This window comes from Lontra canadensis, unplaced genomic scaffold, assembly GCF_010015895.1.
Source record: "Lontra canadensis isolate GAN:19392208 unplaced genomic scaffold, GSC_riverotter_1.0 scaffold59, whole genome shotgun sequence".
NCBI lineage: Eukaryota > Metazoa > Chordata > Mammalia > Carnivora > Mustelidae > Lontra > Lontra canadensis.
In genome coordinates, this window is record NW_022631053.1 from 6526807 (window position 1) to 6666490 (window position 139684).

The 139684-nt window shown below is 52.6% G+C and overlaps 3 protein-coding genes across 8 annotated transcripts in view; 2 read left to right on the top strand and 1 right to left on the bottom strand.

The window, feature by feature from the left end:
* The first annotated feature begins 19911 nt into the window (after positions 1-19911).
* On the top strand, positions 19912-73831 carry VDR (vitamin D receptor). Its single transcript, XM_032876941.1, has 9 exons — positions 19912-19989; positions 43398-43545; positions 53806-53936; positions 60894-61078; positions 61318-61438; positions 64288-64459; positions 70923-71074; positions 71284-71400; positions 72701-73831. Exons 2-9 carry the CDS (start codon positions 43400-43402, stop codon positions 72958-72960), a joined length of 1284 nt encoding a protein of 427 aa, XP_032732832.1. The 5' UTR covers positions 19912-19989; positions 43398-43399; the 3' UTR covers positions 72961-73831.
* Positions 73832-96378: 22547 nt separating this feature from the next.
* On the top strand, positions 96379-130807 carry HDAC7 (histone deacetylase 7). 5 transcript variants are annotated; one of them, XM_032876943.1, is made up of 26 exons: positions 96379-96415; positions 112252-112302; positions 115422-115606; positions 115743-115833; positions 115989-116100; positions 116744-116859; positions 117052-117177; positions 117523-117614; positions 117805-117915; positions 118057-118237; positions 118455-118651; positions 118899-119072; positions 120208-120427; positions 121756-121889; positions 122012-122132; positions 122348-122397; positions 123617-123724; positions 124672-124727; positions 124895-124982; positions 126084-126203; positions 126415-126512; positions 127718-127836; positions 128512-128645; positions 128951-129035; positions 130317-130455; positions 130607-130807. In XM_032876943.1, the coding sequence occupies exons 1-26, from the start codon at positions 96394-96396 to the stop codon at positions 130650-130652; spliced, it is 2976 nt and encodes a 991-aa protein (XP_032732834.1). In that variant the 5' UTR covers positions 96379-96393; the 3' UTR covers positions 130653-130807. The 5 variants fall into 5 exon arrangements, with proteins under 5 accessions (XP_032732834.1, XP_032732835.1, XP_032732833.1 ...); XM_032876944.1 differs by lacking the exon at positions 96379-96415 and adding an exon at positions 96722-96876; XM_032876942.1 differs by lacking the exon at positions 96379-96415 and adding an exon at positions 106591-106657.
* Positions 130808-133507: 2700 nt separating this feature from the next.
* SLC48A1 (solute carrier family 48 member 1) overlaps positions 133508-139684 on the bottom strand; it is a 7225-nt gene continuing 1048 nt past the window's right edge. The window contains exons 2-4 of one of the 2 annotated variants that reach the window (XM_032876948.1): positions 137053-137287; positions 134682-134849; positions 133508-134071 (exon numbers count right to left, since the gene is read on the bottom strand). In XM_032876948.1, the coding sequence (XP_032732839.1) occupies positions 133935-134071; positions 134682-134849; positions 137053-137065 (318 nt within the window). In that variant the 5' untranslated portion in view covers positions 137066-137287 and the 3' untranslated portion in view covers positions 133508-133934. The remainder of the gene's footprint in view (positions 134072-134681; positions 134850-137052; positions 137288-139684) is intronic. The other variant, XM_032876947.1, reaches the window with a different exon arrangement.

Sequence of the window (139684 nt, forward strand, 5' to 3'; positions counted from 1 at the left end):
TTGGTGGAGTTGGGTAGGAGGTCATCATCGAATTTATGGCCGCATAGTTTTGTCTTCTTCCTACCACACCATCTGGCAGGAATCCCAGGCATCCTCCTACCTGAAGAGGAATAGCACTAGGAGCGACGAGCAGGTGGATATTAAGCAGAAAAGAAAGAGAGAAGCATAAAAAACTGTATGGACATCCCAGACATTAGTCAAATAAGAGGAGTGTTTCCATGCTGGGCAAGAGAAGACAGAGCTGCTGCGGGGGAAGGAGAGGAAGGAAGTGGTGCTCGAGAATAAAGCCCAAACTCCTTGACATGCATGAAGTTCCACTTTCCTGATCTGGCTCAGACTCAACTTTGTGGACTGCCCGTGCCCCCCTGAGTGTACTCCTGTACCCTGAGTTTCTGACCTCTTGCTCCATCCTGCTCCTGCTCTTCCTTCCAAGTAGAAGACTCTTCTCTTCTTGATTTCTATTGTTGGATAATAAGTATCACGTGCAGAACCACTTAAAACAACACCCACTTATCATCTCCTTGTGCGTCAGATCACAAGTCCAGGCGGCTCCTCTGAGTTTTGATTTAGTACCTCACAAGGCCAAAGTCACCGTGACCCTGTCGGGTAGGGTGGGCTCTTACCTGGAAGTTTCAGGCAAGTATCTGCCTCCTGGCTCCTTTGGGCTTTTGGCAGAATTCATGTCCTTGTGGCTGCAGGACTGAGGTCCCCATTGGCTGTCAGCTGGGGGTCTCAGAGCTCCACATTCTCTCACATGGGCCCCCGTCTTCAAAGCAGCAACGGTACGTCAAGTCCTGCTCAAGCTTAAGATCGTCTGGGCTTACTCTTCTGCCTCCAGCTAGATAAAAGCCTCTGCTTGGAAAGGACTTAACGTGATTAGATGAGGCACGCAAGGCTATTTTCTCTTTTTGCCATATAATCATGGGAGTAGTAACACCGGGGAATAAAGGCCATGGGGATCATCTTAAAATTCTGCTCATTGTACCTTCTCTCCTGAGTTCAAATGTTCTCGTAGCTGTAAAGCCTTCCTGATCTCCTCATGCAGAGCTAAGTGTTCTCCTCGCACTTGACCAGCATTCCACTGGACTTCTAATTACATCGTCTTAATGAGCAATTTGAGAATAGGAACCTGTTTTAGTCGTCTTTGTATTTTCTGTTGCACCAATGCCCACCACTTAGTAGGTGCTCAATAAACATTTGTAGAAAGAAAGGAAGGGAGCGAGGGTGGGTGGGAAGTTGGATTAGGCAGAAGCTGTAAGAACATAATGACAAAGACCTGAAAGGTCACCTAGTTTGAAGGATACACATTTATAAAGAGATCAAGGATACAAGAACCATTTCTTTTTTTTTTTAAGTTTCTTCTGCTTCTTCTTCCCCCTTCTCCTCCTTTTCTTCCTCCTCCTTCTTCCTCCTCAAACTTGATTTGCAAAGTTTTCACATTCAACATTTGTTTACTACCCCAGGGGCAAGAACTAATGTTTCTATACCTTTGTTTTCTAGCAGAATGCATGGTCCATTCATCAAAAGAACCCATTCAAGAAGCTGATCCAGAACTGTACACCCAGTGGTCCTTCTCACCCTTTGAGGGCAGGGACCAAGAGGACAGGCCACAAAATGCAGTCTGAGAGCTGGGGGAATTTTTCCAGTTCAGACAGATATGAACCAGGCAAAGTCTCTGAATTTAGCACCGGGGGTCTGAGGGAAACGGGAAAAATCCTTTTCTTTTCAGAGAATCATACTTCTCAACAATAGGATATAAGATTTCCTGCTTGTATTCCACTGATCAAGGAGCAGGGAAGCAATGATCCCATTAATACAGTCCTTCTCTTTTTTTAGTAATAAGGTATGGCTTGCCACACACCTCAGATAACACCAATGGTACCCAAAACCTGGTTGGCTTAGCTCGGCCCCAAGTCCCACAGCAGTTCCAAGATAGCCCTTTCTGGTTCTTTCCACGTGTTCCAGTTTCCTCTTCTTCTTACCCCAGAGCTATATACCAAAATAGAGAGAGTGCACCCAATTAAGAAAATTCATCCTTCTTATGCATTGACATTAAAAAATAATAATAAATGCAATACATGTGTATGGTAAAAACCCAAGCGGAACAAAAAAGCCAGAAATTAAAAATTACCCTCCCCACATCCCTCACCCACACCAAGTTCCTCTTTCCAAAGGCTGTCACCATTGACAGTTTTTTATAATCCCGTTCAGAAACAGCGGGATACCTGCCTGGATTTTATTAAGTTCCATGGTAATACTTCTGCAGCTAGGACATGGTTTAATTGGGGCTGGATCTCCATAACAATCATCTTCTCTCCTCTGAACTGTTAAGCCAATTGAGAAGTGTTTAACAAAAACCTTTTTCAAGCCAATTAAATTATTGAACCTGTTTACAGTTTATTCAAGATGAAATGAGGTGTTATTTCAGGAAGACATTTCTTTCTTTTTTTTCTAAGATTTCATTTATTTCTTTGACAGAGAGAGATACAGCAAGAGAGGGAACACAAGCAGGGGGAGTGGGAGAGGGAGAAGCAGACTCCCTGCTGAGCAGGGAGCCTGATGTGGGGCTCGATCCCAGGGTCCTGGGATCATGACCTGAGCTGAAGGCAGGTGCTTAACAATTGAGCCACCGAGGCACCTCCAGAAAGACATTTTCAAGGACATTTCAATATTGTGTCTCCAGAAAATAGAAAGTGATAAAACTATCTCCCTGGAATTTTCCCAGTCGGCCCTGATTTCAGTCCTTGGTGCATGCAGCAAGAAGGCCTTGTTGGACCTTCAGTTAAGGGACAGCCATAATTGTTGGAGAGGCAGGAATCTTCGCTAGTTAGAAAATAACATCCTTGCTAGTTACATTCTAATTCATCTATCAGGATGTAATTTGGAGCATTTATTGAAGTTCTGTACATTAGGTGTGTGTGACTCTGTTTTTACTGAGGGTGGTAACCTTCCTGTTTATAAACAAAGCTTCAGCAGAAGGAAGTTGAGTCCAACACTAGGTATGATTGCTGAGCAAGACCTTAATTCAAAGACATATCTTAAGAGAGATCTAATGATCTAGATATTGGGGTCAACCTGGGGCAAAGGTCTCTATCTACTACTTCTGGGCTCTCTTCCACCCCCACTGTCATTATCTAGACTCCCTCACTCTGTTGACAGCCTCATGAATGATGTGGACTCTTCAATCCTCTAAACTAGTGAACAGACAGAATCTAAAATTCCTTTAGGTATAAAGTCATTTATAAATGAGGCAGTGTCTCCAAAACCACAAATAATGAAAACGTTTTCTGCTAGATGCTCCAGGGAACACTCAGGTTTGGAAAACCCTACATACTACACCTTCTGTGTGAAGAGTTCCAACATGGATTCCCACATGAAAGGCACTGAGAAGTCCTGCGTTGAAGAAATCTATCTGATATTGGTTCATTCATTCATTCATTCATTCATTCAAATATGTGCTGAGTTTCTACAGATGTTATTCTAGGCACCAGAGTTCTGGCAATAAATAGAATACATACGTTTTCTGTTTTAATTGGGGGCAGCAGATAACATACAATGAAACTGTTAAAGATTGCAGTGAAGAGTGATTAAGTGGTAGTGTGGGGAGGGATCTACTTGAAAGGGCATGGTCAGGAAAGACTCTCTCTGGGGATGGGACAATTTGAACTGAGAACTGAGACCTGAATGACCAGAAGAAGGCAGCTGTGTGAAGATCTGGGGAAAGCATTCCTGGCAGAGGGGTTTGGCAAATGCCAAGATGTGCTCAGGCTGGAGTGAGCCTTTGCATGTTGGGGGTCTGAAAGATGGAGGCAGGTGCACCTGCACTGGGGAGAGCCAGAAGTGCTACAAGGTAAGATCTGAGGAAGAGAGGGGCCAGATTAGTCAGGACCTCGTCATCTACAACGAGGTCCATTTACCTAGCACTTCCTACCATATTTGATCATAGAATATTTTTTCCACTGTAAAAATAGCTATTAACTTCCCATAGAACTAGCATGCTGGGGATCATAGTTTAAAAACCCAGCCTAAAGCATTATCCCTCTGGGAATATTTGCATCGTCTTGGAGGTATCTGTGTTCTAATAGGGATTTATTCTAAGAGAACGCAGCTCAAAAGCAGAGCTGCAGACTTCCACTAGCACATGGGAGAGGACATTCTTTTCTTTTCTCTTTTGATGCTTATTTTAATGATCAAACATGCCCTGGTTGCCAGAGGTTATTTTAAAAGTTTATAAAAGGTTATTTATGTAACATTTGTAATGTTACTGACATAGTGTATCTATGTATGTTATTCTAATTTTTGTAAGTTTTAAATATTTTAATGCCAAATCCTCTTGAATGCTGGCTTTCTTATGACATCCTAAAGAGTTCTGAAATCATTGTCATTGGATGATAGAAAGAAAGGAGTGACAAACCAGTTATGATTCTTCTGTGTCGATGAGAGATGAGCTAGGGGTATGGAGAATTTTCAGCTAATACCAGAGAGGTAACGATTAAGGCCACTGAGGAAAGAATTATCAAATGGGCATGAGCCCAGTAAAAGGAATTGAAGTCTGAGATCAGGAAGAATCTCAAGACTAAGCAGAAGAATGTGGCACTGTGGGAATTACTGAAAAATAGTATAGAATGTTCTGGCCACTCAAGGGCCTGTTAGGACCTGGAGAGGCTCCCCATCTCTCTGGGGAGATTTTAGGTTAACTTCCTGGAATGTCATTTTGATGCCAAGGTGGTGGAAGTGATTGTAGAAGGGGAAGAAATTTGGGGAGAGGACTGTTTCAGAGTCCAGAAAAGTAAACAATAAATAGTTTTACCATGAAGAAGAATGCAGCTTTCAAAACAAAACAATATTAAGATAAAAAACAAAGGAATAGTATTTGACTTTTATTGAGTGCTTGCTATATGTCAGACAACCTGCTAAATGCTTTGGGTGCATTTTTAATTTAATGTTCATGGCACGTTTTGAAATGGGAAAAAATTATCCCTATTAAAAAATGAAGAAGCCAGACAGTTGAGTGGTTAAATATACAGCACAAGATGGCATTGTTAAAATGGCAGGTCTGAGAGTCAAACTTAGATAAGTGTGAGTCCAGCACCCTAATACTTAATCATGACTCTATGCTGTCAAAACACAGAGGCAAAACATTGATCATTAACTTTTGGAATTTAAAGGTAAGGTGGGATAAAGGAATTTTAGGTCAGGATACAGGACTCTAAACCAAAGTTGTTATTGTCACTGTTGTTGTTTTAAGACTTATTTATTTGCAGTGAGAGGGGTGGAGGGAGAGAATCTTCAAGCAGACTCCCTGCTGAGCACAGAACCCCATGTGGGACTCCATCTCACAGCCCTGATATCCTGACCTGAGCCAAAACCAAGAGTGGGCCACTTAACAGACTGAGCCACCCAGGTGCCCCCTAAACTTTTTTTCTTGTTTTGAGAGGGAAAGAACACACACAGCAGAACCACAAGAAGAAGCCTGGGATGCTGTGAGTGGGCAAGAGTCCCACAAAAGAAGGCGACCAGGAGTCCACATGAAACATGGAACCTCCAGCCTTGGACATCAGGACAGACCTGGAAAGCAGAGCCTGAGACCTGGGAACTTGGAGAGAGGTTCAAAAACAAACCCAGCCCCAATGGGAATGGAGTAGAGTAAATCTCAACGTGCAGCCTCAGGAGGAAGCATGTGCAGAGGAAAGACAGGGAAGATTACACTGGAAGGACCAGATGGAAAACAAGAAGACTTTTAAACACACATTTAAAATGAGAAATTGGGTGGATCAGATAACGGAGTCAGCCCTAGTGAGAGGATGTGGACAAGAGATTCTACCTATTGAATGCTCCCAGCTCATTCCCACCATCAGCAATACATCTACAGACCTTGATCATCAGCGCATTTTTCATTAAGCTAGTTAGTTGTTATTGACGAATAGGTACACATATAATACACAAAAGAATGTATTATTGCATGCATAGTTAAAGACTAGTACTACTATTAGAATGAATACCTATACATCTAGATTAAGAAAGAGAACAGTATCAACACATCAGAGGCCCCCTGAACACTCCTCCCTTGATGGTTCACCATCATTCTAAACTTTGTTTTAATCATTTCTTTGTCTTTATAGTTCTGCCGGCTGTACATTTAACCCTAACGATTATCTAGATGATCTAATATTACATGTTTGGGACATTAAATAAATGAAACCATTCTGTATATAGCCTTCTGTCACTTGTCTCTTTTGCTCAATATATTTTTGAAATTCACCTATGTGGATATGTGCTGTTGTAGTCTCATTTTTCACTGCCGTATGGTATTCCATTTTTTGGACATACCACATCTTACCTATTCATTATACCATTGATAGAAATTTGTTTGCCCCCAGGGTCTTTCCTTTGTTTTTTTGTTATTTTAAATAATTTTTAAGCAAACGTTTTTTGTATCTATCTCTTGGTGCACATGAAGAAGAATTTCTCTGGAAACTACCTATCTAGGAGGGCATTTGCTGGCTTGTAAGTCTTGAGAATGTTAAACCTCACTAAGTAGTAATAAGCTCTTCTTTATGGTAGTTCCAATTTTCCCTGCCTTCAACAGTGAATGAGAATTCTGATTGCCCCACATTTTTGCTAAAATTTGAGTTGACTGACTTTAATTTGGGACATATGAAGTGGTATTTTATCGTGGTTTTAATTTGCATTTCCCTGATTACTAATGAAGTTGGCCTTTTTCTCCCCATACAGTTATGGACCATTTGTGTTTACTGTGAAATGCTTGTTCAAGTCTTCTAATGATCTTTGTATACAATTGTTTGTATTTTTCTTATTGACTCATGGTTGTTCTTTATATGTCTTTGATACTGATCCTTTATTGGTTATCTGTACGGCAAATATCTTGTTCTACTCTGGCTTGTCCTTTTATTGTTCTGATAGTTTCTTTTAATAAATAGGATTTCTCCATTCTAATACAGTCAAAATTGTCAGTCTTTTTCTTTTTTTAGTTTTTTCTTTTACTCTTTTTCTTTTTTCTTTACTCTTTTTTCTTAAGAAATATCCCCTTTAAACATTCAACAAACTTTTTATTTTTGAATAGTTTTAGATTTATAGAAAAGGTGTGAGACTATTAGAGACAGTTCCTATGTACTCCATGCCATTTCTCTTACAAACATCTTACATTACTACAGTCCATTTGTCACAACTAATAAACCAAGATTGGTACATTGTTATTATCTAAAGTCCATATTTTATTCAGGTTGCCTTAGTTTTTCTATTCCAAGGTTCCATCCAGGATATGATGTTACATTTAGTCATCAAATCTCCTTAGGCTCTTCTAAACTATGACAGTACCTCAAACATTCCTTGATTTTTATGACATTGACAATTTAAAGGAATACTGGTCAAGTATTTTGTAATATGTCCTTCACTTGGTTTTGTTTAATGGTTCTTTTTCATGTTAGACAGGAGTTATGGGTTTTCAGGAAGAGGACCACAGGGGTAAAAGCCATTTTCATCATACCATATTAAGGGTATATGCTATTAACATTACTTATCCCTGATGATGTTAACCTTGATCATCTTGCTAAGTTAATATTAGCCAGGCTTCTCTACTGTAAAGTTGTATCTCTCACCCCTTTCTATACTGTACTCTTTAGAAAGAAGTCATAATGTGTGTACCATACTTAATGAGTAGAGAGTTACGTTTCACCTCTTTGAGAGAGGAGTATCTATACATTACTTGGAATTTTTCAGTGTGGAAGAGCTGTCTATTCTCCCCTATTTATTTACTTATTCAATCACTAATTAATATTTACTTATTTATTGTGGATATTTGTCTCTAGAACATGGATTGTGGGAGACAAATTTCTCACTGTTGGAGAGGGAGGTTACAGACAAACAAGTTAATAAGGTTGGAAAAAACCACATGGTTCTGGATGAGAGCTGGAGATGTTAACATGAATTCATGCTTAGCTTAACATACATACTGATGGATAGAAACAGAAGTATTTATAGGTGACTATATACACACATATAATATACATACATGTATTTCCTAGCTCTGTCTTCTGAGCGGGTCTATAAAACCCCAATTGCAATGGGCATACCAGGTACCCAGATCCAAGAATCGTTGGAGAAATGGCTGAGTCTAGCACTGGGTAGAAAATATGCAAGATGAGCCTGGAACATTCTACAGTGCCAAAAAGTAAGGATGTGCTCAAAAGCCCCCACAATGATGAGGGTATGTCAAAGGGACACAGAAGCCTTCAGAGCTCTCCATGGCCAAAGGTAGAACAATTTGAGCAACAAAATAAATGATGGAGTACTGGAGTATAAAAGAAGTCCTAGATTATAAAATAAATCCTCTTTAATGTCAAAACCTTATTGATATTCTCCTGTATTATCTTCTAAGAGTTTTCTAGGTTTGTATTTTCCCATGTAAGCCTTAAATCAGTTTGCAATGGGTTTGTGTGTACTGTTTGAAGTGGATATATAACTGGATCTTTTTCCATATGAATAACCAGTTGTCCAGCTTCTTGTATGGAATAGTCCATCCTTCCCTCACTAATATGCAATACCCACTCTGTCACAACTAAGTCACATACATGTGTGGGTTTGTGTTTCAATTCTGATTTCTCAGTCTAGTTGTCTTTCTCTGCCCTTCACACATCACTCGATTTGGTCTGCTGATTATTTTGTCTGAGAATTTTCTGTTTATATTAATGAATGAGATTAGCTTGTAATTTTCCTTTTTTATACTGTTTCTGTCTGGTTTTAGCATCAAAGTTATACTGGTCTAATAAAATGAGTTGAGAGATGAACTTTCTTAATTTATTGTCTATAAATGTGTGTATAAGATTGAAACGATGGGGTCCCTGAGTGCTTGCTAGAACTTACTTTGTGCATCACCTTACGTGCTTTTAGCTCTCCTGCAGTGACAACCAGCTTTAAACAGGTACAACCTGATGGCATCTGGCCTCAACTGCCCCACCTATCTGTCACTTTCTGTCCTAAAGCTTCTCCATTACCGCTGTGAGGGGAACTTAGAGAAACACCTAGAACTTGAGGGTTTGCAAACCCGGAAGCTCAAGAAAGTTAACACCCTACGGGGGAAACCTTGACAAATAGAGGATGGAAACTGGGGGATAAATGCTTTCCTCTTCCATCCCTTGAGCAAACAATACTAAGATACATTCCCCCTAGCAGTGTTGAGCCTTACTTCTCCATAGCGGTGACACCATTGTGTTGGCTGTTTCTCCTTCCGTGTTTCACTTTCCTGGTTCCCCACTCCCAAAATAAAACTCTTCACTTTCCAAATAACCATCTACACTCAAGCCCCTGACTTGGGGTCTACTTTCTGGGGGAACCAGGACTACCTATGATTAAGCTGGTTGGTCTGGTGTTTTCTTGGTGGGAACATATTAAACTTCCAATTCAATTCTTTTTCTCCTGTGCTTATAGAACTAGCCAGATTTCTATTCTTCTCTAGTTAGTTTTAGCAAATTGTATTTATCTAGGCATTTATCCACTTCCACAACTTCAAATTTATTGGGATAGAGAGATCCCTTTAATCCCTCATATTGTTCCTTGCATCATCTTAATTTTTGTCTTGATTCACCTTGCCATAGATTTGTCTATATTATTAGTTACTTAAACCCAGCTTTTGATTTTATTGATTTTTCTCTTTTATATCTTTTTCAACTTAATTTTTGCTTTTGATTTGTTTTTTTCTTTTCTTATACTGCTTTTTGGATCATTGTGTTTCCTCACCCTCCCAACTTCTTAAATAAGATCCTTAATGCATTAATTCTGGGCTTTACACTTTTTCTAACTTAAGCATCTGCAATGATAACACAGGGACTTTGCAGCCAGACTGGCTGTGTCTGATTCCTGGCTCTGCTGCTTACCCGCTGTGTGGCTTTGGGTTGCTTCTCTGTGCTTTAGTTTGCTCATTGACACCTGCCTCAAGTGTTGTTATGAGAATTAAATGAGTAAAATATATAGAGCCCATAAAACAATGCCTGTCATAATAAATGCTAAGTAAATGTTAGTATTGTAGATGACCTCTAAGTGCTGTTTTACTTGCTTCTATAATTTTGGATACACAGAATTGTTAATAATTATTACGTTCTATGTATTTTTCTCTATTATATTATAATCTATTTTTAAGAAATATGCTTTAAAATTTCCAGTTATAAAAATTTTTCCTGAACTTTTCCTTATTAACTATTGTGTTCATTAATATTTCCAGTGATTCCCTCTTCCTGGACCTTTGGGAGGGTTACACCTTGCTGACCCCTGACATTAGACCCAGCCAAGAGACTTATGCTGGTCAATGAAATGTGAGTAGAAGCATTTGAGAAAGCAGCATGCAATTCTCTGTGCTTTCTCCCTTTCTCCATGCTCAGTTCCCCAGGGATTGGAGAAACACACATAGAGATGCAGATGTCATCAGAGAAAACAGTCTGGAACACTGAGCCCCACAACACGGGCAGCTGCCCTGGAGGGCTGTCTGCACCTTGAGCAGAAAGTAAATGTTACCACGTCAAGCTCCTCAGGTTTTGAGGTTGTTACAACAGCATGATCTATACTATTCTATCTGATATTATTTCTGTTTTAATTGAATTATGGTCAAAGAATATAATCTGTCTGAAAGCAAACTCTTAAAATTGTTGAGACAACTTTATGGCCTAATGTGGCAGATTTACATAAACATTTCATGTAGGGCTTGAAAAAAAAAGAGTATTTATTCTCTAATTGTTGCGTGCAATGTTCCTTTAATGAACGTTAGATTAAGGTTTGTTTTTTTTTTTAAGATTTTATTTATTTATTTGACAGACAGAGATGACAAGTAGGCAGAGAGGCAGGCAGAGAAAGAGGGGGAAGCAGGTTCCCCGCTGAGCAGAGAGCCTGATGCAGGGCTTGATCCCAGGACCCCGGGATCATGACCTGAGCCGAAGGCAGAGGCTCCAACCCACTGAGCCACCCAGGCGCCCCTAGATTAAGGTTGTTAACTGTCTTCTTTACCTTCACTGATTTTTTATGTCCTTAGTCTATCACTTCTTGAGCGGTATGTTAAAATCTCCCATTATGATAATGGATTTATCATCTATGTATCATCCTCTTATTTTGTTCCATGTTTTTGAGGCTACCTGATTAATGCATACACATTTAGAATTATTTTAGCTTCTTAAATATTGTCCAGGTCCTTATCTTACTGGGCTACATTCTAGGTAATTTTGCAGTCCTAGTTTCCACCTTACTAATTTTTTCCTCAGCCATGTCAAATCTGCTATTTAATTGATCCACTGAGTTTTAAGATTCAACACTTCTTACTTTTTATTTCTAGAAATTCTTTTTGGTTATTTTTCAAGTTTGGGTAGTTATTTATAGTCTCTTATTTCCCAATCACTTTTTTGAGCTTCTTCATCATTTCTTTAAACCTATTAAACTTAGCTATCTTACAGTCTGTGATTAAAAATGTTTACATCTAGGGGTGCCTGGGTAGCTCAGTTGGTTAGGGTCTGCCTTTGGCTCAGATCATGATCTCAGGATCCTGGGATCAAACCCCACATTGGGCTCCCTGCTTAGTCCTGAGTCTGCTTCTCCCTCTCCCTCTGTCCTTCCTCTCCCACCCCACTGTCTCTCCTTCTCTCAAATAAATAATATATAATCTTTAAAAATTTAAACATCTGAAGACTTTGTGGACCTATTTCTTCGGATTCCCACACAATATGCTTTGTTTCCATCTGTATTTTATGACTTTGACCATGAGCTATGAATTTCCTCGAAATTTCACCTGTGACAAAACTTTGAGTGCTGTGATGTGGAGGAGTTCCCACAGAAGATTTAGATTTGATTCAGCCAGTTACCTGAGTAGTACCAACCTAAGATCAATTTAAAATTTCTGCTTGAGGGGTATTTTTGTTTTTGTTTCTGTTCTTGTTTGGATCACATAGCATATGAATTTGGACCACAAACTCAGATTTGTGGTTATGAATTCTGAAGGGATATTTATTATTTTTCCTCCCATCTGGAATGACTCAGACCAATTTCCTTACTGTCTTCTTCTATGTGAAGGTTTATTTCTCATTCTCCTTACACAGAGTTTTGGGGTGTACCCTTTGAGGGCCCAATTTTGTGCAGGATAATACCTTGGCTGTATCTCTTGTTCCCACACCCCGTGAAGCCACCAGAGTAAAAGCTCAAGGCTTCTAGGGTTCTAAAGACACTCTCAGGGTAAAGACACCCTTTGGTCCTTGCTCACCAATCTCTGCTCTTACTTTCACTTTATTTTGGGTTCTTTAGAGTTCTTTCCTTTGTGCCAGCTTGGTGATACATTTAAGATTAAAAGTTGTTTAATTAAAATTGTTGCTAAAATTGTTATTTCAACTGAGATGGTCATTCAGGGTATCTAATCCATTGTACTCTTAGAAATGAAACATCTTTTTCAAGGCTGGGGTTGAGATGAAGGTAATGCAACCTTGACACATACAATTCTTTGTCAACTGTTCTGGTTCCAACACCACTTGTCCTCGAATGCCCTCTATTTGAAGGGTGTGTGTTGTTTGGGAGAAAGAAACATGGCAATAAATCCTTAATTATTGCAGATCAAATGTCAACGGATAGTCTAATGCAGTAAGATAACAAGTGATTAGAGGGAAAACTATTATTAATCACAAAGCAGGAATTGTGTCTACTCAAATTCAGGGCTTTGACCAGGAAGTAGACCAGCAGCAGGCACCAAATCAGCCTCTCTATCAGGCAGATTGCAATGTCACAACTGACAGGGTATACCGTATCAGTCCAAAGTTTAAGTCTCATGGAATGGGGAAGAAAGTGGGGGAGGGGAAGATGATGTAGGGGCATGTGTTCTTCCAGAGTTCCAGTTCCCAAAATGGCAGAAATGGTTGAATTACTGCAATCATCTCTAGATGCAAGAGTGGTGATCTTGACATTTGCCTTTGGGATTCACTTCTGATTCCTGTCAAGATCAAGCATAAAGTTCTTCGTGGGGAGGAAATGAGGACAGGAAACGGGCATACTGAGATTACTTTGAGCGTATAGAACACAGACTCAGTTGCAATAATTCATTATTTGGGGTCCAACATCTTGTTCAGAACCTCTATCTCCACCCAGTGAGGAGACAATAGTGGGCACTTTCAGACCAGGCTCCTGAACTACTTGCTTTAATGTTTTCTCTTGACCTATCATCACCTGTGTTTTGGGTTTTACTAGACCAAAAGGCACAGAGACTGTGGGGAAGTGTTGGCAACTGGAATATTATTCTCCTATCTGGGCAGGTCCAAGTCATAGACTCACTGACCGTCAGCTCTTAAACTCCCCACCAGTTGACAGACGAGCTTGGTGATGAATAAGGTACAAAGATATGTGAGGTAAAGTAGGAGAAGAGGGAGGTCAGGAAAGAAAGTTCTAAGGAGTACTTGGCTTGTCTGGGCAGAGAAGAAGGGTGGCGAGGAGGAGGGTTATGGGTAAAATGTGCCACTGAGGTGAAGCCTATGAAGAAGGGATTGAAACCCTTGATGGGTCAGGCCTCTTCACCATGTTCTTTCTAGCTTGGCAACTACCACTCAGAGGTCCCTCAAGCTGGACACACAGGTTCGAGGAGCCCTAACTCAGCAACAACTCTCCTTGAGAATGTGGGTTGAAGGAAGGTCTCCGGTGGTGGCCAGGCTACTCCTCATTACCCACAGTGGCCACCACAACCTTTCCTACTAATAGTCAGTGCTGGGAGAGCATGTCCTATTTGCCTCTCTGGTTCTGTCTGCTGGGGGCCTGTGGCAACAGACTATTGGCAGCTGTGGTTCCAGACAATGGGCACAGTCGATTCTACCTGGATCTTGCCTCAGGTTTTGCTTTAATAGGCCAAGTGGATCAAAGAATTTAACTTCTCTGCATCCAAGAGAGTCTCATATATAACGTGCCTCCATTTCTTCACAAAACAGAGGAGAGAGGAGGCACAGGGTGATGCAAAGAGCGAGACCTGGATTTCCAGGCAGTCGATTTGGCCTCTGGTCCCTGCTTTGCAACTCACCAACTGTAAACTTGGATGGGTCACCTACATTTGCTGAACCCTCATGCTCTAAATCCTACTTCCCTGTTCTCTAGTGCAGAGTTCTCCAAGAGAGGCTGGACTACATGATCTACTGGGTATAGGGGGACAGTCTTTTTTTTTTTTTTTTAAGATTTTATTTATTTATTTGACAGATGGAGATTACAAGTAGGCAGAGAGGCAGGCAGAGAGAGAGGGGGGAAGCAGACTCCCCGCTGAGCAGAAAGCCCGACGCGGGGCTTGATCCCAGGACCCTGAGATCATGACCTGAGCCGAAGGCAGAGGCTTAACCTACTGAACCACCCAGGCGCCCCTAGTGGGACAGTCTTAAAGGCTTTCTTTTTTTACTCATTTTTCATCATTTAAAAATTAAGCTTTAATACATTTAATATACAGATTAACACCAACACCATCACTTGGCCCATTTATGAGAGGGTCACGTGTCAGGTATGTTGGATGAAGCTACTGGATGCAAAGAAGCAGTGTCAGGGACGTGAGTAAAAAGTTTAAAAGTATCAAGAACATCATTTGAAATACGAAATATTGTTATTTGAGATACTTACATTTGCTGATGTTGATAAAGAGTCACCCTGTTAACTGCGTGGCATGACTTGAGCTAAGAGCTAATGATAGAACTTTAAAAATCCTATTCGTGTATGGGGGTGGCAACTTTTTTTGCCAGTAGGTTTTTACGATCAAAAATGTTTAGAGACCATTTTTTTGCTGGGAGGACATGTGAATGACAAAAAGCAACACGGCACCACCATCAAGACTCCACTGGAAATGGAGGTGGACACCAGAAACAACAGTTTCAACAATGGTGGCATTTTTAATGACAAAAGACAATGAGGCACATACAACAAAGGGGCATCCATGCTATGCAGTGTTTGTCCTAGGCCAGAGGCCAAAGGCAAAGGAGAAGAGCTGTCAACAGCCACATCTTTCTGGAGTTGGGGCCTCAGGGGAGAGTTGTTTAATGCATTCCTGGACTGCTTACGGAACATCCTTCCTGCCCTTCTGGAGAAAGAAGCAGGCGTGCCCAGGATGAGGCTTGTGGGGCTTCTGCTCATGGGTATGAAGGAAAGGAGCTCTTTGCCTAATTGCCCTAGGGGACTCCCTTCTGTGCAAGCGGGGCTTCTTTGGACAACAGTCAGCTTTCCCCTACCGACCTTTGCAGGATTGATGTAACTGGGCCCGTGTTCTCACCTGCTCCCAAGGCCTACTCCACCACCATGGAGCCTTCCATATACCTCCCCTACAAGGCTCTCTCACAAGATACTCCTCCCAAGAGGAGCAAAATAAGTTTTCAGAGGATGAAGGGCCAGGGGTCTCTTTATCTCCTACTAGGGTAATTGTAGTTGTTGCAAAACTTACAGCCACAGGCAACTGTAGGTGGGAAAGGACCCTGAGCTTCTAGTTTATTCTGCTGGTCTCCATGGTTGGAGTTGAGGCTTGAAGAGTCATCATTGTCTGCTGGGGTTTGGATGGGAGCCCAGCAAATACCTGGGAGGCTGGGAGAGCTCTGCAGCTGCCTCTGTTTGGGGTGCAGGTGGGAGTCCATACCTTCCTTCATCCGGCCCCTAGGCTCTGCTTTACCATGCCAGCAGACACTGTGTGTGGGCCACTGGCAGCCTAGGGCTCAAGGATGTGGGAGCAGGTGGGAAAGACAAGCGCCAAAAGCCCCGGTGATGGAGACATGAGCTGGGCTACTGGGAATGGAGCCCTGGAGCCAGATGAATTTGGACTGAATAACCATCAGTGCCCTACTCTTCCTGGGCAGGACAACTCTGTAGCCACTGACTTACGGCATTGCTCACGAATCCTCCAGAGCTGTGCTGTTCTGGAGAAGTCAGGTTTTCTGAGATGCCATAAAACTTCCAGGTGAAAAGAACCCCTCGAAGCTGGAAATGATAGGAGAATGGTAAGGCAGCTGAGCTAAAGGCCACAAAAAGTAAGTGGATACATGCTGTCTTAGTGACCTAACTCTGACTATGTGGCCTTGGAGACAGAAGCCTTCAAAGCCTTGGAGCCACCAGGACTCACTCCAGGGTTCTGAGGGTGCTCTGTATAAGCCAAGCTCTCTCTCAAAGGCCTTTCTGGGAATCTCATGGTGCAGGTTCCAAGTGAGGGGACCCCATCGTGAGAGGGCCTTCTCCAACCTCAGGCTAACAACTCATTGTCGGTTGTAAAGTCAGTTTGATGGATTCCGAAAAGAAAAACAGAAAGACAGAAGGAAGTCAGGATGGAAGGAGGGCAGGAGGAAAAAGGGAAGGGAGGGAAGGAGGAAGGAAGGGTGGGGGAAATAATAGAAAATCTTACAGGGCATCTCTTGTTTCATAAAACTTACACATATGCATGGATATACTAGGTCATGACAAAAATGGTTTCTTACTGTGGACTGTAGTTAAAAATTTGAAAAACACTGTCCTGGGAACAAAACAAACACCTTTGTTCAGGTTGCCTTCTCTGCTTACAGCTGCTTCCATTTATTCATTCCATTTCCACCATCTAGAACATAAACAGAGTGAACATTGCTAGCATGGATTAGAAAAGACAAATGAGTTTACCTTTCTAAACTTCATGTTTTTTACTCTCTAAAACAAGGGAACTGAGAGGATGACTGGTGGCTTCTGTCTCTATGTATCTGTGAATCTCTGTCTCTCAGAATGTTCTGTGGGAGTTTGCTGAGAGTCCTCCCTTCATTTCCACCATGCTCATAACTCTAAAATATTTAAGGGGGGGGGAAAGGGCCCTAGAAAATGGGAAAGCAAATAGTTAGGTGGGAGTGCTCTAGCAAGTTCAGAGGGGTATTTTTACCAGGAGTGTTGCCTCTGGGCAGCTTATAATCCTCTGTCCATGGGGACCAGGTCTCTTGGAACCTCACAGGGACAACATGATCCACTCCAGCTCTGGCCCCATGGCAAGAAGGTCAGAGAATGCCAGCCAGCCTCAAGGTGAGTGAACAGCCTGAAAAAAAGGGAAGTCCATCCGCTGAGGCCCGGCAAGCCACCCGGAGTCTGGTATAGAGATCAAGAGGCTAGGCTCTGCCTTTCCCAGCTTTTGGGAAATGAAATGCACAGGGGTAACCTCAGCTTGGCACTTCTGGAATCTTCCCTTGCAGGCAGTTCACACCTGGAAGGGCTCTTTTGTTTCTCTACAGATCTTTGGGTCCATGGCACCATAGCACGGCAACTTCACACAGCAAATGCCTATGAAATGTTGTCTGATGTAACTTTGCAGAGATGAATACTGACAAAAGCACAATGTGAACACCCTCTAAGGACCACCCCCCACCCCCTCACACTGCGGGGGGCACAAGTGAGAATATGAGAAATGTGAACTTCGGGGAAAAGAAAGAGAAAATGAGTGTTTTCTGTAGAGGTTCTAGAACACGTATCAAATTCAGTCAAGTGAGAGGAGTTAAAAGCTATTGTGTAGCTTAGGGAGGCTGACCATCACCAAAGTCTTCAAGAGAACAGGTTCTGAAGAACAACCACTCTTCCTAGTCCCTGGCTAGGGCAATGTAGGATCAGGAGCCAATTACTGATGACAACAAAACTGGGGGAAGTGAATGTCATGTATTCTTGCTTTTCTACTTTCACGAAACAGCATTTCTAAGAAGAAAGCTGAGGTTAAAGATCCATCTTTGTTCAATATACATACAAGCTGGCTCATTATTGCCTGGTGAAGCATGTCATACAGACAGTACATGCTACAAAGACCAGAGAACTGACAGTCATTTTGGCCTAGAGATGTCACGGCAGGTCTTATATGAGAGACGGAGCCAGACAGAGGATAGGGCTGCAGGGACAGATGAGAGATAGCAGATCAGGTATTGGGGGAAGATTTAAAAAAACCAGGTTAGGGCCAAGTGATGGGGCTCACAGCAGTGCATGCCGGGGACTCTGAAGACATCTACAATTTACAAATCTGGGTTATCTGATGGCGGTCCAACAGGTGAAAAGCCCATGGAAATAACTGGGTTTTTTTTGAGCAGCACTGTGAAACAATGGAAAGTGCAGAGAGAAGACCTGGGTTCAAGTGACTGTCACTCCCCAACTGCAAGAAGCTTAACAACTCTGCCCATCATGGTACAACAGGGAGAGTATTTTCTACTTTGCCTAACTTTGATGAACATCAGACGAACAGCTGTGAGAAGAGACTAACAGTCAGTGACTGTAGAATGAATACTCAGTAGTCATCTTCTACCACTTTTTGATAAGGTTTATTTTCGAGCTGCCAGGTTCCCTCATCTGGCCAATTAAGCACCGCAAACGTGACTTCTTCCAGAGGTTCATGGAACTTTCTGAGAATGCCCAAAGATGTTAGTTGTTAGAGATTTCCTCCTTTTTTTTTTTTTGTTTAAGATTTTATTTATTTATTTGACGGAGATCACAAGTAGGCAGAGAGTCATGCAGAGAGAGGAGGAAGCAGGCTCCCCGCTGAGCAGAGAGACCGATGCAGAGCTCGATCCCAGAACCCTGGGATCATGACCTGAGCTGAAGGCAGATGCTTAATCCACTGAGCCACCCAGGTGTCCCTAGAGATTTCCTCTTATATTTTCCTTCCCACGATGCTTCGGGCAAGGGGATTCTTTCTTTTATTTTCATGATAAGCCAGGAATCCATCCATCACTCTGGTAGGACCTCCAAAGGGGCTCTTCCTTTCATCTGTTTTTCAGAATAGATGGTCCATTCCCAAGTTCAACCAGTCTGAGTCTCTTCTATTTTTTTTTTTAACTTTTCCAGAGGGAAAGTTTCCATGAGTTTCTCTTCGTGAACTGTTTCAGTGCCCCTTAACAAATTTTGCTGTTTGAAGTTTCTTCGTTCTGCTTAGCCTCTGTCCATTTCTCTAAATCCACTTGTTGAGAGTTTGAGAGGGGCTGATTATCATATAGTCTAGCATAACTGTTTCATAAATGGTTCAGAGCCTATGGTGCCAGCAGACTAGTACTATCCTTCACTGAAGAGCTATGCCATGTCGGGCAAGCCATTTAACCTCGCTATGCCTCAGTTTTCCACCTGTTCAGCTTGTCCCTCTGAGCCATGTTTCCTCCCCTTCCCAAAGGAGCTGGCCAAATGCTGGACGGCTTTGGGGGTATCTTCATTATAGAATATTATGTTGCAATGTCTATTTCTTTGTACATTCCTCCACTGGACAGTGAGCTCTAAGAAGGTGGGGACCACATCTTTTTCATGTCTCCTCTATCATCTAGAGTGGTGCCTAGCACATAGCCAAGGAAGCGCTGTAATTCCTAGGCAAAATTTCCTATGGCGTGTTTTCCCCGTCTACCTACAATTCCAGGTCTCATGATACACTCTTTAACTCCTCTCTTCTCTTCACACCAGTGTCATATGGGACGGATGGCGGGGTACAGGGCCCAGGGCAGCTGAGACTAAGCTCGCTTCGACGAGGTTTGCGACGGAGGTTTGCGCAGAGAGAACCGACGGTGCCCGCGACAGGCGCCCCCAGCCCGGCAGATGACGACGTCCCTGTCGGGTCTGCCCAGGTGGGGGTGACGCACCTGGGAGAGGCGTCCGCAGCAGGCTGGGTAGAACCACGGCGGCGGGAGGTGGGCGAATGCAACACCGATTAACGCGGGCACAGCGTGGATCTGCACACACATAACCACGCAAAACTCTCACGCACCGAGGACAAAAGCAAGCCCCGCCCTGGGCACCGCAGTCGCGGAGGACAGCCCCGGGCAGAAGCTCCCGGTGGTTGATTCCGAGTCAAGATGGTTGCAGCGCCGCCAGCGCTCTCGCCGGGCGAGTCAGGTCTTCAGGGCCGGGCCACGGGAAGGGGCGGGCCTGGGGGCGGGGCCTCGAGAGGGGCGGGGCCAGGTGCTGGGCTGTCTTTGCTTGTCAAAAGGCAGCTGCCGAGCGGGAGGCGCCGGGAGCGCGGAGCAGCGTGCCCACCCGCGGGACCAGGTGCGGAGCCGGGAGCGGCGGGGAAGGGGGACCCGCGATCGGGATTGGGTCCGGGAGAGGGGCGTCGGGGGTACCGGCCCTGAGTGCCCGCGTGCAAGCACGACAGTCTACATCGCAGGGGCAAACTTGGCTCCTGAGATCCAGGCTGTCGTGCCATGAGGCTGAGGCACTGACGGGACCCTGAGGTCTGAGGAAGAGCTAAAGTCCGTGCCAGGCTGGCGAGAGGAGCAGCGACCTCCTCGGTGCTCAGGGAGTTTAACACACGAATTCTTGCTAGCACAGCTCTCCGTACTTGGGCAACAAGAAGCATTTGTTTTCTTCCTCTGTTGGGGAGCCTTGGCGTGGAGTGGAGGGGTGAGAAGGGGAGACTGGCTGTCGATGGTGCTGAGGTCTCCTGGAGGTGGGGTGCGTGTGACCTTATCATCTTCTAGGACCTATGTAGGGTCACCTGCGATGGTGGAGTTGGATCTTTTAGGTAGAGTGGTGTTTTGTTTTGTTTCTTTCTTTCTTTCTTTCTTTTCTTTTCTTTTCCTTTTTCAACCACCGATGATTTTAGACTTAGTTGGCCCTAATGCACTGGATTTATTTTTTCAGGAGAGCCCATCCACAGATGTTGAGAGGAACTTAAGGACAAACATCTCATTGAGGAGGGGGCTCAGGGAGTTTTTCTGTTTGGGGAGTGAGGGATCCCACATCTGTGAGTGGTGGGGGAGAATTCAGGAGAAGTGGCTGGGAGAGAATAACATGGGTCTGGAGGGAGCAGTGGACACTGCCCCCTCCCCCATGGACCACTGAGGCTGAGACCCAGGCTGTCTGGGCTGGGAGAGCACTGAATCTCCCAGCACAGGCCCTTCCCGCATCTCCACCTCCTCCTCCTCCTCCTCCTCTTCCTCCTCCTCCCTGCGGTGAGTGAGTCAGCCTCCTGTCTGGGCTCAGTTGCAGCCAGAGGGGCCAGAGCCCAGGCAAGCAACTGGGCAGGCATTTTCTGAGCATTGCAGAAGCTCTCCTAGGCAGAGTCAGTGCCACTCCAGCTCCCTGCTGGAAGGCTGTCTTCCTCGTGGCCTGTGGCAGCCACTCCTGTGACGGGGACACCTAACACAGCAATGATTATGGGATCGCTATGGTATGACTGTGAAGAGATTGTGGATTTGTGGTAAATCCACATCTCTTATCCTTCTCCAAGGATCAGGAGGTACATCCCAGCTCCGTAGACTTCCAGCTTCTCATTCCATGTCTGCCTAGTGATCTTGTAAGTGGCCCGTCTCTGTTAATAAGGTGGGTGTGCACAAGAATTCAGGAAGATTCTAGGACTAGGGAAGCCATGGCCTTGTCAAAGAAAGTTTTAAGCCAAGCTGGCGGGGTGTGTGTGTGTGTGTGTGTGTGTGTGTTGAGGTGGAAATGAATAGTCTGGGCACGGGAACCTCAACTCTGTGAATTTCGAATGTTGTGTATTGGCGGGGTGGGGGGGCCTTCCTCGTCCCTTCCCTGTCTAAGTGCTGGAGGGGATTGAGGATCCTTCTCGAATGGTATGCAGCCAGACCAGGAGGTAGTAAGACTGTAAATTTCTCTCTGGCTTTTGTTTTGGGTAGTTCAGATCCTTGAGCAGAAATAGGAGGCTCTGAGTCCATTGCATCCACTCAGCAGCCTCTCTGGACCTGTATGGAATGAGCCCACAACCAGGCTGTGCTGTGGGGCTGACTCAAATTGCAAAATGCTGGGGATTCACAGTCTGTACTCTGGTGGGGTCCCATGGCTTCAGTTTGATTATTCCCTCATTAGCCACAACTTGGACCTTTTCCAGGGTAAAGAATAAGAAAGGAGGGAAGAGAAAAAATGTAGGATAAGAGAAGAGTGAGGTAAGAAAGGAGGGAAGGAGAGTTAGGAAGCTTTCCTGAACCCTCACAGCACCTTGGTCAAGGGCCTCATACTTTATTTGTAGAAACATTGTGGAAGGTCTGGTACAGTTTGAGGTGCCCTGGTTATTCGTGTTTGTGGTTTCTCAGTCTTCTTCCCATCCCACCTCAGAACTGATCTCCTTTTGGGATTAAGTCCCGGAAGTAGCACCAAGAGGAACCCCTGGACCTCCACCCCCCAATCTCAGAGCAAGTACCCAGTTTCTGAAGCCAGTGTGTTCCATGTTTGGCCCCCCTGAGGGGCCAGACCAAATAGTTATCCAAGCAGGAGACAAGCTCCAGCTCTTCAGTTCTGCACCCCATATCCTTAGGAGATAGTGGCCAACTCGACTGAGATCTGTTTCTGGAACCTCTGCTAGAGACCTGCTGTTGTCTTTGTCTAGCAGTTGGGTTCTGGTAGCCGGAAGGACAGAGTCAGGAGCACCGAAAGTCTGAGCTCAGATGACGGTCCAGTTTGTTGCTGGACGGGATGAGTTCTAGCCCCCCAGCTTTCTGTCACTGCTGCAAGTCTGTTTTAGATGCAGGTAGAGGGAAGGAAGGAAATGACAAGGTTTGGTTAAGAGACTCTGAGGCACCCAGCTTGGTGCTAGGCCCTCTGAGGGATGACAGGAAGCAGAACCCATCATATTGGACCTTTTCCCTGAGATGGTGTGAGCACCAGGAGGGGCAGCTGTTCTCAGCTGTCTGCTCGCTACCATCCGGTTCTGAGAGGATCCAGCTGGGCAGAAACTAGCCTGGCTGTCATTCTGGACCACAGGGCATTGCTTCCAGTCATGCTTTTCTCTAATCCCCTCTTCACCCTGTCCTGCATCCGTGCCTTCTGGGTGAGCTAGAGACAGTGGCCATATAATTTACTGTCCAAACTGGGAGACTTTGAGTGTGACAGGGGTGTTGTTAATAAGTTATGTCAGGACAATGAACACACACCGCAGCTGTCAAGGCCTCACTGGGTCATTTAGTCATTCTCCAAACCCAGCAGAGGCCACACTGTTAAGGGGAAGATGGGTGGGAGTGGGTTTAACGAGGAAGAGAAGGTGGGGGAATTCCTTCATGATGAGGGGAAGATGGAGGTAGCTTAATTCTGAAGGCAGCCCCAAATAGCCCACCTTGTTCCCTGGTACTAATCAGCCAATTCTAGGCTTCTCCTGAGGTAGCACTGCCCACAGCCAGCCTCTCCCACCACCCACCACCCAACCTACCACCTGCTTGTATGACTTCCCTTCACCCTTGGCTTATGACTGGCTTCACCTTTGGTTTTCCTGCCCCACCCCTATCTCAGATGGGGACAGAAAGGCCTGCCAGCTCCCCTTCAGCTGCCCCTGGGGGAATTGGGATTCACAATGGAGCCAAGACTTTGCCTTGTGCTTCCTCTTCCCTCTTCCCCCCTAACTGCAGCCTCTTCATTTTGTCTCTCCAGCTTCCCAGATCTCGGGGGGCCACATCATACCACAGGGAAGTCCAGCTCCCAAGCGGGTAAACAACAAGAAGGGGAGGTAGTCAAACCTTGCTTGTGTGGATAAAGGGCACAGGTCACTTGCAGTCAGTTTCTGGGGAACTGGTGAACAGAGTGGAGGTCAGAACCAGAGAAAAATCGCTTAGCAGGAGATGGAGTCAGTCCCCCTGGACGCTGGAGTTTGCCTGTCTCCTCTAGTCTGACTACTGGGGAAATGGTCTAGGGCGGGGGCAGACTGTTCTTGCTCAACCCAAGCTCCAAGCGTTGGTGGCAGTGACTGTATCCTGCTGCAGTGACATGTAGAAAAGAAACTGCCCTCCCTTCTGTGTTCTTGGTCCTCATGGTCCAAATGCTCAGGGTGGGCTCCCTGGAGAACCCTCAGCGGGTCCAGCATGAGAACACCGGGGAACCCTGCGTGGGGGCAGAGCCTCATCCTTAGGGTATCAGTACTGACCCCTCTGGCAGGAAGGAAGCTGTTCTCATCACCAACAAATGAAGAGGACAGGTGGACACCTCTTAGGAAGTCCCACTCTTTGAAGCAACCTGTGGGGCCAGGGAAGGGAAGAGAACCCCTGGGCTGGAAGGGGAAGAGGGGGCGGCTGATCCGCAGATGGCAAAATTGAGAAGCAGAAGGAGCAGGCGCTAGGGGCATCTAAGCATGTGTCATGCTTTTGCGAACCTGCCCTGCAGGTCCCGTGCCAAGGAATAGGCTAAGTAGTGTTTCCAGAACCAGATGCCACACAAAGTCCCCATTCTGCACTGGGGAGAGTCCTGGTCCTGAGTAGGGTGTGGCAGCTAGACCAGCGGGCAAGTGGAGTTTGGGCAGGACCCAGAAGCCAGTTCCTGGGAAGCTGCTGCCTCTCACTGGGCTTCCGACCACAGGTTGAAGCTTGGAGGTGTTGCACAAGGTGTGACATTCCAGGCACTGTGGGGCACCTATGAGGCCCAAGGCGTTGCTAGTGGTACCTCCAGTGTGTGCCACCTGCTGGCATGGGGGTTGCAGCTCCAGGAACATCTACTCTGAACGCTGAGCTCAGTAGGACCCAGGGCTGTGCCAGGTTCATGGCATGTGTGGCCTCTCAGAGCTCCCACAACCTTGTGAGATAGGAGCCACTGCTATGCTCCTTGTACACAAGGGAAACTGAGGCTTGAGGAGTTTGAGCAACATGCCAAGGTTCCATAGCCGAGGAGTGGGACAGTCAGGACTCACACTTGGATCTGTCTTACCTCCACAGAACCCTACCAATTGTGCATTCAGTGGGAAGCCACAGGGCATCAAGTGCCATGCTTTGTGCATAATAGGCCAGCAATAAATGTTGGTGAGTGGCAGGGTTAGGTTTACTAACTGGTTTGAACAGGTTGACCTGGGTGCAAGCTCATTTTGCCCAAAGGTTACTCTGGGGACAGTGGCCTCTCAAAGGAGTCTCTCTCTGCCAGCACCCGCAGGCCTCAGGGCCTCTCCAGTAGTCTTGAGTACCTAGCTTGGGTAAAAACAGCTGACAACAACTTGAGAGAGAGAGAGCTCTGGGCAGAGAGATTGCATGGGGATCAAATAAGAGTTGAATGGTCTGGAAGACAAGTAACAAACACTCTGTCAATTTCAAACAAGCCACTGTATCGATAACCTGCTATGTGCTATGGGCACTAAGGAAAGGTCATTGTCCCATTGTCCCATTGTCCCATTGTCCCGGAAGCTAAGCTCATCCCTGTTTACCATTTCCCCACCTAGCCACCCCTTAAGGAACACTCCTGAAGCTAGCCTACCTGGAAGGAGAAATGGACTCTAGCCGCATGTGTCAGCCTCTGCCAGGCACTGTGCAATTTCTTATCTCCTTTAATCTTGACAGCTTCTGCTTGCGGGTAGAAGCTGTCACTCTCTCCGGCATTTATATGGGAAACCAAGGTGGAAGGAGACGCAGCAGGCTGCCACGCTGCATAGTTAACCCGTGACCATGGCTCTGCCCTCCTGGCTAATGCTGGGCCTGGCCAGGCCAGCCACCCTCGGTGCCAGAGCCTGGGGATGAGGGGAAAAGGAAGAAAAAGTGCTTAGCCCACCCTTCAGCGGAGGCCTCCAAGGTTCTTCGGCATACCACTGAAATGTTAAGCAGTGCTATCAGAAGCTGTGCTAGCAGCCTCGCGGAATATGAGGAACGCAGGGTTGGAGTTAGGCACTCCTGGGTTCAAATACTTTCTAGCTTGTGACCTTCGAAAGGTTTCTTAACCTCTCTGAATCTCAGGTGCCTTATCTGTGAACTGGGATAAGAACAGCTCCCTTATGGAGCATGTGTGGGGAGTAGAAATGATGTAAGTAAAGTGTCGGGTATGAGGTAAGCCCTGGAAAAGCATGCGCACATTCAGTAGATACTGAGGGCCTACTGTGTGACAGGAACTATTCAAGATGCTGGGAATTTAACAGTGAGAAGTAGAGTCTTGTGGTTGTTCTCAAATCTACTAGACCAGAAGCTCATCATTGTGAGACGTTCCTTTAGAATCCAAGAATGGCTGTCTTAGTACCTGGCTGAACTCAGATTTGGTAAATTTCTCTTCCTGCCATTTGTCGGCTGATGAGCTTGGGAAAGTTATTTAGCTTCTCAGGGACTCAGAGTCTTCAATTCTTTTTATCATACAGACAGTATACTTATGTATAGATTAAAGGATAAAATGGTATGTATGTATTATATATATGTATGTCCTGTTCACATCACCTAAATTCGGAATGGAACATCGGTAGCACCTTAAAAGCTCCCGTTCCTCTCCCTATTTGCATCCCCTTCCTCCCTCTCCACCCCACTAATATTTTGAATATCCGTTAGGTATTTCTTCCCTTTTCTTGTTAAGTCATCATCTATGTAAGCTTTACAAAGCACTGTATTATTTGACTTCGCATGTCTTTGGCGCTTACCTCCGCTCATGCTCTCTGCGATGTAGGTCTTCGCTCCACATCACGTTTCTGAGATTCATCCATGTGGACGCACGCAGAGTTAGTTCACTAGTCGTCCCTCGGCGTCGTGTCCCTGGTAAGGATGTGCCGCAATGTGTACGTCGCCCCTCGTGGGGATGGATGTTTGGGTTGTTTCCAGTTTGGAGTTAATCGTGGTGACACTGCCGGGAACATGTTGCGCTTTTCTCCCAGGGGGCGGGGAAGGGCTGGCCTGGGGGTAGAGCTGCTGGGGCGCAGGGAGCACGGTGGGGTCTTGCTCTACAGTGCCAAACCCTTTTCCACAGCGCTGGTACCAAAAAGCACTCCTTTCATAGGCGAATAAAAGTTCCCGTTGTTCCCCATCCTTTTCAACACCTGATATAGACTTCATTTCTTAAAATGAAAAAGTTACACTGGAGGAGTTTCTAAAGTCCCTTTCGGCTGTGGGAATGGAATCAACCTCCCGGCTTTCGTGTCCACCCGTTTGATGTGTTGTACACAGCTGGCCTCAGCCTGACTGCACAGGGTCTCCGCATGCGGTTGACACCTTCCTTGCTGCGCGTCCAGCGACAGTGAGGGAGGGGTCTCGTGGCTTCACATCCATCCCAACCCTTGGCATTCTGTTCAGGTCAACCAAGAGCCTGGTGATGGTCAGCACATACTAGGTGGCCAATTACTACCCACCGAATTGCATTTTGCCGAGGGTATTGGGATGGTAGATTTTTCCTGGGCATTGATTTTGAGAAAAGGACATGGAAATCTCAGAACTCTGTGCTTATTAGCTAATCAGAGTTCAGGGTGCTGGGGGCTGAGATGAGATTTACATCTGTCCAAGGCTTTTTGAACATCTGAAGGCTCCAGGTGAGGTAAACTGAAGACTAATTGTTGAACATCTGGCCTTGATCTTTGACTCTCTGACTTGTCCAATCTGAGCGGGGGGAATGGGTTAGGGTGCTCTAGGATTGGGGTGGAGAGAACAGAGGAGGTGTCCTGGGGAAAGGAGCAGAATGCCCACAGAGAATCCTTTTCTCTTCCAAGGTTGAAGAATCTTCCTGGAGGTGCTGGGTTGAATAGGGGTTAGCTAGACCCAGTGTCCCAACAGCAACACCAACAGCCTCTGCCCACTCACCCAGCCACCCACAAAAGAATGTGGCTGCCTGGGCAGTTGCATGGGCCACCCCAGGCCGCAATCCTGTAATTACCCATCTAGTCTGTGCCTGTCAGCTCCAGGGGCAGGCAAGGGCCTCTGCCCTGGGCTTCATCTTGGTCACTAGGCCCAAGCTGGGCTCGATAGGGCCCCACCTAGTCTTCAAGCACCTCCCACCCCAACCCTGCCCTCTAGTCTCTCTCTACACTAACCTTTAACCTCTGTGAGGCTAACACATCATATAAAAGCTGACAATCGTAATAAACCAAGGGTTATTATAACTTACGCATTCCAGGCACCGTGTTAAATTTTTTCATGCATTTTCTCATGTATGCTCCTCAATAATCCTATGGGGTAGGTAATATTGTTATCCCCAATTTATAGAAGAAGAAACTGATGTTCAAAGAAATTAAGGGAGTGGGGGTGCCTGGGCTGCACAGTTGGTTAAGTGTCCGATTCTTGGTTTCAGCTCAGGTCATGAGCTCAGGGTCGTGAGATTGAGCCCCATGTTGGGCTCTGTGCTCAGCATAGAGTCTGCTTAAGTTTCTCTTTCCCTCTCTCTCTCTGCCCCTTTCCCCTGCTGTCTTCTCTCTCAAATAAATAAATAAGTCTTTAAAAAAAAAAAAAGAAGAAGAAGAAGAAGAAATTAAGAGGTTAAATTTCTTGCCCAAAGTCATGGAGCTCCTAAGTCAGAACCAGAACTTAAATTCAGATCTTCTGAAGTCCAGAATGTCTGCTCCTACTTCACCTGCCCAGGATTTGTCCTGCACGGTGTCCCGGTTGTTCAACTCCGTCTTTTCTCCTGTCTGAGGAGGGCTGGTAAAGAGGCTGTAGGTGGTGTCAGTGGAGGGTGAATGGGACAGTTCCAGGCTGGCCAGGACGATGCAGGAAAACACCTTCGGGGCAGAGTTCTTTGTTCCAAACAACTCTGAATTTCCGGACTTCTGCCAGGGGCGGGAAGGTACCTCTGCCCAGCTATTTGGCAAGCACACCGACATCTTGGGTGCCATGATGTTAAGAAGTGGGGGATGACAGCCTCCGGTAAAATTCCATTATAATGAACTCTGTAGGAGATCTGAATGGCTTTGTTGAGATGAAATTATGTTAACCACACTGCCACAGAAGAACTCAAGTGTGGAGCCTGAGAACCCAGAGGGGAAGTGGAGCTAATGTGCCATTAGGTGTCTTTTAGTAAAGCTCTGAAAAGTTTTGGAACCTAGAAGGAGAAGGAGAGTCAGAGACACCTCTGGTTCCTTCTAGAACACCAAGCTTCTGGACGTTCGGGGTAGGGCTGGGAGGGGAGAGCTCTGTGCTCAATGGCACTTGACAGGGCTGAGCCTGTCTGTTTAATGGTCCATGTCCCCGCTGTGTTGCCAGCCCCTGAGAACAGGGCTGGGACCCGTCTCGGAAGTGTCTCAACTCTACATAATACTTAACTCATCACAGATATGCTCAGTTGCTGTTTATTAGATGGAAATATGTTTCTAGGTAGACTGGGACCCTTGAGCTAGAAAAGAGAGTTGAAGGGCAAGTGCTTTGTGTGACTAAAACATTGTAAGAAGCCGGCCTACAGTTCAGAGGGCTTGTCCCTGATTGGTTCCTGAACTGAACCAGTCTGGCATAAGAACGAGCATTAGCATTCCTTGAGCGGTCGCTGTGCTGAGCACTAGACACGCAATGAGGTAGCTATTGTTCTTTTTCTCCTCTCACAGGTGAGGGAACAGGAGCTTAGAGAGCTCTGGTCACCGGTGGTGACCAGACAGCTGGTGGGGGTGGGGGGCAGGTGGGGGGCAGGTGGGAGGCAGGGTTTGCGCTCATGTAGGCTGTGTGCACAGCCTGTTCTCTTACCTGTGAGGCTGGAGAGCTGCACCCCCCAGGGCCGGGGGCATGGAGGGCACAGCCTGGTCCAGAGGGATAGCTCGACCTCAGGCCAGCAGAATGACCTCTGGGACTGCAGCCCTGTGTGGCCAGCTTATATGATTTTTTAACAGGAAGCTGGACACCCAAAAGTGAAATCTCTCTATTTTTCAGAGACGTTGACAACTAATTTAAAAAATTTGTAATGACCAGTGGTGATGATGGGGATGGCACACAGCACCCAGTCATGGCCAGGTTTAGCCCGTGGGCCTTCAGAGTGTTTTCTTTCTTTGAACACGTGACTGTTAGTCGGAGCGGGACCAGGAAGGCCCTTGTTGATTGAGAACCCCTCCCTAAAGGCATGCTGGCTCTCCAGGGGCCCACTTCTCAGCAAGACAGAAAACTTTATAGGGGCCAAGTGTTTCTTTCTGGAGAATTATCATGAAATCAGTCTAATGATAGCCCATGAGTGAATCCCCTCCCCCCTGCCGCACTCTGTATCTCCGTCAGATATTTTCCCTTAGGTGTTAGAAGGAAAGTTTTGGGTAGAGAAATCAAAAAGAAACTTTAATAGTCAAGCTAAGGGATGTTCAGGAAAAAAGAAAGGAAGGAAGGGAGGGAGGAAAGAAGGAAAGAAAGTAAGTGGTACTTGGGGCTTGGGCTTGGTAGGCAGTGAATGACATGGATGCTGCAGTTTGGGCTCTCTGGTGAGGACCTTGGGCTACCGGACAGGGCTGTGCTCTCATAGCCTTGGACTTTCACAACTGAATTTCATCCTTTTAAAACCTGGAGGGAATAATTATAAATTAGTAACGAACATTTTTATGGAGTATCACAGTTTGTATAAAACCCTTTATTTATTTTTAGATTTTATTTATTTATTTGACAGAGAGAGAGCACACAACTAGTCGGAGAGGCAGGCAGAGGGAGAGGGAGAAGCAGGCTCCCCACTGAGTGGAGAGCCCAATGTGGGGCTCGATCCCAGGGTCCTGGTATCATGACTTGAGCCAAAGACAGATGCTTAACCCACTGAGCCACCCATGTGCTCCTAAAACCCTTTAAAAATTGATCTCAGCTGCTACAGCAGTGCTATGAGAGGCAGATGAGTGTAGAATCCCCTTTTCCAGACTCGGTAAATGGACAGTGTTTTCTCTTTCTTCTTCCTTCTGTTCCATCAAAGAAGAGTAGCCACGGAGGATTGAAACCCAGTGGGCAGGCGGCACTGGATTCCCACAGGCCTGCCCTTCCCTGCCGCCCCCACTCCTCACCTGGGGTTATCCCACCTAGGGTCCCCCCTCCCTGAAAATCCCACTCCGGGGGGAGTGTGAAGGGGGACATGGAGAAGGCCCTAAGCCAGTGGGTGGCGTGTGGCCAGCTTCCTCCCCAAGCCTGCCCCCACTGCCTGCCACCTGGAGCTATTGTTCCTAAAGCTGGGCAGAAAATAGCTCACTCTGGGGAATTATTTTTGTCCCTGTTAAACTTCAAACCTGAGCCTCCGAAGAGCCTGGCTGCAAGGTTGTTTTTCAGGTCAGGGGGAGCTCTGGCAAAAGTAAGGTGGGGGGGTGTAGGGGAAGCGGTAGGTGGAGGGGGCCCTCCCCTCCCCCTTCCCCCGGGAGCAGAGATGGGCCCTAAACCCCTGGGGCTTGTCTAGCAAGCGCCTGACTAACAGCAACTCTGCGTAACTGAGGGCAGGCTCTGAGCTGCCCCATCAGGCACCTTTTCGAAGGATGTTTGCTGCTGCGGAAGCATGTTGAGTGAAAGCAGTGGCAATTCTGTCCTCTGGTGCCGAGGCCCAGGTGGGGGGCAGACCCGGCCCCAGAGCAGCTGGGGACTGCCGACAGCTGACCACTGAGGAAGGAAGGAGGTAGTTCTTCTGCAGACCCCGGCTAGCTCTTCCCGAGCCCTGCAGCACCCCTGAAAGGGGCTCTGTGTAGCAAATCTGTTCCATCTTTGCCCCTGGGTGTCCAAGCAAAACAAGGAAAAGGAAGATGGCCAGTGGATAGGGCAGTGGGAGGGGATTACAGTTTGGAGAGGGTTCAGGGGTTAGGACAAATGCAGCTATTTCCTACCACTTTGTGACTCTGGGGAAGAATCCTCCAGACAGATCTGGCCATTTGGGCCTGAAATTTGGAACAAGGCTCTCTTCAGCTCTAGGTCTGAGGGGACGGTTGGGCTGGTACTGCTCCCAGCAGCGAGCGTGGACTTTTCGACCCAGGGTATGGGCTGTCATGTGCCCACACAGGTCGGGGACTTCCCGCAGGTGTCCGTGGTGTGAGTTGTTTGTGAGTATTGTGTGTCTGTGGCTGATGCCCTTCCTTAGAGCACGATTCCTGGCAACGAGGAAGTGACCTTGTTGACCAGGAGAGAGAGCAATGAGCCAAGTGGCTCAGCAGAAGTGGGTTTGGGGATGGGGTGGCCGTGTGCCACTTTGCTCTCCCCGTGCCCAGCAACCATATCTGGCCACCCTGGACAGATTGATGCATTCAGTAGAGATAGAGCCAGTGACGTGCGGCTGAGCTGTTCACCAACTTCCGTCTGCCCTTGCTGAGCCTTCTGTTCTTTCTTTGGTTTTCTCTCAGAAAACATCTATCTTCCTATTCAGCTGGGCTGAGTTTTCTAGAGCTCTCTCCTTTATCTTTACCTTTCAGCTCAGTGGTGGTAGTCCTACACCAGGGGGTAGAGGATTTCCCCCAAAGGAGGATGAGGAGGGTGGCTCTGGGTGTGCACCAGCTGGAACCACCACTCTCTGAAGAAGGGGCCCACTGCTTTGTTGGCCTTGGGGCCCTTTCTCGATAACAGTGGGAGAGAGACCTATTTTTATTTTCTGCTCAACACTCGAGCTCTTCTCAGGTTGGAATGGAAATCGGATAGGAGTCTGAAAGTCTTCAGTTTAAATATCATTATGATAATTTGAAATTCCTGGTAGTCACGATTCAGTGGGTTTACTAGAAGAAGGAGTCTGTAGAAGGAAGAATGGGGGACACTTCCTATGCTGATGAGTGTGGTCAGTTGGCTCCTCTCTTCCTGGCAGCCTCCCTCTCTCAGGCCATGCAGAGCTAGCCTCCCTGCCTCCGACATGTCCTTTCTCCTTTTGCTTCTTGAGCTCTGCACAAGGACTGTCTGCCCAGAACTCTCATTAGACTTTTACCACTGCCATGTTGAACTATGATCCTTCCTGTCTCCGTTGGCAGGCTGATAAGTGACCTCCCTGAAGAGCCTTCTTTACCTTGTCAGCACAAAGCCTGGGACTCTCCTGCATGTTCTTGTCCTGTGGGCTTACCTGTATGGTAGCATGGATCCTACCCACTTGTCCTTCCTGTTTGTCCCCCTCTGTGGACCGTGAGCTTCAAGACGGCAGGGTCTCTGTGTGTCTCTCTGTTGTGTCTCTGATTCCATGATGGAGTTTGCCATGGTGTTGGTGCTTAAAACCAGCCAGAGGTCATCATCAAAGGTAAGGCATCAGAGGCCAGAACCAATATGCCCCCCACAGTGTGAGGCCAAGAAGAAATGTTATTGTTTTCTGACCATCCAAGGGGGTCCCCGAGAAGAGATCTACACAGAAGGTTGTCTGGAACCCTGACAAAGCTGAAGCTCTGGAAAAGATTTTTAGGGGGAAACCATTCTAATCAGAAACTAAGGACAGCTGGTGCTCTGTGCTCTAAGGTGGATAGGAAACTCTCTGTTTGGCCCAGGCCCTGCAAAGCTTCCTGAATACCTGAGCAGTGTCCACCCTTTTGCTAATAACCCAGAAGATAGGGAGGGTGCCTCTGAGTAGATCAGCCCCTTTAGGACTGGAGCTCCCCTACCTTCTCAGACCCAAGATCCTTCACTGTTTCTGGCACAGGCTTAACAGCCCATCCCAGCAGAAATGAAAGGCTTTGCAGGGCCCCCAGGAGCTGGGGGCAAATAGGCAAATAGGCAAATAGGAGCAGCCCAGTGTCCAGGTTGGGGGGCCATAGTGGTCCCCCCTGTTGCAAGGGCAGCTGCAACCCCCAATGCCATGTCTGGCTTCCAGGCCCAGGTCTCTGCCCTAGTCTTCCCCCACGCTCTGTGCATGTACATGGGCAAAGCAGGTGAGGAAGAACCACTGGCCCGAAGACACACAGGCCGCTGAGTTTCTGGTCCCACCAGGAGAGAATAGATCTGTGACAGATGCATGATGAACCCTAGGTGACAGAAGTAGGAGGAAGATGGCACTGGGGGATGGGTAGAAGGAAAGGCAGGGAGGAGAGATGAGCAGAAGGGCTCAGTCATCGGTGGCACCTGAGGACCCAAGGGTCTTTGCTTCCTTGCAGAGGGAAAGTCCAGATGTGTAACTCAGCTTCTCTGCTTGTAGGGGAGAGATTAAAACAATCCATTTTTCCCCACTCTGAGCAGCCAGATTTTTGGAAGCCAATGGCCAATGAGTGGGGTGGCCAGTTTTTTCCCAGTTCAGTGGAAATGTAGCTTTCTGGACAATGTTTGTTTGGAGTGGCATGTTTGGGGCACGAACAGGCTCTCTACCCTCTGTGCACCTCTCTGGAGCCCTTTCTGACAGCAGTCAGAGCTCTAACAAGGAGCTTAAACTTCCATCAAACTGCAGTGTCCCAGGCTCAAGGCAGCGTGCTGAGTACTACTCGGAGATGTCAGTTCCTGCAACAGCCCCATAACCCAGGTGCTCTCATGTCCCTGTTTGTAGAGGAGGATGCAAGAATGGACTCCGGGGGAAGCTGGATGGTAGTCAAATGGTCCAGGATGTCGGGCTGGCCAGGTTGGTTGTGGAGGTGAGCAAGGGATCTGATGCTGAGGATCCTGAGGATCCTGAGGATCTCAGAGCTGGGGGGACCTGGAGCTTGGGTACTGACCTTTCCCACAGGGCAGGAAGTCTCCGAGTGAAGCAAAGACTACATTGGTCCCAGAGGAAAATGAGGAAAAGAAGCCTGGCCAGGGTGGACTGGGATGGGATGGTCTGAGCAGGGGTGGACTCAGGCCTATGTGGACTTGGGCCAGGGGCCTGGGCAGAAAGAAAGATACTTAGTCTGGGTAGAGACCCACAGAGACGCCAGAAACTGGGCTTGGAGATCTCTTGGGAGGGAGAAGCGGACTTTTCCTATTGTCCCAAGGCCATCATTGTTGCTTCAAATCCCATTCAGCCATCAGGTTCATTAACAATAATAGGAGTTCAGGTCTCCCGGGTGGGGAGGGGGGGGGCCCTAGAACCACTTCCCCTGTATTCTTGGTGTTCTGCATTTGGGCTTCTCCAATGTCTATTCCTTGATCTCCAAGTCACTGGACGAAGAGTCTCCTTGTCCCATCAACTTTGGCCTGGAGTAGTTATCCCCATGGAAGTACCCCCATCCTCGTATCCCAGGAGAACCTCCAAGAGTAGGGAGAGAGTAGACCAGGCACACACCACTTCCCTCTAAGATATTCCCTTGTTGCCTTGAGTCCTGGACCATTTCTTTAGGCCATGGAGGGGAGAGACAGGAGTTGGAGTTGGTTGGGGAAGAGCAAGTGGGTAACATTTATCCACTTTATTCCTTTGAATGGCATGTCAGGATGGCATTGGTGTTGGCCGCTCCCACCGTCCCCACATTAGAACCTCCTCTGTGGCTTCCCACAACTCCTCTCCTCCCATGGCCCATTTCTCTCCCACTCCACTCTGACTCCTGGAAGCTACTTAAGCTGTTCAGGAGAGGTCTTGGAACTTGCCCAGGGTGGAGGTGGAGAAGCACTGTCCCTCCTTTGTGGCCTTGGGACAAGTCCCTCCCCCTCTAATGGCCTCAGTTTCTTTGCTCTAAAACCAGAGAGACTGGGCTGCAGCTTATGAATGGGCCGGTTGCTTATGCTTCACCAGACACTATCACTGCCCACACTTTCCAGCAGTGACAAGGTCTGGCCTGCTTGTTACCTGGAGAGCCGTAATCAACTCAGAAATCTTGTTGACAAAGCTAAGAGCAGAGTTTCCACTGGAAAAAAGCAGCTTGCAGGAATAATTGTTGTTGATAAGAAGTGGAAATATATCTCAGTAAGCCATGTGTCTCTAGCCCCACTGTCTGGGGCCCTGTGGGTTCCTGCCTCCGGGTTCTGCTCAACTCCTAGAAATTGCCAGTGCTCCCAACAGTAGCAGGACAGTCAGCTAAGAAAGAGGCTTGGTGAATGGCCAATACACTGGGAGCTGATAGCATGGTTTCTACAGATTGGCCCACTAACCCTTGACCCTGTACGGGGTTTCAGTCCATGACCTTTATCAGGTTCTCCAAGGTGACGTGTATTCCCCAAAAGTTTGATTACGATGCACCTTCAGGGGCACCTGGGTGGCTCAGTGGGATAAGCATCTGACTATTGGTTTCCGCCCAGGTTGTGATCTCAGTGTGGTGGGACTGAGCTCTGTGTCAGCGGGAAGTCTGCTTAAGACACTCTTTTCCTCTCCCTTTCTCTCTGCCCCTCCCCTCTCAAATAAAGAAACAAACCTTTAAAAAAAAAAAAAAAAAAGCAGCACCTTCAGGGTAAACTCTTTTCGGCAACTGCTGGATTTCAGTCAATTTCCCATCGTTCAGTCAGTCGTTAAATAATTGGGGACACCTTGCCCATGTTCCTGGTGCTGCAGTGCTGGGGGCCAGCCTCCCCTGGACACAGCTGAGCAAAAGGGAGGCAGGCAGTCTTGGGGGAGCTGATGCAGCTACTCATGCTGTCCTAAAGAGCCCTTTTCTTGGACTGGAAACTGTTCTCTCCAGGCAAAGGCCACAGAGGCAGATGCTATACTCACCACCCCCTCACTTACTGCCTTTGTGGGAATCATGGTCATACCTGGAAGCTCATAAGGTCTAAGTCAAAATTAAATGCAGCCCCATTATCATCTCTCCTTCTCCCTGCAACCTGACCTATATCGTAAACATCTTAAATTCTCCCACTTTTTACAACAGTTTTCCAGCAGATGAGGAATGGACCCTTGTGTAATTGGCGCAATGACGCCATCACCAACCCTTCCTCCCAGAACTCTGTAGCTTCATCTTATGTCCACCTTAGATGGCTATAAAGAGTTGGCCTATGCCCAGGGATTGAAAGCTACAGGGGCTATTTCACCTGTGCATAGTGAAGAACTTTCTAGGCATACAGCCATCCAAAGCAAGTGTATTGCCATGAGAGAAAGTTCTCCAACAGAAAAAATATTCAAGTACAGGTTAGACTATTATAGAGGGGATTTAAGATGGTTGGACTAGAGAGAGTTTCCTTCCAGTCTTGAGGTGTTTGAGGTGACAGATATCTCTTGAGTTTTGCTTTGGACATTATAGTCTGCAGAAAATAATTTCCAACCATTCTCATGGTAATTTAAAGGTGTGTGTGTGTGTGTGTGTGTGTGTGTGTGTGTGTGTGTGTAGGGGCTGGGGAGACAAGGAGGCAAGAAATAGTTTGGACAAATTCTGTTTATACAGTGCACTTTACTCTCCCCTTTCCCTTTTTTTTCACTCTGCTCCCCCTCAGTTCCTTCTAGGAGGAAATGCTGTGACTATTCTAGAAAAAGAATGTGGATATACGTTGGGGATGGTGGGAAGGAAGGAAAGGCCTTGCCTTAGCTGGCCATGACATTGCTGTGCCTAAGTTACACTAGAATAAAGAGATGACTGAAAGTGAGGTAGGTCCTACAGCGTTCAGCACCCGGTAGACAGAGCTGAAAGGACGATGAAGCAACAAACACCAAGAAACGGGTGAGCATGCACAAGCTCGTGTACAACATGGCGGGCGTGCACACGAGCAAATCTACTCCAGAGAGAGCCCCACATGCGGTTCACTCTGTGTGTGTCAGTTTCAGGAAGAAGAATTTCCCCCCCCTCTTCTGGGAAATCACTTAGTTTTTCATTTCTTTCTAGAAGGAGGGGGCCTCTGAGCCAATGTCAACAATGATAAAGCTCAGTCTTGATCCCTCTGGTCCCAGCCTGGCAATCAAGGCCCCCTCTCCTGGGCTCTCCTTCTCCACAGGGCCCGTTAGGGGCCACACCCCTCATGCCCTTCCTGGTCCTTGACATCTGAGGGTGAGTGAACTTCACTTGCACTAGCACGGTGTTGGGACTCTGCGGGTTCCTGAGGGGGTACAAGAGAAAGCTCAGTGAGTGGTCCTAAGGCCTCATTGTGATGGCAGATACAGCCTTGGAGCTGCACACTCTCAGGGCTGGGAAAGACCTTAGAGGTCAGGCCTCTTGTCCACCACTTATCGGATACTCCAGGGTCAGAGCTACTGCGCTCAGGGCTCTGAGGATGATTCAGTGAATGTGGCGGGGTTAATGCAAGCCCAGCAGGACTCTGATCCTGGTCTCCCCAGGCTCTGCCCAGCACACCCTGCAGCCACGACCCCATGAGGCTGTTCTAGGCAAAGCCTGCCCAGGGATGCCTGTTTAGCACAAGCCCTGGAAGGGGGGGTGTGGGTGGTGTGAGCTGTCAGACAGACGTGTGGGAGGGGCAGGGACTGTGGCTTCAGTGACTGGAAGGAAACACGTTATCTCCTCACTTCTTGCTAAGGCAAGGTCAGGACTGGGTCAGGCTCAGGCAGGGGTTTTGATGTGGGATTCAGTCCCCAGAGGAATGGCAGCCAGGGGCTTTCTGCCCAATTGAGCTCCCCGCCCCCTTTCTCTGAGGCTCAGTGCCTGGGGTTTGGGTGTTTCTACAGCACAGTAGGAGGAGGGTGCTCTGGGGACAGTCCCAGCCAAAGCAATGGGATGTTCTATGTACTCAGAACATGAATTACGGGGAGGGCTGGGAGGTTGTATGATGTGGCAAAGGGGGGGGGTAGTATTAAGTGCTTTTTTTCCACAGGTCCTTTTCCTACCCTGTGTTCTTTGCCCCACTTTCCATGCACTTGAACTTCAGGCTAAATCTAGGTTAATCTCTCCTGAAAGGACCATCCAGTAGCGCACAATTGCCTGGGGAGGAGAGGCCCGTCTATTGAATGGGGTTTTCCCAGTAAGAGGGATTGACTGGCAGGGAGGGGATCCTGGCTACTGCTTGCCATCCTCTGACTTTGGGAGCCACAGAAGGAAAAGTACCATGAGGTTCTTCCATCATGGCCTGGGGATTGTTCTTTTCACTGCTCCTGACTTAGTGGAAGTGAAGGGCATGTAGGACTTTGGACTGGGGAAATGACTGAGTTCTATCCCTTAGGAAAGGCAATGGAGTGGGACTCGAGGCTCAGCTGCCTACATTCAAATCTGGGCTCTGAAGACAATCTACTTCTCTGTGCCTTTGTTTTCCCGTGGCTAAAATAGGGATCATGCCACAGGGTCTGCCTGCTGTCATCGTAGTGAGGCTTAGATGAGTGAGCATGCTGGAGAACTTGGAGCAGACCTCAGTACAGAGTACGGTGTCTCTGCTGATGATTGTCACTGGAATGGGTTGGGGGCAGGGGGAGGTCAGCGGGAGCAGGGGAGGCATCTGGGTCTTGCATTCAGCTAGTTCTTGCTCGGCCCCTGGCCCCACCACTGGGCTGGCCATGGCACCCTGGGCAGCTAACCCGAAGTGCTCTGGACTTTGGCTTTGCCATCTGTCAAATGGGACTGCTCCCCACCTAACCAGGCCTGTTATGAGGCTTGTGTGGATAGTGCATATGGAGCCTGGCAGGTTGGCACACAGTAGATATGCCACATATTCTTTTTTTAAGCTCAAGAGTGATAGTCTACCTGGATCTCAGGTCTGACTTTTAAAAACCTTAGGGGTTGAGGACAGGAAAGTGGTGGTCCTTTCCGTACCGACTCAGCCCTCACCTCAGGCCCTGAGGAGCACACAGGGAGCCTGGGAAATTGATAAGGCCCTGGGGTAGAGTCCAGAAGTGTGTGGTCAGCTGGGGACCTTGGGCAGGACAAGCAGGGGGAGCGAAGCAGAGCCTGGCTTGGGGGTAGGTGACATTGTGTGTGTCCCCAGCAGGTATGCCTCCTCCCACCCACGGTCCTGGGGAGCAGGGCCTGCTCCCTTGGAACTGGCAGTGCCCAAGGGGATAGTGAGTGGGCTCAGTGGGCTGATGGTCCTGGGAGCCACATCTCGGAATCCGCTTGGGCTCTTCCTTGCCTTGCCTAGTCAGGTCTTTGGGAGGCAGGGAAACAAAAGCTTGGGTTCAAGACCTTCCCCATCTGGGGACTGGCTTAAAGGCCTTTGCCAGGGTTCAGGGTCAGGCACCTCCTGTTGGCATCAGGGAAGGAAGCGTGTGAGTGTGCATGCATGTGTGTGTGGTCTGTCTGTCTCTGTGGGTAGACAAGCAGGGCTGGGTGTGGGTAGAAGCGGGAAGGGTGAAATTCCACAGCCCCACCTTGATGAGCCAGCATGCCACTCACACACATACTCTGGGCACCGGAGTCAGCCCACCTTCAGCCTTTGCTGAGGCCGGGCATTGGGGGGTGTGGAGCACTGCTCAGGAAGAGCTAAAAGTGGCAGAAAACATCCTGTTTGAAAGCAATGAGTTGCCATATTTAACCCCTGCAGCACTTGCCCCGCCTACACCCAGTCTTCAGGCCAGCATCCCAAACACCTGTCTTTGAGGCTCTCCTGGGGCAGCAGTCTTTGCTTTACCACTCCCAGCCCCGCTGAGGTGTCTTGGCAGGACTACCTGGGCTGAGGTCTTTTCCCTGGCATCAGCCATGCGCCAGGCCACCCTCTGGCTCTGCTCCCCACTGAGCATCCCTCAAATCTGGGGGTGGGGGCCATGGAAGCAGCAAAGCTCCCTTAGAGAAAAGCCCTTCCAGGGAGCCTGGGTGGCTCAGTGGGTTAAGCATCTGCCTTCGGCTCAGGTGGTAATCCTGGGGTCCTGGGATTGAGTCCTGCATCGGGGCTCCCTGTTTAGTGGGGGGGGGTGTCTGCTTCTGCCCCTCCCCCTCTGTTCCTGCTCACTCTCGCTCTCTCTGTCTCAAATAAATAAATCTTAAAAAAAAAAAAAAGAAAAGAAAAGAAAGCCTTTCCTCCCTCCCAACATCCTCTGCTGTGAAAGAAACAGGAGCACCGACAGCAGGGACCATGTGCTGGTTGCTGCCTCCCCACCCTTTCCCCACTGCTTCTTGCTACTCCCCGCTGCAAGGGAGGGCCCGTCCTGGCTGCTGCCTGGTTCCCACCCCTCACCCCTGCCAGTGATGATATGGCACGCCAGTGCCCAACAAATCACTCTGCCATGTTTTCCATCCCTGATCTGGAGGCTAAAGTCTCTAGAAAGAACCTCACCACTGCTCACTGGGCTCACCGGAGGACTGGCTGTGAGGTCAGTGTGAGCTGTAGATGAAGCGTTTCCCTTTTGTCACTGCAGAGTCCTTTTGGTTGGCTGCATCTGTGACCTCACAGAGGGCATCCCTGGGCTCAACTTCCCTGGTCCCCTGCTCCTTCAGGTGGGTGTTTAACTCACCAGCCACCACCTCACTGGCCTTCTGTCTTCCCAGCGCAGGTGCGCGCCATGGGAAGGAGGGAACCAAGGGAAGGAAGAGAATACTACCCCGGGGTTGGCACACATGGGGCAGGTCCCGTGTCAGCAACACCCGCAGCAGCCCTGCGGAGACCCAAAGCCCACTGGAGGCAGGGGTGGGGGCTCCGAAGGGAGGGGCCTGCTGACTCTCAGGCCAGGGCCCCGGGGACTGTCCCGAATAGCAATGTTTCTCCCCCAGCTCCAGTTTCCTCTCTGTCTCCCTGGCCCGCACAGTGTCTGCTTGCCATGCCTGGGACTGCCAGCTCTCAGGCCATATATGCCTGGGCCCCTTTTCCACCTCTGGACTCTGGTCCTGGGCCCTGGCTCCTTAATAGCAGCAAATAACCCCAGACAGGGCTGAGTTTTCTCTTGGTGCTCCTAAAATGGTCCTATTTCTTTTCTTTCTTTTTTTTTTTTTTTTTAAAGATTTTATTTATTTATTTATTTGACAGAGAGAGATCACAAGTAGGCACAACCCGCCTAGTGGTTCGTTTGACTGGTTTTCCCGGCTCCCCACACCCACATTTGATTTCTCTTTTTTCCACCAAATCCACCAGATGTTTGGTCGCCTGAATGACACAGACTCTGTAGCAACTTCATGATGACGGAGAGTTGCAACATCTCAGCTGAACTGGGGTTAAGCCACAAGCATCCTAGACAGTTTCTCCTATTGCCCCACGATGGTTTTGGGTCTCTGGGATCCCTGTCCACGGCTTGGATGTGTGGACTGGCTTCTGGCTTCCCCAGAAGCCCAGGGGAGTTGGCTTGGACGTGGGGTGGGCTACAGGGACAATGTCGACAAACACACAGGCACTTTTTCTTCTATTTGGAATTGTTTAAAAATTGTGCAATGTCTTAGATACACAGACGGACATATAAAACATAAAATAGTGTTTTAATAATAATAATAAAATAGTAAGATACCATATACCTACCCCTCAAAGAAATAGAATATAGTTACTACAGAGGCCCTCTGCATGCTTTTCCCCAATTTCAATCCCTCAAAGGTTTCTGTTAATCATTCCTTTGTTCTTTTTTTTTTTTTTTAAGTCTCTATGTCAGTCTCTCTCTGCATGTGTATATATAAACATTACAGTTTAACAAGTATCAATCTCGCTGTGATAGGGCTGGGCAGTGGCATCAGTATTAGTTCCCAGTATGGTTCCCGGGAGAAGAAAAGCTGAGACAGGTAGGGGATATACAGCTGCCTGCAATCAGGGTTCCTTCCACCCCTATCCTTATGTGTCTCACTTTCTTCCTTTGGTTTGAAGCTCTTCGTGGAATTAAAAAAAAAATTAGGTATTTGCTTTGGGCCTGTTCTAATCATAGCTGCTAGAGATACCTCGAGCTTTGGGCTTCTCTGGGCCTCCTTTGCTTTTTTTTTGTTTGTTTTTAAAGATCTTATTTATTTATTTGACCGAGAGGGGCACAGTGAGAGAGGGAACACGAGCAGGGGGAGTGGGAGTGGGAGAAGCAGGCTCCCCACTGAGCAGGGAGCCCGATGTGGGGCATGATCCCAGGACCCCAGGATCATGACCTGAGCCGAAGGCAGATGCTTAACGACTGAGCCACCCAGGCATCCCTCTGGGCCTCATTTGTAAAGCGAGTGATTAATAGCATTTATATCCTGGGTGATATAAGAGTAAATGGGATAAGACTCGAAGGGGCTTTGATATGCCAAACTCCAGCTCAGAGATTGCATTGGAAAGAAGCCCAGAGTCTCCCAAGGGCCCCCCAGAATCTACCCCTCAGACCTCTGGGTAGGAGAACGTGGCACTGGCTCATAACTGACTTTCTCTCTCAAGTTTCTTCTGCTCTGAGGGCCCTTCCTGCCCTGGGGCCAAGGGGCCATTTAAGCCTGCAGTGGCCCTTGTGAGGACCCAGATAAAGGTGGGAGGTAGCAGGGTCTGAAGACTTTTGGGGAGGCCCGAGGAGCTCTGAGCCCGAGAGCGGGAAGCCGAGGGCTCAATTTGCCTAATGGAAGAGTTAGGTCAGCTGCTTCCTGAGAAGGGTTTCCAAAAGTCATTAGTTTTATTCCCTCTATCTTTCCTCTCTCAAGTGTGAAATCCATCTCGAGATGATAATGCCTATTTATAAAAGCCATCTCGGAAAACAAAATCAGTTAATTGTCTGTGACTCACATTATTCAGAAGGATGCTCAAATCAAGGTGTAAAATTTATAATGGGGGGGAAAAAAGAAGAGGGACCAGGATTTTGATTATGTTGGTGCCAGGACAATGGGGACACGGGCCTGTCAGGGCTGAGCCGTGTTGAGGGGAGGAGCGGGGATGGCAATAACAGGGTCTGATTTGGGCATGTGATCGATTTATTCCATTCCTCCCACCTTCTAGGATGAGGGGCTGAAGGCTTCTGTCTGTCACGTGCAGACAGGCTAAACACGTCACCCAAACGAACCCGCCTAGTGGGCGGCAAGTGTGGCCTCTGAACCCAAACCATACGGTGAATGGCTTCTCACTCCCAACATGGGGAAGGGAGCTTCTGCTCCACAAAGAGTCAGGAGGGGAAGCTGCCTCGTGTGTGGAGAGCCACGAGGTGAGGGCACCCAAGAAGTCCTGCTCAGGCCTGGGACCTGGGGAGCCGCCTGGCCTCACTGAGCTTCCTCCAGATGGGAGTAGAGGTATAAAGGATGCCAGGCAGCCTTGGCACTGACTCCAGCTCCGGCCTTGGCCTGACGGCTGCTCTTACAGGGATGGAGGCGATGACAGCCAGCGCTCCCTTGCCTGACCCTGGTGACTTTGACCGGAATGTGCCCCGAATCTGTGGGGTGTGCGGAGACCGAGCCACAGGCTTTCACTTCAACGCTATGACCTGCGAAGGCTGCAAAGGCTTCTTCAGGTGAGTCCTCCTCCAGGGCAAGGGGAGGGAGAAGCTTCTCTCCCATGAAGAGAACCACTGCCTCTTCCACGTCTCCTTCCTTCCCATGCCCATTGAACATGCCAGTTCTTAAAGCCACTAGAAGTACCGGGGTCTTGGGGAGGATATCTCCTTTCTCCCCTCCCCTCAGCTTCAGCTCTGTCCTCTGCCCCTCTCAGAAATGGATTTTCTGAGGTTGTTATCTGGGTCCCCATCTTTCCATGACTCCCTTGACCCATGGCCTCTACCCTACCCCGTGTGTCTGTCCTTTGGGACTAAGCCTCTTAAAAGACTAATGATCACAGGCATGTCCTCAGGGAAGCCCCAGAAGTTGGCCTCAGAGCTCGTCCTCTGATCCAAATCAAACCATTCCTTAGAATGAGGGGAACTGCACCCGGGCTGGATCTCCATTCTCGGTCTGTGCCCATGTCTTCACCCATGGCTCTCTGTCCCAGGTTGGAAAGCTCAGGCAATGTCAGCAATGTGCCAGCATTCCTACTCAGTCAGGGCCAGTTTCTCTACCAACCGTCTCTTCTCTCCTCCAGCGAGCCCAGTGTCACAAGTGCCAACAGTATGGGGGAAGTACTGGAAAGGCTGGACGAAGGGTGTTCCCATTGAAAGCCGGGAAGGCAGGATGGGAAAGTGATGCATTGCAGTGTAGGTCTGTGAACCAGGAGAAATGTGCATTTGGCATATATTGGAGAGAGAACAAGAGGGAGAAAAGCCTGGAAGAACCCATCAAAGAAAGAGCTTCTATAGAGTAATCTTAATTGAAGGTGAATAAAGAGATAAAGAGAACAGGGCCTTTGGCCATTAAGAGAGGAAAGAGTGAATCAAGTCCAGAATGGGGATGTCGACGTTGGCCTGGTTTCTCTGAACTGAAGGGCTCACCCAGTGGCTTTGAGGGCAGAGTGAATCAGAGCCTGGGACTTGTATGGTACCTCCCCACCTCCCACCCCCAACTCAAGGACCCATGGGCCGTCTGGGAACACAGCTCCCAACTCACCTGCCCTCTGTCCCAGGAACCAGCAGGCCTGGAGTTTCATTGCCCTGAGCATTCGCTGGGCAGCGGGGTTTCTGTGGGTGCTAATTGACTGTTCGGCCTGGCACGGGCTGCCCACTTGGCTTCCTGGCAGGCTGCTCCTAGCTTGGGGAACCAGACGGGCAGCATCGCTGGCTCCAGGTCCTGTTGGCACGTCTCTGATTCCTCTGCATTTCCTGCAGGGGGGCCTTCCAGAGCTCCGATGCCACCTGGACCCTCTCCTGCACGTGGAGACGGAGGGTGGGGGCATGCATAGGGGCTGCTTCCTATCAGAAGAGTAGGCAGAAGTGCATGGGCTGTGGAGCTGGCCGCGCCATTGCATGTCCTGGTTCCGATCTTCTGACTTCTCTGTTTCGGTTACCTCAACTAAGTGCTTGAGTATATCTGACCTGTTCCATACATAGTGTTAATCTGAGGGTTGATGAGATGACATGTATGAAAGTGCTTTAAGAGACATAAAGTGGTTCAGTCATTAGGCGTCTGCCTTCTGCTCGGGTCATGATCACGGGGTCCTGGGATCATCCCCGTTTCGGGCTCCTTGTTCAGCCGGGAGCCTGCTTCTCCCTTTCCCTTTGCCTCTGCTTGTATTCCCTCTCTTGCTGTGTCTCTCTCTGTCAAATAAACATATAAAATCTTGAAAAAAAAATAAAATAAAAGACATAAAGTATAAGGGTGCCTGGGTGGCACAGTCAATTAGGTGAGCGACTCTTGGTTTTGGCTTAGATCCTGATCTCCGGATTGTGATCTTAGGTCATGGTCTCAGGGTCATGAGATCAAGCCCCGTGTCAGGCTCGACGCTCAGCACAGAGTCTGCTTAAGAGTTTCTTCCTCCCTCCTCCCCCTGCTTCTCTTCTCTGTCTTTCTCTCTCTCTCAAATAAATAAATAATTTGTTTTAAAAAGACGTTAAGTATAATATATTATTTTTGAGCCTGATAGGTCAATACTTAACGTCCTTCATGGAACACTGTCTTAATAAAATAAACACAAGTTTCTCCAGCCGTCTACCCTCCTTTTGTTTTTTCATTCACACACTTGCTGCCCACATTTGAATGAGCATCTATGACCAAGGCACTGGGCTAAGAGCTGGCAATGTGGAGACTCTCACCAAAGGTCATAAGTCACCCATCTGCAACCCAAGGTCTCCCACAGTTCTTGGGGCTGTTTGGTGAATCTATACAGGTGGCTGCTTATGAGGTTATGACACGCTGGAGGTCAGTTCCTCGCTAGAGTGGCTCCAGCCCCGAGCACCCAGGCTTCCTGCCCTCGGATACACAGCTAGGCTCCAAATCCTTGAGACAGGGCTGTATTAGGATCTGGGTGGAGGGAGGACAGGTCCCTCATGCCCAGGGCCAGGTGTGGGAGATGGCCAAATGGACAGGGACGGTGTGTCTGCATATCCACGTCACCACCAGGGGGCTCTGACACCCATGTGCACATTAAACTGCTGTCCCCCACCCTTGGCCCCTCCCTCCAACAACCCCTGAACGAAAGTACTGGTATTATGGGCAGCTTGCTGCTTTTGTCTCATTACCCTGTCCTGGTCTGTCTTCTATCTTTACCTTCCCTGCCTTGAAGACTGGGCCAGGCCATGCTCTACCGAAAAGCCAACATCTCTTATTGTTTGTCTTGATTTTGTTTGATAAACATAGGCATACCCTGATGGTTGGTCTTCATTATTCGTGGATTCTGTATTTACAAACTTGCCCACCAGTTGAAATTTCCTTGTGATCCCCACATCCGTACTTCCAGAATTTTCATGGTCCTTTCTGGGCTTGCTGAGTGGTGAAAAGGTCAGATCCCCCGAGGCCACATTCCCAGCCATGGAGGAAAAAGGTGATGCATTCACCACAAGAAGGCGTTCTTGTTTCAGCTACAAAAAAGTGTCCTTTTGGTGGGTTATCTAGTGCCAGGGTTTTTGCATTTGGGGGCTTTTCAGTGGTGATCTCACTGTTTGAGATGGCCCTTAGCATAGCGCCAAAGTGCTGCTAAGTGTCCCTAAGCACAAGAAAGCTTTGATGTGCCTTATAGAGACTAAATCTGTGTTCAAAAAGCTTCGTTCAGACATGAGCTATAGTGTTGTTGGCCGAATTCAGTGTTAATGAATCAACAATATATACTAAGTAAGGTATCTTTAAATAGAAAGCACACATGAAACAAGGTGAGGTATTGATAGATTGATGAAAACATTGTGATCAGAGGCTCGCTGCCGGCTAACCCTAGGAGCAATGGTCCAATGTGTGTTTATCCAGCGTTCACATTGACTTTGCAGAATGTAACAGCTGCCAGTAAGAATCAACTAAGTATACAGAATTGCTCCTCTTTTCTCCCCCCTTTGCCTGCTTCTCCTTTGCTTCATCCAAATTCGGTGTTTTCCCATCTTCGTCTAGTTCAAATAGAACCCTCTCGTCACTTATGTCTGTTGGCAAAATCCTGATCCCAGGAAGAAAAGTTTCTACCAGTGGGGGTGCCTTCTCTGTGTCCGGCTCTGCATCCTTAGGAAGACAAAGATAAGCACAACCGGTCCTTGCTCTCGGGAGTTCACCCTGTCCTTTCACAGTCATTTGCAAAGAGCATCCCTTCAGTGCTGGGTCACTGACGATTCTCTAAGCACTGGGGACCAGTAATCCCATTTGACCATTCAGCGTTTGGTGTGACTTCCAAGATAGTCAAACTAACCTGCCCTAGGAGCTAGCTGTGGTCATCCTAGCAGGTCCAAAACTCATAATCAAACCAAAATAGGATTATGAAGGTTGGACAGTGACCACAGTTCTATTGATCGTTGGTCAAGAATTAGATACCATCTCTGGCCGGTTCCTCCTATAAGTTTTTTCATGCTGTTTTTGCTTCCTGCTCCCTGGAATGTGTGGACATCTTCAGGGAAAAAGGATATTTCCAGGGTGAATAAAATGTTGGCATAGGCAGGCTTCTAAGAGGTTATGTGTCTCAGTTATGTTAACGCCGGAGCAGAAGTAAGGGCCACAGGGGAAAAATACGTAGGTCTACTACAGAGTAGAAGGTGGGTGATCGATGGAGGTGAACGAATCTCTGGTCATGGGTGGCTGCCTCAGTCCAGGCTCTACAATGAAGGAAAAGGTGTGAAGGACAAAGAAGAAAATCAGAGAGACCCCTTTGATGAAGAGATCGAAGAGGACGGTGAAATTTAAGAGGTGGTCCTGGAAAGCAGGGTTGAGAAACAGATCACTGTTTGCCTCTCCTTCTTGCCTTTTTCTTGCCTGTTGATACCTTCTTAATCCAGACGCCTCACGACCAGCACCAAGCTAACAAATACAGTGTGGAGAAATGCCTTCTTGTTCAGTGGGCCCAAGGTTCTCAGGGACCATGTTCGTTATGAGTCTTGTGGAGTGCAGGTTCAAAAGGCAGGCTGGTAAGGATCTGGGAACACGAGGAGTGTTCTGGCTTCCAGGAAAGCCCCCCAGCGGATACCACGGGAGCCGTGATGTGAAAGTGAGCAGAGAAATGGGGCAGAGGTCCAGGGATTTAAAACTCAAAGTGCTCACAGGCACTGGAGGAAACAGGAGAGAGGAGCAGCCGCCTAGGGCATTCTATGGGCACAAGTAAATGAGTCACCACGAAGTGAGTGTTGCTGGAGAAAACTTTGTCCAGTTCGGCTTGGCGGCTGGCCCTCTTCCACGGTGGCTCTAGGCTGTGAATGAAAGAGAACAAGGAAGGTGATCTATGGACCAGCCAAGAGTTGTTTTGGAAGCTTGGGTAGAAGAGATCAGAATATTTAGAGAGGAAATATCTCTGGAGTTGTCAAGAAAGGCAGTGGCAAGCGTGTGAGGAAGATCTTGTCTGTCTTTGGTAGCTCAGCACTTGGATCAAGGCTCATTGGCATGGAGTCACTCTCAACACATGTGGGGGGTCCTCTCTGTGCTACGGCAGTATAGGGCCAGTGGAGAGGACCGCCAGAGGTGACCCCACACTTCCAACCTGCCCATCACAGGGACTGCTTCTATCCCAATGGTTTTGTCCTAGAGGAGACCTTCAAACAATCTCTGCTGCCTGCTCTGGGACTTTTTTTTTTTTTTTTTTTTTTTTAGTTTACTTAGAGAGAGTAAGTGAGAGAGAGAGCACAGGCTCGGGGGTGGGGGCAGGGGGAGAGAGAGAAGTAGACTCCCCACTGAGCAGAGAGAGCAGAGAGAGCGGGCTCCTTCCCAGGATCCTAGGACCATGACCTGAGCTGAAGGCAGATGCTTAACTGGCTGAGCCCCCCAGGTGCCCCTGGACTTTAGGGGTATATTTGGACTGCTGCTCTGGCTTGCATTGAAATAGGGTACATTCATGATGAGGACCATAGTAGGGAAAAATTAGGGAATTAGGGGGCGTATTAGGGAAGCCTTGGAATCCAACAGATCTCGATTCTGATCCCGGTTTCACACTTATTAGCTGTGGGACATGAAGTGGGAGGTCTAACTTCCCACTGCCTTCTCCTCCCACCTGTAGCATAGGGACAGAGTCCATCCTGCAAGGCTGGTGAGAACGTTGGCGGTAACACACGGAGTCCGAGCAGAGAAGGCCCTCAGCGAGTGCTCGTCGTTATCCTCGTCCTTCTGCGCTGTTTGTATCTGAGAACAGACAGCCTTTTCTCTCCTCTGTCATGGAACCTGGAATGTGTGTGTAAATCATCCCTGTATATGGGTAAAAAAAAAAAAAAAAAGTAGCAGCAGCCAATAGTTCAAAAGGACATCTCAGTAAAAAGTAGGTCTTCTCTACTCAACTCTCACGTCCCTACCTCCTCTGGAAACTGTCACCATGACCAACTCATTGCGTTCGCTTCCAAATTCTTGATATCAGAGCATGGGTGTGTGTGCACGCACACACACGCGTGCACAGGAAGGTAGGAGTATACTATCCTCACCCTTCTGCCTCTTGCTTTGATCTACTCCAGAACACCTCCTCAAGCTAGTCCCCACGGCCACATTCTTCCTCCACCCTTCCCACTGCCCCATCATTTCATATGGAGTTACTGTACTGTAAGGGACCAGTTCTCCATACAGTGCTGCCGCGACCACCTTTACGCACATGTCTTTGGGCCCATGGGCTGATTGACTCACAGGATGAACGCCTAGAAGTAGGTTCACTGCATTAAAAGCTCTGTGCCTTTTACATGTCGGTGAATATGACCCAATTGCTGTCCAGAAAGGGGGCTCATGCTCTTTGCCACGGTGTTAACCTAGCTTTCTGTAGAGTTGGCTTTTTTAAACTCTCCCGAGAAGCCCTTGATGCTGCCACATACAAAGGTGCCCTATGGGTCCCGACCTTGTTGGTCTTTCCCATCGGGAGCTCCACCAGGCTCCTGGATCCAGTCCAGGCTCTGAGATTTCTGTGATACTCAGGATTGCAGTGGAGACAAAGCCAGAGCCGTCACTTGGCCCCAGTCTGGGGTTTTTTAGGGTGGGTCTCTGGTGATGGGGCCACCGACCCGAGAAGGACCCTATGGTCCCAGGCTTGAGTCCCTGGCCCCAGGCACTTCGTGCTTCTGTGAACAGCTTGTCTGTCATGTTTTGATGAACTGGTCAATGTCCTCTCTCACCCCTGACTTTCTAGAAACTGTGTCTATATTTAGCCCGGTGGCACCACCCCAACCCCTCCTTCCTGAGCTGGGGTATAATTGCCAACCACCCAGAGGATGACAGGGTCCAGGCTCAGAGAGCAGCTAAGGCAATGGGCTCCCATGGAAACTCGAAGCTCTTGTTTCTCAAAACCAAAGAAGCTCACAAGCAATTAGCATGGGGAGGAAGGCAGGACAGGGCGTGGATCTTCGGGACAAAGCACAGAGCCAGGGCTGACTGGTCTGGCTGACCGACTCCTTGCAAGCAGAGACCAGATGTCAGCCACATGTGCGGAAATGCCCTTAGCAGGCAGGAGAGTTGGGAAGAACTGGGCCCCAGAGCCTGAGAGACCCACAGCCCTGGCAACTATGCTGGGCTGGACACACCTGAAAGCCGGTTTGGGGGTAGGGATGACCTCAGTCTCCCTGTTGGAGCTGGAGAGGGAGCTTTCCCTCCCTGAACACTGATCGACACTCCAGAGTGTGACAGTTCTTTGTGATGGCTACCCTCCATCTTCCTGGCTACAATTCTAGGGTCTGGTCTCTGATTCGGTATTCAGAGGAGGCAGGGAAGAGCTGCTTAGTATAATTTTTCATAATAATAGTTCAAGAACTCTATAAATTTATAAGCTATTTTCTATATCACTCAAATACTGTGAAGACATGGGACAAAGTTGGTGTTCTTTGGGATAAAGTATGGCAAAGGGTGAAAAGCACAGGTGTGAGCCTTGCGGTGGGATAATGTGCCTTGGCTGGAAGGACTTTTAACATTTTCTTTCTTCCTTCCCTCCCTCCTTCCCTCCCTCCCTTCCTTCCTTTTCCTCCCAGTCCTCCTCCTCCCACTTTGCTTCTCAGTATTCATGAGCTTTCTACTCTAACTACAAAGCTGGGAGCAAGGACATTGGGGTTTGCCCCCCCAGTATTTTCTTTGAAGCCAGCTCTGCATATTTTTGGATTCCTATGCAACCTCGTCAGAATCCACTCCTGCTGTCCGGCAGAGCTGGGCTGCGTGGCTATCTCCAGCACTCCTGTGTGTGGAAGCCTGGGGTGGGTTTCAGATTTACAGTGAGGAAGATCAAAGAAAAATGATAGTGCCACAACCTCCTGAGCCTCCTTTCAGCTGGGGGATGTACCCCCAGTGAGAGTCAGAGGCAGGTGCCCTAGAGCCCAAGGAAGGAGAGATAGGTCCCTGGGGGGCATGGGGCTGCCTCCCACCTGGAGGGCTCAGAAGCTCTCAGCCCCCAGCACAGGGCTGGGGAAGGGCTTTGGCTCACGTGTTTGGAGGTGCCACATGTTATGATATGTTTCTTGTGGTGCTCCAAGCCCTAGAGAATTAACAGGAAGAGCTGTGAGCCAGACAAGACAGTGGGTGGGAGGAGAGAGCAGACCCTCAGCTCCTGGGCAAAGTGCCTGGTTGTAAAAAAAAAAAAAAAAAAAAAAGGAAATGAGAGTTCACTCTGAATTAGAAACTTCTAACCCTTAAGTAAGTTTAGAGAATTACGGGCATCCTGGGGCCTGAACATTTGTGGTAACAGGCGGAGCCTCGGGAACCATGAGTGGGAAGGAGGAGAAGGAGTAAAGGGGTGAATGAATCTCATGTCCCCTGGTGATGTAGTAGCTCATTTCAGGTAGCTAAGGTGCTTCCACATTTGCCTGTCTCTCTGGAGAGCTACCAGAGATGGATGGAAACTCAAGGAGAAAGGCTTTCTGTTTCCATAAAGGTAGGCAAAAGCCTGGTATGTGATCTCTCCCTGGGTAGTCACCACAGAGTGGGTATGGCCATTGGTGGACTGGAGTTGACCCCCATAGCCTCGTGTGGTTCCACCTCCCCTTGCAGCCTGGTCTACTGGGGTCCCTCTTGGGTCACGAAAGGGCCAACTGGGGGCCAAAGCCAACTACCTTGTAGGCCACTGGGTCATCCTTGGTCTTGAGTTGTTCTCAAGGGCCAGCTGCCTAGAGCTGTTTGCCTGTAGGCTCCACTTCATTGAGCACCTTAAGTTTCTAGGAATGAGAGCTGTGTGTTCAATCCCAGGAGCCAAAAGCCGAGTCTCACGTCTCTAACAGCCAACTCGGGAGCCTTCACTTCTTGCTGACTCCCCTCACTGATAAGCGTCTCTAACAGCCAACTGGGGAGCCTTCACTTCTTGCTGACTCCCCTCACTGATAAGTTTCTTCCCCTCAGTGCTTTCACCTATAAAAAGAGGAGGTACACTAAGAGTCTCTTGGATCTTCTAATCTTGGAGTCTGGTTACCTGTGACTACTGGCAGGCCATTTCTGTGTTCTCTTCTCCTCTATCCCATGGGTCCCCTCTGTCCATGTTGACTGATGAGAATGTTTGTCCTAAACCCCATTTATCTTCTAGTGAATGTGAATAGTGAGTCATTTTTTTTTTTACCAAGAAGCATAGCTAGTATGTGACCAGCTCATTTATGAGAGAGGGAAATGGTTGGAGCCTGGCCTTTGTTCATAAGGTTTGAGCTTCTCCTTGGAAGATGCTGCTGGTCCCAGAGAAAGTGATTCTGCCACCATCTTTCTCTAGCTAAATCCTGTCACCTGTCCCAGGGCAAAAACCCAAACAAATAAACAAACAAAACAAAACAAAACGGGCCTGCCCCTACTGGGGCTGGGAACAGTATGAGGAACCCCAAGGACATAGATGATGTAGCCTCCTGAAAGTGCCATGTGGTGTGGCTGGCAGCAGAAAGCCAGAATTAGGAAAATGAACCCTCAAGCTTGCACACACACGCATGGACACACACGTGTGTCACCCCACTACACGTACAATTTTACATAGAATGCCAGGGGCCCCAGGGGTACTGGCTTCCTGAGCTAAGAACCTTTGGCAGGTTTCTATCCTGGCAGAACCCTTGCTCCCTCTGCCTTTCAGAAAGTCCAGGCCAGACCTCAGGGCTCCCTCACACTCATCGGGCCTTTTATCTCTGAGCGTGTGATCTGGCTACCTTGAGCTATGGTTTGGGCCCTTTCTTCCTTCTCTGTGCACCTGCACACATGTCTGTCTCTGAACCAGGCCTGCTCTAGTCTGAGATCTCCAAACTCTGGATGACTTAAAGCCATCCCCGGCGTCCTCACCTCCCATAATGGCTCACTACAAGCAGTGAGGGCTACTCTGCAGATTTTAGTAGTTCAAAAATGTCGCTAGGCTAATTCACTCATGTATTTCTTGTGTAATTAAAAAAAAAAAAAAAAGAATGGGAAGTAGAGGACCATAAGAATAAATCGGGGGACCGGCCTGGCCCGTTGGTAGAGCAGACGACTCTTGATCTCAGGGGCGTGAATCCAAGCCCCACATTGGGGGTAGAGCTCACTTTAAAAAAAAAAAAATGAAAGTGATAATAAATAAATCGTTTCAAACATTAAAAAAATAAAGTAAATCAAAGCGATGATGGGAGCAGAGTAGGGAGTGAAAGAAGGAGGCGAGGTGTTGGGGAGGGGAGGGGTAGGCACTGAGAGTGGCCAGGACTGGGCCCCAGATCCTTTGTGGGTGACATGGAGATTGGGGGCGGGGCGTTGTGGGCAGTCTCTGTTGTCACAGCCCCTGCAGGCAGCCAGGGCAGGGGCTGGGAGGGGTGTGACCCAGAGGTGGCACGTGCTCTCTCCCCCGGCAGGCGGAGCATGAAGCGGAAGGCGCTGTTCACCTGTCCCTTTAACGGGGACTGCCGCATCACCAAGGACAACCGCCGCCACTGCCAGGCCTGCCGGCTCAAGCGCTGCGTGGACATCGGCATGATGAAGGAGTGTGAGTATCCCGAAGGAGTGTGAGTATCCCGGGCCAAGGCAGGGGTGGCACTGGAAGGGGATGGTGGGAGCTGCTCTTTAGGCAGGTTTGGCCCGAGAGGTGTCCGTACTGTTCCCCTGGGGCTGTTGGCACACTGGTCCTGGAGCTGGGCCCTGCGGCCAAAACAACAGGGCCAGAGGCCCCAGGGGGGTCCTACAAACCTCGGTTGGATCTGTGTCTCAGAGTTCTGGGAAGGGCCCATCCCATGGGGGTGCCTGTGAGAAGGGAGAGGCAGGGCACGGCCTTCATAAGCCCCTAGATCAGTGCTCCTCCAAGACAGATCACTGTTCTCACCTCCCTATTCCTGGACCTTCAGGGAAAAGATGAGGCTCAAGGACCCATGGTTGTTTGGACTTCGGGGGAGTGGGCTGCTGAAGTTGGGGAGGGGCAGGAGTTTGGGGGAGAAGATGCACTCAGAGCCTGGCTGGCATCCGGGTCCCTCCCCGCCCCAGCCTTTGGGCCACTCTGGCCCCAGGGGCAGATCTGGGGAGATCAGGGGGAGAGACTCTGTGAGGGGAAGCAGCGGACTCTGGGATGGCCCTCTGCATCCAGAGGGAGAGAGAAGGCTGAGTCTGCAGGACTCCCTGTCCAGCTCCAGGATTGGAAGAAAGGACCAATGGCAGACTGACTTGTTCTAACCCTTGGGTTAAAAACAACCCCTGGACTTTGCATCTGAGCTCTGGTTACTTGGTAGCCAGAATAGCCATTGAATTCAGCAGACCCCGGGAGGGGCTAGACCAGCCTTCCCTGGGCTGTAGACCAGTGTCCTGGGCCAGCCCGGGCATGGGTGTCCTCCGCACCTTCTGTCCTGCTCGGCCTCTTGCTCACCCCTGTCTGCCGTCCGTCCGCATGCTGCTCACCTCCTCGGCCCTGGGACAAGTTAAGCTGCGGACCTGAGGAGGCTCGGGAGGGGTGCTCAGATGCAGGCATGCCTGGAGGCCCTTCTGGCTATGAGGCTATTGTTTTAGGGGGTGAGGGACGCAGTTATGGGGAAGAGTCCCAGGACAGGGCTTCGGGGGTGGAACACTTCTTCCTTGATAGGAAAAAAAATTCTCTGTTGTTGGGGAACAGAGACAGAATGGAGACCCTCATGGAGGTCCTCCTGCTTGGGTCTTGACAGGTTCCCCCCTTGGTGGGTCACAGTCCTTCATTCCTGCTCCCGGCTCCCCAGTCATCCCTGGCAGGCCTTGAAGAAGTTTCCAGGCTGTTGTTCCTCCTCGCCCCCACAGGAGTGTGCAGGCCTGGACATGCTGATCTCTCCTAGCACCATCCCCTGCCCCGCCCGACTCCTGTGTTTATCCTGGAACAGAGGAGGCCAAGACTGAGTGCCTCATGGGGCTTCTCACACACCAGCTTAGGGCGGCCTGCTCTGTGCGAGGCACTGGTGTGGACACAAACAAGATGCAGTGAGCACAACCCCTGCCCCTGCCCCCAAGGGGCACATAACCCCCGAGGGGCAGGGAGTCTGGCTCTGAGGCTCTGCCAGCCAAGAACAGCACAGTTCCACTGCTGGGATTCAGTCAGACTCTACCCCAGAGGTTCTGGGCGGGACCAGCCTCATTGATGCCCCCGACACTCTTCTCCTATGTCTTGGGAAGAAGGAGATGTCTGATCAGCTTCGAATAGGAAGAACACTTAGAAATCATCTGAGACTCAGAAAGGTAAAAATAACAGGATTGGAGTCAGAAAGCAAGTCTCCATGTTTGCTTCTAGATCTCCTCTGGTCCCCAAAGACAGCACTGCATCCATGGTGATGAACAGGTCTTGGGAGCATCAGGGTGCCCCCAGGAACACCGTGTGGTGATGGGGGCCAGCAATCCGGAAGTGGGTGCCCACCCCAAACCTTAACAGCTTTGTGCTTCGGCCACCCCGAACCCAGCCCCAGTCCTCCCCCACAGAGCACTGCACCCCACCCTGCTGCATGCCCAGTGCAGCCCCCTGTTCCCCACTCTCGGGATGCCCTCGGGGAGCTGTAGTGAGGTAGCCCTGGGCTGTAAGAGCTGAGCTCTTGGAGCCTGGGCCACAGAGCTCCCGTTGAAGGAAGACCTTGAGCCAGCGCTAGGCTTGTTCTCCCCACTACTCCAAGGAAAGGTCCTTCAGGAAGGGCTGTAGTTCTCAGCCTCAAGTCAGCCCAGCTGAGAGAAGTCCGTCACAGTGGTCTGGGCCTGGAGCTCCCAGCTCAGATCCCGAGGAGAGCTACTCGTTTATCATGTGGGCTTGGGCTGCCTTAAGGCTCAACCTCCCAGAGATAATTTTGTGTCAACATTTGTAAAACCACAGGACAGCCCAGTGCTCCCTCTGAAGGCGCTGCAAGCATAGGCTCCATTCTGGCAGAAGCAGAGAGGGGGCCCTTCCCTAAAGGGAACTCGGGAAGGGGAAAGGGATGGGTGTGGGAACAAATGTTTATGGAGCACCTACCTGCATCAAACACAGGTGCTTTCTTATTAAATTCTCCCAAGAATCCCTAAATACATGAATACTTCTGTAGTTTTTGTTGTTGTTGTTGTTGTTGTTTTGTAGCTGGGGAAGCTCAGAGGAATTCTGATTTCGTACCTTCGAGTAATAAGATGGTATGGTAGCGGCATTCTTACCTAGGTCTGTTTGCTTCCAAATGCCAGGCCTGGGGACCCCACCCTGGTGCAGCCCACCAGGCACCCTCAGTGGGCCAGAGTTCCTCCAGGCACTGCCTGGTCCCTTAGGGATGGGCTCAAGAGACTGTTCCCCTTTCTTTCTCTTCAAGTCCTAGTTGACTTGTCCTTGTGCTTGGCGCCCAAGAACTTTCGTGTTTGGATTCTTGCTTCTTGTTGGCCTGTCCTGCACAAAAACACCTTCATGTGAATTTGTTTGATGTTTTTACAGATGTGTGTATTTTCTATCCTGTGTTAGTAATGCCTGGCATGGCATAGGTGCTCAGTAAATATATGTTGAATGACTGAGTAGTAGCTCCTCATTATGCTTCCTTGTACCTCTGCATCTCCCACTGGTCTATGGGTCAGGAAGATCTTCCAAATCTGATATTGCCTGTGTCATTCATTGGGAAAGACATTATATTCTCTTCTCTATTGTTGTCCTTAGGCCACCAGGGGCAACTTGAGGTGTTTTTTTTTTTTGTTCATGCTTTCAGATCTTGACCTCCTAAGGCAACCATAGACTTCATGAAGCAGAGAACATCTTGCATGGGAATAAACGTATGCAAAGCCATGTTAGCACTCAGCAGGGAGCCTAAAAGGAAGACAGAGAAGCTACTAAGCTGCCATATGGGTTTCCCAAGTCCCAAGGACACCGCTCATGTGTCTTATTCCTTGGAGAGCCCATCAAATGCCCTTTCAGAACCTGTTTGCTCTTTTTCCAGGCCAATGGCTTTCAACTCCAAAACATGTGTCCTCCTACATGATAGTAATGGCATTTTCAGTAGCGATTCATTGAGAAAATCATTTTTTAAAAATTTCCTATGAAATTAGTAACCCCCTTTAAATAAAGACTTCCTTCCTAAATCACAACAGCATCTGCACATGTGAGAGCCTGATGACTTACCCTGTCTCCAGACACTGTTGCCTGGAGAGGGGGAGTGGGGGGTGCAGATTGGTAGCCCTGGTAGAAGATGCCAGATCTCAGCACTTTTTTCTCTAGTGCTGCACACCGGATGGCAGTCACCGTTTGATACAGTGATTGGGAGGAACAATGTCATAAGGTTAACCTTGAATCTTCTTAACTTTGTCCTTTTAGAGTAAATCATTTACGAACTTAGCTACTTTATTTATTTTTTCATACTCTTCAGATGGATTGGAACATTTTATGTGTTCCACGGCTAAGGACAAGAATCCTATGGAGCAGTCATAGCCAATTACAATCAGAGGAGCTATGGGGCAGTAGTTACAACCATGAACTCTAGAACTGTGTTACCAAGGCCTGAGTACCAACTTCACCACGTGTTAGCTGTGTGACTTTGAGCAAGGTACCTAGCCTCTGGGCCTGGGGGTCTCTCATCTGCAAAATGGGAATACTAGCTCTTGCCCGAAGAGGTTGTTACGAGAACTAAATATCTGTGAGTTGATATTTAAGAAGCATTTAACGTAGTGCCCAGTACCTAAAAAATTCTTTATTTTTTATCCATTTTTATTAACACATCTTTTTTCTTACCTAAAACTTGATCATCATGATTTCCAGCTCCCCAACGACTATAAATTAACAGTTAAGAGGAAGAAAAGCATCCCCCCAGAGGCAGGCAGGAACCAAGAAGAGACAACATGGAGCTTACCAGAGAGGGGGAGATTGAAAGCGATGAGACGTAGCACAAGAACTCTGAATCATAGCAGGCCAAGTCACAGTGCAAGGACACAGCCCTGTTCAGTCCTGAGGTCATAACCTCGCTCCTGCACAGTCCAGTAATTGTTCCAAATGATAAGTAAAGGTTGCATGCTTTAGGTGTTCTGTTACAAGGTATGCTGTCTTGAAAATATTTCAGTCACAATAATTAAACTGAAAAGGTGAGCCGGGCTCAATTATCTGGTGGACTGGCTGGCATTTGACATGTGCCATCCCGACATGGTAGGACACATACACAGTGTTAGTGTACTTCTCACTGTCATTTCCTGAGCAAAGGACAATGACTAGCACATAGTAGGTACAATCATTGTAGATGTGTTGGGTGTCCAATCTCTCAGACTACTGAGCAAACACCATGGCCAGGAGGCTTTGCTGGGCTCGCTGGCTCCCTTCCATAGGAGGGAAACCCAGGAAGCCTACCGTGCTAGTGAAGGAGATCTTGAACATCTCAGGTTCTCTCCATCCGGCCGTTTACTGGAGGCTGTACTAACCATAACTATTACAGAGCAGAAGACAGCTGGGTGCCAATGTGTGTGGGAAACAGTAGACATACCACAGAAATAAGAAATGAAAGCTCAGTGCAGATTGGGACAATCCAGAAAGGCTTCATGGTGAGATAGGGCTGAAGGCTGGGTGCTGGAGAACGGATAGGACTTGTGCAGCTATGGGGGAGAGAAGACCCAGCTGGACAGGCAGCCGGCATTAGTGGAAAAGCAGTGACAAGACTGAGCGGGTCCTGTCTGCAGGCCAGCAGTCTCAACGTGACCGGAGCAGAAGCTGCGTCCAGAGGCAGGGGGAAAGGAGGTTGGAAAGTTAGGAAGAAGTAAAATCATGGAGCATCTTGACTTTAATTTGGACCATGGTGAGCAGGAAGGATCCAGAAAAAGTTTCTGAGCAGGAGAGTGACATCTTAGAATCCCAAGAGATTATCAAAGCCCAGTTAAGCCGAGAAGCATGTCCAGGATGCCTGTGGCATGACTAGCGGAGCACCCCCCTTAACCACCCCCTCCACTCCAGCCCCAGCACCCCCTGCATCCACCCTCAGGTGAGCAGGAAAGACCAGACACCTAATCTTGGATTCCCCCGGCTAGGGCTTCATACCCTGCCTTGAATGCAATGCTCCCTGCTCCTTCCTCTTCCACCCCACTTGACCTCATGGGGTCTGAGCAAACACCCACCGTGGGAGAGGGTTGGCAGCTCTTCGGGCAGGTGAGTCAGTCACCTGGGCGTGGCCTCCTCCAGTCCTTCTCTTCGTATGGCTTCCTTAGCTGTGGAGGGAACACGCCTTTCTTTGCCACAAGCTTCCCTTCCTGCTGTCACTGAGGCTCTGGTTGCCCACTTCCACCCACCCACACTCCACAGGCTCTCCCTCCCCTCCCACCAGCTTATTTCCTTCTCACCCCCGGCCCCCGCCCGAGGGGTCTGGGCCAGTGGGCCGCTCTTGAAGCCCGGAACCCACCCATCCTGGGGTTCTGGTTGCTTTCCCTGCTCTTGTGAAACTCCCCAGTTCTGTGGGCAGAAGCACTGGCAACACCAGCAGACAGCAAGTAGCTACAGGCCGAGGGCCCCAGTGCCCACTCCTGCCGTCAGCACTCTGCAAGCCCCAGCCCGGAGGTCTGTTTGCCTCACCCCTGTGCCAGGCATCCCTGCTCACAGCCCCACCACCCCCGGGCAGCTGCCCAGCCCGGTGAGGTGGGTGCCACCCCAGGGGGCATGGGGTCTCCCTTTCGTCAGACACGCTGGCTTGCAGTGGGAGAGAACACGGTGCTGCACAGTGTTCTCTTTGGGAATTCTAGAGGGCTCAAAAACTTCCCCAGGCAGAACTTTCAAGACTGGACAGGCTGGAGGAGGGGTTGTTTTGCAGGAACCAAAGAGGCAAAGTCTTTCTACGTTGGTCAGAGTAGATTGGACACCCAAGTTCCATGCCTGGAAACTTGGGCGTGGGAATGCCTCCATGGAGGGGTCTCTCAGCATATCCTAGCTTCCGACACTGGGACTGGCCACACAGTGACTCTCATCCTCTTCACCTCCCACCCCAACCCCATCCCTCAGAATCATGGGCTATGAATGTGGGGAAGAAGAGACATGACTTGACATTTACTGAGCAGCCGGTCTGGGTTACACGTGCATTCAGTTCTCAAAACAGTCCATCCTCCAAGGTCGGGGTTGTCACTCAGTCACCTCTCAGCCATCCCACATACACGGGCTTTCTGGAGGAAGGAACCACAAAGGGCCGTAGAAGAGGTTGTAATGGAGCAAACTGCTTGTTTGATTAATGAGATGACCAAAGCCCAGAGAGTTCAGTTTGCCCAGAGTCCGATGACTTGCTCCTGAGAACACAGACTCACTAATAATGCCCAACATTCCCACCCCTAAGATCTGTTTTCCTCCGATCTCACGCACCTGCCATTTCAACAGGAAACCCAGTTTTCTGTCCATGGAGTGGGCCCGGAGTCCCCCATGGTGGGAAGCCCCCAAACCCCATGCGCCCCTCCGATCTTTTGCCTTTAGCAGCTGGAGGAGGGTTTCTCCGAGGAGCTGCAGGCCCAGTCCTCCTGGAAGCCTCCCTCTCACCCCGCTTTCACCCCACAGTCATCCTGACAGATGAGGAGGTGCAGCGGAAGCGAGAGATGATCCTGAAGCGGAAGGAGGAGGAAGCCCTGAGGGACAGTCTGCGGCCCAAGCTGTCTGAGGAGCAGCAGCAGATCATCGCCATCCTGCTGGACGCCCACCACAAGACCTACGACCCCACCTATGCCGACTTCTCCCAGTTCCGGGTATGTCCACGAGCGGGCTGCCTGGGGAAGGATGGGCTGCGGGGTGAAGAGCCACCGCTGGGGTGGGGGCACAGGAGTGGGGACAGGAGAGCCTCGGCCAGCGAGAAACCGGGGCAGGGGTGGGCATGCTGCTACGGAATGGGGGAGGCCTCCCCCCAACCCCCGCAGGCCTTCCTGGAAGCCCCTCCTGTCAGAGATCGGGGACAAGGGAGGAAAGTGAGCCCATCTCTCCCTTCCAGCCTCCAGTTCGTGGGGAAGGGGGTGGAGGGAGCCATTCCTCAAGGCCCTCCTCCGTCCCAACGCCCAGCCTCTCTGGGGACTCATCTTCGTCCTGCTCAGATAACTACACAGCCTCTCTAGGTGAGTCGATGCATGCCCCCAGTGAACCCAGCAGTGGAAGGAGAGCCCAGAGCTTCCACGGCCCACCTGTCCTTGGCCATAGATGGGAGGGTTGCGCTTTCATACCGTGCGCCGCACAGTGTCCTCAGAATACTCCCCTTTGTTTACAGAAGGGAGCTAACTAGCCCAAGGGCCCATGCTGGGGAAGAGGCCATGTTGGGCTCTGGCCAGGCAGGGTCTGTCTATAAAATCCCTGCTCCCCACCAAGCTTCTGCTCCTGCCCTCCTCCCTGTGGGTAACCTGGTTCCTTTAACTGGTATTTTGAGCCTGGGCCTTTGCGGGGGATGGGGGGGGGTTCTGTTTTTTTTGTTTTTTTTTCATTTTATTGAGATATAATTGACATAGAACATTGTATTTGTTTCAGGTATGCAACATAATAATTTGATACATGTATATATTGCAAAATGATTACCACAACTAGAACTACTAAACATCATCTCACACAGTCAGGTTTTTATTTTCGTTGTGCTGAGAGCTTTCAAGATCTACTCTCTTAGCAACTTCCAAATATATAAAACAGTGTCATTAACTGCAGCCATCAGAGCCTAGAAGGTGACATTTCAGGTGAAGGGAGAGCATGTGGGTCCCATTGCTGTACTTTCCCCCCACCCTAAGCTCTGGGGGGTTCACCACAGCCCCAGACGACCCGTCATCTCCAGCTCATCCTTGCTTTCCTTCTTATGGTCCTTTTCCACCTTCTTCTTCGTCTTCCTGCTCCATCCTCTCCCTACCCTGTCCTTCATTCCTCTGCCTCTCACTCTACCCTGCTGCCTTCTGCGTGGGTCCTGCAGGAGGGCAGGGATGGGAAAACCCCTTCCCTCTAGGGAGCTAGAACCCTCAGATATGGTACTTCCAGACTGATTGATGGATCTGGGCCCAGGTCCCAGAGAGGTGGGAGGGGTCTCAGTGTCAGCTAGACAGGAATGGCAGTGGAGACAGACGTGGTATCTGCCCACCCAGGAGTGACAGGAGGGAGGTGGTCAGGGACGTTGCTGAGATTTACTGATCCTTTGAGCCCCCGTCTTGGACGGATTCTGCCCATGTGTTGATTTCCTCTCCCTACTTTGCTGCTCTTTTCACTTGGTGGGCTATTTATTTCCATTGATGAGGATCAGTCTTCATGTTATACATTCAGCCTTTAATAATTCCACATTAGTCAATAGTTTTGATACCCTCATAGGTTAATTGATATGAGGTGTGCAGCCCCACCAATGTCAAGTTCAGTACAGCATATGTTGGCTGGCTCAGTTGACACAGCATGCAGTTCTTGATCTCAGGGTCATGAATTCAAGCCCCATGTTCGGCCTAGAGATTACTTAATTTACTAAATAAATAATTAAATAATAAGATTCAAACTAGTTAACATTTTAAATTAAAAAATATTAAGCAAAAGTTGGGGTGCCTGGGTGGCTCAGTGGGTTAAGCCTCTGCCTTTGGCTCAGGTCCTGATCCCAGGGTCCTGGGATCGAGTCCCACATCAGGCTCTCTGGTCAGCCGGGAGCCTGCATTCTTCTCTCTCTCTGCCTGCCTATCTGCTTACTTGTGATCTCTGTCTGTCAAATAAATAAATAAAATCTTTTAAAAAATAAAATAAAATAAAAATATTAAGCAAAAGTAATACATGTTTATTGTAGGCATTCAGAAAATATCAGCTAAATTATATATATGTACATATATATAAAACAAATATATATTTTATATATGTAAAATCTTTAGACCTACTACCCAAAGATAACACTGTGATATGTCTCTTTTCCATCTTTTTTTTTTTTTTAAGTGTTTTGGGTTTTTTTGTTTGTTTGTTTGTTTTATTTGACAGACAGAGATCACAAGTAGGCAGAGAAGCAGGCAGGGTTGGTGGGGAAGCAGGCTCCCTGCTGAGCAGAGAACCTGATGCAGTACTCGATCCCAGGACCTGGGATCATGATCTGAGGCGAAGGCAGAGGCTTTAACCCACTGAGCCACCCAGGCACCCCGATTTTCTTTAAATGCATATGTATATTTCCAAGTAAAATTATGCCATACACAATCTGGGAACTTGCTTTTTTCTCTTAATAGTGCATCATATCATATTTTCATGTCATCAGGATACCTCTGTATTATATGCTTAAAGGCTGATTGGTATTCTGGAGTATGAATGTACAAGAACATATCTAATCTAGATTGTGTCCCAGCTTTTTACTAAGTTAACAGTATGCTTGTACTAAATACTTGCACTTATTCCGGATTTTTTTTCCCCTTAGAATGAATTTATGGAAGTGGGATTACTGATCAAAGAATATACGTAATCATAGGCTTCCGACCCTACTATCAAATAGCTTTCTAGATTACTTGCACAAATGTAGGCTTCCTTTAACACCCCATGGCCCATGGGTTGCCTAATTCCTTGACATTGGCATCCACATTTAAACATATTTGTTTCTAGTTTATAGGTGAAAAGTCTAGATATTCTACCCTGTAGTTCTTTGATCACTAGTGAGGCCAATCCTCGTTTTCTATAAGTTCATTGATTCCAAACTTGAGGTCATTAGAAACCACACATGATCTGTAAAATCATGGCTTGAGGAAATCTCATGTCTTGGAATATCTCTGATCTTTGATTTTACTGCCTTGCTCTGCTTGAAAGAAAAGCCAGGGGGAGTCCTAGAGGAAAGCCTGGGCTGAAGATTGACCTTGGAGAGAGGCGGTCACTATGGCATTTCTGGCTAGCCCTGCAGATAGGGCAGGGGAGGTCCTCACGGGGCCAAGCAGGAAGGTATCTGGCACAAGCATCCTGAAGTAGCTCTTTCTCTCTCCTCATCCTTCCCCAGATGTGATGGAGCCAACCAGCTTCTCCAATCTGGGTCTGAGGGAAGAAGACTCAGATGACTCTTCTCTGACCCTTGACCTGTCCCAGCTCTCCATGCTGCCCCATCTGGCTGACCTGGTCAGTTACAGCATCCAAAAGGTCATCGGCTTTGCCAAGATGATTCCAGGGTTCAGGTAAGAAGAGTCAGACTCCTAGACTGAGCTAGAAGAAGGCCTGGAGATTGCTAGTCCACTGCTTCCCAAAATAGAGACCCAGACCCTATCCCAGTCTTCCCACATCAGAATCTCTGGGAAGTATGGCCCATCCAGCATTACCCAGCAGGCCAGTGCTGGAGAGCCATCCATCCCTGGCAGTTTCAGGATGACAGAAGAGAAGCTCAGGGAGGTTCAGTGGCTAGCCAGGATCATTTGCTAGTGCTGGAGCCAGTATGTGTCAGAGCCAAGGTCCAGAATTCCAAGTTCACTGCCATGTGCACTCCAACTGGCTTGGGTCTAATCCTCATGTCAACCCTTCAAATTAGACCTCCATTAGCCCTCCACACCCAAATCTGAAACCAAAATGCAGTGACAGAGAGGAGAAAGGGTTGCACAAGGCGACTTGTGAAATAATTTAGGGATCCCACAGGGAGACAGGTTTCCTGGCACACACAGCCTAGGCCTCCTTCACCCAAATTTCCATGAAAAGGCCTTTTCCTAACCATACTGAGACCCATGCCAAAACAGATAGATGTAAGGGGTGCTGCTGGAGTAAAGATCCTCTGTTAGGGAGTCACTGATACAAATTTCACTCAACTGTTGGATTGTTTTGGTAATAATGGCTCACATACTTATATTTAAATAGCTGTGCAGTGTTGAGGATTCTTAAAGGAAGAAAGTGTAGATGCTTTTAGTAGAATGTTGGGAGGTAGTTATAGCTATATTGACACATTATTTATATCATTTGAAGCACTGCCACACAATACATATACAATGTGATTGAGAAAGAGAAAGAAATCACTGGCACTAACTGTTGGCATCTGCTCAAGGAGCAATACCTGCGGTTGCCAGCAGAAGGGACTACGAGTGCTTTCTAGATGCCGATGCTCAGGTTCAGTGCTGGAATTCTGGGAGCCCCAAATTATGGGACATGGGCCAGCTCTGAGGGGGAACTAACGTGATGAGCTATTTATTGTGTGGTGAATCTCTCTGCCACACGAGGAAGCCGTCTGTCACTGTCTCCATGACTGCATTGACAGCTAGGTGGCGATAATTCAGAGCGCACAGCCCAGTTCCTCCGAGTTGGTGTCTGCCCTGAGACAGCCAGCTCTGTGTGATTTTCTGCCTCTCAGCAACTCAGATACCCGGGGCCCTCCTGTGCTCTTCCCCGGGGAATTCATGTGAAAATTGGAAAGAAGAGAAAAACCACAAACTCGCTTACTGCATCGAGACACCTTTGGGACACCCCCATTGAGTTGCACATTTTGGTGGCAGAAGGAACAAGGGCTGCTGTGTGGCGTCCAGCAGGAATGAGCTACCGAGTGTCACCTGTGAGCTCAGTGTCATGCTGGGCCTGGGACTTACCCTCCAGAGCCTTTCCTTGGAACTGACAACACGTTCTGCTTAGCGCAAGTTCCAGCTCCCTCCCACACTCTTCAAGCTAGTGTTTGCAAACTCAGTCTGCTCCAAGGTCTTGTTTTGTGTAAACAGCTAGAGAGAAAAACACTTCAAGGTGTTGACGGGATACCAGCAGGCTGGCTTCTCTCCTAGTTCCTGAGAGCAGTCCTCATCTGTGCAGGGCTCATCTTTCCTAGCCTGGTGGGGAGCTCTGTCCAGATGCTCAGGTTTGTGGATTCTAAGGAGTGGTTGGGATGGCACACATGGAAACACTGTCCTTAAAAAAGCCGTTCATTTAACCAGATGACCTTGATGCAACACACCCTCCCCCGCCCTGAAGTAAGTAACCCAAACCCTCATATTTCTCTCATGCCCTTGGTCCCCATCCTTTACCCTGGCCACATATACTCTGACACAAATAGCATGACCCAGCCCTTGGTGTCTCTCTCCAAGGATGAGTTGTAGTCTGGCCCCCTTGGTGTCTCTCTCCAAGGATGAGTTGTAGTCTGGCCCCTTCATTCCCTATCCAGCCTTATTGTCCCCAGTTCCCTAGTCTGGCCGCAGAGTCATGGCCGACATGAGGTACGTAGGAGCAGACACTGAATCCATCCAGCTACTGATCCCAGATGGGTTACGGCGATCCTGCACGTGCTTGGGCTGCCTTCTCTGTCTTCGGCATGACTTAAGAAATCTCAGAATGGAAGGTATCCTAGTGAAAATGGCGCAGGCCTGGCCAAGAGCTCTGGGGCCAGGGGGATGCGGATGTGGATACTCTCTGTGATTGGACAGAGGGGACACCGAGCCTGGACCGAGGCCAGAACCAGGCTCTGGTGGGCCGCAGGTGGGGCCAGCCCCATAGCCCTCCAGCTCTGGGGGTTTCTGTGTTTAGGGATTCTATTTTTCCAAGAAGTGATAGAACAGTGGCTGAGTCCCTGGTTGCTTTGATCCTGCTGCCTGTAGGCAGGGGTGGAGGGTGTGGGGAGGGCAGGATGAGACTTCTGCGTGGGTGAATGCCGGTGGGGGGGTGATGGAGGGTGCAGGCATGGGACCAAAGTGGGGTGGAACTGAATAGGCCGTGCTGGGTGTGAACTGCACACTGTGTGCCTTGGCCCCGCTCCTGCTTCCCACCTGCCCTCCCTCAGCCTGTCTGCACCCCACAAATCTCCCGCCCTCAGTGCTTCAAAAGAAAGCCCTGGAGTTGGGGCACCTGGGGGGCTCTGTCAGTTGAGCATCTGCCTTCTGCTCAGGTCATGGTCCCAGGGTCTCGGGATCGAGTCCCATGTCAGGCTCTCTGCTCGGCTGGGAGCCTGCTTCTCCCTCTGCCTCTGCAGTTCCCCCTGCTTGTTCTCTCTCTCTCTCTCTCTCTGTCAAATAGATAAATAAAATCTTAAAGAAAGAAAGAGAGAAAGGAAGGAAGGAAGACAGGCCTAGAGGAAGTGAAATCAGGTGCAGCATCCAAATGGCCAGGAGCCATCTCGGACCAAGAAAAAAGGACCCCCTGGTTTCACTGCCGAGAGAGGCGTTAAGAGGGACCAGGCCAAACGAGCTGGAGCCCAGCCCTCTGGGTGAAAGACCTTTGACCCCACTGCCGTTTCTATTCACCTGCTCCTTCCCGGGTGAAAGGCCTAAGGCCATAGTGCGGCCCTCCTCCCACGTCCTCTTCTGTCTTCACTTGGTCGTCTGTGTAACAGACAGCTTTCTTCCCTAAACTGTGAAGGATACCAGTTGACCAGAAGCAGTTCCTGACCTCCAGGGCTCAGGGTCTGATGGAAGAGATGGACATTGAGACAACTGCGGTGAAGAGATAAGAACCAAGAGAGGCCTGCCGGAGGGACTGTGGGAAGCAGGCGAGGAGGGACCCGCTCTACCTGGGGGTGGGGACGACCAGACAGACAGACACACATCTCCAGAGCACCTCACTGACCAGAAGCAGCTGGCCACCAGTGTGAAAACTGGTCAGGGACTATAAATATGACACAGGTCCGGAGAGGAGGCACAGAGCCAGAACTGGCGCCTGTCAGCAGGAAGGAGCTCTCTTAGCAGGAAGGATTTCTCCTTCATTTCTGCCTGTCCCCCCCACACCGGCCACCATCCCCTCTTCTGGCTGTGACTTGCACTTAGAAAGTCCCTGGGTTTCTGGCTATCATCTGATGTCGTTCTAGGTTTGCTTTCATAGAAGCCATGTGCCGGGATCACAATAGGCAAGGTGCCCCTGGAATCTCACCCGCAAGCTTTGTTCACTTCTGGCCATCCATTTCAAAAGGGCCATTGAACGAAACATACAAAGAAATGCCTCGCAGAATTACTTACCATGGCACAAGTTAGAAGCAACCAAAATGTCCAAAAAATAGGTGGATGGGAGACTGATTAAATAACTTTGCAGTATGTTGATAAGATGTAATTTTATGCAACTCGCTATGGACTGGGCTGAAGAAATGTTCATGACGTAGGAAGCAGAACACTATTACCAGGAACTCAAGTATGTTTTAAAAAGAGGGATTTGCGGGGCACCTGGGTGGCTCAGTTGTTTGGGCATCTGACTCGGTTTCTGCTCAGGTCAGGATCTCGTCGGTCCTGAGATCCAGCCCCAAGATGCCTCCACTCAGCAGGGGGTCTGCTTGAGGATTCTCTTCTTCTGCCTGTCTGCCAACTCACGCACTTGTGTGCACAGGTGCACGCTCTCTTTCTCATTCTCTCTCTCACAAATAAATAAAAAAGAGAAAGAGAGAGATTTGCGTTTAAAAAAAGATAGGAAGGGGCGCCTGGGTGGCTCAGTGGTTAAAGCCTCTGCCTTCGGCTCAGGTCAGGATCCCGGGGTCCTGGGATCGAGTCCCGCATTCGGGCTCTCTGCTCGGCAGGGAGCCTGCCTCCTCCTCCTCTCTCTCTCTGCCTGCCTCTCTGCCTACTTGTGATCTGTCTGTCAAATAAATTAAAAAAAAAAAATCTTTAAAAAATAAAAATAAATAAAAAAAGATAGGAAGGAAATACACCAAAATGGTCATTGTGGTTATGAACAATTTTTATTTGCTTTTATATTTTTTCCATATTTTGTGAAGATTTCATAATGAGCATCTTTTATTGTATCATGAGTTAAAACCAAAATGAGGCATTAGTTTTTTATTTTTATTTGGCAGAGACACAGCAAGAGAGGGAACACGAGCAGAGGGAGTAGGAGAGGGAGAAGCAGGCTTCCCGCGGAGCAGGGAGCCCAATGCGGGGCTCCATCCCAGGACCACGGGATCATGACCTAGGCCGAAAGCAGACACTTAATGACTGAGCCACCCAGGTGCCCCTAGATTTTATTTTTAAAATGTACATGACCATCAAGAGAAAAGTGACAAGGATGGTGAGATGTCTAGGCACTGTGTCTTTGGGGCTGTCTTGGAGAAGACACAGGGGTGCGTGGTAACTTTCTTTAAATGGTTAAAAGACCCCCCATGGCTAATGGAGAAGTCTGGTTCTGTGTTCCTTGAGAGGACAGAACTACACGCAGTGGGTGTAGCTCAACAGAAGAAGCTATTAGCCCAGGAGTTAACAACCTCCTGGCTATCTCCGGAGACTTCAAGTACCCTGGCCCTGGAAGGATCCTGCGTCTGCAAGGAGTGCTGAAGGAAAGGGGTCACGTAGCCTCTAAGGGGGAGGGGCTTCCAACTCCAGCACTTGGAGACTGTTTTCAGTGCAGACCCTTTGCAGCCATCCTAACCCTCATCCATCACCCGTGGATACAGAATTCTCATCCACCAACACCTGTTTCTCACCTCTCACCCAAGTGCAGCCCCGGAGAGGATGGCAGCCCTCTCCAGGTGGAATTTCCAGGTGGAAATGTACAGTCAGGAAGAGAAAAGGAGGGAAAACTGGAAGCAAGTTGATCCGTGGGTGCTGCTTTTTCCCTGTCATTGTTCGGGCAAGCCCAGCTCGTGACTCAGAATAGTGGAACCAGTCATTGGCTCCTTCTCATCAGCACAGATTTATTGACCTTGTTGTGCTCAGGGCTCCGTAGTCATTGTGCGGGCAACGCTGAGGTAGTTGGGAATGAATGCCGGCCCTCAAGTAGCTTGCCTACTGGCAGTTCAGAGCCACAGACAAGCGTGTAAGGGGCGGAGCTGAAGGGGGAAGGGTAAAGAAGATGTGCAAGCGGCAGGCCATGAAGAAATGGTTCTAATCCTACTAAAAGTAACTGGGGGGTCGGGGGCTCCGAGGGAGACCTCACCGGGTTCAGAGTCAGGAAGATGAGATGCAGCAGAAGCAAGGCGTTCTTGGCTGGGGCAGGCGTAAGAACGCCTGACATTGAACGTGGAGTAGTGTGAAGTTTCTAGAATGGAGGGTGGGTGGAGTTTGCGAAGGGAAGAGGGCTGGAAGGACAGGTTGGAGCCAAGGGATGGAGTATGGGCTTGACCCTCATGGGGTTGAGAGTCCGTGAGGGTTTCCGAGCATGGGCGATATCTTGCTAAAGCAGCTCTAAGCATCGTGGAGGAGAGATCTGAAAGAGACTTGGTTCCAGAGTTCTAATCAGAGGCAACTGAGAAAGATGACAGAGCTCTAACCAGCATAGTCCTGATAGTAGTGGGAAGGAGGTCAAGGGCTCAAGAGATGTCCCGGAGACAGAGTTGGCCGAGGGTTACTTCTGGGAAGGACCAGAGGACAGGAGAGAAGAACAAGAAGGCATGGGAGGTATTGAAGATGACTGGGGCCATACCTCTCCCTGACCTCCATGTTCCCTCTGTAACCCTGAGCGTTTCCCCAGGCTCTTCTTCCTGCCCCTAATAGCCCTGGCTGCGTGGGCCTGGGGACACTGGTGAGTCCCTGAGTTATCCCTGCCTTAGTAACTGAGCTCCTTTTCTTCCAATCTTGGTACACAATCACAGCCTGACATTTTCTTCCTCAGGGAAACAGTTTTTTTTTCCCTTCCGGTCAGAACCCCAGCCCTTCAGTGAAGGACCCAGGGCACACACTGGTGACCTGGCAGTGCCTGGAAGAGCGCGCTGATTTGCCTGATCGGAAATTCTTGACCAGTAACCTGACTCCTCCCTGCCCTCCCCGGCAGAGATCTCACTTCTGACGACCAGATCGTGCTGCTGAAGTCAAGTGCCATCGAGGTCATCATGCTGCGCTCCAACCAGTCCTTCATCATGGACGACATGTCCTGGACCTGTGGCAGCCCCGACTACAAGTACCGCATCAGCGATGTGACCAAAGGTACCTTCGGGCCCCACCTCCTCCCTCTCCAGCTCCCAGACTCTGGTTCCCCCCTTCCTGGGGTCACGGGCCCCGGTCAGGCGCATCGGAGAGGGCAACAGGGAGAGAAGGGTGAGAAGCGGGCCCCGTCAGGGTCGGGGGTGGGCCGTGGTGGTTTGGGTTGGCGGCTCCCCGGTTCCACCCGCAGCATCTGGCCATCTCTCTCACAGCCGGACACAGCCTGGAGCTGATTGAGCCCCTCATCAAGTTCCAGGTAGGGCTGAAGAAGCTGAACTTGCACGAGGAGGAGCATGTCCTGCTCATGGCCATCTGCATTGTCTCCCCAGGTATGGGGCCTCACAGTGGAGAACGCAGGGACAGGGGAAGGGGTCCAGCAAGGCTGAGGGCCAGCTGGGCAGGCTGGAGGGAGGAGGGAGCAAAAGGAGAGACAGGACACACCCACTGGGCTTTGTTTGCGCAGCCCGTGTGGTATGTGTATGCCGAGAGGTCCTTCCCTGCCTTTGGCCCTGAGACCATAGGGGTTACAGAGGTGGGACTCTGAGGAAGCAGCTGAGTGGGGTTTCTCAGGCCCTAGACAGGTCGGGATGTTCCCAGTACTCAGGTTCTACTCTTGTTTGAACTGGACTGAACTTTGCTGATACTTGAGATCACCTGTGAGATAGGGTAGAAAAACTTGGGGCTTATACAGGCTTCTGCCTCGAAAGCTTACCTTACAGGCTGTGCTGTGACCCTGAGCCTTTCTGTCTATTGGGGTGGGGAGAGAGAGAGAGAGAGGCTGGGAAGGAGGTTATTGGGGTCCTGGTATGTTTTGTGGTACTGGTGGATGATTGTGGTACTGGTGAAGAGGCCTAAGGGGGATAGTGCTGTCTCCACCTATGTTGAAGGAACCAGCAAATGGCCTCTGATCAGGGATGGGCTGGGGACCCATGGAAGGAACATGGGCTCCCCACCCCCTGCCCAGCCAGCACTCACTCATTCCTTCCTTCCTGCACTCAGCCATGATTTACTGAGCACCTGCGAGGTATCAGGCACTGTGCTGGGCATTGAGATTCCGCAGCAAACAGGACACAGAATTCTCTTCCATGAAGCATAGGAGGAGACATTAAACAATTACTCTTTAATGACTCATTCTCATGTGATGAAAGTTTGAAAACTAAACACGTGTCTGATACTACAGTAGGGTATAAAAGAGGAGAGAACTTGATGCAGTCTGGGGAATGGAGGTAGGGGTGATGGGGAATGGCCCTTTTGAGGAATATCTTGGAAGCTATTGCCTGAAGGGTCAGTTAAGTTCCAGACAGAGGGAACACCAATGTGAAGCCTGGAGGCCAGAGGGCACGGCACATCAGGTTACTGCTGGAAACATGGAGCCTAGAGATGGAGGGAGAGAGCTGAGCTGGAGACAGGGCCTGATGCAACCTGGGACCCTTGATCCAAAATGCAAGGGGAAATGGTTGAGAGGCTTTAAGGGGGACTGTGGTGTCCCAGGTCAGCAGCCATACAAGGGATGACCTAGGAGGATGTTGAGGTTGAGTGTCTGGGGGTAGGGGTCCTGGGGAGATAGAGTACAAAGGGACCTGGCTCAGAGCTCCTGTGCCCTCTCCTCCCACCTCCCCGTGCTCACAGACCGTCCCGGGGTGCAGGATGCTGCCCTGGTGGAGGCCATCCAGGACCGCCTGTCCAACACACTGCAGACCTACATCCGCTGCCGCCACCCACCGCCAGGCAGCCACCTGCTCTACGCCAAGATGATCCAGAAGCTGGCCGACCTGCGTAGCCTCAATGAGGAGCACTCCAAGCAGTACCGCTGCCTGTCCTTCCAGCCCGAGTGCAGCATGAAGCTCACGCCCCTCGTTCTGGAGGTGTTTGGCAACGAGATCTCCTGACTAGGGTAGCCTGCTGGGGCTCCTGGGCGGGGCTGCTCCTCTGGGGCCTTGTGCCCCGGCCTGGGGCGTGTTACTGCCCGGCACACCTTCCCACCCCCTCCGGAGCTCAGCCTCTCCTCTCCCACCTCCCCTGCCACCCAACCCAGCCTGTCTCCTGTCCGACCTAACACCAGTCTCCTTTTCCTGCCAGCCGCAGGCTGCCCCCAGTCCCGTGAGACCTCAGTGAGGAGTTGCTGTTTGTTAAAGAAACTCAAGTAGGGGAGGGGACAGATGTTAAGGGTGGGGCCTTGCCCAGGAATGGCCCTACGGATCCAAAATCGCTGCTGGTGGATGCTGAGGGAACAGTGAGGCAGGAGAAACCCACCCATTCCTCAGGGACAGAGTTACCTGTACCTCCCCCGATTCCAGGCCTGAATGTTCAGAGCCAAGTGGGGATCTCCTTCCCCCTGCCTTGCCCATGATGAGTAACTAGCCACAAACCCTCCCCTACCCTCCAACCCTGTCCCATCCTGCTGCCCATCTGCACTGTTTTGTCCCAGGGCAGTGGGCCATGATGGAGCCTTCTCCCCTTGCTTCTCAGCCCTGGCCTGTCTAGGATACTCGCTGCCAAGGATGGCCAAAAACAAGGTGACGAAGGTCACAACTCCCCCCTCACCCACCTCTGCTGGCCAAAGGGCCCTCTCCTAACACGTCAGTGCCCACTTCATCCCGTTGCTATGGTAACATTCTTCCCAGAAGTTGCTTCTGGTGGGCCTTCTCCACATGACAGGGACAACTAGCCCAGACCCCACCTGCCGAGAGGCCCAAGGAGGGACGAGAGCAGGGCCCAGGAACTGGGGGACAGGCAAACCCAGCCTCACAGAACAGTGGTAGATGGTGGCCACGGCTGTCCCTGTCTCCTTGCACTGGATCTAAGAGGTTGGTGGAGACTCTCCTTCCAATAATCTACGTGGCAAGAGTGAGTTGCCCCCAGGTTGCAAAGAAATGTCCAGCAGCATCTTCATCCTCCCCCTGCCAGTCCCTTACCTCCCGTTCAGGAAGGAGAACCAGTGGCCATGGGTGCCGGTGGGGCCGCACCCTAGGATGGTCGAGGGTGATCCTGAGATGGGCATATTCTCCTAACTCCCCCGCCGTCTGGAGAAGCAGTGCCACTCTGCTTACCCGTGGTGCCAGCTCTTTTCCACCTGGCAAGGAGGGATGGAAGAGAAGAACCTCAGACCCCCACAGGCCAGACCATGCCCTCCCAGGGGCCCCATCTAGGTGTAGTTCTGAGACACCCATCTAGGTGTAGTCCCCCTGAGACCAGGAGCTAGTGCTCCAACACCTCACTGTGGGTGGTGGGAGAGCAGTCTGGCCTCAGATGGCTAGGCCAAGGGAGCATCTAGGGTGGGGTCATGTGAGGTTGCCCTTCCTATTCTCACTCCAGCACCCCGAATCCAGAAGGGATGGGGGCTACTGACCTTGAAACTCCATTTATTTTCCCTTCTATAGCTGACCCAACCAGGGAGGTGGGAACACTCACTCTGTTTCCTCTGGGGTGGGGTCCCTGGGTGAGTGAGATGTAGGTGTGTGGGACTGCTGCGGAAGGGCCCCCTCAGGAGTCGGAGAGGGTCCCTCAGATTGTTGCTTGAGTGTGGGGAATGCGGTTACATTCAGTGCCTCTGGGGAGGAGTTCCTGTCAGCCTCTACCCTCGCACACTGTTCCCAGAAAGCCCCCAGGGAGCAGGGAGACTTCCACGGGGAGCACTGTCTGTGTCCACCGGGCCCGGGCTCCTTCTGGTGGAGAAACCTCTGACAGCCACGTTTCTCACGGCCCAGGGCCCCCAATGTGGCTGAGGCCGATATTTATTAGCCAGGAGTTGTTTTCAGAATCGGATTCCATCTTGCACCACATTCCAATGTAGCAGGGAGTCCTTTCCTATGACGGATGAAGAGAGATTTATGGGGGGAAAACTTACATTGTAAACAAATTCTATACATCAGCTGTTGTGATTGTTCTCGCTGTTATTTCACAAATGAGGCAGAGACCCTTGTTGGATTTTGGCTGCAGAAGACATTGGTCTGGCATGCTAGTTGGTGGGCAAAAGGCTGAAAAATTGCTGCACTAGTTCACCTCCCTTGCTAAAGAAAACCTGACTCTTGGAGGAGGGTGTGGTCCCCAAGCTCAGACACCTAGTTAGAAAGAGCTCCAGGGGGGCGCCTGGGTGGCTCAGTGGGTTAAGCCTCTGCCTTTGGCTCAGGTCATGATCTCAGGGTCCTGGGATCGAGCCCTGAGATCGGGCTCTCTGCTCAGCCGGGAGCCTGCTTCCCCCTCTCTCTCTGCCTGCCTCTCTGCCTACTTGTGATCTCTCTCTGTCAAATAAGTAAATAAAATCTTAAAAAAAAAAAAAAAAAAAAGGAAAGAAAGGGCTCCAGGGATGGGCCTGGTCTGGGGACTCCCTGCCCAGTGCTCTATTGGCTACACCATACTTGAGCTCAGACCCCATTTCCCCCCCTCCCCCAAAGATGGCCCTAGTCCTCTAGAAGAGGGTCTGGATTTTCGACAGCAAATCTAGATCCTGGACCCCTGCGTTCCTTCCCTGAGTTGTCACCCTGCTGACCCATCAGGAGGGGGAGGGACACCTCAGCCTGTGTCTCAATGTGAATCAGACCCCCCTTCCAATGTGGCCCAATGGGGTCTCTGCCTCAGCTCTGTATAATGCTGTTGCCTTATCAATAAAATGCATTTGTCTTTGTAATGTTTCTACCTTCCCAGTTCTCCCTCTGGCCCTGCCTGCTCTAGGGCACCAGACTGGAACCCTGGAAACTACCAGCTCCTCAGCCGTGGAGCGCAGAACACCAGCTCACCGCGAAGGGATGTCTGAGAGTGGGCGAGGAAAAGACAGGAGTAAAAGTGAGGTTTCACAGGACTGAAGTAGGAAAAAAATATTATTATCTATTCTATTTTAGAATGAGAGAATGACGGTAGACATTTAGAAGTCTAAAATGGTTAAAACCATATTTTTGGAAATGCTGGAAAGTGTGCACCTAGATGCCAAAGATGCAAGATTCTGGGAGATGGGAAGATCCTTCCGTGGGCTAACTGGAGGCAAGTTGGGGAATGCAAGGGAGGCCAACAGAGAAGGTCGGAATGTAAGATCCAGGGAAAGGAACAAAGGAACAAAAGAAGGCTTTAAAGAGTGCCTTCTCAGTGATTTCCAAAGAGAATAACAATTGCCAGAAATTTGTCAAATAAATAAATGAAGAAAGATCTGCTTATGGTAATAAAATTAGCTGATACTCACATAGCACTTACTTTGCAGCAAGTACTACTGTAAATAAATGTTTTAGGCAACCAACTTGCTTTATACTTCCGTGGATCCCAGGGGAGCTGGGCTACTGAAAACCCCATCTGACAGAGGGGTGACTTGCCCAAAGCCCCACTGGTGGCAAGTGACAGAGATGGGATTTGAACCCTTGGCAGCTGGCTCCGGAAGGCATTAATTCACTCCTGCACCATTCTGTTTCCAACTGAGTTGAGGAGCCTGGCAAATGACAGAGAGTCTTGTCAGCTCTCTACTGAAGAGGATGTAAGGGGGGTTCCCATTCCCACAGGAGGCCCTGGCATGTGTGATCGATCAGACAGTGCCCTACTCGTGGAAAGCCTGGGGTCACCTATGCTGGGTCCAATCCAGTGTGGCTCTTACCTGAGAACCTCAAGAATGAGAACTAGGCCACTGTTGGCAAAAATGCGCCTCATATTCGAAATGCTGTGTGGAGAATTGCAGATGCTTCCTGTGCCTAAACGGACTCCCAAGGGACCCAGAGGAGCTGATGCATCCCACTCTGTTCCCCAAGGAAGGGAGATGTATGACAAAAGCCACATCCCCAAACTCAGCAAACAAAAAGACCCAACCAAAGACACAGCACCGTGCTCTGTGAATGGGGATATCATGGGCAAACGGGGCATTTATTTTAAGATAAGTCGGATAGTCTGGAACTCTGCAGGTGTGATTTACTTTAATTTTTCAGAACTGTCTGAAAGGCTATAGTGTGCCACTACAAGATGGGTTGGTAGTAGAAGAATTGGGGATAGGGCCGAGGGCTATTTTGTCCCGAAAGATGAATGGGCTTCGAGAAGAAAATCAACAGCTACCTATACGGGCATGTCTCCCGCTGGAGAAATGTGAAGAGGAAGGTCTGGAAAACCATTAGGAGAATCTGATTTAGCATTTTACAGAATGCAGGAATGCAGGGTCTCCAAGGCTGTGTGTTCCCATAAACTGAGAGGAAGGCACCCGCAAAAGACCTTAGTGTTAGGAGAAAGCAATGTGAAGTTTCCATATTGCAAGCTTTGGTTCTACACCTGTGCTGTTCAATGCTGTGGCCACAGATGACTATTTAAGTTGAAATTCATTAAAAGTAAATAAAAGGAAACATCTATCTCTTCAGTGACGCTAGCCACATTTCCAGGGCAACGGGAACAGACAGTCCAGACTCAGAGCATTTCCCTTGCTGCTTGAAACCCTGCTGGACAGGGTCTGCACACGGCGTTCTTACCTGGTACTAATCGTGTTGATCTGCTGAGCAGACAGCCACTCTGCTCGACTGTAGCTTTTCATAGAAGCTATGAAGGACGGGGCGCCTGGGTGGCTCAGTGCGTTAAAGCTTCTGCCTTCGGCTCAGGTCATGATCCCAGAGTACTGGGATCGAGCCCCGCATCGGGCTCTCTGCTCAGCAGGGAGCCTGCTTCCTCCTGTTTCTCTGCCTGTTTCTCTGCCTACTTGTGATCTCCGTCTATCAAATAAATAAATAAAATCTTAAAAAAAAAAAAAAAGAAGCTATGAAGGAAACATCCTCCCTTTACACCAGGCAAGGCTGGAACTGGGTGGCTGTGAACAGCTCTGCTCCTTAAAAGAGACAAAAAGAGGGGGCGCCTGGGTGGCTCAGTGGGTTAAGCCGCTGCCTTCGGCTTAGGTCATGATCTCAGGGTCCTAGGATCGAGTCCCGCATCGGGCTCTCTGCTCGGCAGGGAGCCTGCTTCCCTCTCTCTCTCTGCTTGCCTCTCTTTCTACTTGTGGTCTCTCTCTGTCAAATCAATAAATAAAATCTTTAAAAAAAAAAGAGAGAGACAAAAAGGGAAAGCATAGGCCATGGGGTTGATAGCTCCCCAGCTTTATGTGACAGAAATGGCTCAGCAGCATGTGGGGAAAGATGGGTTCCTTCAGTCCCGGGGAACACACAGATGGCACCTGTCTGGAGTGGCTCGAGCCTTCAGGTCGGTGACGCCTGCTTCAGCCAGGGCTCCTCAGAGGCTCTCTGCAGGGTGGGGTCTGTCTCCCAGCCCAAGGGAAGGTCTCATCCTGCCCGTGTCCTGTCCGTTTGGTACCTAGTGTAGGCAAATCTGTGCCCAGGAGGATGAGAAGTAATGGGTGGCAGGGGTCCCTGCTCCAGACGGCTGCAATCGTCTTGGAGTCTCCGTATTCAGACAGGTCATACAGGATGTATGAGGAAGTGGCTAGCTGGGGTCCCAGGAAGCCGACTCTGAAATGCAGAATGAAGTACGGGGAGCTTACTGAAGAGAGGTGGAAGCAAATGGGTCAGGGACAGCGAGCAGTAGGGCCACGGTGTGATCTCAACCAGCACTGCTGGGGAGTTCTGAAACTGGGACGACCCTTCACAGGACCCCAAGTTGAGGTGAGGAAGCTGGCTTTTTTATCCCTGCATCAGTGAGTCACTGGATGCAGGCCAGTCCCCAGGAAGAGAGTGTGACCTTGACAGGACCTTGAGCTCCTAGGCTCTTTTCAGCCAAGGGCAGGTAGGACTGGGGGTGTGTATCTTCACAGTTTGTACAATCAGATGTGACCTTTCACAGTGAGCTGCTCTGCTTGGGGAGGAGCCAGAAGGCTTCCAGGCCCTGCCCTTTGGCTCTCTGGAGGGGGACCCCAATAGTCCCTGGAGCTCCCCTCCAGAGGAGAGTGTTCCTGGCATCTTCCCAGCTAGGGACGATCTAGTGCTCTTCTCCTGAATTATCTTGAACTTCACCACTAGGTGGTGCTACTGCCCTACAGGGACAGGCTTGAGCTACCGGCTTGGCCTCTTCCTCCTCTCCTTCCTCTGTTTCCCGCTCTGGCCTCTCTCCATCTCCGGAAAGCAGCTGAGATCCAGCAAGGTCCTGACTCCCCGCTGCTGGAGGCACCTGGTTGGTGCTGTTTCGGTCTCCTCATGCCAAGGACCAAGCAGGTTGGACAAGGGACCCGCTCTCTGGCTTCCCAGGCTATCCCTGGAATCACAGCTGCGGGGCATGGGGGGCGAATCTGACACACCTTAGCCAAGGCCCCCCCACCAAGACCGAGTTCTTGTGCCTCTGGACACCTTCCATGCTGGCTCCAGGTTCCCTCTGAGGTCCAGCCTTGTTGCGTTGGTTTTATTGCGTTCAAGCACAAGCACCAAGCTCAGTGCTGGGGATACAGATGTGAGTAAGACAGTCACTGCCCCTCAAGAAAGGTGCAGTCCAGGAGGACAAGACAGAGCTACAAACAGAGCATCCCCCAGCAACACGTGCAGAAGCCACCAAGTAGATGGCGAGTCGATCACTCAGCACCATAAACCGTTGGGTCACCACCCTGGCTCTGGGGCAACTTGGGCAATTTTCTAAATTTTTGAGCCTCAGAATCTTCACCTACAGAATGGCAACAAAATAGTGCCTACTTCTGGTTTGCTGTTGTGATGGGATCTGTGTAAAAAACGAACCCCACTTCCTGGGTGCAGCCATGACTCAGAAACCCTGGGGGGCATCATTATTAGGCTTCAGAGCAGAGGGATAGTCCAGAAAGTTTTCATTAGGAGTTGACATTGCTCCCACCCCCTGACCATGCATCCCCACTGAGCCCTCTGGACTCACGCCAGGTGGTGTCCTTGGCGTCAGGACAGGAGGGCTCCTGCTCCCCAAATAACTGTTAGAGCCCCGGGGAAGGAATCATTGTGCCATCTGGCCACCAGGGGTCAGGTGTGCAACTTAATAAGCCCAAAGCAGCCGCTACCTAAACCACCCTCCCAGGAGAGGTGAGGGAGATGGGAAGCCGGCATGGAAATCGGAAACACATGGAACTCTAGATAAATATTGTCTCCAGCTTCTTCCATTGACGCTCTTTCTTTACCAGTGTCCACTAGATCCTTGCTCCTTTGGTGAGGGGGACAGCCCGCCACAATCCAGCCCGTCTGCCTGCCTCTCACGTGTCACTGTCCACACACTGAAACTCCAGCTACTGCTGGGTCCAGGCCCCTCGCAGGTCTCTGGCTGTGCATGCGCCTTGTGGTTCTCAGTGCTTTGGTCTTAGGACCCCCTCACACTACTAAAAATAAGGACCCAAAGAGCTTTTATGTATGTGGGATTGTGTCTAATCATATTGGCCATGTTGGAAATTTAAATTGAGACATTTTTTAAGTATTTATTAAATCTTTTAAAAGATGTTATTTATTTACTTATAAGAGAGAGAGAGAGCATAAGCAAGGAGAATGGCAGGCCGAGTAAGAAGCAGGCTCCCCGCTGAGCCAGGAACCCGATGCGGGACTAGGCTCCAGAACCCTGGGATCATGACCCGAGCTGAAGGCAGATGCTTAACCGACTGAGCCACCCAGGCATCCTTAAAATTTTTTTAAATTAAAAAAAATAATAACAATAATGAATGTAAGTTAGCATAAATAACACATTTTTTTATTAAAAATAAATTTTTTGGATGCACCTTCGTGGGTCAGTCAGTTAAATGTCCACCTGTTGGTTTTGGCTCAGGCCTTGATCTGAGTCCCTTGTGGGCCTCCGTGCTCAGCGGGGAGTCTGCTTGAGACTGTCTCCCCCCACCCCGCCCCCACGCACCTGGGTGCCCTCTCTCTCTCTCTACAATAAATAAAGCTTTAAAAATAAATAAACAAATAACCTTTTTTCCAAAGCAAAACAATTTGCGGACAAGAGGGCATTGTTTTATAGTCTTGCGAGTCTCTTTACTGTTTGGCTCCATCAAAGGCAACTGGGGTCTCATATCTAGCTCTGCATTCCGTCTGTTAGGGATATCACACACCATGAAACTTCTGGAAAACACCTCTGTACACAGCAGAAGAATGAGAGTGAAAAGGCAAACCATGCCTTAGTTTTACGATGAAAGTAGTTTTGGCCTTGCGAGGGCCCTGCATGGAGCTCAGAGGCCCACAGGGATCCCCAGACTATACTCTGAGACCCACACTATACTTTTGTCTGTGCGGTTGTTTCCTGGGCCAGCCATGCCCTCCCCTCCTCCCTGATTCCCTGGTTTTCTCAACGGGGCTGATTCCAACTGCTCCTGCCTTTGCGGGCTCAGGGTTCAAGTCTTTCACGAAGTCTTTCCAGAACTTCCCTATGCCATACCCCACCCCTCGCCCTGTGCGCCCTCTCTCTAGGGGAGAAGTGTTCGTCTACCCTACAGTAGAATGAAGCATCCACTGTTGTGTGTTGTAAGTTTCCGTTTTGCCTTTGGGGCTTCCCACCAGACTGGAACGAACGAGGGATTCCACAAGGTTGGAATGAATGGATGAATGAATGAATAATGGGCAACATCCTACCCACTTCTGTGAGCTCGAAAAGATCTGGTCTTCACCATAGATGTTAAGGGGGGAAAAAAATCTGCCTGGGTCCCTGCTAGAAAATGAAATGCAAACGGACTTATGCAAATTTAAACACCTTCCCTTGAACTTTGGAAACTGAGAAGTTAAGACCCTGTGTGGCTTCAGAACCCGTATATGCTCAGTACCTTCCTCTCCCTAAGGCATCTGTCACATCTCCCTCATTCCCCATGTAGACGGTTTGGTTTTGGACCAAAATGTGGAACTCCGCATTTCTCTCAATTCCTACTTGTCTGATTTGATTTATCCTACACCTTAGTCTGCTCAGATCCTTTGAATCCTCATTCTGTCATTCAATATTCTGACCATCACCCCTGGTCATATATCTTCCAAAACTTAGTTTTTCAGACCATGTACAGAGTTGACTGAGACCGAGCCAAAGGCTATGCCCTCCTGCGGGTTGACGTTAGTGCACCGACCAGAAACACTTCGGGTCAGTTGTTCCCTGGGAGCAAGGGGAGGGGGTGGACAACGAGGCGTTATGTCTCAGGAGAAGGGAGTAGTTGGAAAGACCCAGGCATCCACAGATCAGGGGAAATTGTCAATGCTTCCAAAGCCCAGCCCTCCTTGGAACCTAATAGTCTCGCCCAAGTCTGAACAGACTCTTAGAGAATGAGACCAGAGCCAAGCCCCGGATCAGGGATCCAGGGATATCTGTTACAGGGAATGCAGGAAGAGATGGATCAAGTATCACGTTCCCAGCTGGACTGTTCTGCAAATTCTGTCTGAGCTGGACTCAAGGAAGAAAGGCATAGGCTTGGAGAAGAGGAAGGCTGTAGGCAGTGGGCAGAACGCTCCCTGGGTGTCCCTACCCTGAAGGCGAGTGGAGAAGTCACACGTAGCCCAGGCCAGCAACCCTTTTTTAGCTTCATGAGGCCTCCCCACTCCCCTTTGCACTTGTGCACAGAATCCTAAGGGGCGTCTAGAAAGGTCCGGGCCACTCTGACCCCACCCCACCTAATTAAAAATCCTGCCGATACCTGTGAACACTTGTGGCAGCAGGCGTGAGGCTAGGGCCAGGAGAGGGCTGGGGTCCTAACTGTGTCTGTTGCCTGCTTCTCTTCTTCCATTCCCCTACCGGGATGAGCCGGGTAGACCCGGCAGCCCATCAGAACAGGACCGACAGCCCAGGTCAGCCCAGCCTGGGTGCGGAAGACTGTGAGCTCCCAGTTTAGAGTACCATTGAAACCCCCTCCTGGTGTCCTCTCCGTTTCCTCCAGCCATCCCCTCAGCCCCACTCCCAACTCCTTGGGTTTAAAGTTCTTTCCCTCTCCCACCCTGGAGCCCCAGGGGAGTGGCAGGAGGGCATGGTGGGGCAGCCAGTGGTGTTGGAGTGGGGATGGGGAGAAATGATAAAGGGGATGGGCAAGAAGCCAGCACCACTTCCTCTCTGATAGGACCCCACCCCGGGGGCTCCCTGCCTTCAGCTGTGTTTACGGGGAGGCCTTGAGGTGATGGAGGGGTGGAGAGGAAGAAAGGGAGCAATGTCAGTAGACAGGACACCAGGGGCCTTTGGAGAGAACCTGTGCTTGGATGTTCGTTCATCCTCTGAGCAAATGCTTACCCAATTCCTCCTACCCTGGACCAGCACAATGCTGGGCTCAGAAGGTGGCATAGACAGAAGGAGCTCAGGGGCTCTCCCACCCCCCTCCCTCCATTCCTGGCCCCGGGGAAAGCAGCCAGGCTAGCAAGGAAGAGCACGGATTTCAACATTGGTTCTTCCTACTTGGGGGGAATGACTTGAGGTCTCTGGGCCTCGGTTTCCTTGCCTATGAATGGCAACATGTATGACTAGGTATTTGCAAAGACGGAGGGAATGCATACGTAGGATTCAGAGTGCCTGGCACCTAGCCAGTGTTTGAGGACCATTAGCCTTCATTATTATAATTCTCCTCGCCTTCTGGGGATCCTCGCCTCTAAGTGGAGGTCCTCTTCCTTATACAGATCTCCCGCCCCTCTACACACACACTTGGCCAAGGCAGGGTTGGAGGAGGTGGGGGTTGGAGCTTGCAGGTGCACACCTGTCATGGAGGGTCACACTGGTACCCCAAGGGAGCTCACCGCCCTGCTCACTCCCCCAGCTCCACACCTGCGGGCAGGGCAGCTTTTGTCTGGAGTAGAGCTCCCCAAGGCAGGAGGAGCTGGGGCTGGAGACCAGCTGACCATGCCTGGCCTGAGGGCACTCTGTTCCAGTCTGGGGCTCTGCTCCACCCCATTATCTCCTCCTGCAAAGCCTCCTCCGCCCATCAACCCCCAACCGAGATTAGAGACCCTCAACTGTCTCCAACTGCTCTGATTCAGGGATAAGGCTGGACCCTTGTCCCCCGCTGCTACACACACACACACCCCGGCCATCCCCATCTCGGTGCCATGGTGCAGGAGGCCGTCTGTTCTTTGGGTCCCGGGGAGCTAGGAGGCAGGTGTCCCCAAGTGGGGAGAGATCTAAAGCCTCCCTCGGTCTTCCTCTTGATTCGGTGCTGCTAAGTCTTTCTTGTCTCTGCCTCTCTGTGTCTCTAGACTGCTCTGACTGTTTCTGCCTGTCTCAGGCTGCTCTTCCCCCACCCCCAGAGCACACCTGGCTCCTCACATCAGATAACCCAACCACAGCAGCTCCCCTCACCCCCACTCGGCTTCCAGTAGCCCCCTCCTCGCCCCTTGCCCTCTTCCTCCCCTGCCTCCCCCACCTCATAGCTCCCTGACTCACCTAGATTCCGGGGTGGGGGGTGAGGTGGGGGGAACAAAGCTTTAAGGCCCTATTGGGTAATGAAGGTGCAAGAAGACAACTCTTTCTACCCCCCAACACATTCTCTCTCTCTCTCTCTCTCTCTCTCTCACACACACACACAGACACACAGACACACAGACACACACACACACACACACACACACACACACACACGGTGGAAATTCTATACCCCCATGCCCTGTAGAAAACAGAGTGGGGGAGGGACCCAGGGACCAGCCTTGTGGTATGAGGAAAATCCAGCCTGAGGAAGTGAGGGGGTGGTAGTTGGGGGGCGGCTGCCTCTGTGTCTAGGGGCTCCACAGCTTCTAGGCCAAGAGAAACTTCTTCCCTTTCCCAGGGCTTCCTGTCTGTGAGTGGTCATCTCTAGTCCTGACACCACGCGCCTTCTCAGCACAGCCTCTCTCAGGCCAGGTCCTGGGCCTGGGAAGCGGATGGACTCCATCTGGGCCATTTGCAGCCCCTGCCTCCTGCTCCCCAATGAAGGCCAAGGAGGGAGGAGCTGGGGTGGGGTACTATAGAGGAAAAGGCACTGAGAGTGGGGGGTATGGCCAGCACTGGTAAGACCCATCGGGAAGCACACAGGGGTGCTGGGGCCAGGGGACCAGTAGGTGCCTGGGAGCTGGGGATGGAGGTTTTAATGCCTCTTGACAACAAGTGAATCATAGGCAAATTATGTGGAAATGGTGGCATAAATAAAGATGTGTTATTTCAAGGCCCCAGTATGTCAATGAAGGAAGAGAGCAGAGGGGGAGGAACGGCAGGCTGGCCAGGCCGGATGGTGCCCGTAGGTGGGGCCCAGGTAGAGTTCCTGGGGGGGAGGGCTGTGGAGGTGATGGCCCACTCCCACCTCCCATCACCTCCCGGGGGGACATGAAACAGTAGGTGACAACCACAGCCCACCAGCCCCTCCCCCAGGGCAGAGCAGTATTCACATCCCCCAAGCTCCTTGGTGATCCCCCAACCCTCCCCCGCCTCCCTGGGGCCATGGTGCCTGCTCTTGACTTCCCTGGGTCCTGTGCCCTGGGGTATGTCCCTCCGTGCCCAGGACAAGGTCGTGCCCCAATCCATGACACAGGACTCAGTAAAGCTCCAGGAGCTTGGAACCCAGACAGGGACTCAGAGCTTCTCCCATCAGGGAAGGGTTGAGCTAATGGCACAGTGACAGCACCTGGCAGGTGCGCAGAGCCCCGTAAATAAACTCAGGGAATGAACGAGATCATCACTTCCAGAAGGTGGTCAGGGCCCTCCTTGTAGCCTAGCTCAGGCTTCTGATCAACCTCCATCCCCACTCTCCACAGCCCCTGACAATGCTGACAATCCTTAAATGACTAGAAAAACATGTACACTCCTACCTCCCTACCTGATCAGTACCAGCTGCGAATTTCCTCTCCGTCTTTTCCTCTAAGCCCCCCCGTTGGGGGTTTTTTTGTAATACGGTTGCCATCACAGTTCATACACAAATCGATACTCTCTTGCCATGCTATGTTGCATTCATAAACACCTTTATAACGGCTTCATAATTTTCTATTAAGTGGAAATATAATTTGCTTCACAATTTTCCAGTTGTAGGTGTTCAAATTGTTGGTAATTTTCCATATTCTAAATAGTGCAGGGGTGAACGTCACTATGCACATATTCCACTCCCCCTCCTGAATTTTGGCTGCAGAAACCTAGTTTAGGGTACATTGGGTGGCATAATTGAGCAAAGGGTGAGACCATTTTATAGCTCTTACTATCTGTCGCCAAATTGATTTCAAACATGTAAATTTCGCCACACTCTCGCTAAGGCTGGAAAACAGTGTCTACCTCCCTCTTATTTTAATTGGCATTACTTTTTTTTTTTTTTTTTAAAGGTTTTATTTATTTATTTGACAGACAGAGATCACAAGTAGGCAGAGAGGCAGGCAAAGAGAGAGGAGGAAGCAGGCTCCCTGCTGAGCAGAGAGCCCGACGTGGGGCTCGATCCCAAGACCCTGGGATCATGACCTGAGCCGAAGGCAGAGGCCTTAACCCACTGAGCCACCCAGGCGCCCCTAATTGGCATTACTTTGATGGCGATCCCCACCTCCCCTACTAGCTGTATCTCCTCTTTCCCTGAAGAGTCTTTTCCTCTTTGAACTTCGGTCCACCACTCTTTTCGTGTTCATCATCAGTTTGTGTCAGTTTCCATCAGAATGGTTTTAAAACATCATCAGTCGCAGCAGAGGACAAACCTCCCCTTTCCCACCTTCTCTCCCACTTTGGATTCTGACACAGTACTTCTCTTGCTTCTTTTAAATCTCTGACCGCTCCCTCTCGACCTCGTTCACAGCCTGCAACCTCTCTGCCCCGTTCACAGCCTGCAACCTCTCTGCCCACCCGGAAACTTTGTTCTCTCACGCTCCTAGAGTTAGCCGTCTTTCCAGTTCCCATCCCCTCCTTTCCCTGCTCTTACGATCTCAACCATTGCTATCAACAACTCCAGTTCTCACTGAGGACCCCAGATCTTTATTTTGCCTTCCCTCCTTAGATAGCAACCGTCCACTCAACACCCCCTCCAGATGTCCCACCAGCATCTAAACTCCACACGTCCACTGCTTGACTGTATTTCCCCCAAAATTCACTTCTCCTCCCACACTGCCTAATTGTGCTGCCTGAATCCCTTTGGGTTTGCAGTTGTGTTTGGAAGGGGACAGAGAAGGGTAGAGGCTGGCCACATGAAGAGGAAATAGGTTTCCTCCATCCTTCAGCTTAGAGCAAGAGGTCGAGGAAGAGAAGAAGAAGACCGTTGTCTGGGAAGACGCTGCTCTGTGACTCAGTTTCCCTGCTTGCCTATATGCTAGGACTGGTTGCAGGTCTAGATGCTTGAAAACTGAAAAGTGGGTGGCCTCCCTTCTAGAGCCAATTAACACTTCATGTGGCCCTCACCTGCCGCTCCTCTGTTTCTGGAGCCTCTTCCCCAGCAAGGAGCTAGAAGGACTAAAGAAGAAGCTCGGCTAGGGGCCAGCTAGACCTGGGCTGTTCACTACACAGGGGCTGCTCGCCCTGGAAATGTGGCCGGCCAGGACTGCGGTGTGCGGCAAGGGGAGACCTCACAGCGCTTTTGCAAGACTCAGTCGGAGAAAAGGATGTAAAACATCGCATTAACAATATCTCTGTTTCAGTTACATGCTGAAATGATACTGTTTTACATACGTTAGGTTCAATACTCTGTTAAAATTCACTTCATCTATTTACTTTTACTTTGTTGGTGGGATGGTGGAAAATTTAAAATTACACATGTGGCTCACATTCGGTTTCTACTGGATGATGCTGGTCTAGACTTTTCCAGCAGGCAAAACACGGGGCTCAGATCGAGAGGCAATGATGGGTCGTTGATGATATCGCCACAGACCCCAGTGGAGATGTGGGAAAGCCAAAGCTCCGAACGGATGTCATCAACCAGTCAGACACCGAAGGACAGAGTCTCAGTGGCCAGTCTCTCTCAGGCAAAGCAAAGCAACATTTCTGGGAAGACTTCTTTAATCCTGGACTTTATGAAGTCCTCTGGCCTAGGGCATAGCTCTCCAGAGTGTCCCTGTGGATGCCCTGTTACTCCAGGAGAACAGTCACCCAGAGCTGCCCGCCCCCCATCCCCCACCCCAGCGCTGTGGATCTCTTCAACCCAATGGTTCACAGGGAAGTTCTCCATCATTCCACTGGGGCCAGGCCCTGGGCCCCTCCAGCAGCCCAGAGGCCTCCTTTCTTCTCTCTCAAGACCTCTTTCCCACCCACTTGGGCTTAGGCTCAGCCCACCTGTGGTCTGGGAAGGGACGAGAGAGGAAGGTGGGCTGGACATAACACCCAGCTCTAGATACACTGCCTGCCTGGTATACATATTTTGAACTCCATTTCTAATGCCTGTCCTTCCTGTCGTCCCACTGATAGGGGAACAGAAAGGGAACAGGAGAAAGCCCGGGTGGCAGCACCAGACCACTGGACTTCCCTTGTCTGTTTGTCTCCCTTGCCTGTGCCCCAGCTGAGCCATAAGAGGGCCCTGGGTTCTGGGGCCACAGCCAGCGTGGGTCTGCCCTTCCCTCCCGCCTCCCAGATGGCTCCACCTCTCCCAGGTCCTGGCTGGGATCCGAAGGCCCCAGGCAAGTGGGGGAAGGGGAGCCACTCCTACTTTCCCAGCAGCTGCTGCTGCCTCTTCCTGTTTTGCTAAAACGCTGGCTCTGGACCCAAAGGGGTGGGGGAAGTCGTCGCCAGCCGCTCCCGCCCCCCAAAGGTCAACCTCATCCCCCTGGTCTTCTTAGCTAGTTATTTATAGCCCCCTAGGCCCTGGCTGAGGAGCTGGATCTCTCCTCCCTCAAATGTCAGCAGCTGTGAACATTGCCCCAGGGATGCAGCCAGATGTGCAGATCACTCCAGATGCTTGGTGCCAGGATTGGAGAGATGCAGCAGGGCCCTCTCTGCTGTCTGGTTGGCCGTTCCCAGCAGCCCAGTCCATCCAGACTTCCCTCAACTGAGTCAACTTGGAACCCGCACCTGTACCTCGGGAGGGTCGGGAAAGCTTGCACATAGTTCTCCATGGCCACAGCCCTGCCAGGCTTCACTGTGTGCTCCAGAAGGGTTAGCTGGCGCAAGACTCTGTAGATTTCTTTGCATAAATTAGGACAGTATTTATTTTGAGACTGAGTTTGTAGGGGGAAACCGTGGCTTAGAGGGTCAGAGGGGACAGGACACTCAGGACACTGTCTTCTATAACTAACATCCACATTGGGCTCTGCCCCGAACGCAGCCCAGTGAGGCCAAGCTCTGCACAAAGCGCTTCACTCCCCATCCAGACGGTCATCACGGCAACCCTAAGGAGGCACACACGACGACGTACCCATTTGGGGACGAGGAAATGAGCTTCACAGAGGTCAAATAGCATGCTGAAGGTCACGCAGTGGGTAAGCAACAAACTCCAGCCCAAGCAGACTGACTCTAAACTCTTGCCTTGAACCACAATACAACACACCCTCTCTTTAGCAATACCTTTATAGTTTTTTTTTAACATTTTATTTATTTATTTTTTTGACAGAGAGCGGGAGAGACAGCGAGAGAGGGAACACAAGCAGGGGGAGTGGGAGAGGGAGAAGCAGGCTTCCTGCCAAGCAGGGAGCCCGACTCAGGGCTTGATCCCAGGACCCTGGGATCATGACCTGAGCCAAAGACAGAGGCTTAATGACTGGGTCATGCAGGATCCCCTCCTTTACAGGTTTTTGAATGTTTCCTTGAAAGTTCAGTGTAGAGAAGCGTGGAGCCCAGCCTCAGGGTCTGCCCAAGGAGGAGAGCGAGCGGCGTCTTCTCTGCCTCCTGTGCCCTCCTACCCCTAACCACTCTGGGAGAGCTGGAGTGAGGGATGCAATGGGGGCAGAGACTTCTAGAATTACGGCTTCAGGCACAGAGGGCAGCAGGTCATTGCAAGACAACCGCCCTGGCCCATCGAGACCCCATTGTCCAGCAGGTCCCTTCAAACGTGGAACTTCCATGACTCTGAACCTAGTGTATCCCGTAGGGCACGGATGTGATTTCACTGAATGAAAACGATTTCACTGGATGGTCATATATAAGTGGGGCACTTCAAGGTCCTAGCAAGGAACCCCGTTCACATCCCAACTAGCCAGCCTTACGCCATTCACCCTCCCCTCCGCTCCTTGCTCCTTTCTTGCCTCCACTCCCATGACCTACAGAGACATCATCGAAACCCACCCTGAAACACACCTCTGGGGACAATGGGTACAAGCCCGGAGGCTAGGACCTCTTCAAGGTCTTCCTAGAGATGCTGGGGCCAGAGATAAGTGCTTCCAAAAAGGAATCATCAAGACCCATAACCAGGTCAGAAGCTGCCCTCCGGCCAGTTCGGCAGTTGGGGCTGCAGAGGGTCCTGCTGGGGCCAGGGAGCGAGGCTGAAGGCCCCAGCCCCCAAGTGGGTGGACCTCAGCATCACTGCAGGGCCACCCCGCCCCACCTCCAGAGCCAGTAACAGTGGGCTGGTCCCAGAAAGGCATTTCGCTGCTCAGACGGATTTCTTCTTGCTCACAATTAGAGTATGGCCCAGTGGCTGCTTCCCGGACCATAATCTCTGCTGGCACAGGCATCCCCGGGGCTGGGCGGTGTGGGCTGTTAGGAGGAGCTGATCTGGAAGCTGGGACACCTGAGTTCTCTGCCTGCTCCCCACCACTGATTAACCATGTCCTCTCTGGCAAGTTTTTCCCCCTGGGGCCCCCAGTTTCCTTATCTGTAAAAGGAGCGGTTTGGATCAGATCAGTGTCCTAAACCTGAGATTACTGGGTACTCTGCACTCCAGAGAGCCTGATGGAGTCTGTGACGGGGGCCCAGAGATCTGTTTTTCACCAATCCTTCTAAGTGATTTTGATACAATGTCAGTTTTGGGGGGATGCTACAGATGAGATAATCTTATAAATCTACTTGCAACTCTTAAAGAGCCAAGATTCTAGTAAACAGAACAATCATCTCAAGAAGTTCCAGGGCTGTGGGTTTGGCAGGCGGTGGGGGAGGGGGGAACTTTACCTCCTTGTCGTGTTGTCTTCGTCATCATGACTATTATGATGATTTTGCCCCTGGTGTTCTTGTTGTGGAAGGATGTGGCAGGGTCCCCATCTGTTTGTTTCCATCACTAATGGAGGCGCTGGCTCCAGGGGGCCCTGGCTTACCTCAAGGCTGGGAGTGGGGCTGGGAGAGAAGGGAAGGGTGGACGGGGCCTCTTGGCAAAAGAAGCTTTCTTTCCTTCTCTCCTGGGTGGAGTTTGGCTGGATGGGCCCTGGCACCGACCTCTGGGGCCAAGAGAGTGTCTTCCCACCCATATCCCTCCCCCACTTTCTATCTCAGCAGCCTCATCGGTGACTGCCCTCTTCCCTCCTCCTGTCCTGACTTCCTCTCCAGATTCCCTGAGTCTTTACCAACCTCATTCCTGAGCCTCCCTAATCTGTTTGCCACCCCTCTGCTTCCTTGCCTCACCTAGCACATGCCATTCTCCCCACCTGGAATGTCACCCCCCTCACCTCACACTGATTCACATTTCTGGGCTCCTCCAAAACCCAGCTCAAAACTTCCTACTTCATTTGGGTCCCAATCCACTCAGGTCATCCCTCTTTGCCTGTGCACTCCCAGACGCTTGGAATAACAGGATCAGAAAAATTGCTTCGACTCAGAAAGATAAGTCGACATGGCCTAAACTGGCTCCCTCACTTGACAGATGAGAAGACTGAAGCCCAGAGAGGCTGTGACTTGGCCAAAGTCACACAGTAGTGAGATGTTAAAAAGAGTTGTTTTGGGGGCGCCTGGGTGGCTCAGTGGGTTAAGCCTCTGCCTTCAGCTCAGGTCATGATCCCAGGGTCCTGGGATCGAGCCCCGCATCAGGCTTTCTGCTTGGCGGGGAGCCTGCTTACCCACCCCACCCCTGCCTGCCTCTCTGCCTACTTGTGATCTCTCTCTCTCTGTCAAATAAATAAATAAAATCTTAAAAAAAGAAATAAAAATAAATAAAAAGAGTTGTTTTCTTCCAAGAGGCTTTCAAGTACTTTTTATTTTTGTTTCCTCAACACACTGCGATCAATAGGAGGGCAGAGATTGTGTTTTTGTTTTTGCCTTTAATGTCCTTTATCTTCACTGTGGTATGTGCATGCACATGTGTGTGCTGTATCCAGGGGCTATCAGGACAATGATTCTAAAACTCAGTGTTTGGACATGTCCTTCATGTGACCTCAGATCAGCCCTGTGAAGAAGGAGCCAAGATATTGCTATTTTACAGAGCAGAAGACTGAGGCTCAGAAAGGTGTGGCTTGGGAATTTAATGGCAGAACTAGGTCTAGAACTCTAGTCAGCTGGCTCCCAGCCCAGATCCCTGATCCCCACAATGCCTTTCTTCCAGTTCTCTCCTGATAGTCCCGGCTGGGGCCCTGGAGTAGTCAAAGGGGTGACCTCTGCCATCTTTTGCATTCATTCTGTTTTCTTCATCTTGGGGTTAAGGAGACCCTGTCTTTGACTTCCTGCCCCTCCCCATCTTGTCCCACCGCTTTCCCTTGTGTCCCCCACATGTCATTGTTGGTACATAGACACATACACGTATACTAAGAACTGCAGGTGTCTAGGGCAACAGACCACAGGGGAAACCACATCACCTTTGTTGACATTGAAGGGGAACAGGGGGACAGGGTAAAGGACTCACTTCGTTCCTTCCACCTGCCTTAGTCTCCACAGTCATCTGGTCTACCAACCAACCTGAGCCATCTGGATTTGTAGCCTCTTCTGGACTTAGCCATCCAATTCTGGCCCGGAAGGATGTATCCCCCCTTCCCTCCCATCTTGAAATCCAAGGTGGGGGGCCTGGCTGGCTGCACTCCTAGTCCTAACTGGAATACTTACGTAGCTCCTCTGATTCTGACTGTGTGATGCCAACAGAGAAAGGGGGGAGCCGGTGATGAGACACTATGGCTGGGGTCAGTTGGGAGGTACATTTGGCTTCGAGAATGTCACACATACATCAGCTGAGACCTCAAGCAGCCAGGTTTACATGAGGCCAGCGGCTTCTCCATTGTTCCGACCTGCCACGAGATACTGCACAGGCTCTGAATCAGACATTCAGGATTAAGTCATTTACTGGCTGTGTGGACTTGGGCAAATCATTTTGTCTTTCTGAACTTACGTTTGCTCATTGAAACAATGGGGATAATGACAAGATATAAGTGAAAGGACCTTGAGCAGTAAATGATACAAAGGAGACGCTCAGTAAATCCAAATTATCTTCCCTCCTTCCTTCCTTCCTGCCTTCTGCTTGCTATATCTGGTCCCATGAAACCCTTTATTTGGATCTGGAGACCTACCTCCCCTATCAATCCGCAAATCCCAAACCCTGTGAATTGGCATTTGATCCCAGGTTCAGAAACGGGAATGCAAGGCCCACCCCAAACCAGTGAAAACTGTGAGGTCTCATGGAGGCCACGGGGAATGAGCACTTTCTGATTGGCTTTGTGGGGAGTGTGTGGGAAGTGTGGGTTAGGGAGGAATTGTGGCTTTGGCTACCGCATCTAGAAGGCAAGGACGAGAGTGGTCTCAGAGCCCTGAGTGTAGACTGGATGACTTTCTGGAGCTTTGAATCCTGACCCAGGGTGGGCACCTAATAATATTTGTTGAAGGAGCGAATGACCCCATCGCTTACTAGTTGGGTAACTTTGGTTCAGATTTCGTAACCCTTGTGGGCCATACTTTAATCGTGAGCATAACAAGGATTATTAAGAATAAATGATCTAATGTCTGCCAAGAGGATAACATAAGCCTGCTACACGGCATATAGTTGTAAAGTACTCAAGTAAAGATAGGAGAGGAGAAAGAGAAGGTCAAGTAGGCCCAGAAGCCCAAAGAGAAGCAGAAGGGGTGTGTCCTGAAGCTTGGGACTGGCCAGAGAGTCCAGGAAGACTCAAGGAAGCCAAGACAGGTCATATGGGGCTAAAGTCTTCTGCAAGGTGCTTGGCTGAGCCCCCTGGGAAATAGGTCTGACTCCAGAGCTCTGCAGAGAAACTTCCCATGGTAACCAGGATAGAGGAGAGACAGGCAGCCTGCACTTTCCTGCCTCATGTCTCTCAGCGCTCCTGGGGCCTCTGATACATCCCAGCAAGGGGCATGGGACTTAGAAACTGGCTTAAGACCCTGCCTCCGGTGGAAGGGTGGTGGTGCTGGAGTGAGAAGTTCTGCTGTCCAGGGAGGGAGGTACACAGTCCAGCTTTCTGGGTACTGGTCTCACATGTGGTCTTGCTGTCTACAGTTTGGGGATGGTGAGTTCTGGTGTGTGTAGGAAGCGCTGGATACTTGGGGGACAGACTGAGGCAGGGGGAGACAAGACTTTTTTGCTCCAATCTCTTAGAATTCAGTGATTAGGTCAAAAAGAAAAAGAAGGCTCAAAAGAAATATGTGAATGATGCACATGGCAGAAATGAGGCAACAAGGGCCTGATTTCAGTCCAGAAACTACTCCGGGAGGCCTGGGGTGTATTAAGGTGTGGGGATGGCAGGGTTAAAGGAGATGATGTGGGGGAGGGGAGAGGCTAGGAGTCTGAAGTAGCCAAACAATTTTTCTGGAAGCCATGGGCACGAAGGAGGGATCTGGAAGGATCCAGTCATCTGGTTTGGAGGTGAGAGCTGGGAAGAATGCACCTGAGGCAGAAAAACATGCGTCTTGCAGTGTCAGCATGGGAGGTCATGGGGAAAAGGGGTGTCCAGCTGGGGGAGGAATGGTCCTTGACATCCGGGAACATCTGTCTCACTTCAGCAAAGAACTCATAGAGAACTTGAGTTCTGTGCAAGCCATTTAGCAAGACACTGCAAGAAACGCACCTATGACTAAGGGATCAGGGGACGTCCACTCTTGAACATTCTTGGGAAGAAGGAGAGTTGAGACACGGAGACTAGGTGGATGAAAGTCAGTGCACAGAGCAAGACTGACAAAGTGCTGGTGGGGTCCTTTCAGGGAGGGGGAGAATCCCTCTGGCTATGGGAATCCTGGAAAGTCTCCAGGAGAAAGTGGCTATAGACCCCTGAGAACTGGGAAGATTTCAACAGGAGCAGCAAGGGATGGGGAGGGCATCATTTGTGGAGGAAACACGATGGATGAGCCAAAGTAAGGGAGTAGGAAAGCCTGAGGGCATGATGGGGCACAGATAGGAGCCCAGTTTAACTGAAATAATGAGAGAAATAACTAATATTGTTGAGCACCAAGTACCAGGAGCCACTGGGCAGAAGAGCGAGAAAAAACTAGTGGGATATGGGGGGAGGGAGGGGTGTTTGCACAGTGTGCTGCCGTGCCATAGAAGGGCTTGGATGCCAGGCAAGGAGCTTGTGAGAGTTAGTTAACAAGAGCAGAGGGGTTGGATCTGCCTGCTGACTGAGCCTTGGAAAAGGAAAGGGACCGCTACAAACCCCAGGTAGCAACAAGTGAGGAGGCCCAAGCTGCGCTTGTGCGAATGAGTCTGTAGTCAGAAGCTGGACCTTGCCACGTCCAAGCCCTCCTAGGCCACCGTGGACTCTTGCCTCCCATGTGGTATGGCTCTGCTTCTGGCTCCGCCTCAGTTTCTCCTTCGGTAGAATCGTGAGGCTCTTGGGGTTCCAAGGATAGAGGGAGGTAGGATGGTTAGGAAGTCAGACGGAAGCCACATCCTGCCTTCTGGAGGTGACGCCTCCCGCCTCCCATCACCGGAGAGTCTAGTGTTTTGGGCTGCGGACCTCTCCCCTTCCCAAAGCCAGCCTCTGTCTCCCACCCAGCCCATTGCCAGAGGCCACGGAGCTGATAGGCTAGGCCAGGGAGCACAATGGGGAGGTCCTCAGCCCCTGACCCCTGAGTCTGACCTTCTGGTCCTGTTAAGAGGTGGGGGGTGGGTGGGAAGGGAGTGCAGGGAGGACTGCTGCGCAAATCTGGCCCAGAGCTGGGTTTACTAGCTGAGGGAGGGCTGGAGGCGGCTGCATTCCGACTCACAGACTGGAACATTTCTGTGATCCGCTGTAATGCACTGGGAGACACTGGGCACATTGCTGAAGTTTGACTCATAGGGACTGGGAGGGGGAAAGAAGAGGGAAGGGTTGTGGGGGGGAAAGAAATGGGAGGAAGAGAGGAAGAGGAGAGGAGGGAAGGAAATCCCTTGAGAAATTTCTTTAAAAAAAGAAAACTTTCAAAATCAGCACCGCCCCCACCCCTTTTTTCTTTTAATAGGAACAGGCTGGACCCTTCTGTTCCCCTCAGCAGGCGTGGGGGGGGACAGGGGGGAGGGCTGGGCAGTGATTCAAATCAGATCCTGGAACTTTCCTCAGGCAAGTCGTGTTGATGAGGGGTATGGTGGGGGGGTGGACAGGGGTGTCCGTCTGGGATTCCTTGGCCGGGACTTGGGACTCCACGAGTGCCTCACGTCCCTGTGCGCGGCTGTTTGCTGGTGGGGCCGTACGTGCACGCACTTGCGAGCGCGGGGGTCCCTCCCAGAAGTGTGTCTGTGCGAACGATTGTACCCCTGTGTAAACAGGGCTGTGCGCTCGTGTACGCTGTGTATGCAAGGCTGCTTGCGCTCAGGTATCTGGGTTTCCGGGAATTGTGCGCGGGTCCGCTCCCGGCGCCTGGGGCTGGGCGGCAGCGCGGCGGCCGCGCGCGGGTCGGGGCCGCGTCCCGCGTTCCGGGTTCTGCGCTGCCTCCCCGGCCGCGCTGGGTGTCCGCCCGCCGCCCGAGCGCCGCGCGGGTCAGTGTCTGCCGCGGTGGTGTGTCCCCGGGCCGCGAGCGCCTGCCCCCTCCCTCCCCTCCCCCTTGGCCCGCTCTCAGACTCAGATAAAGCATTTCCTTCCATTGTCATCCTACCCGGCCGGCCGGGCTGCCAGGGCCCTCCCCCTCCCGGCCCCCTCCCTTCCTCTCGCCGTGTCTCAGTCGCTCTGCAGCCGCCGGCGACTGGGGGGATGTGAGGCCGGCGCCCCAGCCCCCCGCCCCGCCATGAGCCCCCCGCTCTGAGGGCCCCGGCCCCTGGATGCACAGCCCCGGCGCTGGTGAGTACTGGGCTGCGCCCCCCGCCCCGCCCGCCCCGCCCTGCGCGCGGCACCCAGCGCCGCCCGCCCCGGCTCGGGCTCGGCTCCGGCTCCGGCTCGGGCTCCGCGCGGCCCGCGGGCCCGGCCTGGAGTGCGCCCCCCGGCCGCGCCCGCCCCGCCCGGCTCCGCGGGGGCTCTGGCAGGTTCCCCCCACCCCGCCTCGGCCGGGGCCGGTTCCGGGGCCGGAGGGCTCGGGCCTCCCGCGGGGCGCCCACATCCGCCCGCCCCGGGGCAGCGACAGGCCCGAGGGAGGGAGTTGGAGGCCCCGGGCCGCCGGCGCGCAGGCCGGGCGTCCCATCACCCCCAAGCCCGGGGAGGACGGACCGGCGGACCGGGGGAGGGACAGAGGGCCGCCGCGGGGCCCGGGAGGGGGCGGTGCTCCGGGGCGGAAGGTTTGGAAGCGCGAGGGCAAAGGGCACGACCCGCCGAGTTGGGGCCCGGCTCTTGGCGCTGGACATCAGCGCCCCCATCCCGCGGGGCCCGGGAGGGCCGAATGCAGCCGACCCCTCCGCAGGGGGTCCCGGACCGTGAGGTTTCTCTGAGCACGGCCTCCCACCCTTGCTCACCCATCAGGGAGACACCTGTGCCCAAGTGAGCTGCTGAGGTGCCGGGAGCGGCGCGAGAGGGTGGGGACCACAAGACTGTGTACTGAGGAGTGGGGAACGGGATGTGCGCCCCCCAGGCCTGAGGTCTGTTGGTGCTGGGGAGCGTGAGCAGGGGGTAAATCTGGCAGCTCCGACGCCCTGAGTTCCATAGGCCCGTGGCTAGGAGAGAGCCCGCTGGAGCTTGCAGGCCACCGAGTTCCCCCAGCCCCGTTTCCTTCTCTCTGCCTGCCCATTCGTATCTGACCTCCCAGCCACTGCTGCTCCTCCCCCCAAGTCCTGGCTGTTCCCTTGTCTCTGCTGGCTGTCCTGCACACAGAGGCCTACCACCGCATCTGGACACTGGCTGTCTTGCTGCTGCCCATCCCTCCCCACGCCCAGATTCAACATCTGCTTGAGGCCCAGCTCTGCCTGCCAGTTTTTAGGTTGAGAATGAGGCATTGGCCCTCAGTGACCCTGCTGGGGACTCAGCATCTGGACGCATCTGCCTGTCCCTTGGACTTGCAGCAGGACCCATGGGAACCTTCTCCAAGACCACTGCCCAGCCACTGGACTGAAAGAAAGTAGACTGTGACTCAGTTCCCTGTCTCCTAATGGGGTACTTTGGTAGCCCATATCTCCCCAACAAGGACCCCATAGTCCAGGTCCCTAAAGTGGCTTGGCTGCCACACACACTTCTTTCCTCACTCCTCACCCCAACCCTTTTATTCTTCCCAGGCTCCTTCTCTGGCTTCTGCAAGCTACTCTTAGCTCATCGTTGCTTATCAGCTCATCCTCCTTACTCTCTGCTCTGTGTTCCCTCTACTTGCCTTAGTTTTTAAGTAATTTTCTTCTCTGTATTCACTTTAGAGGGAAACTAAGGCACAAAGCAGTCACTGTGTTGTACCCAGTGAACCTAGACCAGAACCAGGTCTGGACCCGCTAGTACTCTTACCTGCCTTTAGTCCCCTGATGTTCCCCCACCCTGTAGGGACAGGCTCAGAGCTGCTCCTTGGTGTTACATCCAGAATGGCCCTGGGGCAGTGTCCTCCTGAGGCCTCTGTGTTCTTAGCTTTGGCCCCCGGGTGGGTGTCTCTCTGGCCGCTTGGTGTTAAGCTGGGATTCTGACTGAGGCTGGCAAGGTTGCATTCGGGTCTTGCACTGACCCCCCCCCCCCCCCCCGCCAAGAATCTAAACTGGTCCCTCTGCTTTGACACTGAAACTCAGTTTCCTCATCAATAAAATGGGGACAGTATTTCAGGTCCAATTCCCAGAGCACAGAAGAAGAGAGGTTGACTCGAAAGAAACGGACTGGCGTCTAGTGTGGAGACTGTTATGCTGCCCCCAGTTTCCTTCAGGGATGATGGACAGACCCCAGCTTTCATCCTTGGTGGCTTCTGGGAAGGAGAGTTGGAACTCTTTCTTTCTCTATCATCTCCCCAATCCTCAGTGAAAACCCCTGGGAGTGATGAACACATGTGTGATGGGGGTGGGGACCCCCCTTTAGTGTAGGCATGCTGGCTCAAGGACCTGGAAGGCAGAAGCTGGTGTAACCCCGGCCTCCTGTTCTCCTCCTCCTGGCCTTTCATTAAGAGCTGGTAATTTTCAAGTGCGAAGGGGAGGCGCGAGAGAAGATGAGCTCAGGCAAGGCCCAGGGTCACCCAGCCAGGGAATGGTAGGCTGAGTGGGCCAGAACCAGACCCTCTAACTCTGCTCGTGCCCATTCTCCTGACCTTCTCCTCCTCTGGCCTGGCTGAGGGCCGCCCAAGCCCACCTTTGCACCTTGGCCTTGTCCTGTCCTAGGTCAGACTAAAGACTGGATGGGAGGTATTGCTAGAAGCAGGGCCGGAGGAAGGCCCCGGAGCCGGGGGGGAGGGCATCTGTCCAGGACTGTGCATTTGTGTGTGTTGGATTGGTTCACTAGATGGGGCACTTCCTCTGGGGCAGGAAGCTTTGATTTCCTGTGGTGGGGGCGTTGGTAGGATTAGGAGTGGGGGGCTCAGCTCTGGGCCATCCCTGATGTCCTTTAGAGCCACAGAGGAGCACTTTCTGTCTAAGGCCGCTTCCCCCAAGCCAGGGAAGGCAGGAAGGAGCGCGCTGGTGAGGAGGCCCTAGCTGAGGCCAGAGAAGGAGGCCATGAGGGCAAGGAGGTGGTGTGTGTGTGTGTGGGGAGGGTGGTTAGTGGTGGGCAACACAGCAGGAAGCCTGGTCAGCAGGTGACCCTGCCGGCTATTGTGTTTCCCTGTGATATTTCCCCCCTGTTTCTGTGGTAACCTTCCCAAGGGGACCCAGGCCTTTGGGCTGCAGGAAGGTGCCCCCAGACAGCCCTTTCCTTAGAAGCCTGAGTATTAGGAGGAGTCCCTCAATCGGGCCACCTCCCTAGCCCTTTTGGCTCTCGAGGACCAGGGCCTGGGAATCCAGGCAAGTAGTTGGAGTGAGCACTGATGGAGGTGGAACCTGGGTGTGGACCCCTTCGTATCTCCTGGTTAGGGGATGGGGGGCAGCAGGGGAAGAGGAGGGTCTGCTGGACTTTGGAGAGGGCTCTGTACCTCCCCTCATTCTGTCTCTCCTCTCTCCTCCTCCAGCAGCCCTCCGTCTACCAGGGGACAGTGGACTGCATGCTGCCTGGGGCACAGGGTTGGGGTGGGGGTGGCAGAGGCCAGAGGGACATTTTCATCAGCAGAGCGTAGCTCCTTTGGTCCTGGACCGGTTCCCAGAGGCAAAATTAATTCAGGAGAGCGTTTGTTTAGTGTGGGTCCCCATGTGATGGGTGTGTGTGCACACGGGGTTTGTGGTGGGGGTCTGGTTGTGCGCCCTCTGGGACTGGTGTGTTTACTTGTGGTGTTTCCGTGGCAGTTTGTGACCCATGTGGTAGCTCTGGATGAGGTGTTTGGAGAGCACGCACACATGTAATTCAGAGGTTCGACATCCGTAGAGTTGTGTACCTTTGCGATTTATTGCTCCGTGTAGGATGTACGGACGTGTTTTGGGGGAACGTATACCTATGGAAGAGCAGGTTTTTCATAGAAGTCCGGATGTTTGCTGAAAAGCACTGTCTCAGTCGTGGTCCTCCAGTGCCGGTTCCCAAACATTTGCTTCCGGCACCTGGGAGGGGGTTAAAAATAAAGACCCTTGGGCCCCATTCCAGACCAACTCAGAATCTGCCGCGTTGGGGCCCAGGATTCTGGCTTATAATATGTGCTTCAAGTGATTCTGGTGCAAAGTCATGTGTGAGGACCACTGATCGGGGCCTAACATTTTCATTTTTTCTTTTGAGAAGACCGAGATCCATAAAGGTATGTGGTTTGTCCAAGGACACAGGGCTATGGAGAGGAAGATCTAGGACAGAAGTCCACCCTTTCAAAACTAGTACAGGACCTACCCAAGCGTCCTCTCGGTGTGCGTGTGTGCACGAGTCCACACTGGGCCCGATGGGGCCCAGTGTGGACGCGAACTGGGCCTTGACCTTTCCTCTGGGGTGCCAGGCTTCCCGAACTTGCTCTTCCTGTTACAGCCTGCTTTCTCTCCCTGAGGAAGTCCTGTAACTGTTGAGCATCTACCGTAAAGGGGATGGTGGCCGCCCGGGGGCCCCATTACTGAGCTGGTCGTTCAGCTAGTCACACCTTCGTTGGAGGCTGACGGGCCCTGCCATGTGCCAGGCACTGGGCGCAGATATGCAGTGAACACATAGGCAGAGTGTCTGACCTCAGGGAACTTCCACTTCAGTGGAGGAGAGAGACAGTAACGAGGAGGCAAGTCAAGAAATGAGTGTATATATATCTCGTACATTGTGATAAGCTCTAAGGAGGAAATGAACTGGGTGCAGCAATAGAGAAATAGCCAGGTGGGACTTCCTTAGAGAGGGTGGCCAGGTGGCTTGAGAAGGTGACATTGATGCCTTCTCTCACCTCCCCAGACCAGAAGTGAGTCCTCAGAGCTTCTGAGGCAGGCAGCAGGGTCTCTGCTCCCCCAGGCAGCCCCCTGAGGTTGGCGGAGGGGAAGGGGAGGAGGGGGAGCTGGGCAGTGCTGGAATTGAGGCTGCTCCAAGGAGCAGCAGCTTTTCCCTCTGCCAGGCTGAGTCCAGGGCCCCACGCAGGCACGTGTTGGGTGTGGGGAAGGCAGCAGCCTCTCCCCAGGAGCTCTCAAGCACCACCCCATTCCTGACGCTCCAGCCTCACCTTCCTCCCGCCTCATCCCCTTCCTCCCCATGTCTCCACCTGGGAACTCCCGTGCCAAGTCCCTCCTCTCTGGGTCTAGCCTGGCTGCCTCTGTAGCCACTGGGATTTATTCACTTGGCTCAGGAATCACTGTGGAGAGGGTCAAGAGTTAGAGAGGACCCGGCCCTGGAAGGGAGGGCGGACCAGAGAGAAGCTCTGGGCCAGGGACCAGAGAAGCCGGGGCAAAAGAGAAGGCCAAAACTGGCCAATCGATCTGGGGTCCGGACAGAAGAGAAGGCCTGGAGAGGTCCTTTGGCTGGGTGCCCCAGAGCCTCTCCTGGGCCCTTGGAATCAGCTTCCCAAACTGGGTGAGACTCTCAGCCCAGGGGGCAGACATCAGCTAGTGCCCCTGCAGTCCTACCCCTTCTCCCTCTCAGGAGGCTAATTTTCACATCAGGCAAGAAGCCCTCAGACCCTCTCACCTCCAGCCTTTTCTGCAGTGTGTGTGTGTGTGTGTGTGTGTGTGTGTGTGTGTGTGTTGAGGGGGGTTCCCTGGGGGACATAGAGCTGAGGCTGCAGGGAGCTGCAGCCCTTTCCTTAGAGACCCAAGGAGTTAGAGGAGCCCCCCAGGTAAGAGAAGAGCCCTCTTCCACTCCCTCCCCCTCCTGCCTCTGCTAGCATTCTTCCCTGGGCCTCCTTTAGGCTGCTCAGTGCACAAGCCCCCTGGACTCCTGAGCCTCCCAGGCATTCACTCCCAAGCTTAACCCCAGCCCCTGTGTACCTGCGACAGCAGGATGGGGAGGGGACTTTCAGTAAGGAGGGCTGGGGGCTATACTCATCATCCCCACCCTGCTTCCTTCCCACTTCCTTTTTTCCCCATGTTGCCTGCAGGGATTGGAAAGCCTGGTGGTCAGAGACCTTAGGCCTTCAGGGAGGGCCTCTGCCCTGGGGGGTACCCTATTCCCGCTCAGCAGTACAGCTCGGCTCCCTGCAGAGCCCACTCTGAGGAGCCCAGCTCCGGCCCCTGCTGTCACTCCCAGCCCAGGAAGTCTCATTCTTGCCTCCCCCAGCTCCCAGGAAGGCTGGGAAAGGCGGGGCCGGCTGGGAGCCACAGGTTCGGAAAGAGTCTGGGGTGGGGGAATTCGGCAACTGGGCTGTAACCGTCTTGTTTTGCTTGCCCCACAAACCTGCCCGGGCATCCGCTGCACCCGCCGGGGCGTTCAGGTTAGAGAACTGCTCTCAGAATGACAAGCTGGTGGCACCCGGTTGGGGCAGGGGGTGGGGGTGGGGTGCAGGGGGGAGCCCCAGGCGAGGGGGAGCTGGAGGGTTAAAAATAGCAGCAGCCGGGTTTCGGTTAGCAAATGTGGAGGCGGGGAGCTGGAGGCGGGGCAGGAGGCAGGCAATGTTTGCCCGCAGCGCAGGGCTGTGTTTCCCCTGGGTCCCAGGAGTGAGTCACGGGGGAGACGCTGAGGAGGTGCTGGCACAGCACCCCCTCCCCCAACCCCCCCACTGGGCCGAGGGGCTGAGCGCAGCCTTCATCTCCATGGTTCCAGAGGACGTACATCTCCCTTCCAGGCCTTCAGAGCCATCCTGAGAGTTGGGCCAGCGGACTGTAGGACCTAGGGGAAGAAATGTACCCTTCTGAGGCCAGAGACCTGGCTTGGATACTGAATGGCTGTGGAAACTTGTGCAAAGCCACGAAAGGCCCCCCAGATCTTGGTTTCCTAGTCTTTCAAGTCGGGATTTTCTCAGATGTGGATGCAAACACATGGGGGACTCGAAAGCACCCTGCAGATGTTCCTTTGGACCCTCCTGCGACCATTGCAAAGCCTGGCAGCGAGCCTTCCAGTGAGGACACAGAAAGAGGGATGGGATGGCCTTGTCAGAGTCCCTGTGCCTCCCGCAGACAGTTAAGTGTAACCTCAGGCATGTGGCTCTCTGTGCCTCAGTTTCTCCATGTCCGTAACATGAAAGCAACAACAGTTTCTACCTCATGGAGTTGCCGTAAAGTTTAAAGTAAATAATGGCAGTGCCGTGCCCCGTGTGAAGCTCGTGCACACAGAATACGCATCATTTTTATTGATGTTATTGTTCATATTTCTGAAGGTCAGGGATAGGGAACGTTAAAGACATGAAGAACAGAAACTGGGCCCAGCCCCAGTTCACAGGCAAAACCAGGCCAAATTCACTGTTCCAGATTCCTCCACCCATAAGGGCCTGGAATAGCAGGAGTCTGCTGCCAGAAGTCCCAGGGTGGACCCCTTCTTCTCTCTTTCAGTCCACCGCCCCCAGGCTCCCCCAGCGAGGCAGGATGCTGGAGGACCCCTGGGCCTCCCAGCCAGCTGGCACTGGGGAAGGGTCTGGTATGGGGCCGCCCTCATGGGCCTGATGTGGGATACCTTGCCAGCATCTGCTGCAGTGACCTTTATTTCAGCCCCTCCCTAGCAGCTCCTAAGAGGAACATGAGGCTGAGGAGGGGTGGGAAGGTCAGTGATGTCAGCAGTGAGTAATCCCAGCACTGTGGCCCTGGAAGAGGCAGGAGGCATTTCTTTCAGGAAATGATCATTATTCAGCCTACAGGCATTCGTTCAGTCATTCCTAACGGGGTGCCAGGCCCTGTGCTAGGCCCTCTGTGCGATTCAGAAGAGTCAGGGGATGCGAGGTGGTAAATAATGCGGAACCACGGAGGCTATCAGGGCCCTGGAAAAGGGTGCACGGAGTTCACGAAAGCCTGCTGTCCTCATTCTCATGGGAACCAGAAGCTGACCCTCGACTTCGCGACCCACTGTGACATCCTTACCACGCACGTGTGTTTGTGTACATACATGTCTGTGTTCTGTTTTATCATTACAGAGGCAATTCTTGTGTATTGTACATGATCAGACAACCCAGACAAGCAGAAATTTAAAAACTGAGAAGCATTCCAGTCCCAGCGGTCAGAGACCATGGCCACAACACCGCTTCGCATCTCCCTGTTTCCTGACATGCCTCTCTGGGTCATATTTTTTACGAAAATGAGATGACACTGCACCTGCTGGTTTTTCAGCCCTTGCCACTTTCCACGACCGTAAATTCTCATCTCATCGAATTCCCAGGTGGCCAGAAATTGTCCTTCACAGCTGGTTTATCCAAATCAGTACCCAGGACCATGTGTCTGTTTGCTGAGTTCCTTGAAGGCTGTGTGAGCACTGGCTGGATTCGTGGTCAGGAAAAAGCCTGGCCCACCAAGGGCAGCCGCAGAACCCTGGTTGCAGGAGGGAATCCTGTCACCGGGAGAATCCGCCTGGCAGACCTCTGCCATCTTCCAACAATAATAGGCAAAACGAGGGGAATACCTTGGCCCAGCTGGGTTGGGGATCTCTGGGTACTTAATGTCATTAATATTAATGTGGGGTCCTGTGAGTGCCAGCATTCGGAGGTATTGCTATTCACAGCCTCCTCTATCTGTGACGGCCTGGGCCTCCACAGCGGCCTCTACTTCCCCCTGACCTGCCGCAGGTCCGAGGGCACTGATGGTCTTTGGCTGTGTTCCTGGTCCCCAGGAGTCTGCCCTCCAGAAGGGTGCTCTGTTCTGCATTGGTGGGTGCCTCTATCTCTTCTACCTGCCCAAGTCCTGCCAGTGTGTCTGAGACCTGGAGGAGAGTTGGGGAAAGAGAGAGGTGTGTGTTAGGAGGGGGCAGAGAGAGGGAGTGAGCTTCTCCTTCTGAGGGAATTCACTCAAATAGCCGCTCCGCAGGGGACTTGCTCTGGTTGTGCAACCTGCCTTTTCTCTGGTGCTTGACTCTTTCCAGAGTGGCTGCACACGCGGCTGACCCTTCGTGGCAGCCCTGGGAGGGTTGCTTCTCTGTTTATATCCTGCTGGAGGCTGCTTACAGGCAACAAGGACAGAGGAACAGGTACGTTTAAAAAAACAGGGAAAACAGAAGATGAAAAAGGGAGTGAAGATGGTTTTGGGAGCACCGCCTGGAGACAAAAGGCATGTGAAGGACACAGGCAGAGATGACTCTCTCTGTTGTTATTCTTGTTGCTGGCGATGTCTTCTGGGAACACACCGCCCCTGGGGGACACGCCCAGGCCTTCAGATGCTGGGACCCACTGTGTCGTCCTCTGGCCTCTTGTGACCTCACCTTACCACCTGGGGAGGTGGGCGGACCTGTGTGCCAGGGTCTCAATTATGAGCTTAGGTCTTGGAGCCCAGGAGCCCACTTTCCAGCTGTGTGGCCTCTGCAGGTTTCTTGAGAACTCCACACCTCAGTTCCTCCTTTGTAAAAGGAACATGCTTACGGTATCTACCAGACAGGGTCTTTGTGAGGGCCAAGTGAGACAGGACGAGTAGGGTGCTTCGTACATAGCCGCCACCCAGTAGGTATTTGGTACAGAGTTGTAGATCACACCTCATCTGATTCATTAGTCATTATAAGACACTAATTATTAATATTAATCTGATAACTTGAGCTTTTCCCTGGCGGTCTCTGGAGTGGGCCGAGTGGCCTCCTGGTGGCACAGGTGGGAGGAGCCAAAGAAGGCACATCTTGTGGCTCAGGTGCAGTTGGCAGAGGCAGAGCCTACAGTGGGCAGGGGGCCAGTGGGAGTTGGGGATGCAGGAGGCACAACCTGGCCAAGGAGGGCCCAGAAGCCAAGGGAACAAGGAGGAGTTCCAGGGAGGGAATTTGAGACCTTGGAGGGGAGAAGGAGCAGGCTCTGAGAGGCAGCCCCAGGGCAGTGACCGTGCTTCCTGTTGGGGCAAGTGCTGGCCCTTGAGAAAGACTGTCTGGGGCTGGCTGCTAAGAGGGAGCAGCTGGTCTAAGTGGGGCAGCAGGGTCTGGGGGAGGGGAGAGACAAAGGCAGGAGCTGACGGAACCTCCACCCCTCTTCCCACATTAGAGATGGGGCCCCCATCTTGACTGCTCAGGATGTTTTGCTTATGATAGGAAAGATGGTGGTTAGATACCATGGGGAACTTCCTATCTCAGGGATTGGAGCTCCTGGAGCAGTGGAGCAAGGGTAAGTGGGCACTTAGCCTTTGAGGGCTTTCAGGGCCAGAGAAACTCTAGGGCAGTCTGACCAGGGGGCTGGGATTGGGACAACTACCGGCTCAGGAATTCCCTAGGTGCTCAGGCCTGGCTGTCCCGGAGAAGGCTGTGGGTGACAGGAAGTGGAGGCAGGCTCTCCAAGGCCAGCCACCCTGAGCGAGTAGCTCTGCCTGCCCCTTTGCATCTCTACCAAGGACAGGCAAGGAAGACTGAGGGGTGGTCTGGGAGGCCCCTGAAGGTGGGCCGGGCTTGGAGGAGACCCTGTTTCTCTTTGCCAGAGGACAGTGAGGTTCTCCAGAGAGGGCCAGTCCCAGGGCCCCGGCCCAACTCGGGATGGCTGGGCTCCCCCTGCCTCAGCGTCCCACCCGTCTCTGGCTAGGAAGAGAGGCTGCGGGATGGAGGAGAGGACCTGGGCTGGGGGCAAGGAGCCAGGAAGGACGCTTTCCCACCCCCAGGGAGCTCGAGCTGCCGCTGCCATGGTTACGTCTGCTTCCTGTTTGATTCATCTAAAACAGCAGAAGGGGGGGGGGTGCTGGCTCCCAGCTCGGGCCACCGCTGCGTGGGGCTGTTTACAACAGCCGCATGTGGGATTCCCAGAAAGAGACTCCAAACCGGACATCCTGCGGCTGCAAAATACCCAGGTGTCAAGAGCTAAAAATAGCTGCCCTAGGGCCCCAGGCAAGGGGAAAGGGGCATGCTCACCGCGGGGGCGGGCAGCCGGCCTGTGGCCTGTGGCCTCCCATCCAGCCTCCTTCGAGGCCCATGGCTGTGAGCTGCAGGGCTTCAGTCCCCTTGGACTGAGTGCCCACCCCCCTTGGAGTGACAGGGGCCCTTTGTCTGGGCCCATGGCCCAGGCCACTCACCTGCGAGCAGCCCAGCTCGCTTTGGGACGCTAATGAGAGTCTCAAAGGGACTTGGGAGCTTCTAGAGAGAGGACTTAGCAGGCCCTGGAGAGCAGGGGAAATGAAGCTGATGCTTTTCCCAAGACCCTCACCTGTCACCAGCCCCTTGTTCCCACACGCGGTCCAAAATCATTGCTTGGAATCTTCGAAGTCAGCAGATGCTGTCCGTCTGTGATTATTACGGAGACCCGGAGATGAAGCGGGCAGCTTCTGCCCCCTGAACCTCCAGCAGGCCTGGGGTCTGCCGCCACTACTGGTTCCTGGGGGGGCTGCGTACTCTCTGTCTTTCCCTACCTGCTGGCCTGCGGGAGCGGAAGTGCTGGGGAGGAGCAGGGGAGGGTAAAGGTTGGGAAGACGGATTCTGGAGCCCAGTTGCCTGGCTCAAGTCCCAGCGGAGCCACTTCCATGTTACGTGACTTCACACAAGTTATTTAATGCTTCTGGGCCTCAGTCTACTGACCTATGTAATGGGGATAAAGGTGGTACCTACCTCATCTGGTGGGGGTTGGATAACTTAGCACATGTGAGGCACTCAGAGCAACTGGCCCGTAGCGAAGTGTTAGTTTACAGAAGTTCGGAGGGAAGAGAAGGGGAGGGGAGGGCAGTCAGCAGAGGTGGGGCAGGGAACACATGGGGAGAAAATGACTGTGGCGGGAGAGGAGAGGGCGCAGCTGGGACCAGATGCTGAAACTCGCGAATGCCAGGAAAGAGGCTGCCTGGTTCAGGCAGGGACAGATGGTAGTAATGGAGACTATTGAGGCAGCACCTACCGTGTGCTAGGAACGTGCTACGCAGGGCTGCTAATCTTCAATGACCTCTTCCAGGTGCATATTTTTCTTGCCAGTGGGGCAGTCAAAGCTTGACCAGGTTATCCTGTGTCCCTGGCTCTCCCTGCCGGTCACGGAAGGGAGCCAGGGTTCAAACCCACGTCCATCTGGCCTCAAAGCCAACATGCTCTATGCCGTGGGGCCTCGTTTCCATGACTCTGTATGGCAGGAGTTTCTAGCCAGCTTGCGGCCCCCTGGGTTCTAGATAAATCTGAGCAATAAGCAGCTTCATGCCAAGATAATGAGCAGTAGAATTAATAATGAGCAAGACAATTTCTGGAAGGTGGGGGAGAGAGAAGAAACCGTTCGAGGGTTGACTCTAGGCAAGTTCTTGGGAGTCGGACAACTGAGAAAGTTTTGGTCTTTCGCTTTTTGAGACTCTGAGTTTTTTTTTTTTTTTTTAAGTATCTGCAAGTCGTCTACTTTTTAATTTTTTAGAAGGTTGTGGGCTGTATGTGAAACTCCTTGAAAGTAAGAAGCGATTTCATTCATAGGTCCATCCCTTCAGGGCCTGGAATGGCGACCTCATGTAGAAGTACTGGGTTCCTGCCTTTGGGATTGCCTTCTTGGCTTTTCCCTGGCCTGGCCTGGCCTGGTCAGACCGCTCCCCTGTTGGGGGACAGTGACCTAGCCCCTTCCTCTTGCTCTTGTCTCCTCTCTGAATTGAGAGGGTTGGCCTGAGTGGGCTCTCAAGCCCCATCAGCAACTAAGGTTCTCAGATTGTGTGACTGGAATGCCTTCTAGAAGAGGCTCTCCTCTGTGCTCAGTGCTCAGTCTGTGTCAGGAGGGCCTGGCAACCGTGATGTTCTTTCTCGTGTTTATTTATTCTTGGATCTTCCTGAAGCCATTTCAGCCCCAGCTTTCATCTTCTCTGCCAGCCCCCATGCAGAGTCAAGCTTTGTCCTGTCTGTGTCAGGGAAACAGAACCAGAGCCACAACGTGGGGTGTGGAGGGAATCAGCCCTGATCCTGGGACCTGGCCTCCTGCTGCCGCCTGCTTTCCTCCAGCATGCTGGGGCCTAGGCCTTCCTGCTACTCCTCTTCAGCTAGTCGGGAGATCAGGGAGGTGAGGACAGCCTCAGAAAAGACATCAGAGGCATGGGCAGGGGGCTTCTGCTTCTGGGGAAGCCGTTTTCCTGACAAAGGGCCTGAAAACACCTGGGAGGGCAGGTGAGCAGACCCGGCTCAGGTTTCCAGTCACCGTGGGCCTGCCTTGGGGCAAAGTCCCATCTGTGGGGGAGGTGCGGCCCAGGCCCACAAAGGAGGAGTGGGAGACCAGCTCCCGCAGGTGCCCCCCCCCCCCCCCCCCCCCGAGACTTGTGTCTGCTCTGGGGGTTTCTGAGGGCTGCGGGGGATGCACTGCGTGGACACATTGTGGCAGTATTTCTGGGGCTCTTTGGTTCTGAGTGAGGTTGGGGCACTGGTCTGAGAAGGTAACCCAGTAGGCCCACGTGCCTCAGTGCCAAGTAAACTGCCTCTTCAGTCTGACTGCAGCGGCTTCCGAAGGTAGAGATGGGGTGGGGTGGGGGGGTGTAGTCAGAATTCCAAAACGGAGAGCTCTCCACCCTGGCAGGGCGCTTTGTGGAGAAGGGTCCAGGCCGAGGCGTGGTTCAGGCCCTCAGGTCCATTCACGCCTGCTTTTTTTTGCCTGGTCCCAGAGTAGTGGGAACAGCACCCGGAGAGGGGCCGATGAGAAGTGTCCCGCAGATCACGGCCAAGCCTGGCTTGCAGGGTGTTTGCTTTCTGGTGCGAGTTCAGCTAGCACCTGGGTCCCCTCAGATACCTGTCCTCTCTCCGGGATCCAGGAGAGCTGCTTCACAGCTCTTATCTTCTTTGCTTTGGGCTCTTCTGAACTCAAAGGCTGTCCGCACAGAGACAGGGAACTGGGGGAGAAGCAGAACTTTTTCCAGGAATCGCTTCTGGAAGCAGCTCCTGTTGGCAACATGTGCGCACACACACACGCGTGTGTGCTCCCAGCTTTAACGAACAGAGTTTCTATCATAGATCATCATCATAAAATGTCCCTTTGGGCCCTGTAACAAGCACTATGGAGTTCAGGGCCATTGGCTGGTCTCCTGTCCAGAGAGTGCATGGTGTCCTGACTCCATGGTTACCAGGGGAGCAAGGCTTGGCTCTGATCCCAAGCACGATTGCTGCTGACTGGCCTCGGGCAGGGACTGAGGGGAGGTAGGGGACAATTCCCACTGACAGGGGCTGGAGGCACCGGACTGACATACGGGCCTGATGCAGCCTCTGGGAGTGTACCTGGGAGCCCAGTTCAGAAACCTCTCCTGTGAGACCAGCAGAAGAGAGAGGAGGTCCTATGAGAGCCTGGAGTAGGGGTTACCTCGTCCTGGGGAGGGGGTGCTGCCTGCCACACCGGTGTTCCTGGGGGGTCCCGGAGCTTGAGAAGGCAGGGGGCTGGGGGACAAGTCACCCCTTCCTGATGGAGCCTGGCATGTGTGCAACACGGTGATAGGTGCAATGGGCACAGCTTCTGAATGACACCGTGGAGGCCATGACTGGCGGAGTATTGAGGTGGCGCACACAGGGCGGGTGCTCTGGGAAGGGAGCAATAGGGAGGTCGGGGTGAGCCTCATGAGGAAGCCCATGGGCTGGGGCCGGCAGAGTTTGGGGAGGTGGACCGCCTTTCCCTACCCAACGTCAGCATCTGGAGCATGGGGCACGAGTGTGTGACGGTGGCTGGTGGGGAGCTCTCTGGGCCTAGTGTTGCCCCCTCCCCCAGCGGGGCCTGCCTGCAGGGAGTTCTCCTTTCTTCGGCTTCTGGAAGAGGAACTGTGGTTGCCCCTTAAACACAGACCCAGAAGAACAGCACCCACCAGTCATTCTTCAGAAAATAGCCCTTCTGCCCCAAGGTTGGCCTGAGGAGGTCTTCTGTGTGTCCCTCAAGGACCCCTTCCGGGTGGCCCTCCAGTCTCCCAGACTCCTGTCCCTAGGGTCCTGAGCTGGGACAGCAGGAGGGAAAGGTGTCTATCTGGGACAAGTGACCTCAGACTTGTGTCTGTCTCCCTACCCCAGTGGGCTTCTGGGCAACTTCGTGCCTCTGCTTCAGCCCTGCTTGGGCCCTACCATGGGGTTTCGTGGGTTCTAAATGGGATGGGGGCTCTGGGTTCAGCTTCTGAGCCTGAGAGAGGTAACGTTTCCAAAAGGAAAGACTTCTATTTCAGGTTATTAAAAAAAAAAAAGTCTGAGAGGTTCTGTTCACTGGGGGAGCACAGGCTGACATGGGATAGGGCAGCAGGAGGAAAGACATTCCTACTGTTGGGGCCTTGGCACTGTGCTCCACACCTGCAGCTTCACAGCTCCCTCCATTTCTGACTTGATCTTCAGGCCATGACCCAGTCCCTCCCCACCTGGGAAGCTCCCCTTCTCTGGGCCCACTTCTCCTCATCTCCCTCCTGGCAGCCTCACTGGCAGTGCTCTCCCTCCTCCGGCCCCCTCCTCTCCCAGATCTCTTTCCCTTTGGGTTATGGGAGCCTGGGCCCTAGGAGGATGAGGTCAGAGCACATTGGGAAGGGCTGAAGGGTGAACTGGGCCTCCTTGGGCCTACTGTGGACTGGGCTCCAGCGGGGTGACATGTATGAGTCACAAGGTGACTTGGTTTAGGAAGAGAGGGCTGGTGAGTGCTTGCCTTCAGCATGGGAATCTGAGGGAAGGAATGGGGCAGAATCCTTGCTTTTTGGTTAGCTTCTGATGCAGGTGCCGGGTTTGGGGGTGCTCAAGCTGGAGTGGAGCCTTCCCGCCTGACCTGGCCCTCTCACCCTTTCCTCACCCCTTCCCTGCAGCCCCTTCATGCCCTCTCTCTTCTCTTTACAGATGGGACCCAGGTGAGCCCGGGTGCCCGCTGCCCCAGCCCCCCCAGCACAGGTAAGAGTCAGGCCTGAGGGAGCCTGAGGTGGGAGTGCAAGACGAGGGTGGAGAGGACAGAAGAGGGGCAAGAGAAGCAGGGTGGCGAGCTGATGGGCCAGAGGGTTGGGAGGTTGGGGTTCTGGGTGTGGGACGAGGAGTGGGGTAAGAGGCAAGTCTGGCTCTAGGCTGGTCCCACTGTTGGGAAGCACAACAGGAAAAGGAAAGGCAGGATGCTCTTCTTGTCCTTGTTGGCTGCGGGGAAACAGGAAGGCAAGTAGGAAGCTAGTGTTTACACTCAGACCCCTGCCTCACATCAGGCTCTGGGCAAGGTGCCTGGCTCTTGTTCGTTGGCCTCGGGCCTCACGCTGGTGCCACAGAGGGGGCACAGAAGCCCTCACAGGGGGAAAGATGCCTCTTGCTGTTCAGGCAGGCTACGGGGAGGGAAAGGATCCCTCTCCTGGGTTCTCTCACTGCCCCTTGCCTCCTCTGCCATTTGGCCGTTTTCTGGTTTAGGATGTGGCCCTGGGGCCAGGGCTGGAGTGGCTGATGGCCTCGGCCAGTGTCCTCGGAGGGCCTACCGGGTGCCTGACGCCTCGCATTTCCGTATGGCGGGGAGGAGTGAGAACTGGCTGTCTTCTTTGCCTTGCTTCCGGTTGTCCGAAAGCTCACAGGCAGGCTGGGGAGACAGGACACCAGGAGGAGAATGCCGTATGTGACCAGGGCCAGCTGAGGGCGCAGTGGACAGAGTTCATCCCTTCAGTCAAGAAACACTAAATCCGTACCTGTTGCCACGTAGTCCTCCTAGATATTTAATATAAAAAAAGAAAACAACAGAAATTGGAAAAAGAAACATTGATGAACCCCATCCCTGTGCCCGGACACACTCTCTGGGCATTTTAGGGGGGCAGACAGACATTTATTCATCGATTCAGCCAGTATTTACTGGGTTCTTGTCATGTGCTAGGTATCATTCTAGGTGCCGGGGTCGTGAGAAGTAAACAAAACTGAGTTCCTGCCCTTGGAGCTGGACTCCGATGGTCCCGCCCACGCTGGGCTTAGAGGGCACCGAACCGTCAATGTGATTGGAATCCAGAGAAGGGAGGGACACAGGGCGGTGGGCTGAGTGCAGGCAAGAGGGAAGATTCCAGCTGGACTTGGAAGAAAGGGTAGGATCTGGAAAAGTGGACTCTGAGGAGGTGAGGGCGGTACCGCCAGGGGGTCATTGCAAGCATAAGCTCAGAGGGTGAAGGGTACGTGGGCTTGCGGCAGGACAGGGCTTGATGGCTGAGAGCAAGGGTCGTGTTCAGATGTAGGAGACAAAGGAAAACTGGCTTAGCCCCAAATCGTGGAGACCCCCCACATGCTAAATGACCCAGAATCCAATTCTGAGAGTTGCTGGCAGAGCCCCTCCCACATTCTCGGCAGCCCTGCGCTCGGAGGGAAGGATGGGGCCTCTCGGGCCACGCGAGGCCAAGGCAGCAAGCCCTGTGTCCTGTGGCCTGCCTGGGGTTCTCTGAGGTCCCTCTTCCCTCATCAGAGGAGTCACCCCAGGAAGCCAAGACACCAGATGTAGAGGAGTGTGTTAGCTTCAGAGGCCCAAACTCAAGCCGAGTGAGAATCTGGGTTCCCTGAGTGGATGTGTGAGCAGGAGTGGGGGGCATGGAGGCCATGCGTGGCCTGCGCAGGGCATGTTTGGAGGCACAGCCATCCCCTCTGGTCTCTTACTATCTGGACCGTCGTGGTGGGCACCTCCCTGCTTGGCTCCCCTCTCGTCTCTAGCTCCCAGGCAGAGAACCCTAGAGCAGATGCCCCTAGTGCAAGACCCTCTCCCTCTACCCAGCAAGAAAGCCCCGGGAGGGGAGCTGACTTCCTGAAAGTCCAGGGGACAACGGAACCAGAGCAGTGGCCTCAGCAAGGCCCTGAACCCACGCTCACCATGCCTCTCGCTGGGTAGCTTTGGCGAGGTCCCTTCGCCTGAGCTCAGTTTCCACATTTGGGATAATGGAATAGTAATAACCACCTCCCAGAGCCTGTGGGAGTTTCAGGGTGGAAGGGTTTTGCAGGCATGCCCACATGTGTGCCCTAGATCGGAGGGAACGATTGGTGACGGTTGGTAACGGTTGAGTTGGGTCTGGAGACTGTGTTCCCCAACTCCCCAGCTGCTGCTCTGTCACAGAGCCTTCCATGCCCCTCAGCCTGTGGCTGCCCTGATGGGGGCTGCCGTGTGTTGTTGGAGGAGCTGAAGGAGGCCTCTCCGGAAAGGTTTCCCCAACTGTGTACTGTCCTAGGGCCCCTGTTCTCACCCCCACCAGCTTCGCCTACCCCAGGATAACGGCCCTCCAGACGCTCCAGCTGCTCAGTCCAGCCTGGCCCAGCTGGCTATGTGGGCCTAGAACCTGGTCTGGCAGCCAGTGAGAAATAGCTCCTGCCCCCATGGCCCTGGAAGAGTGCTCCTGGTGTGGGCGCAGAGCACACTTGAGAAGAGGCGGCTGGGCCTGCTGTCCTCACAGGGACGGGCTTGGAGCAGGCCCCAGGGGTGTAGGAGCCCAGTGAACTGAGGAGGTTGCCCTGCGAACAGGGCTGTGCATGCTCGGGGTGATGGGCCTGGGCTGCTGTACGTTCAAGGCATGGCCACTTTAGCCTCTGGCCTAGGATAGAGCATGGGTTGGGGGGGTGGCACCTGGGAGAGCCCACGAGGCCGGCTGGGGCTGGAGGCTGAACAAAGGGGACTGGCGGATCGCTGTCTTTGAGGGCAGGTCATTAGGGGTCAGCCTGACCAAATCTTTATTCCGGCGGGAAGAAGGGAAGGAGATGGCAGGGCCCAGAATGTTCTCCCGCAGGGCTTGTCACTCAATCTTCCCAGCTCCCAGCCCCTGCCCTGGGGTGGCAACACCAGTTAGTGGAAAAGCATGGTGCTCGGAGTCAGGAGGGTCCTTTCGGGCGCAGCCTCCATGGTCTAACCCCACCTGTTTCCACGCCTGCCCGCCCCTACCCCCACCACGAAATGGAGCTGGAAGTACCTACCCCGTGGGACCACAGTGACAGAGGAAAGGTCCCTACACAGTGTCCCGCTGTGGCCCAGGGAGCCTGCAGGAGGCTGAGCGGGCCCTGAGCATGCCCCCTCTGTGTGCCCGCAGGCCGCCCCAGGCCCCGCGTGGACACGCCCGGCCTTCAGCCCCAGCCCATGGACCTGCGGGTGGGCCAGCGGCCCGCGGTGGAGCCCCCGCCGGAGCCCGCGCTGCTCGCCCTTCAGCACCCCCAGCGCCTGCACCATCACCTGTTCTTCGCAGGCCTGCAGCCTCGCTCTGCGGAGTCCATGAGGGTAAGGTCCGCGCTCCCCGCCCCTGCGGCGGCCTTGAGCTCAGCCCCCAGCCTCCCACCCTCCCTCCCGCTTCCCCAGACCCTCGGCTCAGTCTTCAACTCCTTGCCCCTTCCTGGGCGGCCCGCCCTGCCCACAGCTCCCCATGGACACGCCGGTGCCCCAGCTGCAGGTGGGGCCCCAGGAGCAGGAGCTGCGGCAGCTTCTCAATAAGGACAAGAGCAAGCGAAGTACGTCTGTGAATGTGGGTGGGGGGTCTGGAGGCTTTGCGAAAGGGGGGGGCACCAGGCTTGGCTCTCCGTAGGGACAGGATGATGGGCAGGCAGTGGGCCAGGGAGGCCACCATCCACCTGCCCCCGACCCACTCCTGACTCCCCTGCCCCAGGTGCCGTGGCCAGCAGTGTGGTCAAGCAGAAGCTGGCAGAAGTGATTCTAAAGAAGCAGCAGGCAGCCCTAGAGAGAACAGTCCATTCCAACAGTCCCAGCATTCCCTACAGGTAACGCTCTCCCAACGGCTCCCTTGTGTCCCTTTCATGCCTCCTCGCAAAGTGTCCATCCCATGAGCCCTTGTACTCGCTCCACCTGCCTCCCAGCTGCTTGTCAGCAGACCCATCCCCCTCACCTCTAATTACAATGCTGCCCCAACCTCTCTCCTCCCACCTGCCCCCTTTTCTCCTTTAATTATCACTCCCAACCCCACCTGAAGCCCTTCCTACCTGGACCCCCCCCCCCCCCCCCAGCACAGACATACCACGCAGGCTTTCTTCTTCCTACACAAGTCCCTTTTCTCTTTAGGACTTCCCCAAAGCACAAAAATATCCTGATTCCTAGAGCAGTTTCCTCCCACAGGAGACAGAGTCCCCTTTGTGACTGGCCCGCACCCAAGTCCTGAGACCCCTGGCTCCTAAGCTTAGATGGAGGCCTGCCTGGCCTCGCAGCTGGCAGGGAGGCTGGCCCGGTGCGGCCACCTGGAGATGCCCCTATTCTTGACTGCCACACGCTGCCTGGCCCTGTCAGCAACTGCCTCTCCTGGCAGGGCCTGGGGACCCAGGCTCAGGAAGAGCCCTTTGCAGAGCCTTCTGCTGCCAGGCCTCTGGGCATCCCTGCCTCTCTGAAGCCACCTTGGCTTTCCCTCCACAGAACTCTCGAGCCCTTGGAGACGGAAGGAGCTGCTCGCTCTATGCTCAGCAGCTTTCTGCCTCCTGTTCCCAGCCTGCCCAATGACCCCCCAGAACACTTCCCTCTCCGAAAGACAGGTGAGTGGGGCAGGCAAGTGAGGACCCTCCAGGGCAGGGTCAGGAGCCTGGAGGAGCGGGAGAGCCCGTAGGGCTGCAGCAGGTCAGCTCACCGTGCTTTTCTCCCTGATGCCGCCTTCTCTTGCCTTCACCCAGAGGTGACTGGGAGGGAGGAGGGTGGTGTGGGGCCAAGTAACACCGGTGCTCCCACAGTCTCTGAGCCCAACCTGAAGCTACGCTACAAGCCCAAGAAGTCCCTGGAGCGGAGGAAGAACCCCCTGCTCAGAAAGGAGAGTGCCCCGCCCAGCCTGCGGCGGCGGCCCACCGAGACCCTTGGCGGTGAGGGCCAGCAGGGTGGGCGGGGTGGCCCGTGGGGTCCCTCTGGGTCGGGGCCCGCCCAGACAGGACGACTGTGCGCGATTATACAGGCTGTGTCTAACACTCGCCAGGGGGGCTGATTGAGGCCAAAAGCCAGCCCCTGCTCTGTTGGCTAAGGTGCCCTCGAAGAAGGGGCACCTTAAAAAAGTGGGCAAAGACAACAGAGTTGAGTGGTGGCCTGCCTTCTTCCTGCCCTTCTGGGAAGAAAGCAGGAAGCAGAGGCCACCCCCCTGGGGAAGGAGGACTGGCCCCGTTGTCCTGGCCACACCAGGCCTCTGACTGTGCTTCCCTCTCTGCTGCCCCTAGACTCTTCCCCGAGTAGCAGCAGCACGCCAGCGTCAGGCTGCAGTTCCCCCAATGACAGCGAGCACGGCCCTAACCCAGTCCTGGGCTCCGAGGTAAGCCCTTGCCAGGCCGGGCTCTCGGGGCCAGTTCTGAGGCTCAGCCTTCTTCTCAGCAAGTAGCCCTGACCGAGCTGGGGCCGCAGGGTCTGGGCAGCCCGGACCTGAGCCTCCTGGGGGTTCTGGGGAAGGCAGGCTCGGGGTAGAGGTCTGGGACCGGTGACCCCTGCCCTGCTCCCCATGGCAGGCGCTCTTGGGCCAGCGGCTGCGGCTGCAGGAGACCTCTCTGGCCCCGTTCGCCTTGCCGACAGTGTCCTTGCTGCCCGCAATCACGCTGGGGCTACCTGCCCCTGCCAGGGTGAGTGGCTGAGGCGCCCTCCCCCCCACTGCAAGCCCCCAGCTTCTTTCGCTCCCTTCTCCTACCACCTCACCCCAGCACCTTCACTGCTTTCTCTGTGGGGGATCTTCCCCCCTGTGACTTCCCCCTGCCTCCCCCCAGGCTGATGCTGACCGTAGGACCCATCCGACTCTGGGCCCCCGGGGGCCGGTCCTGGGGAGCCCCCATGCTCCCCTCTTCCTGCCCCATGGCCTGGAGCCTGAGGCTGGAGGCCCCTTGCCCTCTCGACTACAGCCCATCCTCCTCTTGGATCCCTCAGTTTCTCACGCCCCTCTGCTGACTGGTGAGTTCCAAGGCTTCTCCAGGGGAGGGGCTGGTCCCTGCATCCTGCTAAGGGCCAGGCTTGGGAAGGGTCCCTTCCTCCCTGCCCCTTCGGCAGCCCCTCATCCTGCGTGTCTCCCCAGTGAGCCCGTGCCCCCCTGCCACCCCGTGCCTTTGCTTCCTTCCATTCCTCCCTTTGGTTCCTTCCTTATGCCCCACCCACACCCCGTTCTTTCCAGTGCCTGGGCTTGGGCCCCTGCCCTTCCACTTTGCCCAGTCCTTACTGACCACCGAGCGGCTCTCTGGGTCAGGCCTCCACCGGCCACTAAGCCGGACCCGCTCAGAGCCCCTGCCCCCAAGCGCCACCGCCCCCCCACCGCTGGGCCCCCTGCAGCCCCGCCTGGAACGGCTCAAACCTCACGTCCAGCTGATCAAGGTGAGGGGAACTGGCTAGGGGAGGTGATGAGGGGTTGCTTCCCTGGGCCTCTGGGGGCTGAAAAAAGGGAGGCTCAGGAAGGGCTGGGACCTGGAGGGCCAGAAAGAGGATATGGCTCCCAAGGGCCCAGAGCCGTGTGGCCACTGAAGTCCCAACAAGATGAGTGGCCACACAGCCCAGCCCACCACGGCCCACCGCACAGCTTGCGTCCCAGCATGGCTTCTCAGTGGGCATCTCCCTTCCCCAGAGGCCAGCCAAGCCCAGTGAGAAGCCCCGACTGCGGCAGATACCCTCCGCCGAGGACCTAGAGACAGATGGTGGGGGAGTGGGGCCAGTGGGGGATGACGGCCTGGAACACAGGGAGTCAGGCCACGGGCAGCATGAAGCCAGAGGCCCTGTTCCTCTCCAGCAGCACCAGCAGGTATGGCAGCACCCATGTCCCTGGAAAGGTGTAGTCGGGAGACCCTGGGGCCTAGCATAGATGGAAGGGAGGGAGCTAGCTCCTCAGTGCAGGAGGCGAGTCTGGGACCCAGGTTGCCCTACCAGATCCGTACCAAGGTGCAGACATGCCCCCGCCATGCACACGTGTGTGTACATGCACACACGCACACACATACACAGGCACACTCTGGCAGCCTGCCAGTCTTGGGGGAAGCCATGTCCCTTGTCTGGTGCTGAGGCTGGCCTCTCACCAAGCCGTGCACGTCCCTGCCCCAGCCCCTCTCCCCTGTGACCCGTTGTCTGCTGTCCAGGACGGGGGCTGGGACCAGAAATGGGACAGAGCCAGGTGTGGGCAGCACTCTCAGTGTGAGGCAAGTCATGGGGGCTGAGTTTGCTGGGGCTGCTGGGACAAGCACCACAGACCCAGCCCCTACAATGACAGAAGTACGTCATCTCACTGTTCTGGAGGCCGGAAGGCCAACACTGGGGTTTGTCTTTCCGAAGGCCATGAAGGAGGGGCTGCTCCTGCCTCTGTCCTCAGCTATAGATGGCCGTCTTCTCTCTGTGTCCTCACACCATCTTCTCCCTCTGCCTGCCTGGATCCAACTTTTCCCTTTTTATAAGGACAAAAGTCATACTGGATTAAGGCTCACCCTAATGACCTCATTTTAACTTGATTATTTCTGTAATTACCTGTCTCCAAATAAGGTCACATTCTGAGGTACTGGTGTGGGGCTTAGGACTTCATGAATGGGAAGTGGCAGGGACACAGCTCAGCCTACCGTGCCTGGCAACAGTCCACACATGTGCAGTGGCTCATGCACGTCCCTGTGTCCTTGGGCAGTTTGGCCTGAGACCCCTTACCTAGGTTCTGGCTTTGGAGTCCCAAAGGTCTGAGAAAGTCTGGTGGCACAGGGTGGTCATTCTGGGCTGCTGACTTCTGGGGGTAGTGCGGGGGGCCGAGGGTTCAGAGATCAAAGGCCAGAGCCCTGCCAGGAGGCAGGCCTAAAAATCTCTCCCAAAAGGGACCTGCCCAGAGGTTTCCAAGGCCCTGGGCAGCAGCAGATGGAACAGAATCCTGAGACCTGGAGACTGAGCCCCACTGTGTCCCTCAGGTGTTCCTCTGGGAGCAGCAGCGACTGGCTGGACGGCTCCCCCGGGGAGGAACTGGGGACTCTGTACTGCTTCCCCTGGCCCAGGGCAGTCACCGGCCCCTGTCCAGGGCTCAGTCATCCCCGGCTGCACCTGCCTCATTGCCAACTCCAGAGCCCGCCAGTCAGGCCCGTGTCCTGCCCAGCTCAGAGACCCCTGCCAGGAGCCTGCCCTTCACCACAGGTAAGGCCAAGATCAGGGTGGGACAGGAGAAGGGGCAGGGGGCCCACAGGGGCTCAGGCATAAGTCCATGTCTGGTCTTGCTGTCACTTGGGACATTGTTCGAGGCCACAGAGCACTTGCTTGGCCTTGTCACAGCCTCACAGTGTCCCATGAAGGAGGTGGAGTGGGTGGTGGTCCTCACTGTGCAGATGAGGACACCTGGGCTCAGAACTAAGGTGACAAGCTTGTGGTCAAAGAGCAAGCTGAGGGTCAAGCCAGGTTGAGGATCTGGGTCTCCTGACAACCCAGACCTCCCCTGACCTTTCAAAAATGATATTTATGGTGGTTGTTCTATTAGTAAAGGAAGAGCTCAAAAGTATTTTAGAAATTTTGAAAAACACCAAAAAACATAAGAATACAATAAAAATAGCTGACCGGTCTCCCACCACCCCAGAGCCACCTCTCCTAAGTGCTGCTGTGTAGTTCAGCACCACCTTTGTCCTAGAAAGCTGTGTATAGATACCACACACACTCATTGTGTGTTGAGCCCTGCTTTATTCTGTTAACATATTATGAATATGTCATGATAAAATTAACCTTTAAAAATGAGATTTTTATAGTATTTCATCACAGTATTTTTTTTTTTTTTGACGATTTCTTATTGGTGGGGCGGATAGGTGTCCACTCATTTTTCCCCATGAGAATTTCTTGTCCCTGAATCTTTGCTCATCCCTGGCATTGTTTCCCAAAGGCTGCTCTTAAGGAGTGGCCTCCCTGGGTCAAGTGGGGTGAGCATTTTGAAGATCCCAGTGTCCTGAGGCATGCTGAAAGTGACCTGTCAACCATGTGCAGGGCACTCTAGGTGGCCTGCTGGTCAACCCAAAACAGTCACTTCCCCAAAACAGCATCTGTCTTGTCACATGGCTCCGCGTCACTGTGAGCTTCCCAGCTCTTGGCTTGGGGCTTTCTGAGGAATTCTTTCTCCTCTCACACCCCTGTGGCAGCCTGGCTGGGTTGTGAACATCTAGCGTGAGACCCCAACCTTAGGCCCCCTTTGGTCAGGCTCAGAGCTCTCAAGGTCTTGCTGGCCACAGGAAGCCATGTGTGGAGAGTCAGGGTGGCAGGAAGTCAGGGGCTCTGTGGCGGAGGTGTTGGCTGGGGCACACCTGTGTGTGTGTGTGTGTGTGTGTGTGTGTGTGAAAGGCTGAGGGGCTGGATGGGGGAAGTGGGGCTGTGTGACTCTGGGGGCGATGGGATGTCAGGTCTGGCTCCATGTGGATGTGGTGTGTGTGGCCCTGGGGGGAAGAGGGGACCCCTGGGCTCTGGACCCTGAGTCCTGCTCTCGGCAGGGCTGGTCTACGATTCGGTCATGCTGAAACACCAGTGCTCCTGTGGGGACAACAGCAGGCACCCGGAGCACGCGGGCCGGATCCAGAGCATCTGGTCCCGGCTGCAGGAGCGGGGGCTCCGGAGCCAGTGCGAGGTGAGGAGGCAGGGGGTGGGAGATGAGGGGCCTGAGCGGGTGGTGGTCGTGGCAGGGAGGAAGCGTGCAGGGGCAGGGGTGGGGGGAGCCCGGGCTCAGGAGGTCTGTGGGCCCATCCTCAGTGTCTCCGGGGCCGGAAGGCCTCCCTGGAGGAGTTGCAGTCCGTGCACTCGGAGCGGCACGTGCTCCTCTATGGCACCAACCCGCTCAGCCGCCTCAAACTGGACAACGGGAAGCTGGCAGGTAGGGGCCCCAATGGCTCCCGGGATCCCTACGCTTCCCCTGACCCAGCCAGCTGCTGTCTTCTCTTGTCCCAGCCCCACACAGCCTGCCCCTCAGGCATCCTGGGAGTCCCCCTGCCACCTGCTGTTCCCCTTCCCCAACTCCTCGGCCCCAGCCCCCCTCAGGCCAGAGCTGAGAGGCTTCTGGGCTCACACACACTGGGCCTCTCCCCACAGGGCTCCTGGCACAGCGGATGTTTGTGATGCTGCCCTGTGGTGGGGTAGGGGTAAGTGTGCCCGGGGGGCTTGAGCGCCCATTGCCATGGGCTCTTGGAGCTCCTCCCTTCTGTTCTCCCAGGCCCAGCCCCTACCTGCTTGTTCTTGGGGTCCTTCCAGACCTGTTGGGCCAGGGGCTCTCCCATAATGCTCCTCTGCCGGCTAGAAGCTCCTTGTGGCCAGGTGTGTCCTCTACCCATCAGTGTCTCCTGAGCGGGGAGCCCTTTGCCTTGCACTCAGATGGTGTTCAGTAGATGTGGAGTGAGGCTCAAAGAGCAGGGGATTGTCTCCCTTCGTAAAGCCCTGGTGGTGGTCGGGATTCACCCTTCCACGCCGGCCTCCGGGCGGAGTCGGGCTGCTTGGCCGGAGCTGTGGGGATGCCTCCAGGGTGCTCGGTGACCCAGGCAATTTTCTCCCACAGCCCAGCTTCCCCTCCTCCCAGTTTACCCTGCTTAGCGGGCTCCTTGCCTCCTCTGGTGGCATCCCAGCCCGGAGTATGGAGGCAGGGGATGGAGGCCTAGTTCTGGAGGGAAGTGGGAGCTGTAGCTGGGGGGCTGTTGGGGAGCCAGTCAGCGCCCTGTTCACAACTTCCCATTTCTTGCCACTTTCTGATTTTTCCAACTGTTGTTGCTTCTGTTTTCTCCTCCCTCCTCTCCCTCTCTGTCTGTCTCTCTCTCTCTTTCTCCAGCCTCTTGCGACTCTCTCTGCCTTCCTCGCCTCTCTTGGTCCGCCTCGCCCTCCCCATCTCCCCATCATGCCCCCCGGCCCCTCCCTAGCCTTGAGGCCCAGGGACTGGGTTTGGGGGGCCTCCCAGCCTGGGCTAGGGGCCCTGAGTGGAAGACAGTGGTGCAGACGGCCCCTCGAGCTCCGACCGTCCCGCAGGGCCTGAGCAGAGTCAGCTGGGGCTTAAAACCCCCTCCCGGTCCAAACCCCAAGTCCCGCCCAGGTAACGCCATGCCCCCTCCTCTGACTGGGGAGGCAGGCGCGATGCTGCTGGCAGAGTGCTGGCCAGATACGGGCTGGTGATATGGACTGAAGCTGGGAAGGAGAAGTCATGCTGGGATTGGGGGACGCAGGAGGCCTTGCCTTTGGGTGGTGGGGCCCTGGGGAGGCAGCACTGTCTGCCCAGTTCCCTGCCCCTGGGGTCCTGGCCGTGGGGTGGGTACTGCCCAAGTGGGCCCTTCCTGTGGGGGCCTTGGATGATGCGGGCCCTGACTCTGGCCCCCACAGGTGGATACCGATACCATCTGGAACGAGCTGCATTCCTCCAACGCAGCCCGCTGGGCCGCTGGCAGCGTCACTGACCTCGCCTTCAAAGTAGCTTCCCGCGAGCTAAAGGTAGTAGCTGTGAGTGGAGAGTGGGTCAACCACAGAGAGGGTAGCAGGCTGGGGCAGTAGGGAAGGTCAAATCCAGAACTTCAGGCCTCTCACTCCTCTTAGATAGTGCCTCAGGGTTTTGGAAGGGAAATTGAGAGTTCTGGCGACAAAGCTGAGATTCGAACCTTATGCTCATGCTATTTGCTGGGGGTCAAGCCGCTGGTCTCTAAGAGACCCAGAGTCATAATTATTCAGGATCATTTCACACACAGACCTGCTGTGTGACCACCGGGCAGTTGCAGAGCGTCTCTGGACCTCTTCCGTCAGCAGATCGGTTCTTTGCCATCCGAGGTTTTATAGACTGGGTTGGTGCCTGAGCTTGTTCACTCTGGGCCGGGCACCTGACAGGGGCTTGTGCTGAGGCCCGAACCCCCTGCTGTTGAAGAACTCAGAGCCCAAGGGGGGCATGTGTCCGGTGTCCCGGCTGCTCCTCAGAGTGGTGTGCAATAAAGAGCTCAGTGCTGGGCTGTACCTTCTGGCTTCACCCTTGGACAAGCGGGCAACTTCCCACAAGCTTCAGATTCTCCTCAGCTGTGAACTAGAGAGAACCCTGTTTCTCTCATGGAGATGTTGTGAGGATTAGGCGACATTTACCTCAGGGAGCTGTCAGGATGAAGTCCCGCGTTTATGGAGTGCTGGGGCGTGGAGTTTCTGCCCGAAAAACAGTAGCTCTTGTTAAAAAGTGATGAGAGTCAGGACACACCAGGGTGGGGGGTGTTTACCGTCGCCCTAAAAGCACCCTCCAGGCCTCAGGGCACCTCAGATCCCGCCTGGCCGCGGTCAGATCTGCTGACAGTTGTTGTCCTACGGCCCCTTCTCAAGGCATGAGCCTGAGCTTGGGGCAGCTTCGTGGAGATGTGGGTCTGAGTGCAGGCCGTTTGGCTGACAAGCATTCTTTCTGTTTCCAGAATGGTTTTGCAGTGGTTCGGCCCCCAGGACACCATGCTGACCATTCCACAGCCATGTAAGGCTGGGGGGAGGTCAGGGAGGGGGTGAGATGGGGGGGGCATCCCCCCCCCATCCCCTGAGCCTTCTGGGGCCGGGCCGGACTGGGGCGGCCAGAGGAAACGGGAGAGGTGAAGACACAGGGGAAGAATGGCCGGGCAGAGCCTCTCTCTCTCTTCCTCCCAGGGGCTTCTGCTTCTTCAACTCCGTGGCCATCGCCTGCCGGCAGCTTCAGCAACAGGGCAAGGCCAGCAAGATCCTCATCATGGACTGGGTAGGTTCTGGTTCCTGGTTCCTGGCCCCTTCAGATCCGAGAGCCCTGTAGAAAGAGCCCCTAGCCTGGCAGCAAAGGATCTGTCTTCCTGTCCGAGTTCTGCATGAGCCTCCCGGGCCTCCGTGTCCCTCTGTATATAAAATGCGGGCAAAGATAAGAGCCACATCAGGGGGCTGCCAGGAGTCCCGGAGACAACCGTGTGTGGGAAGGCCCTCAGCCATCATGAACTCCCACGGCGGGAGGAGCCACTTGAGTGCTCTTTGGCCTCCAGTGGCTTCTTTCTGCAGGTGTCACTGCATTGCCCCTACAGTCACAGGGATAGCAGGTCAGCTCAATGTGCCCCTAATCACATCTAGACCCTGCAGTTTAACCTGTGATGGGTCGGAACCTGACTGGTACCTGGTTTCAGATGAGGAAGGTGAGCCCAGAGATGTTAAGTAATTCACACACAGTCACACGTCTGGTAAATCCTGAGACTGGGACTTGAACCCAGGCCAGTTAGCTCTGGAGTCCATGCACCTAAGCCAGACACTCTGCCTGAGTGTCTGTGAATGCGACATGCCTCTACAGCTGTTGACTGCAGAGGAAATTTCTACCCTTGTGCCCACACACGGTCCTGTGACTTTCCAAGTGTCAGACCATAGCTCTTCCTAGCAGTGGTGGCCCCGGGCCTCACCGACCTGCCCCTCCATAACTGAGCTTGGTTTCCGATCACCTTATCACTCCTCGACCACAGGCAAGATGCGTTAGTGAAGGTTTCTGACATGCGTAGGCCTGGACTTGCCCCTCTTCTGCCATACATGTCTTGTGCCCGCTGGCCAGTTGGCCCTTGGCATGCCTCCTCCCCTTCAGGGTCTCACGGTATACTCTCCCTGGTCCAGGGCTGTGTGCCCAGATGTGCGCACACGGAGAAGCACAGAGAGGACCGGAGGACTACTTGGGACGACTCAACAGTGTAGCTCTGGGAACCCCAGCCTCCTTACTCCCAGTCTAGGGTCCTGACCCTCAGACGAGGGACACTTGAAACCTCCATGAGCTGTGCCAGCCCCCATCGGCGTGCCTTCAGGCCTTCACTAATCCGTTGTCCATCCCCCTGCCCAGGATGTTCACCATGGCAACGGCACCCAGCAGACCTTCTATCAGGACCCCAGTGTGCTCTACATCTCCTTGCATCGCCATGATGACGGCAACTTCTTCCCAGGAAGCGGGGCCGTGGATGAGGTAACTGCATGCTCCCTTCCAGCCCCGTTGGCTCTGCCTGCAACCCAACTAGCTGTTGGGATCCCGAGCAGGTTGGTTGGCTTCTCTGATGTTCCGTTCCTCTATCTGGAAGTGAAAAGGCCAGTTGAGCTGGTCTCGCAGTGCTGGCGTCCTGGGGTTCCTCTCCTGGGACCCTGCTCTCCTCTGGTCTCTCTTGCCTCCTGTTTTCCAGGTGGGAGCTGGTAGCGGTGAGGGCTTCAATGTCAACGTGGCCTGGGCTGGAGGCCTGGACCCCCCGATGGGGGATCCTGAGTACCTGGCTGCCTTCAGGTGAGTGCTCTGGGGGCCCAGAGGAGGTCCAGTCAGCAAGGCCACTCTTTCGTGCCTCTTTTCCCAACAGTACCAGGCCAGAGGTGATGGGTTGGTTTGGCAGCCTGTCCTCATCCAGTTACTGGACATGATAAGCCAGTCCCAGGGTGGGCCTTTCAGACTGAGACAAATAAAAGGAAAGGCACTGTTACAGTGGCCTCTAGGAGCCTCCAGTCCCCATGAAAAGACGGGAGACACAGAATGAAAAAGTCAGGGGTACTTTATCAAGTCACGTGTTACCCAGAGCCAGTGTTGAACTGAGTGCCGGAAGATAGGCAGGGTGAAGTGAGCATAGCTGCCACATTCGGTCAAGCAAGGCTGCTTGGAGGAGGTGGGCTTTGCACGAGAGATAAGAAATTTAAATTATGGAGAAAGAAAGCAGATGATGTTCGTATTGAGGGAGTTGCTTAAGAAAGGGCCTTGGGCTCTGTTTAGGAGCCCTTATGTTTCCCTCTGGGGTGCCTATACTCCATTTGGGAAAAGAGAATCCTGGAAGTAGGTCTCAAATACTTTTCTGGAAATAGTCTCCATGAGAGCTAATTCTGGAGAAGTCCTGGACTGGGCTTCCTAGTGTCTGTGTGCCCTGAGCCCAGGGCTTCAAAACACATCAAAATGGACCCCAGAGTTGGGTGAGGGATGGAGGGAGGCAGCTGCGGGGGGCCGGCAGAGGCAGAGGATAAGGGAATGAATCTGGGTGGCCTAGGATGTCAACAGAGTTAGCTCTCAGGTGGCGAGAGGTGAGGTGTGGTCAACTCAGTCCGAAGTGAGTGGCAGCTGCGTCTCAGTAGTTTCAGTCCCCAAGGCTTAGTGACCTGCCCCCACTGTGGCCCTGCCCCACTGCACCCCACAGACACACACACACACAGGCGCGCCCAAGCACCCATGGACATACGCATGCTCTTCTTTCTTCTCCTTTGGGACCCCATCCCTAACTCCTTCCTGCCCCTTCCCTGTTAAGAGCTCTGGGTGGCTAAGTCCTTAGACTGTGCCAGGGATATGGGTGGCCAGCCAGGTCAGAGAGGCTAGATGGATCCATTTATCCTGCTGGGAGATTGGGTGATTTGGAGTCCCAAGAGCAGGGTACTCACAGTAAAGCTGATAGGAAGAGGCCCGTCCCCGGCAGCCCCACACAGAGTGCTGAGCCCCTGCGTCTGGCCCCCACACAGGATGGTCGTGATGCCCATCGCCCGAGAGTTCTCTCCGGACCTGGTCTTGGTGTCAGCTGGGTTTGATGCCGCCGAGGGTCACCCAGCCCCACTGGGTGGCTACCATGTTTCTGCTAAATGTAAGGAGGGCCCAGCTCAGGGGGAGAGGTAGGGAATGAGGGCTAGGCTGGGAGGAGAGTCCTGGGGACTGCCCCAGTCCTGGGGAAGGTGGCAGTGGCCAGCTCAGGACCATGAGTGAGGATGGGTGTGGCAGCTGGGCCTGATGCTCCCTGGGCCCCCCTCGCCTAGCCCTGCCCGGAGCCCTTTCTCATGACCAGGGCTGTCACCACAGGAGACCTCCACTACAACCTGGGGGTGACATCTGTTAGCCAAGAAGCTTGGCCTTGGGACTCCCCCCCCCAATGCACACCCCAGTTGTGCCATCCCCAGCTGAGTTGCCAGCTTCTCCTGGAGGTGGACGGGGAGGAGCCCACTCAGCCTGCTGGGCCCCAGGGCTTGGGGGACAGAAGGAGAAGATGGTGTGACTTAGTGGAAAAGACAGGCTGGAGTAGAAGCCCCAGGTTCCAGTCCACTTCCTGGCTGTGGGCCTCATGCAAGTCCCTTAAGCCCCGCAAGCCTTGACTGGGGCATATGAATAGGTCTGACACGGGGGACCCTGTGAAAGGCCTGGAAGGAGGAGAGATGTGTGCATCTGAGCATCATCTATAAAGAAGGACGCCAGCAGAGAAATTTCAGAGAGAGTCCACCTCTCCTCCAGGCCTGCCTCTTCTTTTCCTCCCCACCCAACTGTCTAGGTTTTGGGTACATGACACAGCAGCTGATGAGCTTGGCGGGAGGTGCAGTGGTGCTGGCCTTGGAAGGTGGCCATGACCTCACAGCCATCTGTGATGCGTCTGAGGCCTGTGTGGCTGCTCTTCTGGGCAACAAGGTGAGCTGCCCGCCCATCTGTATATCCACAGAGCAGGAAGTCCAGCCCCCTGAGGATGGTCCCAGCATGCAGGCAGATGGGGTGCCCCCCAGAGGGCTTGCAGATAGTGCTGGGGTGGCAGGCCTAGAACAAGGGGGACAGAGTGGGTACCCCTTCCCCAGGTCAGGTCTAAGACTAGCATTTCCAGCCTTGGGCAGAGCCGGGAACACGGGCATGTTTGTACCTGGAAAGCCAGGGCCATTGGGGTGGAAGATTCCTAGGCCTGTGGGTCCCTAATAGCTGACATGCTGTGTTTTCTCTTAAAGGTGGACCCTCTCTCAGAAGAGGGCTGGAAACAGAAACCCAACCTCAACGCCATCCGCTCTTTGGAAGCCGTGATCCGGGTGCACAGTGAGTACGGAGAAAGGGTACCCGCTGATCCCAGAACCTCAGGGGTCTCCTGCCCTCAGTAACCCATGCCCCATGACTCCCAGTGCCTGCCAGGCAAGGGGCTCTCTTGCTGTACTGGAGTGGGCTTCCTATGAATGACCCCAATAATAATGGTGGGACTGCCTCCCTCCCCGTGAATGGGTGCTCTCGGAGCCCTCCATGGATCCAGTGGAGACTGCCTGCCTCCTAAGGCAGGACAGGCCTTCCATCCCCAGCCACAATCCTAGGTCAGGGCCAGGCCAGTAGCAATAGGCCTTTTGCCAAAAGCGCTGGTTCTTCCTTGACCCTCAGTCCTGTCCACAGCGATTTTGGGAGCTCTGCCTGCTTTGGGGGCTGGTCTTAGAGTAAGATTATTAGTATTTGGGGGCGCCTGGGTGGCTCAGAGGCTTAAGCATCCAACTCTTGATTTTGGCTGAGGTTTTTGATCCTCGGGGTCATGAGTTCAAGCGCTACATTGGACTCCACACCCCATGTGGAGCCTACTTTAAAAAAAGAAGAAGAAGAACATTTGGGAGACAGCTTAAATTTTTACTTACAACTTAGCATCTATGGAACATTTTATGTGAAGACCGGGGTTCAATGCTAGGGATACAAAAATGAATAAAGTAGGTTTGCCCACATCCAGGGCCAGTAGAGGACGGGTGTAGAACAGTAAAGATGGTGCTGGTACTTCGTACAGAGTCTTCACCCTGGGCCAGCTTCTGGGCTGGGCGTGTGCCATGGACATTATCTTACAACAGCAGGCGGGATGCTCATGTCCGTGGCTTAGTGGGGGCAGTTGGAAGCCCAGGCAGTTAGGTGACCTGCTGACGGCCACCCAGAGTAGCCGTGGTGGTGGTCAGCTCTCTGTGTTGTGACCTTCCCCCCTCCCATGCCCCATCCTGTGTGCTGCGTGGAGGTACAGACCCTATCTAGGGAGGAATGGGCCCTACCGGAGCTCTTCAGAGCCCCACGCTATGGGAACGGGTCAGGGGTGGGGGAATGGCTGGGCATCTGCTAGGGCCCCCTGGTGGCCACAGCGAATCCGCTCCGCTCTCCCCGGCAGGCTGCGGTGGGGGGGACCATGAGGGAACCGAGGGTAGAACTGAGCGCACTGATCCCGGACTGAGGAGGCGCCCGCTCCTGTCTGCTGTCTGGCCCTTGGCCTGAGAGGTCCAGCCTTATATCAGTTTAGGACGCGTGGCGTGGCTGGGGGGTCGGGCCTGTTTCCCCAGCCCTTTCTGACTCTGCTTCTTGCCACAGGTAAATACTGGGGCTGCATGCAGCGCCTGGCTTCCTGTCCGGATTCCTGGGCACCCAGGGTGCCAGGGGCCGATGCAGAAGAGGTGGAGGCAGTGACCGCACTGGCATCCCTGTCCGTGGGCATCCTGGCTGAAGAGCGGTAAGGCCCCGCCCCTGGCCCGCAGCCACTCCACCCCTCGAACCCTCCGGGCTCGAGGACCCCAGCGCCCAGCACAGCCACCCCAGCCTTCTTACTCCCAGCAAGCTGGGCTGAGGCCCTCTGGCAGCCCCACCCTTGTCGCTCCCCACAGGCCCCCAGAACAGCTGGTGGAGGAGGAAGAACCAATGAATCTCTGAGGCTCCAAAAGAATGGACCTGCGCCCACCCTGCCCTTCGGACCTGGTTCTTGTCTAGCCTCTGGCAACCATACCCATTCCCGGGGTCTTCAGACAGCCTTCGGGCAGGTAGTCGGGGCCAGAGAACAGCCCCTTGCGGTCACCCCAAGGAGCCTGGGAAGGGCCCTGGGTCTAGGATAGGGACCAAAGAGGACCCGGAGAGGAGGCAGGCTGGGCAGCCAGCCAGGCCTCAGTAGCACTCTTCCAAAACAGAGTCTACCCCTTTGGGGTCCAGGCCCCGGGCTGGGCCCCCATTCCTCAGGACTGCACAGAGGAGGACTAGCTCATTCGGGCCCACCGATAACCACTATTCCTGGCTCTGTAGACCCTGGGCTTTGCACACAGCCCCAGGCTCCACACAGAAATGTGAACTTGGCCTCAGCCAGGGTGGTCCTTCCTAAGCTCTGAGGGCTGGGCTGGAGTGGGGAAAGGGGGACGGGTAGGAGGAGCCACGGGGTCCGCTGTCCCTGAGTGTGGGGGCATCCTTCTTGCCTGCTTCCTCAGATGACTCTGGAAGCTTCCTCTCCCCGCCCCCCCACCCCACCCCATCAATGGGCAGGGAGACAAAGCTCCTTCCGAGAGAGTAGTCATCGGCGGGCCTCCCATCTGGTCCCTGCCCCTGCCAGAGGCCGCCTACGTCAACCATCTCAGTGCCCTGGCGGAGCAGACAGGTGCTCTGGGAGTTCCATGCTTCCTGAGCCAACGGTGCCAAACTCTTCATCTCCCCTCAGTGGCACAGCATGGCCGCCAGGGGCCCCTGGGTCACTGCCCCCCTCCATGAGCCTTCTCTCTTTCTGGGGTCTCCCTCACTCAGCTCTGAATCCTGCCCTACATAGGACTAGCTTGGCTGAGGGGAAAGGGGGTGGGAGAGTGGACACAAGACATGGGGGAGGGGAGGCTGCCCTGGCAAAGTCTTCAAGGCTTCTGGGGTTCAGGCCTGGGGCCAAGAAGGAAAGTGTTTGTGTGTGTGAGAGAGAGAGAGGGAGAGTAAGAGTATGTATGTTTGTGAGTTAGAGAGTACGTGTGTGTATGTGTGTGTGTGTGTGTGTGTGTGTGTCTTCCCCAGGACCACCATACCCTGTGTATGTATGCATGTTTTTGTAAAAAAGAGAAAAAAAAAGAAAAAAAATGGAAAAAAAATCTGAACAATAAATGTTTTATTTGCTTTAACGGTGCCTGTGGAGGGGCCTCTGGGGATGAGGAGTGTACTGTGGGCATAGGGCTACGTGGGGGCTAGCGGCGGGCGTTCAGCCATACAGCACAGCATGCGTCCCATTTGATGTGGGGAAGGGACCAGGCTGGGCTGGGGGCCAGCTCCCCTCCAGCTCCTTGCCCTCCTGTGGGCAGCGCCCTTGCAGGAAGAATCCATTCTGAACACAACCCAGCTGGCCCCTGCTTGCCCCCCTTCAGGGTCGTAAAGGCAGCAGCTTTGGGCTGTGTCCAGAGATAGAAGGCCCACTGAGAGGGCAGGGGTATAGAGACGCAGCCCCAGAAGGCCTCCCTAGAGAGTGGTGAATCAGACCTCCCTGGGTTCAAGTCCCAGCTGGGAGCTCAGGTAAGTCACGTCACCTCCTGGGACCTCTGTTTATCAGTTAAAGGCTCCAGAAATAGACACTGTTTATGGTCCCTTCCCGTTCGAATGCACCATGACTCCTTAACAGGTAGTGAGCCCAGGAGAGATCATGCGCAAGGCAGCAGGCTGGGACAAGCTCATCCAGTCACCAGAGGAAAGTGCCAGGCTGCCAGCGCCGGTCTTTCTAGTTCGGAGCCGGTAGGAGTAGCAGCCTCATCACCTCAGACCTGGCCTCAAGCCCTCAGCTGGGGAGAGCATGAAGGGAAGCAGGTTCGCCCCCTTCCCGTCTGTCCTGGCCTCTTGGGTGACACACTAAATGTCACCAGTGGTGCTGTGCTGAGGCTGTGCCTCTGAGCACCGTTGCTCTGCCCGGCACGGCCTGAGAGTCAGGCTGCTGGGCTCTCCTATGCCGAGAGGGCCTCCAGCCCTAGTCAGTGATGCCCCCTCTGCCTTCCAGGGCACAAGGTGAGCTAAGGAGACGGTCTCCTGAGACACCTCGAGACTGGCCACCACCACCCTTCCCGCTGGCCACTCCCACAGCACCCGCCCTACCCCACCCCAACTCCCCAAAAGAGTACACCACAAGAAACCACCAGAGGCTGTTGGGTACAAATGGCCGCTGTATTTCTGCTAAAGTGACAGTGACACAGATAAGGCAAAAGAGCTGAAGGGCAGGACATATCGGGGGAAAAGGGCAGACCGTGCAAAATGGCAACCTAACATAAAAAGGGGTATGTAACAATAGTTCCCTCCTGAGTTAGTGAGCCCTTGTGCCCGTGTATAGGCAGAAAAGCAGATTTTGTCCTTCAGAAGGGAGATTTTCAAAGACGAGAGCTCTAGGCAAAGGGCCGTGAGTGGGGGAGTAGAGGACTATCTCGTGGCCAGGGGTGACGCACGTGAGAAGTGATGGAAATACAGGGCTGTGGGTGCATGGGCACAGATCTGCGGGGCTCCCTCCAGCCTGTGCCATGCTGCCCCCTTACCCGGAGCCCTTCTTGGGTCAGGGCACCTTCCCCAGACACCTAGTCTGGCCTTGTTCAGGGAGTCCTGCTTTGGGGTGTGTGGTGTGGTGAAGGAGATGACTGCCTCCAGCACACTCATGGGACACCAGCCCTGGGCCAGGAGAGGGACATTCAACTCTCCACTTAGGTCCCCAGGCCTTGGGAAAAGAGAGCCAAGTGTTACCATCCCTGGGACTGAGGGGTTAGGCTACCTGACTCTCAAAAGACAACAGGATGGGGGGTTGGGGTTGGGAGATCTCCTGTAGAGACCCCTTACTTGACTTGACTCCCAGGTTCTCAGCCTGGCCTGAGGGAGAGTGCCCCAAGGCAGAGGTCAAGGCTCACTGCCCTACCCCTCGACTCACTGCCCTGGCCCTGCTTACAAAGATTCCTCACTGAGTGTTAAGAAAATAGATCCATCTGAAAAGGTCTAAAGCTGCCCTCCAGCCAGGCGGATGAGGAGCAACATGGCAGGAAGGACCCCTTTCCACCACACCCAGGTGTCCCACAAAGGGGACAGGACAGCTTCCTAGGAGACCGCGGTCCTCTTGCAGTGTTTCTTCTGCCGCAGATCCAGGGTGTCCAGGGGGTGCGGCAGGCCTGCCCAGTGTCTCAGAGGCTGAGTCCAGGTCCTGAGGACTCCCAGGGTATAGAAGCCTCACCCCGTGGGTCAGAAATCGCTGAGGATGCTGATGTCGGCAAAGTCAGCCCGGTAGCGGTGGGCGTAAAGGCTGAGCAGGAAGGCCCACTTGAAGGAAATGAAGCTCCAGACACAGGAGAGGTAGTAGCTGTTGGGGTCCGTGAGGCCTGCAGGGGAGAGGAACCCCACAGTGACTTGAGAGGGCTTTGCCCTGGACCCCAGCCACCATGCCACAAGCCCAGGGCCACCCCTCCCCACCAGGAGAGGTGGAATGTGATAAGCACTTCTAGAGCATTTGGGGTTTGCAGGCAGGAGGCCGTGGGGCTGAGGGAAGGTCAGAGCTGGCCAATCCCGGCTCTGTATCACCTACTCTGACCTTCTACACTGACCCTGGGCCACTTGCACCCTGCTGGAAGCTTTAGACTTCTTAGGGGCAGGAAGGGCCTTAGCTTACTTGCTGGCCGCAGCCACCAGGGGGCGCTCCCATCCCAGAGCTGGGCAGAAGGACCAACCCCTAGAGCTAATAAAAACTGCCGGCTGGGCTGCCGACCTGCAGAGCCCACCCAGCTCAACACCTCCCACGCATTTCAGTGAATCCTTCCACCCCGAGGTGGGGGGTCGTCTAGGTACTGCTTTCCCCTCACTGAGAAAACCCAGGCATGGGCAGGTTAAGTGGGCTGCCCAAGCTCCCCGGACGTAAGCTTTGGAACCAGGACCAGAATCCTCCTAAGTCCCCCATGGGCCCTCCCACGCCCTTCCCTCCCTGACCGCCCTCACTCTGGTGTCGGGTGACAGCCAGCACAAGGAAGGTGCAGAAGGTGGCAACGGACACTGCCGAGAAGAGGACGCCCACGAAGAAGAAGCCACGCAGTCCCTTGAGCCAGGTCCTCCAGTAATCCTGCATGTACATCACATGCGTCACCAGCACCCACAGCGCCAGCACACCTGCGGGGACAGACCCATCAGCCAAGGGAGCCGCCCTTCCCCTGCCTCCTCACCCGGCCTCCAGCCTGGGGACCCCAAGGACCTCCCAGGACCCTTTGGCCCCAGAGGCCAGTGCTGTTTGCATAGTATTACTAAGGTAATGCTGGCTTTTCACTTTCATTGCTTTCTGACCCCTGAGTGGAATGTTCTGGAGGCTACAAGGCCTCTGGCATCACCAACTTGAATGCAAAAGTAGATAAGAGAATCTACCGCCTCCTGTTAAGCCAGATGTTAAAGTGATTTGCAAAGATAGGAAACCATGCCATTCTTTCCCCCTCATTTTTTTGTTTTAAAAAAACATGACTGGGGCGCCTGGGCGGCTCAGCGGGTTAAAGCCTCTGCCTTCGGCTCGGGTCATGGTCGCAGGGTCCTGGGATTGAGCCCCGCATTGGGCTCTCTGCTCAGCGGGAAGCCTGCTTCCTCTTCTCTCTCTGTCTGCCTCTCTGCCTACTTGTGATCTCTGTCTGTCAAATAAATAAATAAAATGCCTTAAAAAAAAAAGTATAAAAAAATTGACTATTTCTTACATAAATATATTATTTATGCTAACACAATGTTATTTTTCATATTACTTTAAAATGCTTGTAATGAGCACTGGGTATTATAGAAAACTGATGACTCACATACCTCTAACCCTGAAATAAATAATATATTATATGTTAATTAATGGAATTTAAATTTAAAAAATTTTTTTAAAAACATTATGAAACAAGCAGAAAAATTAGGACACTGGATATTTGATGACAATAAACAACAACTGAAATGTTTAGATTAAAAAAATAAATGCTTGCAAATGTGTCCTAATTTCTGGTATGGTATGCATCGAGACATATAACCCACAAACAAGATTTCTTTGGGGTGTTACTACTTTTCAAGCATGTGAAGAGGTCCGGACATCAGAAGGTTTGGGAATCACTGCAGTCAGGCCTGCTTTCCAGAACCTGCTACCACCTATCGAGGGCCCTCCCACCCCTCCAAGGCCTATGGCTGGGCTTGAGGCCTATGGGGCCCTTTCAGAACTCTGTGGATTGCTCCTGCAGAGTGAAGAGGCCCAGTAGTGAGACCCCCAAGGCCACCCAGCACCCAAGTGGCCCTCTTGCTCTTGACCCTGTCACTCCCTCTGGTTTGCTGAGAGGGCAGGCCAGATGCCCCCAGCCTCTCCAGGGCCTGCCCTCTGGGCCTGGCCGGGCACTTCCCCAGATGCCAGCTGCTACTCAGCAGATACAATGAGTACCCTCAGTGCCAGGCTGTGCCTGCCGGCACAGCCCCAGGAGTGGGACAACTATGTCGCACTGGCAAGTGCCCACAGCAGGGCCACAGGTCCCTGCGAGGAAGGAATGAGGAAAGAGGCAGAGCCACCGGGAGACGTTTCCAGCAGGCAGCCAGCTGCACACCCTACAGGCAGAGGAGCATCTGGGTGTCGGAAGGGCGGGCATCTGGTTGGGGAAAGTGGTTCTCTTGAGCAAGGGCCAGAAGGACGGGAAGTGGATGAGAGAAGCGGGCAGGAGCGTGATTTGACTGGGTCTGTAATATTTTATTTCTTAGACTGAGTGCTAAGTATAAGGGAGTTCATGAAATCCTCTAACCTTTTTTATATGCCCAAGATATTTCTCTCTCTCTCTCTTTTTGAAGTTAGGAGGGAAAAGAGGCTGGCAGGGGTGGAGGGCATGGTCACAGAACTAGGCTCTGGTTATCAGCTGGGCAGCTGTCACAATTTGGGCAGCCTGGCGTGGGACACAAAGCCACGGGACTGTGAGCCAGGAAGTCTGGGGCCTGGCACTGCTGTGCTGCTTGTGACCTCTCAGAGCCTTGGCGTTTCCCCATCTAGAAAATGGGTGAGCCCAAAGGTCCTGTCAGCCTGGAAACTCAGCCATTCCCACCCTAGTGAGGGCTCAGCCCTGCCAGCCGCCCAACCCCCACCTCCTGTCCCACCCTGTTTGACCCACGTTCTCCCAGTTCTGCCCCTCCTTCTGTGGGGGGCCTGGGGCCTGCAACATGGGTCCCGCCACTCCTGAGATCAGGGTGAACTGGGAACAAGTGTCTTTCCATCCCCGCCCAGACAGGAAGCCAGAGCAGGCCGGAGGTGGGCAGAAATATGATCTCCCGGCTTTTCCGCTTACACCTTACACGATCTAGAGCAGGTGCCCAGAAGCATTTCCCAGACCTCTCACGTGCATCCTAAGTGTTCATCTGGGGATGGTGTGTGAGTCCTTAAAGGGCCCCAGGAAGAAGGCATGTTGTTCCTGAGTGCATCCCAGGACAGTCAGATGGGCATTTGTCTGGGACAGCGCCACCCGCCCTCTGTCTGCTCAGTACTCCATGGAGGACCTGGAGTGGCATGGAGGGGCTGGACAGGATGAGCTCGGAGATCCTCCACCACCCGAAGATCCTGGAGCCAGCTTAGGAGAAAAATAAGGAGGGCAGAGTAATTCCTCTGTGACTCAGCAATTTCTGGGTTAGGAAATGCTGAAATGGGGGCCTGTGGAAATGCCATGTGTTGGTCCACTGGCCGGCTGCAGGAGTGTCCCCAGACACCCCCCCCACACCGCCATACACCCACATGCCAAAAAGGGTTAGGAAAAGGAAGATGGCCATTTTGGGTGTCCCACGTACTAGTTCTTTGTTAATAAGCAGGCCCAACCTTAACCACCTCTCACTTCCCCTGCGCATAGGCCTTGCCTCCAGATAAACACAAGCCACTTCTGCCAGTAGGTTTATTCTTACACACCCAGGCTCCCACCGCTGTCCTTGGACCAGGGAGCTCCCCCAAGGTGGGCAGTGAGGGAGCAGGACCCCCGACTGGTCCCCTCCCACACCTCAGGCAGGAAGCAATTGTCTCTCAGTTTTACTCTCTTCCTGAGGACACTCTGGGCAGGATGGTCAGTTCCCCAGGCCCACCCAGCTGCATACTCACCCTCGCCCCCCACCCCACCGCACCACTTCAATGAGCAGAGCCCTTGCTCCACTGGGGGCTCACAGCTGGCAGACCAAGGGCAAGGAAGGGTCAGAGCTGGCCAGTGAGAGTACCACCAGGGCCTGGGATGGAGATCAGGAGCTGGGAGGAGGACAGAGGGGCCCACAGAGAAACTCAGACAGGTGGGACCCTGGGGCCAGGGCCCCAGTCTGTTCATGCACCTCTGCCCTCTACGCCAGCCTGGGGAAAAGCCAGGCCCCGAGCCCCAGGGCTCCTCTCACTCCCAGGGTCATGTGGGAAGAACACAAAGCCATTTAGACTCCTGGGGCAACTTTTTCAATTCTTTTCCCCTTTCCTTGGTCTATTAGACCTGGAACGAGAGTCTGTGTTTCCCCAGGATTCCCAGGGCAAAACCATTTTCTCTGCAACTGCCTTTCCTCCAAGCCGCTTCTTGCCAGACACCCGCCAGGATGGGAGACAGTGCATCTCCGCCCATGGCCCCTGGGGCCCCAGGGCTGATACTCCCTTAGAAACCAGCACCCCCATCAGCCTGGTATGCAGGGGAGAAGGAGCCTGATGGGGCTGCCCTCTGGTGACTCAGCAGTTTCTGGGCTAGAAAATGCCGAGTCAGAAGTGGGGTGCTCACAAGTCCGTAAATCTGCTGATGCTTCCCCGCAAAAGAGGAAGAAGGCTGACTGGCTACAGACTTTCTCAGAACCCACTCGAGGTAGGGAGGGCTGGTGGCTCTGACCTGGCCAGCCCTCTGCCTGCCCGAAGACCCACCACTGCCAAGCGGCATGGCTCACCCTTTGCCACCTCCCTGTCGTCCACAAGCCCAGACTGCCTGGGAGGCGCCAGGCCCTGCTCCAGCTGCTGCTGCCCGTGCTTCTCTCCCTGCAGGCAGCTGCACAGCTGGCCTGCCTCAGAGGCTGAGGGAAGCCTTCGGGGAGGGAGAGAGGGCAGGGTTCAGGTCAGAGGGAAAGCCCACACTCCCTGGAGCCCAAGTTACAGGGCCTCTTCCACAGCCTCCTGAGAGGCAGCTGTGGGATGATCGCTGCAGATCATTCTAAACTGTCCCTGGAGGGGGTCCCCAAGATCACCTCTTTCAGTGGTGTCTCCTCCCACTTCTTACAGATGAGGAAACTGAGGCCCAGGAGGCCTCAGCTCCACTCAGCTCCACCGGGCTCAGCTCCTCTGGACCAGACTGTAACAGCACCAGCTCGGATCCCAGGGACAGCCCTCCCTCCTCCGACCCCACCAGCCCCTCCATCTCAGGTATCACTGTGGCCACAGGCCCTCGCTGGAAGACACCTCCTTCCCAGGAGCAAACACACAAAACTGCAAGGATAGAACCTTGAGGAACAGAGCAGCTGGACGGGGGGAGAGGGGAGCCAGGGGTCTGTAGAGAACTGAGCAATGCTGGGCTGGCTGCCTCCAGGGAGGGCAGGAACCCACGGGTGGGGGGTGGGGGGGATCTAGGCAGGCCTGAGAGCAGCCCAGCCAGGGTGCCCCCCAAGGACTCTATGGGGCATTGCTCAAGCTGCAGCTCTGTATGCCCCTCTATTAAGGCAGAAATCCCACCTCCCGTTCCTTCTCTACCCAGGGACAGCCCTCAGTAGGCTTGGTGGCAACGACTAAGTCTAGTTTCTTTCAGTGAGTACACCTACAGCTCTCTGGGGCAGAGGATTTTAGGAATGGAATAAGATCACCATACGTAAACGTAATATCATTACACGTACTTTTATCCCCAAAGTTCTTCCCCCCACACACTGTTTCATGTAGCTGTGTAGCCCCGGGCAAGCTATTTATTTACTCTTAGCCTCAGTTCAAGCCTTGTCTGTGAAATGGGCACAATAATAATGCCCACTGCATAGGACTAACA

What these genes read in the sequence shown, in the direction of transcription:
- HDAC7 (XM_032876942.1), top strand. Translation starts at nt 106,606, where the DNA reads ATGGGGAACTTCCTATCTCAGGGATTGGAGCTCCTGGAGCAGTGGAGC. An exon ending in CTCACGTCCAGCTGATCAAG is followed by an intron (nt 118,652 to 118,898) that starts GTGAGGGGAACT and finishes TCCCTTCCCCAG; the next exon opens with AGGCCAGCCAAGCCCAGTGA. An exon ending in AGATCCTCATCATGGACTGG is followed by an intron (nt 124,983 to 126,083) that starts GTAGGTTCTGGT and finishes CCCCCTGCCCAG; the next exon opens with GATGTTCACCATGGCAACGG.
- VDR (XM_032876941.1), top strand. Translation starts at nt 43,400, where the DNA reads ATGGAGGCGATGACAGCCAGCGCTCCCTTGCCTGACCCTGGTGACTTT. An exon ending in CCGACTTCTCCCAGTTCCGG is followed by an intron (nt 61,079 to 61,317) that starts GTATGTCCACGA and finishes TCTCCCTTCCAG; the next exon opens with CCTCCAGTTCGTGGGGAAGG. An exon ending in AAGATGATTCCAGGGTTCAG is followed by an intron (nt 64,460 to 70,922) that starts GTAAGAAGAGTC and finishes CCTCCCCGGCAG; the next exon opens with AGATCTCACTTCTGACGACC.